The 144,179-nt window shown below is 44.8% G+C and overlaps 2 protein-coding genes and 4 long non-coding RNA genes across 10 annotated transcripts; 3 read left to right on the forward strand and 3 right to left on the reverse strand.

Annotated features, from left to right (window-relative positions):
- The first annotated feature begins 7,955 nt into the window (after positions 1-7,955).
- LOC135396560 (uncharacterized) lies at positions 7,956-30,245 on the forward strand. Of its 4 annotated transcripts, none has more exons than XR_010423436.1 (3): positions 7,956-11,281; positions 11,706-11,796; positions 25,570-30,245. It is a non-coding gene; the product is annotated as an uncharacterized LOC135396560 (long non-coding RNA). The 4 variants fall into 4 exon arrangements; XR_010423435.1 differs by lacking the exon at positions 25,570-30,245 and having other exon boundaries at positions 7,956-9,316; positions 11,221-11,281; positions 11,706-12,534; XR_010423438.1 differs by lacking the exon at positions 25,570-30,245 and having other exon boundaries at positions 7,956-9,092; positions 9,182-11,281; positions 11,706-12,534.
- LOC135396559 (uncharacterized) lies at positions 25,221-120,233 on the reverse strand. The gene is made up of 2 exons (XR_010423434.1): positions 120,077-120,233; positions 25,221-26,518 (listed from the first exon to the last, which is right to left on the reverse strand). It is a non-coding gene; the product is annotated as an uncharacterized LOC135396559 (long non-coding RNA).
- Positions 26,530-37,108, reverse strand: LOC135396561 (uncharacterized). 2 transcript variants are annotated; one of them, XR_010423439.1, is made up of 4 exons: positions 37,049-37,108; positions 36,691-36,747; positions 35,192-35,264; positions 26,530-26,584 (listed from the first exon to the last, which is right to left on the reverse strand). It is a non-coding gene; the product is annotated as an uncharacterized LOC135396561 (long non-coding RNA). The 2 variants fall into 2 exon arrangements; XR_010423440.1 differs by lacking the exon at positions 26,530-26,584 and adding an exon at positions 26,860-33,878.
- LOC135396557 (kinesin-associated protein 3-like) lies at positions 37,122-41,661 on the forward strand. Its single transcript, XM_064627596.1, has one exon. It carries the CDS (start codon positions 37,393-37,395, stop codon positions 39,478-39,480), a length of 2,088 nt encoding a protein of 695 aa, XP_064483666.1. The 5' UTR covers positions 37,122-37,392; the 3' UTR covers positions 39,481-41,661.
- Positions 94,020-94,519, forward strand: LOC135397875 (uncharacterized). Its single transcript, XR_010423825.1, has 2 exons — positions 94,020-94,219; positions 94,298-94,519. It is a non-coding gene; the product is annotated as an uncharacterized LOC135397875 (long non-coding RNA).
- A 16,864-nt stretch (positions 120,234-137,097) lies between the features above and the next one.
- On the reverse strand, positions 137,098-139,574 carry LOC135398504 (uncharacterized). Its single transcript, XM_064629907.1, has 2 exons — positions 138,313-139,574; positions 137,098-138,217 (listed from the first exon to the last, which is right to left on the reverse strand). The coding sequence occupies exons 1-2, from the start codon at positions 139,572-139,574 to the stop codon at positions 137,098-137,100; spliced, it is 2,382 nt and encodes a 793-aa protein (XP_064485977.1).
- Between the last annotated feature and the right edge of the window lie 4,605 nt (positions 139,575-144,179).

Genomic DNA, 144,179 nt, shown 5'->3' on the forward strand with positions numbered 1-144,179 from the left:
ACCAGACTCATCCACGGGGTGAGGGAGTTTGGGGGGGGGGGGATAGAGGCGCAAACGGGAATCGCGAAAGACACGCAAGGCACAAGACATCTGAGGGAAATAAGGATACAATAATACCGCCCGGTTGAAGGTTGTTATAGGGGCGGTTTGCCAGGTGCAGCCACAGATTTCAGTCGGTTGTGGCCAGGGTGCCCACTTCGAGCTGGCGTGTGAGACCTGAAGTACGACAATAAGTGCGATTGACTGAGACGAAACGTCGCACCGGTGTTGTGTTCACGTGTCGGATTCCAACGGCAACGTCGAGGAAGCGCCATCAAGTTGTCGCCTGAAGCAGCGTTACATGATTATCAAACGCCATAGACACCAGAGAAGCCCACACCTCTGGTAAGAGATATGTATCGCAGCTTGTTTGCGGTCTTCATATTATGTATATGTTCACTTGTCATAGTAAAATATTCTAGCTGTTAACCGGATTGCTGGCTCCTCACTTTCCACCGTACTAATGTCCAAAACTACCCGCTGTTGTCATTTACCCGGCTTTTCCTATTGAGTCGCCCTGGATTGATAACGACAGCGTGACACCCAGTCAAAGAGCTGGGTGTCAAAGGGACACATTCTTGCTGAGCTCCAGACCGCCCCAGGAAATTGTGGTTTCTTCGTAGGAGGCTTGCGGATCGGACGATATTCGCTTCCAGTCGCGGCACGCGTACATGCCGCGACGACGGTTCCCGGGGACAAGTCCCCGAAGTTCCTTACACATTACTTGACATAGAGGTCTAGGCACTGCGCAGAAGTAAAAAAGTCGGACGCACTGAACTCATACCACCTAGCCCACCACCAAGCGCTATTTCATTACAATACTTCTGCAATGCTATTTTAGATCTACAGTACAAATATGCAGATGTCGTTTGCCTGGAGCACGTTTACAGTTTGTGTAGCAACCCTGTATAACGCCAGCATGAGCCCTCAAAGAAAATAAGTGACGATGATGATGATGATGGTGATCTTTATGGTAGCACTCTTTTTCGCTCCCCCACTGGAAAAATAGTTCCGACGCCACTGCTTCACACCTACAGAAACAAAGATGTACGAATGAAAAAAGACGCGATAGCGAACAACACAGTCCCAAGCAGTAATGCTGAAAGCGCGAGCATGTACGGCTGGATCAAGATTGTAAATCTTCAGAAGAACGCTGATAAGACAGCACACCTGCTAGCACCCTCTCCACAGACGAAAAAAAAGCCAGGAGTACGGCTGTCGAGAAACACGCGGCATTAGGCTGCAATCGGGATAGATTTGATCCACTACGGCGTTAGCTGTATTAGGTATGGAAAATAAAAGACAGGAACGCAGAAACGATATTTTCCTTTTTTTCGTTGTCTGAAATTGTGCTTATTTTGATGGATTTTGATAGATACATTTTGAGAGATGACAGCAACAGAAAGTCGCCAGAAAATCGCAAATCAAACTCAAACTCAAACAACAGAAAATCGTGATCTCTTAACTTTGTTTGTTGTAGTTTCGAGGTGAACGGCAAATCTACAGTATCTAAAAAATGCAGATGACATTGACAAGGCTACGAGCATTATTGTGATAAAAAGAGAGCAGAGTAATGCGTTATAATACAAATGGGCCAAGTGACCGCCTCTTACAATTGCGTTTTCCTCGCTAGAGAGGCTCCTGCGTTCGCGAGGAAGCGTGACATCCTATAGCTGTATCATAAATTGTCTTCAGGTATCAATAAGCCCCCCCCCCCCAAAAAAAAAAAAAAGAAGAAGAAAGGAGAGAGCGAGAAAGAAGAAACGAAAACGGGGAAGCCTCTCGGATATCTTTCCTAGCCGGTCGCATCAGTGTTCGATGGCTAACTAAAATGGTATACTTAATTAGCTTCACTAATTTTCAAAGATTGACCCAATCGAAGCCCGTGGAGTCATTGTACATTCTCTATGACCGACACGTTGGTGTCTATAATTATGAACCTATCCTCGATAAACTTGGTTTGACAACCTTAGCACATCGTAGAACCTCAGATATCACATTTTCCTGTGCAAAGTAGTACATGTTGTCTTAAGCTGTCGTTGGTCTATTTTCTGCCGTTCATTTTAGTTCTTTCTTGTATTTGCATCCTTCCTTCATCATCTTCACATAACGTTCCACGTGCAGTGGTGTAGGGTACGCACCTCCGCGGTGAAACACCCCATCTCATCGTCATCATTTATTGTTGTTGTTGTTGTGCCCTTCACTCCGACCACACCTTTAATTTAGGTTTTGTTTGATTGCTCACAGTTTAGCAGATACCGACAGACTTCGTAACAGCCATAATGTACACACGTTTGCTCTTTATAACAACCTCAACGATGTTAGTTCTCCTAACAGCTGTAAAGTTTTTAGTTTTTTATATCCTATACCCTTACCACGTGACGTTACACACAAATCTAGGCGCCAGTTGTTGTTATTTCTTGTTTGTCTTCTCTTGTAGTCTCTTCTGCGCTGAGCGATTTCCTAAACCTGTGGTAGCGCATGGCCTTGAACGTAGGCTTCGCCGCAACGTGCTCGTGCGGCGATGGAAGGCTCCTTTACAGGTTCAAAATTTGGAACCCGAATGGAACCTTGAAGATGCCACTATTCATGCCCCAAAAACTGCTCAAAAGTTTTGTCCTGGCAGAGGCAAGATGCCATTAGAGAACGAATGCAAAGCGCTGCCAGCAGAATATGTAGCACGCGCTTTTCGTTCCAGAATACACAGGCTCTATGGGAGCCGTTTTAGGTGAACCCTGCTTTACGTTTTGTCCCTAATTCTTGGGCATGTTGATCCTCAACTCCCAAGCGAACAAAGAGGTGTTCTAGTGACCCGATATTTATCCATAGTTCTCTGAAGTGCCTTCATGATGTGCCATCATCCCGCTTGCACTAGACGGACTTACTTTGTCGGACAATTAAATGAGAAGGTGCTACTGGATAAGTGACGTTCGTGGTTTCTCATATTCATGTATCAGATTTTGCCTCCTTCAAATTGTGTTACACATTATCTCCTTATAGTGTTGTCACTGTTGCTGTATGTACACTGGATATTTGTGGTATATCTGTTTTCATACCTGTTAGTGTGGATCAACTTTGGATCAGAAATTAATGAAGCAGAGTGGCGTTTTCATTGTTTTAGCTTCCTTTTTCATGTACCTTGCATACCTCGCATCGTGCCTTGATGCCTCGGAGTTCCAAGAATGGCTGAAACACGGCAAGTACTGGCTGAAGCTGGTGAGCTCCCGATTGAAGTTCTCCGTGAACGGGAAACGGCTCGGCACTACCTCCGTTTGCGTGCTCACATTCCTCGCCGCCCGCTACTCAGGAAAATTCGATACCGCCCTGAAAGCGACTGCTATCGAGTAGCGCAGAGGACACGCCAGACTCTCACTGGCTTCATAACTAAGGACACTATACCGCCGGAAGCCCCCTGGTCTCTACCGGTACCGCCCACTTTTGTACGCCTCCCAAACTTTCTGGAAAGAAGAGATCAGGTCCCCCCCAAAAGTCCTCCGAGCCCATTGTCATGCTCTGGTAGACGCGAAGTTTTCGCACGTTTACGGCAGCATATACTGATGGCGCATCCCGAAATAACAAGTCCGCCTCAGCCTTCGTCATTCCATCCGAAGGCGTCGTGCACGGAAGACGCCTCTCACATCCAACCTCATCCACAGCTGCGGAACTCTATGCCATCCTTTTCTTTCTACAACACATCGCTGATTTTCCACCCCGGGAATGGGCAGTCTTTACAGACTCCAAATCTGCCCTTCAAGCAATTGAAAATTCCGGCATACGAGGCCCATCCGCACCCCTAGTCACAGACGTGCTAATGGCTTACCATACTATCTACGCCGCAGGCCACAGGCTAGTTCTCCAGTGGGTTCCAGCCCATTGTGGTGTCGTGGGGAACGAGCAGGCCGACAGCGCCGCAGAAGCAGCACTCTCGTATCGGAAACGGACCCGTATTGTTCTGCTGAGAGGAGACCGCCGTTCCATTCTGCGACGCCTAGTGACACCCCTGGCTTCCCGCCAACGGACAACCGACATTCTTCCCCCCTCTATGTTGAACAGAGTTGATCCCACGCTCGCTTTCCGCATGCCACGAAACACCTCTCGTCAAGATGCTGCATTAATCCACCGAATGCGCCTCGATGTGGCCTTTACAGCTAAGTGGCGTAACCGCTTGAGACAAGTTGACTCTCCCACCTGCTGCCACTGTGGTGCTCTTGAGGATCTGGAGCACATTCTTCTTCATTGCCCTCACTACGAACCTTCCCGAACCACACTCTCCGAGTCTCTTCGTCAGCTGGACTCTCGCCCTTTCTCCCTATCGAAATTGTTCGGTCCCTGGCCCAATCCAGCCCAGCAACGCTCTGCGCTCAAAGCTCTTCTGACATTTCTGGACACCATCGGACTTCGATCGTTATTGTGAAGGGGCTCGTTATTTTATTCCCCCCATTCCATCCAGCAATGGGGTAGAGTATCGCCTGTGGCGATGAAACTCCCCACTCTCCAAGGTCAAATAAAGTTGTTGTTTGCATGCACTTTTAAACGAGTTAGCATAGGTAGTGTCTTCATTTGCAGCCAAATTGTCTCACATTCTTACAATAAATCTTCCAATTTATTGCTCATTGTCACTTCATAATTTTCTCGGCATGTTTCAGCCTTTTCAGCTTCCTCGTGCAACAGTTTATCTTGAATCGGCTGCTTCAACGATATCTGATGTGTTGGGATACCCTATACATGGGTGAACTTAGAAAAGTAACCAACCTTTCTATTCTGAGGGCTTCCAAGAGCTATATTCTCTGAAGTCCTTTGGTGGTTTCGATAAAGAGCTTCGTGGCGTCGTTATTCTTCTGCTAGTGATGATTATTGTTTGTTTCTTCAAAACATACAGGGTGTTTGTTTTTATTCGCTACAACATTTTTATTAAAAACTAGTAGAGCAAAATAGATGCCATTTCTCAGTTGAGTTATATGGCCAGCCGAACATTCGCTGGAAGAAAATCATGCAACTATATGATCACGAATTACCTAAAGTTCATTAGCTTTTTAATTAGGGGACTTCTCGCAAAGGCCAAATAACAGAACGAGATCTATTCGGCGTCGAAAGTAATTTCATGTCGGGATCTATTCGGAGTCGAAAGTAATTTCATGTTGAAAAAAAACGCGCACGTGCGTTGAAATGTCTGTCGCGGAATTTCGCTATACAAATGAGCCGGAACATGAACTAAGCACGTTTCTGGCGCAGAAAGAGCGACATGCAACCCAAGTGGGAGGGCCACGTAATTTGGAGCGATGAAACTGATTGATGTAGGAGCTAATGGCCAGATAGACCCCTCTTCTACCCGGATAAGGCGAAGGTCGCATCGTTTCTGCGTTTGCAAACTGTGTATTTCTTGTTTCGGCTCATTTGCATAGCGAAATTGAGCGATAAACATTTCAACACAGGTGCGCATTTAACACATATTTCCACATGGAATGTCGTTCAACGAGGAACATATTCCTTTCCGTTTCCTCGGTTTTATGCGAAATCCCATAATTAAAGAGTTAATTAATCATTATTAGCTAATTATTGATCTTGTAGTTACATACTTCCTTCCGGAGAATGTTCACCTGTCCATATTACTCAACTGCAAAAACGGCGTCTATTTTTCTTTGCTAGTTTCTAACTACAATTTATGTGACGAATAAAAGTAAACACCTGCAGAGTGCTTCTTTGGCTTCACACAGCCACGTACCTGTGGCAGTACGTACAATGCCCAAGAACACCGTGTGCAAATTCAAAATATGGCATGTTTATTAGTGCAGCTGGTCCTTTATATCCGCAGACATTAGAGGTTGTCCTTTAATGACTGCTGAATCTCTCTCACTGCTGCTTCACCAGTCGATTCTCTCGGGGTGTTAATGGTGATAGGGTCCATGGCTGAGGCATAGTACTCTCCTTCATGGTAGCACCAACTACATCCACAGTACCCGTGAAACCCGACATTGTTTTGCATGGGGGGCAGAGATACGGAGTCGACACAGCAGCATAGTCCAATACATCTATTTGAACAATGCTTCCTGACTTCCATGACTTCAATGTCACATCACTGAAAATATCCTTTGCATCGTCTACAGAAACGAGGAAGGTGTTCATGTCCAGCTTTCCTTTACCACAATCTGCCTCACAGTTTGCGGCAGCTCATTTATCATCACGTGAATTGACCAAGCTGATTTTTGCTGATTTAACTTGTGCTACTTGTGCCCCATCGGTATTAAATGTATAAGAGAAGTTGTCAATTGATGACAGTACCTAACCGGGCTGGGATAATGCTTCATACTTTGCTCCGTCCAAGACACCTTCAAATTTGTTTGTCTCTTACTCTTTACAGTGACTGCCGGCAACCACTTCTCTAGTGTTCGGTTTACACTGCATTGTTGCGCTTTATGAGGTGCTCCCTGGAAAAGAAGCAGGAGTGATTTTGAACAGTGATGTGGGCAAGCTTACGCTTGTCCCATCCTATACAGTTGGCAATACAAGCAGGAGTGAAGGAGGTTGTGCCTTCAGCTACTGCTAAATGTTAATTACATCTTTTAGATTTTCTATTTCCCACTATCTGATGCACGACAGTATTACTAGCCAAACATTGCGCATTTGTGAAGGCACAGTGCGACTGAGAATATTACACCCAAGCTGAAATATGTGCTTTGATAGAATACAATATGTAGTGCATTGATCCAGTAAATTATCCAAATCACATTGAGTCTAATTCATTTTTGCGGGAATTCGTTTATACTCATTGGAAAGCTCTACACATCTAATGTGATTATACAACAACAAACTTACTGGCGAATCGAAATGGAGAACCATTCCAATGAGAAATATCCTGCTGGGGCTCATTGGTTCAATGAGACATGACGGGGACATTCAATGAGTTTAAAGCCACCACTTCTCATTACATCTCATTAACACTTTCTGTGACTTCTCATTATATCTCATCAACACTTGCTGTGATTTCTCGTTACATCTCATTAACACTTGCTGTGATTGAATATGGCACCATTTTCAATGTAATATTTGTCCCAAATCATCTATTGGGGATGAGAATTTTCGCAGTCACTGAATGAGATTTGTGTACATGATATCCAATAGGTTAAATGAGATTTTCATAGGTTTTTGAATGAGACGGTTTCCAGCAGGTACTGAACAGCTGGCTGCTGCTGATCCCCTCAAGCAGGCTGGAATTATAAAATCAGCTTATTTGCAATTCAGACTGTCTACATATTTTATTTTCACGATTGTAACAGTTTCAAGTAAGAGCAAAAAGATACCCACGTAAATGAATGCACAACGGTTTCATTATTATTTCATATTTTCTTTTCAAACGGTAAAAAGTAAAGGCGACCATTGCTAGGGTATCTCATTAGAAGTGACCACTACAATTTCCTCTGTACGGCGAAAAGATAGGTCTTGAACGCTGCTCCGACTGGAGTTTCCGTGCGTGCCATGCACTTTCATACCGTAGTCCTTCATTTTGCACGCGCGCGTTTGCTGACGTTCATACTTCGGCCATTGTTGAACACAATGACTTCAGCAAAAAACTTGGAGCAATAACAACCATTTTGGTTACCCGGCATGCATCACATGTGAGAAAGACGATCATAAACTAATTAGGAGAGCCGCGGATGACCTCTCCTAAGCCGATTTCAAGGCCATGTGTTAAAGGGACTGTCGCATCCGGAACCGTGGTTACGAATCCAATACCAATGTGTTCGGTACACTACCACGAGCTATTTGCCAATTCTCTCCTTCTCCTCTCCTTCTCCTATTCTCCTTCCAAAACTGACCGGGTGATGATCGAATCGAATTTAAAAGATCCGGTTTCGTTTTGATCCTCGAAAGCGCCAGCGCCAACAACATCGCGTGACGCAAGGTGGAATCTGGCTAATCCGCTGTGAAGGACGCTGTCGTCTGCCGCCAAGTCTGGGGCTGCTTTGTTTTTTCCGACACGTCGCCCGTATTCACATGTGACACTTTCTAGTGACGCGGATACTATCTCTACGCTTGCATCCTTCGCGTGAGATGTCGTTTGGAAACCGACGCAGCGTTCCTGACTCCAGGAAAACTTCCTTCGAAAACGTCGATGTTGATTTCGCACGCCTAGGATACAGCTACAGCCAGACCCCAGACGAAGCGAAAGTTGGAAGCAGCTACATCACTAGCGGGTATCCAGATGAAGCAAGGAGTGTTCATGCTGTCCGTGTATGCACCTCGCATTTCACCGATAATGTGTACCTGGATGAGAACATCATTCAAGTGCAACTTGGATTGACACAAAAAAGGAACGAATTGAAACTTGACGCCGTTCCGACAGTGTTCCACGAACAAAGCGAGCCAGAAACTTCGACAGTAAGTCACAATATCTATGTATAGTTTCCCAATCGGATCTGTCACTCTTGCGCGTGAGTAATTTAGCAGCAAAAGACGAAATCGGTACAACGTAAGGTGTCCCCTAACCTATGATTAATAACTAGATAAATAAAATACAATAAACAAGTAAAAGAACATTATGTCACCTCATTCACATGAACGTGATTGGCTTTTCTCGTTGTCGGACGCGTTATCATGAAACTTTCCCTGTTACTGAACCTGTGACTTTTGTGGAATGTGGTAGACATGATTGGTTTTCATGAGTATTACAGCTGCAATCAGCTCGACAGGGTCAAGCGCAAGTGGTACGTATATTACTTAAATACATATAATGTGTTTACAATTTTTGGACACAGAACAATTCGCAAACTATGAACCCCGATCACTAAAAGGAAGAACTGACGCTGTTTGTGTGCTGGTGTTAGAAACAGGCACTATATATATACAAGCAGTACCTCTGTCCCTAACATAAGCGCCATAGACCACTTCCCAGTTTCCTTTTATCTCCCTGTTTGTGAACTGTTTGTGTGCTGCAGGGTGGCGGCTTTTGCGATTGTCATAGCCAACTTGAGGTGCATTTTTGACGTTCTGTGTAATAGAAGGACCAGGTGCTGCTGACCCAAGTCCCATCCATCCATGAAACGGCATCAAACAATGTACGTGTGTGCACGGCAGTTTTGCTGAGAGACCTGGTTTTTACACTATAATGTCTTTACGATGCCTCTGACAAATTACGATCTTCCAGAACAGTGCTTTCTTCATCCAAGTTCAAGAAGTAAAGAGAATGACTTCATGGCTTCTACTGACATCTCACAGCTACATGCCAAGACAAAATAACTTGAAAGAAGGAAAAGAAAAAAAAAGAAAAAGAAGAAAAAAGGTCCGTTTCAGGTCCACCCAAATCTTTGTGCAGAGGCTGACAACAACAACGTTATTGTGAGATGATGCTGATGCAGCGTTGAGATTAAGCCCTTGTTTCCTTTTTTGCAATGCTATACATTACTGCTGGTTAAATGTAAAATGATGCACCTACCTCCAGACATTAAAGGGGCTACGAGAGATCTAGTGTCAATTCAACAGAAAAGCTGCATGTTCTACGAGGCACTGTCACATAAGCATTGGCCAAATTTGCTGTCCTGTGAGCTTTGATAGGATATGCCGTAGATATAGTAGGAGGCCTCTTACTGTAAAAGGGAGGTGCATTATTCGTGCATTAGTAGTGGGGTCTGAGGCATGAGGGTCATTTCAGGATGTACTAACCCTTCCAAAATTTTACACTTGGTTGTGCCCAGAGATTGATCCAGATCCCCCCCAACACCCCGAGTTTTTTTCCTGTGTACCACTGTTACAATGAAACCGTCCGATTTCATTGCAATTGAAGTACTTAGGAAACTTTTTTTTTTTGTGAGTCCCCGCTGCAGATCCCAAGGGACATTGCCAGTGTGGTGCACGCTGATAACTGTCTGTGCATAGCAAATAATAAATACCTGTGCGTGAAGAGTTGGATGTGGACTTGTGCAATGGCTCTTGAATGGACAACACTCAGTCAACACAAAGATTTATTCACATTTGCATAACCTATTGCCTGCCGTTATAATAATTATTATAATACATAGACAAGAGGTAATGCTCTGTCAAGGATCTCTGAATTTACAGTCTTGAAAGCTATTTTCAAAACAGTGGTGCTAAAAAAATTGGATCAATGGCAGGTATCAAAATTTGTTTTGCTGTATCAAGGCAGAACAATCTTCCGTGGGAATGACAAATTGTGGACATTCCCAGACAGATGTATCACTTACTATGATAATGAGGTGTAACTGTACCATTAGTGAGTTATGAAACGTTACCTGAAATTATTTGACGTGTTATATCCCTCACATGCTATAATACTGTCAACGATAAGAAGCATTACACTACCATTAAAAGTATAACTGTCACTTATGGCCAGGTAGTTTATTGCTCCTGCCTATTCCTTTGCACTTCTCGGGATTACTGTGGCAACACAGATTCTGTTTCACACTTCTCAATTGGAAACTACGCAAGTCTATTATGGTGTAGGTGTGAACAGGAAATGAGGCACACTAAAGATGATAGTCCTGATAGGACCGGGATGGAAAAACGTTGGCGAATCATGCAGACGACACACCCAGGTATCTGTCGTCTGTTTCTCGGTCCAAGGAATCTCCAAACTCAGCTTGTAAACACACAATAAGCAGTGAACCTGACGTAGCTGTAAAAAAGAAAGGACACTTTGCTGTATATTTAGTTGACCATTATGAAGTGTTTTTTTTTGCCCAAAACGAGCACTGGATGCAGGTTGCTTGATCGCTCTTCCGACGTTCAATCGAGCACACTTGCATTTTATCCGGCGGCAAATACAGTTTGAGTGCATAATATACTTGAAAGAACATGTTACACTACACAGTTAGTGTTGTCACCAATATATGTGCAAGCACTCGAGCGCTTTTTTGCATGCATTGCTAGCATGGTACACGGTGTTCTCTGCGGAAGCAAGTGCCACATTCATTTCTTTGAATTACCTTCGAGCACACGTTCGGTATTACGTCATAATGAGACCACGATTGTCACTTTTTTCATGTATTGGTATTGTTTTGTGCCTTGGTTTGATTTTTGACAAAGGATCCTACGTAACGGTGGTGTGGTGCGACTTGAATAACGCCTTTGTGTCTGAGCTGTATCGCCAGCTTGTTACGATAGTAATAATTTGTAGCGTGTCGTGCTATTTGTAGCAGTTTTTAAGGCAAAAGTGGTCTCTCAATACAGGTTTCGTCATGAGGGCTACCCAGTGAATAATCTGTGCAGTGTGATACGGCTGGGTGTACAGGTAAGTATCACGTTCCTCATCCACTGGTTTCTACTTTACAGGAAGGAACAACCTCAGTGCACGCACTGTGGTTAGCCTCTCTCAGTTTTGCATATTTTCTTACATGTTCACATCAGAAACACACCTTAGACTTTAAGCTCCTTCACCCAGCAATATAATAATTAGAGATTATAATTCTTTTTAGAAGAGTTCCCCATATTCTTTTTAGAATAGTTTTTAATCTTTTTAATTTTTAGAAGATACAGGGATTGTAAACTTTCATCATTGTAAACCATGTTTTAAACTGATGTTTTAACATTTGTCCAATGCATTTATTAAACAACATATTCATTTTTAACTGGTTGCACCCAAACCAATGTTCTGATGTATTATTTCCTTAGTTGTCGATGCACCATAAAAACTGGAATAATCATCATCAATGCAGGTTACTTCACAGCTGCCTCGACATACTCAAGAAATGGGTGCAGAACCTACGTAATGCCCACAAACTTTGACTGCCACAGCACCTCCAGAAAGTAAAGGCATATGTGTCACATGGGATTTTGAAAGGCATTCACAGTATATAATACCTTGTATGAACTGTTGTAGATCTAAGCAGCCTCTACAGTACACTCTCAGAAATTAAAACTTGTCAGGGAACTGTGATAATTGTTTCAGTTAATAGGCATGCACATATACGCTATAAGAAGAAAATTATTTATTGAGAATGCACTTCTCTGGCTACTCATGTTGTTTACATCTACTGTTGATCACATTCATTTATCACATATTATATTATTATATATTATTATTATATTATCACATATTCGATCACATTAAATTTAAAATTTAGCATATATGAGAAAATATCAGGAGGGAAGTTGCTATTCATTGCTCATTCCAACCTAAAATTGAGAGAGCGTACCTGACCATTGTCATTCCTAAAATATATATTGCTATTGTAGCAAGGTCACAAAACAATAAATGTAGTCTCTTGCGACCTCCCTGCACGTTCATTGTATCCTGAAACGCATAAGTGCAAGAAATAAATCTTGAACTTGAATAAACTTGATGTATAAACTTGACATAAAATGTTGAATAATATAATGAATGATATAAAATATTGAATAAACTTGAACTCGTATATTCTCTTTACTCATCATCAGTGATCTTCATTACAAAAGCATATCGTGTTAGACTTTTTTGTTTGCATTTCACAGACTGGGTACACGAGGGTCAAAATGACAAAATCACAACTGTTTCAAGCTCCAAATAGTCCTGTTGCAATTTGAAGACCATACGTGGAGCTGCATTTTTTGGAACATGCTCCACATAACAAGCATGACAAAGTCAGCACTGGATAGCAGGACCCCGTCCCCAAGCAGCTTTCCTCACGCTGCAGTTGTATTCAACAAAAGCATGTGAGTGCTGGAGAAGGACATTCAGTTTGGCACAACGGCGCCTGCAAATAATCAGAACAAATAAAGGAAGAAGCAAACAAACATAGAAGGGCTGTACTTCAAAAAGAGATAAGTCCTGTGTCTCAAGGAGGTGTTACCACTTTCTAAGTAACTTAATTGATTAAGCTTACATCACTACCTCATTAACTGTCCTAACGAGTGTGATCTAATTGCGTGAAGTAATTATTTGGGCTGCTTCGGTGTGTCCATATTTGCGAGGCAAAGTACCGCTGTCGTTTACTAAAAGACTCTTTCTAAGGCGATGCTTGACATAAATCATACTAAACGCATACACGGCTAAAACAACGGCTGTGGTCCTACAGAACGATCTCTTTCTGCCATGCGAGTATATCTATTCCCGGACCGTTCTTGCTGGAACAATTTTTGTCCAAAACGCAGTACGGGATATTATATACATGGTTGTTGTTAACCTCAAGTTGTTTCTTATTGAAATATTGGCTGGGAAATGTGCTGTAGTACAATCCCCAGCGCTGCACTGCAGTGACGGTCTAGTTTCGGAATGCAAAACATAACGTAATTAAGAATCGAACGGCAGGACACCTGTGAAACACTGTTAGGATACATCAGTATACTGGCACCTTACAAAATTGTGTGATGACAAACAACGACCAATGCTTGCAGCGCAATAAATACTCACAATCTCTGTTGCCTCCCATTGTTTTCTATGGGCACACACAGCACTTTAGGGCCCACCAACATGGCGGCCCGAAGGCACGCCTCTCCACCACGAGCCCCTCTCCCATGCGCGATGGGACATCGTTTCGATTTATGCACCGATAGCTCCCCTAGCGGTACTTGAACACAACTCTCCTACGTGCACCATGTTGCCCTTTCACATACACCCTGTTGTCCACCATGTTGCCCTATTCTGATGCACGGAAGCCGACGTTTTCGTTGTTCCGTTTATTTTTTAAGCTGGGTATGGCTTCCACAATTTTTCTACAGATTTCGCACGCATAAATGCGCCATCGTGCGCCACCGGAAGTTCGTTAGTTAGGTAGGCAACAAGCTATGTGCCTAAATGCGGGTCACGTTTTTCTGCACATACCCTGTATATTCGTCACGGGAGCTATTACTAAAGGCATTTGAACAGCACGATTCGCCACTTCCGCGTTCCGAGTCCGCCATCTCCGTATGTGCCTTCGCCTTCGTCTCCCTGACCTTGCTCATGCAAGCTGCGGGGACTCCTCTGGCTCGTCGCGTTCTTATTGGTCAGATTCCTTGTGACGTTGCTAAAGATTCTCAGCAGGGAGTTCCGCTTGACGACCGCATCCGCCGTCTGCTGTAGCGCCGCTTACACACCATAGAAATCTCTATGTTACACACGAATTATGCAAAAAATATTCCGTCGATCGGAATGGGACTTTCGGAGTCATGGTCAGTGAAGGACGGGGAATCTCAATTCACTGTTGTTTCGGAATCGATCGGTGGTCGATGCGACTGTCCCTTTAAAGGTTACGTGGATATACGAGCGCGTTTTTGGACGCTACAATGCAGCAAAAACTATCCGCTCACAACGTGATCTGCGTTGCTGTGGAGGAGGAGGAGGAGGAGTGTCGTTGGGAGGAACCCGAGAGGTCTGCCTGCCTGATTAGGCGGCATGTTTCTCGGGAAGGGAAAGGTGGTGGAGAGGAGGAGAGGAAAGGGTGAAGTGGAAGACCGAGCGGAATCCGCTCGGGGGGAGGATAGCTGCGTCCATGGGCCGACTTCAGGGGAACTGTGCCGGCATACGCCTATTACACATCTGAGGGAAACCCAGGAAAAACCCCAGACGGCACAGCCGGCCCGCGGATTCGAACCGCGGACCTCCCAGTCTCCAAGCGCACGCGTTACCGCTCTGCGTTGCTGTCAATCATAAAAAGCGCGCATTTGAAGGGATAGTATGATTTGCTCATAATGTTCCTTGTGAGTGTGAAAGCATCGCTGTCGTTTCTCATGACTACCACTTTAAAACGCCGCGAATGAAAGACTCTGAGAAACACCTACTAACAATACTTACCAATGCACTGATAACAATAAAAACTACACATTTGATTAACAAAAGGGCTGACAAAAAAGAGGAAATACTCATACCCGGCCGCACGACACGGCTTGTGAAACCTAGGCACGCGATCTGTTCGCGCGCCTCACAGCACGGGGAGCCGTCTCGTGCGGCCCTCGCGTAACCATGTGGGGCATAAAAAATATTTTCTCGCCCTTATCAAAAAGTACCTTCTCAATTTTTTTATATGATTTAGTAGAGATATTGATCTGTCATCTCCATCTATTTGGATTGTTCTCGGCCGACCGCTTCATTTTCAAAAACGGCGTTGAAAACGGCCAACTTTGCCAAAAGTATGGCATTTGGGATTGAATGGGGCAAAAAGTATTGTGTGGTCGGCCTTCAGAACGTGTGATTTCGAAGTATGGAAAGTACAGAACACGCTGAATGTATTTGTCCCTTCCAGCTTGTGCGAAAAGTGCTCTTAGCAAGGCGCAAAGTTGTAAGAAATAGCGCCAAAAAGCAGCCCTGTTTCGCTGGCCGAAAATAACACACGAGGGAAGAACTTGATATTGGCAGAATGTTAGGGCCACGCTCTTTCATTCTATGTCACTAAAGTCCACCTAGATTCAAAACCCTGCTCAGTAGGTAACTGTTTTCGTAGCTTGGTTTTCGCGATTCTGACGAATTTTGACCCCGCTTAAATCGACACCAGTTCAACATGATGATGATGTTTGGGAGTTTAATGGCGCATTGACAACAAAGATCATAATGCGCCATAAACTGAACAGTTCAACAATATCCAGTAAAACTCGGGAAAATGTCTTTATTTGCAATAAGGAGTCCATGATAATTTTTGGAAGCAAAACTGAGGGGGGTCGAGCACGACCTTTGGGTGATTTGGCCTGGAATGACCCAGCTGCATTCTAGCCGGCTAGCCAAGGAACCAGGACAACAGAACTATGTAACCAAGCAATTCCTGCGTCTCTTGTGTATTCATATGGCAATTTTATTTCTAATTCTAACCAAGATAAACAGATGTTTTCACATTGTATATCATTTATTTTAAACTATACATAATGTGTTGTTACATTTCACAATCTTAGACAACAGTTTCTCTGCACATTGAATCCGGTACACTAAAACTGACAATGCAAAAATTTGTCAATCCAATTAGGATTCCTTAACTCATACCAATCAACAATGTAATGGTATTGGGCCAAAGTTGTCTTGTAGATAAACGCATTAGTCATTGGAGTCGAGGATTTATTGCACAGTAGCTGAAGTTGCATTGTAGTACAGTTTTAAGCCAGTTAAGGAACTTGCTTCACCCTTGCTAATGTTGCTGCTGGCAAAGGAAGTGTGCCAGGGAATGGGGGATGTGGCTGCGTAGGGCTTAGATGGGTGCTGCAAAGACTCTGTGCCCCTATAGTGTTGAACAAGAGAGAAACTGATGTTCTGAGGCTGGGACAACATCCAGAAGATGTGGGTTCGATCCCTACAGCTGGCTAACCTTTTCAGTGACTTTCATCTTTCACCTACACTGTTAGAAAAATTTATACCTTTTAGGGTATAAACGGCTTGTCCCAGGGCGCATACCTTTTGAGGTATAAACGCTAAACCTCCTTCGAGGTATAGTAGCTTTATACCTGGCTAAAGGTATATTATTTTGCACCTCATATGGTGTGGGGATGCCAGGGCTGGAGAGGCATGAGGCAAGGCTTGGGGAGAACAATGAGGGCAGCGAACTACCGGTTTAATGGCGAAAGCGATGCGATACAGACAACTAGCAAGAGAACCGTCAAGTAAGCATGGCGAGCGACAACGACTGACTAGGGGCAAGGGAGTCTCTGGTCTTCCAGACGCGGCGAGCGCGTGCCACAGCCCCACAGCTTTTGCGTAAGCAAAGGGGCGACCTCTGTTGGAGTCCAGTGGAAGTGCGGCGTGAATGAGGAGGAGGGGGAAGGAGGACCCTCACATCCCACACCTTCCTGAAGACCAAAGTCCCATTTGAAGAAGTTAAACATTGACAACAATATATCACAATACAAACTAAAATAAGCTAAGCAACATGAAAGTGCACAAACAAGAAAAAAAAAAGTTACTTAGTGAACTAAAAACGTTTCACAGTTCGATTTCATAGTCACTTAGGTAGGACGGCGGTTTGCGCTGTCTATTTGGACGTTGAGAAAGCTGTTCTGTTGGTTGAGACGCTCAATTTACTTGCGTCGCTGGCTGTGATGCGGAGTAGTCCGAAGTGTCGGTAATGAGACGAAACTTTCGGCCTAAAAGGTAGTGGCGGAACCTTAACGTAATGGCCCAATGGACGGCGATACATTCTCAAACATTACTGTGCAGTTTTTGTTCGTCAGGCGTAAGCTTGCGGCTAGCATACCACTGATCTCTATGTATAAAGGCTGGATCGCGTATGGGAGAGGGGCTCGTGGGAGAGAGGCACGCATTCGGGCCGCCATGTTGGTGGGTCCTAAAACGCTGCGTGTGCCCATTGGAAACAATGGGAGGCAACAGAGATTGTGAGTATTTATTGCGCTACAGGCGTTGATCATTGTTTGTCGTCACGCGATTTTGTAAGGTGCCAGTATACTGATGTATCCTAACAGTGTTTCGCAGGTGCCCTGCATTTCGATTCTTAATAACGTTATGTTTTGCATTCCGAAACTAGACCGTCACTGCAGTGCAGCGCTGGGAATTGTACTACAGCACGTTTCCCAGCCAATATTTCAATAAGAAACGATGTGAGGTTAACAACAACCATGTATATAATATCCCGTGCTGCGTTCTGGACAAAAATTGTTCCACAAAGAACGGTCCCAGAAGGGATACCCGCATGGTAGAAAGAAATCGCCCCGTAGAATCACAGCCGTTGTTTCAAACAGGCGTATGCGTTTAATTTGATTGATATCAAGCAAGAAAGGGTCTTTTAGTGGTGTCTTCGATGTAATGCCTCGCAAATATGAACACACCGAAGCATCCCAAACAATTACTGCACGCAATTAGATTACGCTTAGGCCAGTTAATCTAGGTGTTGATGTAAACTTAATAAAGTTATTTAGTAAGTGGTAACACCTCCTTGAGACACAAAACTTATATCCTTTTGAAGTACAGCACTTCTTTTTTCTTCTTCCTTCATTTTTTCTGATTATTTGCAGGTGAAATTGAATGTCCTTCTCGCGTACTCACATGCTTTTGCTGAATAGAACTGCAGCGTGAACAAAGCTGCGTAAGGATGGGGGCCTGCCATCCACTGCTGACTTTGTCATGCTAGTTATGTGGAGCACGTTGCAAAAAATGCAGCTGCACATCTGAAACTCCAATCATTATCATCGTCACCTAAAGGGAATGTGGTAGCACTGCTGTGAAACCAGGCACGATTTCTGAAAACCCTCTATGGCACTTTCCGCAGTTTGCACACTTTTCTTCAGCGTCAGTCTCTCTCATAGGAGTCACTTTGCATTAACAGTGACTCCCATCTTACATTTTCATGTGCGAGGGCTCTCTTGCACTACACATGTACGGTTTCCCAACTGCAACATGACGATTTGGAGCTTGAAACTGGAGCCCTGGTGTTCCCTGTGTATGAAATGATACCAACTGAATCTTGTCAAATGTGATGTTTAGTGGAAGATGGCTTTCTTGGTTGTGCATTCTGAGTGACAAAGATTAACACGATATGCTTTTGTAAAGATAAGTGATGTTATGCTCTATGAATAAAGAAAATATACATTTTGCAAGTTCAACATTTATTCTGGCATATACGCATTTCAAGATACAATGAATGCGCAGGGAAGTGACAAAACAATACATTTATTGTTTTGTGACCTCCCTGCAATGACAATATATATCACAGAAATGACAACGTACAGGTACACTATGTAAATTTGTTGCACCCAATTTTCATACATGCTGAATTTTAAATTTTTGTTTTGCTGCCTATGTGTTCAGTGTATTACAAATTGCGTAATGCAAACAACACTTTGTTAATTTCAAGCTTTTTGCTCCCATCCAAGATATTCCTGTCCTGAAGGAACCGCCCCTTCGACACCATAAATATTCTGTAGGTTTCACTCTGGCAGGCCCTGCCACTGCAAATTTCCTGAATTGAAACCCTTCAATCTGTGTCATAACCTTAAATACGTCAATATTTTTGCAAGTAGTTTACATGCTGGAGGACACTCCTCCTGCAGCTAAGGCAACTACAGAGAGTTCCAAGAGCCCGAAGGTAAACCTACAGCTGCATGAGTTTGATCAACAGTAGTGCATTCTCAAGAAATAATTTTCTTCTTATAGCATATATGTGCATGCCCAGTAACTGAAACAATGACCACAGTTCCGCAACGAGTTTTAATTCCTGAGGGTGTACACTGTAGAGGTGGGTTAGATCTACAACAGTTAATACAAGGTATTATATACTATGAATCAGTGATGGCCACTAAGTACTTCTACTATAACTACTAACTACTTTGCAATGGAGTAGTTTAACTAGTAGTTCAACTACTTTTCAGGCAGGGTAGTTAAAACTACTTCTTTAACTACTGCAGTGTAGTTTAACTACATCTATAACTACTTAATGTTGTCCATCAACACCAATCCCATTCTATAACGTTCTAAGACCCCTAAATATGAATCACAAGCAGTGATAAAAGTGAAAATTTAGTACACATGCACGGCACAATTGCTCTGCACCTCCGTTCTCATCAAACAAGTAGCTCAAGGTAAAAATCGGAAGCACAGCCATGCCGTAAAGCTTGCGGCAAAATCGGAAGTAGTTGGCGCCTGCAGTAACCTAACTACTGTAGCCAACTACTCGAAATAGTAGTTTAACTAGTAGTTGCACACTACATTTCTGCAAGTAGTTGATAACTACTTTTAACTACAATCAGGTAGTTTAACTACATGTAGTTAACTACTGGCCATCACTGCTATGAATACCTTTAAACGTCGCGCTTGGAACACAACAAAGCCTCCTGAGCTGACTGATTACTTCATGATATGGTTCCAGCGACCCACCTACACGCAGCGTGCACTTCAAAGAGCTGGAGTGCCCGTTTTTAGCAGTTTCGTATATGTCGCGCTGGGAAAGAGCAAAGCGTCTTGGCTGACTGATTACTTGGTGACATGGTTCCAGCGATCCAACTACCTGCAGGGTGCACTTTAAAGGGCTGATGTGCACGTTTTTAGCAATTTCGTCTACGTCGCGCTGGGAACACAACCAAGTGTACTGGGCTTTGTTGTGTTCTCAGCGCGACATAGACGAAATTGCTAAAAACCGGCGCACCTGCCCTTTAAAGCGCACGCTCTCGGTAGTTGGGTCGCTGGAACCATATCACGAAGTAATCAGTCAGCTCAGGAGGCTTTGCTGTGTTCCCAGCGCGACGTAGACAAAATTGCTCAAAACGGGCACACCAGCCTTTTAAAGTGCACCCTGCACCAACTTATCAGTCAGCTCAGGACGATTTGCTGTGTTCCCAGCGCGACGTAGACGATATTACTAAAAACGAGCACACCAGCCCTTCAAAGTGCACCCTGCTGGCAGTTCGGTCACTGGAAGCATATCACCAAGTAATCAGTCAGCTCAGGACCCTTTGCTGTGTTCCCAGCGCAACATAGACGAAATTGGTAAAAACGTGCACACCAGCCCTTTAAAGTGCACCCTGCCTGTAGTTGGGTCGCTGGAACCATATCGCCAAGTAATCAGTCAGCTCAGGATGCTTCGCTGTGTTCCCAGCGCGACGTAGACGAAATTGCTAAAAACGAGCACACGAGCCCTTTAAAGTGCACCCTGCCGGTAGTTCGGTCACTGGAACCATATCGCCAAGTAATCAGTCAGCTCATGACGCTTTGCTGTGTTCCCAGCGCAACATAGACGAAATTGCTAAAAACGGGCACACCAGCCCTTTAAAGTGCACCCTCCCGGTAGTTTGGTCACTGGAACCATATCGCCAAGTAATCAGTCAGCTCAGGACGTTTTGCTGTGTTCCCAGGGCGACATAGACTAAATTTGTAAAAACGTGCACACCAGCCCTTTAAAGTGCACCCTGCCTGTAGTTGGGTCGCTGGAACCATATCGCCAAGTAATCAGTCAGCTCAGGACACTTTGCTGTGTTCCCAGCGCGACATAGACTAAATTTGTAAAAACGTGCACACCAGCCCTTTAAAGTGCACCCTGCCTGCAGTTAGGTTGCTGGAACCATATCGCAAAGTAATCAGTCAGCTCAGGACGCTTTGCTGTGTTCCCAGCGCGACGTAGACGAAATTGCTAAATACGTGCACACCAGCCCTTTAAAGTGTACACAGCCAGTGGTTGTGTCGCTGGAACCATATCATGCGTCATTTGACCTCATTTCTGAATGCCCTCATACTGACCTCACATACCTCAGGCCTCACCAGTGACTTCACTCACAGAGACCTGGCGCCCCTCAGACCTCATGAGTGCACTCACAGGAGACATTATGAGGGTAAGACCTTCAGGGCTTGCGTTTGTGAGTGCCGTGAGGGTGAGGGCGAGTGGGGGCCTGTGCTCGTGAGGGCGGTGAGGGTGAGGGCGGTGAGGGTGAGGGCGAGTGAGGGCCTGTGCTCGTGAGGGCGGTAAGGTGAGGGCGATTGAGGCATGTGTCTGTGAGGGCGGTGAGGGCGAGGGCGAGTGAGGGCATGTGCTCGTCAGGGCGGTGAGGGTGAGGGCGAGTGAGGTCATGTGCCCGTGAGGGTGAGGGCGAGTGAGGTTTCACCAAAATGCCCACCTATGCCAATTCCCGCCAATTGATACCCGGCATGGTGGAATCAGCGAGCGAAAGCCGCGTGACAATATGGCGGCTCAAGGCCAAGACGGCGAAGCCGAGGAAGAAGGTCCGAGAACCGGGGTGACAAGCGAACAAAGCGAGGCTGGGCGGCATTGTGGTACGAGCGGGGTAGGCAGTGGGTTGATGTCGACTGCGCCAAATGTGGGGATGCCAGGGCTGGAGAGGCATGAAGCAAGGCTTGGGGAGAACAATGAGGGCAGCGAACTACCCGTTTAATGGCGAAAGCGATGCGATACAGACAACTAGCAAGAGAACCGTCAAGTAAGGATGACGAGGGACGACGACTGACTAGGGGCAAGGGATGTCTTCCAGACGCGGCGAGCGCGTGCCACAGCTTTTGCGTAAGCAAAGGGGCGACCTCTGTTGGAGTCCAGTGGAAGTGCGGCGTGAATGAGGAGGAGGGGGAAGGAGGACCCTCACAATGGTATAAACATATATACCCTTGAAGATATATGGTATATTTTCAAACCAAAAGTCCAGAACATCCGAATGCTCATATGCACCGAAAGGCGGGAGACCACAAAGGACGGGGTCTTCCTCTACCGCATTTGGAACAAGGTCATAGGGTGAGAAAGGTACGTGGAATGAATGGCGACTACCAAAGCCGCTTAATGTGTCAGTTTGAAGTTTATGTAACAGCTTGGTCCTGCTTGTATGTATAGTCAGAACGAATTTTTATGGAAGTTTATTTTTATCTTTATAAACGAAGCTTATGAAGTTCGAATTTGGCTGAATGTGTGGGTTTGAATGGGGTTATCGTGAGTCAATGGGTCTATGAACGTGACAAACACCTCCGCCGTAGTGTCCGCCCATTTGGTCGAACGCCGTTTGGTCAAATGCCGTTTGATCGAAGGCGTTTGACCGAACACCGCTTCATCGAAAACCGTTTGATCGAAAGCCGGTTGATCGACGCCGTTTGTTCGAAGGGAGTCCAAAACTGCATGCACTGTGTCATCCGCACCTCTTTTTCTGTAACTTTTGACTCGAGCATACGGAGCGGGCAATCAGTGTATTCTCCTTTTTTTTTTTACATTTTTATTATTATTTATTTTTCGCAGGGAGACCACTGGTTACTTGCAGACATTTGTAATTTACGAACCAGTCGGACACACGTTGAAGAAACTTGCCCCAGGTTGGGAGCAGCCGATAGACTGTGCTTCTTCTGAGCACCCTTCTCATTGCTGGTGACATATTTAAAGGGAACGGTCTGAAACGGGATAGCCATATGTGCGCGAAAGCCACTCGAAGTCTGTGGATGCTAAGAAGGAAATTTCGCCACGGCACAACGAAAGATATTAAATTAACAGCATATAACACCTTAGTTCAACCTCGTTTAGTGTATGCATCTGCAATCTGGGTCGCTACACATGCACGCTATCCGAAAAAATAGAGAAAGTACAAAGATCTGCTGCCCTGCTTATTTGTCTAGGTTTCGAAGGACTTCTTCGGTTACATGTCTGTTGCAAGAACTAAATTTAGATTCACCTGCACATAGGCGAAAAGTAAATAAACTAACACTGTTCTTTCTCCTATACAATGGTCAGTTGATTACAAACAATAATACATTGTTAAAATTTATCCACATTCAACAGGAATAAGTAATCGAAAAATGTCAGTAATTTATTTTTTATTTATTTGCCAAGAATGTTTAATACTTGAAGTCAATTATTATTTGATAAAGAGTTTGGGGATTAACATGTATGGCATGTTTAGTCACTATGTGTCAGAGCGGAAAAGCCTCTCAGGTTGTCGAACGGGCTAGGGTGAACAACATGGGCCCTTGGACCGCTTCTTGGACACGAAAAAGTGGGTTAGCATGAGGAATGTGTTTACGAGCAAGCGGGTTACACGCAGTTAAGTGTTGCTTAGGATAACGGCATTTAGAACTCCGGCGTTGCTTTTTGTTGTTATCGTTTTTTTTTGTTTGTTTTTTTTTCATTTTCAACACTCCAAGCGAACCAATAAAAAATCGATCAAACGACCGCTGCCGTTTCGATCTTCGATGAAATGTCTTTCGACCAAATCATATGTCGGCACTGTTCCTTTAGAAGTCGACCAGGATGCACATTCCCCCAGGCTGTCAGTCGAGACGTTGCCCACCTCTGTGAGGCGAACAACGGCGAGACCTTTAATCGTCACCACAGTGAATTAAATTCGCCTACCTGAGGTAGAGCGTGGTTGACAAAACGTCTAAGAGAAAATGTGGCCGATGAACGGATATCAACATGGAACGCCGGAACAATAAATGCTGCACGCCATTTAATGAGGAACATAAAAGCGATTCCATTTTCTGCACCACTTGTATTGTAGAAATTGCGTCTGTTCTTTCTGTTCCTCTCTTTATTTTGCGGAGTACAGACAACGCGACAAGATCAGGAAGCAGTTCTGCAATGTCTGCTACCTTCTCCTAAAAGTGAAAAAAAAAAAAAAAAAAAAATGAAAAGGAAGAGTCGTCTTTCTGCAGAACGAAAATTCAAATCTCAGTTCTTCCTTATTCTCACTGATCAGGCCATATCTTCTGTTTTGTCGACCAACTCGTGGAGTGGTAAAAGTTGTTTGGATTTCTGTAAAACACTAACAACTTGGGGCAGTGTCAATGGGAACGTGAACTGGAGAATCGCAGCAAAAATTTTTAAGTAAAAATGGTAGACATCGATGCCAGCGAACTTATAATGGAATATCCTTTTGTGTCACTGAGAAAAAGAGAGGACGCCAAACAAAGAGACGCCAAACAATTTTTAACGTACACATACAAGAAAGCCTCCAGGAGATATATCTGAATCCTTGCATTTGCGTCAGGACTCTATTTTCTGACCACACCAGCTACTGTCGCTGATGCTGAAAGAAGTCTCAGCACAATGAAACTGACCGATAAAGAATATCCTGCGCTCAATTAACCATAAGAGATTTAAGGCTTTCTGACTTCGTAGTCAACCGAAAACATGATTATGATATCTCTAGACTATGACGCGTTGATTAACCAACTTGCGAAGAACAAGGCTCGAAGAAGGGTTTTGCGCAAATGTTCACTGCAGGCCTATGTATGCATAATATAAACCCTATATAAATATTGTATTCCAGCTTCTGCACTGTAAGTGAACCCGGACATATGTTCGGAGGGGACCACGCTCTTTGTTGCTACAGCCCTGGGAGCCGAGTGCCTTTCGGGCTAGAATCAAGTCTTTTGTCCTAGGCTGCCTCCATGTCTATGAAAATAAAGCTCAAATTGAAATCCATAAACAAGAAGGCGCTATTCGTTATGGCTACATACAAGCAGAACCAAGCTGTTACATAAACTTCAAACTGACACATTCAGCGGCCTTGGTAGTCGCCATTCATTCCACCTTTCTCACCCTATGACCTTGTTCCAAATGCGGGAGAGGAAGTACCGGCCTTTGTGGTCGCCCGCCTTTCGGTGCATATGAGCATTCGGATGTTCTGGACGTTCGGTGCTTACGAGCAGCTTCTCCCCTCCTGCTCATTTCCACCAAACGCTCAAAACCACCAACTTTTTTTCGGTGCATACGAGTGTTTGGAGGTTTTGAGCATTTGGAGGTTATAAGCATTTGGTGCATATGAGGCACAACCTCGCAGAATGTGGGGTGCCTTCGCCCGGCGAGCAAGTGTATGAGTGAGGACGCGTAGATTTGGTCATTTCAGGAACAAATAGCAGGCTGCTATAAACCATTCCCCCTTTTAATTATGGTGCAACTGTATTACTGACTGTGTTTCCTAATTAAATTACTGCTTAGCTGAGATGGTACTGTCTCCACCACAAATTAATGTGGTACCACAGGTTCATATCTAAAGGTATACAAAATACCGAAGGTATAAACGCAAGAGAGAAGTACCTTAATTATACCCTCAACTGGCGTAGAAGGTATAGCCTCGGCAATTTATACCTCCCACATGGTTTAAACGGGGTATAGACGTTGGTGATGAGGTATAAATATGGAAGTTTAGTCCTGGTTTATACCTTCGTTATACCTCTTCTATACCTTTTCTTCTAACAAGTGTTTCTCACGACAGATAAGGTGATGCTCGCACAGGATGGAAAGTTCATGGAAAGAATGCTGGAGAGGTGGAGTGTTCTCGATGGCATCACGTGGTGTGTTCTTACTCCTCTAGTACAGTGTTTCCCAAACTTTTGGCGGTGACGGACCCCCGGAAGCGATGAGAACCAATTCACGGAATCCCCCCCCCCACACACACCGTCACAGCCAGTGTATAACCAGCAACCTCGTCAGCTGCTGCGTGCTTTCGATACAGCTTCAGAAACGATTCCGGACTGGTTTCTTCTTGTTTGTATGTGTATGACGCGGACAAACGTGCATTGCAGGACTTTTCTATCAGAAATGAGAAGCTAGCCGTTGAAGCATGCTTGTAGCAATTTTGGAAGTTCTGGGTGTTTGGAAATCGGGCAGCATGTACGAGCACGTGTTTGTGGGGACGAAAATCCTCATTGAAATGTGAGAGACGGTCGCGGACCCCCATGGACAGTTTTGCGGACCACACTTTGGGAAACACTGCTCTAGTAGAGGAGTCTTCTTCACCATCAGGACCATCAGGAGGAGATGGCCTTCCTCAGCATGAGTTGGCAGTGATAGAATGTACAAGCGAGCGCACATTTCTGGCCCCACTCGTGGCTACTGCCGTTACAACTGACTAACTGGCACGCCTTTGCAGGCTGCCAAAGGTAATTTTTTTCTTGCATGTTGCCTACATCGTGAAACACTTGGACCTTTGTGGTGGATGACAGGAACATATGAAGTCCTATAATTTGCGGTGTTCACTCTAGAGGTGTCACCTGATGAAGTGTGCCGCTTTCACTATTACGAATAATCTTCGTCGGATTCGTTGTCCTCAAAGTTGATAGTTTTACACTGTTGGCGTTCATGTGGGGCGAACAGGCACCTCTGGCATCATTGCTGTTGTTTGACCTCTCTCTTTTATAGACTTAGGCTGCTCAGATGGAATCCTGTAGATCAAACATATGGAATGTTCAGAATCTGGCTGTCCACTGTTGAGATAAACCTAGTCACTTCTGAAAGGAAGAAGGCCACAAAACGAGATGATTTGTTCTTTCAACACAGTGCATGATTATCATTATATATGTTCAGACTGACAACCACAATGCAATATTTACTAGCAGCTTTTCTTTTTTATTTTCATGTATATATAATATGTGCTCCATACTGCACAATGATTCTCACTAGGGTTCCACATAGCTTCACAATGCGTATACAAAGAGGGGAGTCAAGTCCTGTAGATCACATAAACAAAATACAGAAGCCGACACTGAAGATCTTCAGTGTCGGCTTCTGTATTTTGTTTATAGCTTCACAATTTTAGTTTTTCTTTACATCGAGCCAGGAGTGGATTAAAAATTGGTACGATGTTAATATAAGTAGCATACAAAAATATTTCCAAATTAGGTCCACATGAACAAAACTGCACAAAGTGAATTGAAAAGAATGTGAAAAAAAAAAAAAAAATTAGAGAGCAAAAAATATAGCACAAGTGTACAACATGTGGAAAGAAAACACACACACACATAACCAGTTCTTGAATCGCTTGACGATGGTACCGGGAAGGCGGTTCCACTACAACGACATACGAGGAAAAAATGAATTCAGAAATGACTTCCTTGAGCATAAGGGAATACCCACTTTCTACGGGTGATCGGCACAATATGAGATATATGTAGGCTGTTGTACCAAAGATTCTCTGAGGTGATTATTATGAATGATAATAAATCTTGTCGAAACAAAGACTAGTTATTTTTCGACAAGTGCAAAGTAGAAGCAGATGGAGGATATGTTTCATAGCAGTGATACTGGCGTTGTAGTTACCAAATATGAACAGGCTGCCTTGCATTGTACTGTTTCTATCGAGTTTGAAATGTTGGTGTGGTCGGTATCCCACACAGAGCCGTGTCTTCCAACTTAGGAAAGGCTAGTGATTTATACAGTCACTCATTGTGTTAGTTGGAGTGGATGAAAAACCAGCGATGTAACCTGGAGCTCGAAATGCGTTGGTAGTGATGTGTTCAACATGAGGGAGCCAGGACAGGTTAGATGAAATGAAAATGCTGAGGTATTTGTGAAGTGATACCCAGAGACCGTGGTGATACTGATTCAAATGGAATGTTATTAATGGAATAAGTCATATGCACTTTATTAGAGCGAGAAATTATCACAGATTTACATTTTGATAAGTTGCATGTGGCAGGTATGATACCACCAGAAAGCTTAATGTGGTCAGTGTGAAGGACATAATTCCATATCAGAATTGGTAGTAATCTGACAACAGATGACACAATCATCAGGACAAAAATGAGGTGGATTTACCCAGAATTTGGTCCTTTGGGGGGGGGGTATATGTATGTGACGTATAAAAGATGAGGTGCAGCGCGCGCAATAAACATATGTTCGTTCCTCGATTCACTGACCGCTCCGTTCCTTCGTCACATGTACATGCTTGTCACTCAATATTGTGCAATCTCACCAGATCTTAGGGGGTGTCCCCTCCAGATATTTTTTTTCTGGGAGGGGGGTCTGGATTAAAGATGAGCGCGGTGCAGGTATCCGCGGGTACCCGCTCAAGTTTGTTCTTTGCGGGTACACATTTCGGTGTCATCGCGGTTAAGTTGCGGGTAGACCCGCACTACCTCCGCGGATTACGCTGGTATGCCCGCAATACCCGCAGGCGCAAAACCAACCCGTCGGATTTTGGTGTATTACCCGATTCATGGCGAACATTTGGCCCAAAATACTTTCCAGACGTTCCATATCCAACTCGTCATCTCAAAATAAAGTTGTTGTTTGCCACATAGGGTTAAGTTTGGCTATTTTTTACACCAAGACTGGTACATTTCGCATCAGTAAGCTGGCAACCATGTCAGCAGTGGCCACAGCGTACGCGTTGGAAAAGTGGCTCGCTAACGGACAGTATCCTTAGTAGCATCAATAAATCATTTCGTGCTGTCACGATCATGTCACATAACTGAAACATGCGTACGCATTGGGCTGCGGGTATATCGGCGGCTAAGCGGATAGGCGTCGGGATGTGCGGGTGCAGATGCAGGTTGTGCCCCCGCGGTTGCGGTGCAGTTGCGGGTACGAATTTTCATACCTGCACTCATCTCTAGTCTGGATAAACCACTGATGTAAGATCATTTGGAAGGTCGTTAATGTATAGTTATGTTTCGCTTATCAGGATTTCACATATCTGGAAAACTTGCATTACCGAGAACGAGCCTGCTACCATAGGACTTGGTCCAGGTTACCCTGGAAGAAGACCAACTTTCTGAGACATTAGCAGGTTGACTCAGTGCATGCTGTGGGTGTGACCAGAATTCTGTCACACATTACTATGAATTGCAATCAGCTCCCTTTGCATGATTTTTTAAAGTAACAATCTTTTTTGTTGTTTCTTTTTCTGGAGCTATAAAGGAGATTTTCAAACTTGTCGGGTTCTCCCAGAAAGGGCTAAAGATGGGACTGTTTGGTGGCAATTACTTTCAAATTGGTAAAAATTCATGTGCCAGGGAACAAACAAAAAAGGCACAGGGAGTAGGCGTGGGTATCAAATTTAAGGTTTTGCCGGAAGCTTGCTTGGTTCAGTTATCTGGTATCCAGATGAAAACGGACGACTACAGAGGTGTCTGGATAATGAAAAATGACTGTATATGAGAAAGAGAAGTGGTCCAAGGACAGAATCTTGGCGAACTCCAGAGAGGACAAGCGTTAGACTGGATTCATTATCGTTCATAGAGACAAACTGTGAGCGATTAGTCAAGGAATGTATCCAAGATAGAATTTTATCATCAATGCCAAGATTGTGCAATTTATGAAAAAAAGAAAGAAAAAAAAAAGAGAGAGTGTGATACGTTATTGGATGCCTTCGAGAAGTCAAGAAATCTGCAGTCGGTGCAGAACGTGTGATCCAGTGTAACACTAAAGTCATGAGCAAAGGAACTAGCCGCGTTTCACAACAATTGTTTTTTTCTAATACCGCGTTGATATGGAGAGGAGGAGGAACAGAATTTTAGGTTTTAGATAATGTGCGCTAGTATTGTACATGAAATTATGGGTCAATAATTGCTGCTTCTCTTGCACAATGCTTGTCTCCTGACAACATCAGCAATCTGATGCACCAGCATGCCTTCTGCTGAACTCCCCCTTCCAATTTTACACTTTCTTTATCTATGAATTCTAAGTCCATAAAAGTATCTGATGGTTTGAGCCCAGTGTGTGTGTGGTTAACTTTCTTTTCTTAGCCAAACTCAAGTGCATCTTTCTACATGCACTGGTGTGCCTCATATTATTTTCTTCATGAACTTACCTTGAATCTGTGTGAGGTAGAAATATTTTTAGCATTGGAAAGAAACATTGACAAGTGGTCCAAAGATTTGTCACTAGAATGTGCAAGTTTAGTGATGATTGCTCCAGACCGGAGCCGTATTTTCAAAATGTGGCCACTGAATAATGTAAAATAATGTGTAAAATATAATATAAAATAATGTTTTTCACAATCTGTGAATAAAATAATGAAGTGAATGAGGTGAAATTGATTTCTGGAATGCTTCAGAATAGCTACATATAGTACATTGACTTAAATTGCATCTCGGTGGAGGAGAAATATTTGTACCTAACATCGGAAAGGGACATGGGCAAATGCTTCAGAAATGGGCATTGAGGAGAAGTGTGTGAGGAGAGTGATGAAAGGATTGAAAAAATTAAGTGAAATTGATTTTTGGAATCTAACGTAGAATATGTTTAACATTGAAAACAAACATTGGCAGGCGGTTTGGAGATCTGCCCTGGAATGTGCAAGTTGAGTAATGAAAGAATTCAATAAATGACATAAAATGTGTTTCTGGAATGCTTCACAATGTCTACTTATAGGATATTCAATTAAATTCAATCCCAGTGGGGAGAAAATATTTTTAATAACAGAAAGAAATTTTGCGAATTCTTCCAGACACGAGCAGTCTTTTAAAAATTTTGCAAATATGTTAAAGGACAACGGAAACGAAATTTGTCCATTGCAAAAAGGGGACCGAACAAGGTGTAAATATTATGTAAAATTATGGTGCCATTAGTATTTTGCAAGTACGCCGTGCGGATGGCCATATTTCTGACGATTACGAGAGCGCTGGGCCGCCCACTCGACACGATCGCCTATGGAGCGCGCCAAGCATTGCGGGAAAATCTGAGGAGCGCGTGACGTCAAATATCTCTCGCGCTCCATGTGCGGCTGCCCGGCACAAACACGGCGAATTCTGAATAACGCCTGAAAATGTTTGATTCGAAGATCTTGTGGAAGTCTGAAGACAATATATCCTATGAGAGATGGGTTCGTACATGCTTCTTCGTCTCCGTTCTTTCCCCGTAGCAGGAATAAGACGTACGCCGAAACACCAAATGAAATGAAGCGAAATGAAAGTCAGGAACTCCAACAGGAGAGCCAACGTGCGTCACTTCCGTGGTCTGCTACGGCGGCGCGGCGACGCTCACCAGGGGCTCAGAGTACTCCACGGCCGAATTTTATATCGCGATTGTGGCGGCGTTTCAACTAATATACGCAAATCTAAGTCGAATTCCGGATTGTTTTGGTACACATCGCAATATGAGGCAAATAGCTTTGCAGCCTATTTTCGTTTCTGTCGTCCTTTAACAAAAAATTGAATGAAATGAAATTAATTTTTGGAGCCCTTCAGCCTATCTACTTATAGTATGTGGAGTTATCCACAACCTCAGTAGAGGTTCAACCTAACCTAATATACTTAACATTGGCAAACAACACCGGTAAGTGCTTCAGAAGTAGGCCATGCATGCAAAATGTGTGAGGCTAGTAATGAAAGAATTGAGTACATGATGTGAAATCTGTTTTTGGATTCCTTCGAGATGTCTAGTTATAGGATATGAAGTTATCTGCAATCTGTGTGAGGAAGAAATATTTTTAACATGGGAAAGAAATTGCTCAAGCTGCTCTGGACAGTAGCAGCGTGTTCAAAATTAGGCCTCTGTGAATAAAAAAGTGGAGTGAATGAGAAGAAACGGACTGCAGGAGTGCTTCAGAGTGTCTTTTTCTTGGATATGGACCGAAACTAAACCTCACTGAGGTGGAAATATTTTTATCATTGGAAACAAATATCAGCAAGTGCCTCGGAGATGGGTACTGCAGAGAAATGTAAGAGCTGGGTGGGGAAAGCATTGAGCAAATGAGGTGAAATTGGTTTCTGTTAAACTACAGAGTGTCTATTTATAGGCTATGAACCTGTACTGCATCCCATTGCAATGGAAATATTTTTAACATTGGAAAGAAATATCGGCAAGTGCTTCCAAAATGGGTCCTGCAGCGAAATGTATGAGGTGGGTGAGTAAATCATTGAGTAAATGAAGTGAAATTGGTTTCTGGAAAACTTCAGAGTGTCTACCTATAGGCTATTGATCTAAACTGCATCCCATTGGGTTGGATATATTTTTAACATTGGAAAGAAATATCGGCAAGTGCCTCGGAGATTGGCGTTTCAGCAAAACGTAAGAGTTTGGTAGGGAAAGCATTGAGCAAATGAGGTGAAATTGGTTTCTGGAAAACCACAGAGTGACTATTTATGGGCTATGGACCTAAACTGCATCCCATTGGGTTGGATATATTTTTAACATTGGAAAGAAATATCGGCAAGTGCCTGGAAGATCGGCATTTCAGGGAAATGTAAGAGTTTGGTAGGGAAAGCATTGAGCAAATGAGGTGAAATTGGTTTCTGGAAAACTGCAGAGTGTCTACTTATAGGACATGGAGCTAAACTGGATCCCATTGGGTTGGATATATTTTTAACATTGGAAGGAAACACAGGTAAGTGCTTGAGAAATGGGCAGGGCTGGGCAAGATACTTCAAAAAAGTATCTTCGATGCCGATACTCGATACCCTCAAAAATTGTATTTCCGATACTGATACAAGATACAGAACCGAAATTGATTTTCGATACAGATACTCGGTACTGTATCGTCTATACATAACTGAAATCCCGAATATAATACAGCTGGTGTTATGATTAGCGAAGTTTATATTACTGAAATCACAATATAATAAAGCTGGTGTTATGATTCATGAAGTTTACATCACTGAAATAACAATATAATAAAGCTGGTAATATGATTAGGGAAGTAAAAACATTTATTCGTTATTTCTAGAGCCTTTAGTGTATTTTTATAGCGCACTTTTTCTGACAGGGCTTGAACGTATCCGACCGCATGGATTTAATGAAGCTGCACTGTCTAAGCAGCTAGTCTTGTTAGAACTTTAAACTGAAGCCATGGGTACGTTGAAACGATCGCATCAATAAGCAGCCTAGCAAAAAACAATTCTTTAAGACAATGTTCTTCGTGCGTATCTGTCTGTGAGCACTTGACAATACATACGAATAAACCTGAAACTTTTTTTCTCCTGCTTTTATCGTTTGGTACTGCAGTACTTACTCGGTAGCCTCTGACTTTGCCTCTGACTTGATTTTCTTAGTTGGCCGTTGTGAATTGTGAGCTGTAGAACAGGTTACGGTGCTCAAGCTAAGCCGGCAGTTATTCTTTTCGCATGGCAGACGCGGAATCCACACTTCAGGTCAAGTGGACGTGCTCTTGCGCACTGAGGAGGGGGACATCGGGCAGCGCAGTTCCAGAAGCCGTGAGGTTGGTCCTGTGTAAGGCGTTTTCGGCGCGTCCGCCGTAGAAAGAGACGGAAGAGATTCTTCTCGAACCAACTAGAAGCCGCATGCGCCCACAAGCGTGTCCCAGGGCAGGGCCCAGGGCCTCCTCTCCGGGCGACCTTGACGATGGAGCGCGCGCGCGCGGACGTAAGCTTCAAACGAATTTCTGGTCGACGTGTCTACGCCGCTGCGGCCTGACTTGTACTACCGCCTGAGCGAGCGCCGCCGACCCTAAGTCTCACAACAGCCTCAATATTTGCATCTTTTTTTAGTATCGAGTATCGTTAAAATACACGATACACTAAAAATGTATTTTCGATACCGATACTCCGATACTCTCATTTTTGGCATGCGATACCTAATACCGATACACAAAATGTACCGAAAGATTGTATCGAAGATACATGTATCTGCGATACTGCCCACCACTGGAAATGGGTCACTCAGCGAAATGCATGGACAGCATGGTGGGTCATGAAATGATTGAAGTGATATGAAACTGATTTCTAGAAGGGTTTAGAATGTCTATTTATAGAATATGAACTTATCTTAAATATGTGTAAGGTAGAAATATTTGTAAAATTGGAAAGGTGGTGAGGAGCTGATGGTTCGGAGGCGTGATGCACCCTGGAAAGTACAAGCCGAGAGGTGAAATGAATGATTAAACGACATGAAATATGTTTCTGGAATGCTGGATAATGTCTAGTTATAGGATATGCACTTAGATTGAGCCCGAGTGGGGTAGAAATATTTTTAACATTGAAAAGAAATATCGACATGTGCATCAGAAATGGGCCATTCAGTGAAATGCATGAGATGCGTCATGGAACGATTGAGCAAATGAGGTGAAATTGATTTCTGGATTGTCTCGGGTGTTTGTTTACAGTACATAGACTTCAATTGAATCTCAGTGAGGTAGAAATATTTTTAACATCGGAATGAAATTTAGCAAAGTGCTCCAGAAACAACGAGCGTTTTCAAAACGTGGCCATTATGTGAATAAAAAATGGAGTGAATGAGGTGAAATCGGTTTCTAGATTGCTTCAGGGTGTCTATTTATAGGATATTGACCTAAATTAAATCTCGGTGGGGTAGAAATATTTTCAACGTTGGAAAGAAACATCGGCAAGTGCTGTGGAATAGACATCCTCGCGAAATGTGTGAGATGAGTGATGAAAGTATCGAGGAAATTAGGTGAAACTAATTTCCAAAAGGCCTCAGAATGTCTACTTATAGAATGGTGACCGAAATTGAATGTAAGTGGGGTAGAAATATTTTTAACATTGGAAAGAAACATAGGCAAATACTTTAGAAATGGGTGCTGCAGAAAAATGCATGACGGGGATGACAAAAGCGTTATGCAAATGAGGTGAAATTGGTTTCTGGGGACATCAGAGTACATATTTGAAGGATAGAGACTTGAATTGAATCTCAGTGGGGTAGAGAAATTTTTAAGATTGGAAAGAAACATCGGCAAGTGCTTGAAGAATGGTACGTGCAGTGAAATGCATGAGGTCAGTGAATAAAGCATTGAGGAAATGAGGTGAAATTGATTTCTGAAAGGCTTGAGAATATCTACTTGTAGGATATGCACTTACCTTGGCCTGAGTGGGGTACTAAGACAGGAGCAGTATTTCCAAAATGTGGCAATTATGTGAATAAAAAATAGAGTGAATGAGATGAAATTGATTTCTCGATTGCTTCAGGGTTTCTACTTATCAAACCTGAACTTATCTTGAGCCTGAGTGAGGTAGAGATATTTTTAACATTTCAAAGAAATGGGCAAGTGCTCCAAAAATGAGCCATGCATTTGATGCATGAGCATGAGCTGTGCATTTGAGCCGTCAAATTTGTGGGGTGAGTGATGAAAGGATTTGGGAAATAAGGTGAAATTGATCTCTGGAATGCGTCAGAATGTCTATTTATAGAATATGACTTACCTTGAATGTGTGTGAGGTAGAAACATTTTTAACTCCGGAAAGAAACATCAGCAGGTGGTTCGGAGGTCGCGCCCTGGAATGTGCAAGTTGAGTGGTAAAGCAATGAATATAGGACATGAAATTTGCTTCTGGAGTGCTTCAGAATGTCTATTTAGAGCACATGAATTTATCTTGACCGTGTGATAGGTAGAAACATTTTGAACACTGGAAAGAAAGATTGGCAAGTTCTTCAGAAATGATCTGTGCAGCTAAATGTGTGAGTGATGAAAGAATTGTGGAAATAAAGAGAAACTGATATTTGGAATGCTTCAGAATGTCTGCTTACAGGATATGGAATTTGATTGAATTGACTATTGAATGTCAGACTTATCAGTGGTGAGAAATGGAAAGAAACTTCACAAACTTCTGCAGACACGAGCCGTATTTTCAAAATGTGGTCATTATGTGAATAAAAAATGAAGTGAATGAAATGAATTTTATTTCTAGTGGAAGGGATGACATGTAGTTGTAAGCTATATAAATATAGTTAATCTGAATGAGGGAGAAATATTTTTAACATATGCAAAACATTCCACTGACATCTTGGCAGGTGGAGTGCAGGACGAATCATGTCATTTCTGTGCATAAGAAATTGACCAATTGGCATTAAATTAATTTCTAGAGCACAGCTTGATATCTAGTTATAGGCTCTATATATATTTAGTCTGAGTAGGGAAGAAATGTTTTTAAAACATGCAATAATTTCTGCTGACGGCTTGGATAGAATGTAGGACGAAACATGTAATTTCTGGAAATAAAGAATTGAACAAATGACATGAAATTCATTTCTAGAGCAGGGCATGATTTCTATTTACAGAAAATACAAATATATTTAGTCTGAGTGGGGGAGTAAAATCTCTATGGTTGACAAGAATCATCGGCAAGTGGTAAGAGATGCGTCGTGTCGATAAGTGTGAGAATTGAGTAATGGAAAAATATTGAGGAAAGGAGGTGAAACTGATTTCTGGAATATACAATGTCTACTTCTTTAGCAGAGTTATACTTTGGCTGGATTAAAAAACATCCTTGTGAGCACTACATTGAAATGCGAAGAAATGCTTCCGCCAAGAGGTGTGTCGCATGAAGTAGTTCATTAGTCAAATTAAATGAGTTCAATTTCTGAAGTGGTCTTGGTAATGTATTTGGCTTTGTATGTATTTGTCCCTTCTATGTTGTTCCAGCCTCAGAACATCAGTTCTTTCATGTTCAACAGTTGCCGCCTGCGTCGATCCCGTCGTATGAATGTGTGTATGAGTGAGCAAAAAATGTAAGAGTGAAAGGAGGATGAGTGAGAGAGAGTGGCTGGTTTGTCCCTTCAGATGACGCACCCTGGAAGTCGCCGAGAAGGCGTGTTAGCTTAGCTCAATTGGTAGAGCCCTGTACCGGCAATCCAGAAGATGTGGGTTCGACTCCTACAGCTGGCTATCCTTTTCAGTGACTTTCATCTTTCATATACTTACTCTGCAAATGTAGCCGTGGATTCTGTGCTCCTTCAGAAACGTGAAGTAAGGGGAATCCTGTAATAAAACAGCGGATATATGAAGAGAAGTAGATGTATTTAGACGAGGAATGCACTGATCAATTGAAATTTGGCGTCGGTGTGTTCCAAGATAGGAGGACTAGAGCAGGAAAATATGATAAAAGCATAATAATCCGTCGCTGCGGACGACATGCAGCAATATCGTGTTAACTATTGTTTAATCGTGTTAAAGAAAGAAAAACAGTTGCAGCAGGTAGAGGAACGACAGATCTATCGACATTACGCATTTATTTTCAATAAAAACGCTAAATTATTTCATATGAAGCAAGAGAACTTACGGAATCAATTCAAAAAAACGACCGGCCTGCCTTCACCTTGAGGTATGACGTCACTTCCTGTAATCTCGTTCCCAGTTGCTTTTGTTATGTTGAACTTGTTATTGCTTCCTCAATTTTCACAATACACAATACTTTGTACTTCAGCTTACCTTAGTATTTTTGTGCAAGCGGTAGATGTCCCACGGATCGTGGGGACGGGCTCCTCATAGGGGTTGCCGATTATGACATGGTCGTTATAATCTAGTAGGTCGTGGTGCCGACTGCCGACATGAAAACAGTGCACGGTCGATAAATTCCTGCCGGGGCGACACAGTTTCACATGCGACCGGTGCTACACGGCCTGCATGATGGAAGATGACGCAAAGTGTGTGCAACGAAAGATTCGAAAATGTGCAGTGGACGTGCACCCAACTGAAAATGCTCTTGTCGTCTCCTATGAACTGGAAGGCGTGTTTTTGGCCGGGACTGTGCTGGAACATAGCCGCGAGTGTCAAAAACTTATCCGACTTAAGCGTCTTAATGAGACCACTGATGTAGCCGCTCTAGCCCGAGAAGTCGTCCATAAATGCAGTATTCTCCCGGAGTCTAAGACAACGGAAGTAGAGCAACTCATCAACTACCTCCAATGCCGCGGAGATACAACTCGTTCTTCGTCACGAGTGTCCCAAAGGTCTGAAACTGCAAGCATCTCCAAAACCGAATCTTATGTTGAAATGCTGTACGAAGATGCTGCTGATAAAGTTCGGGGCTCCGCACTGGTGCTGCGACTTGCACGAAACCCAGAAAATCTTGGGGAGCTTTGTATGAACGACACATTGCTGTGCGCTTTGGCCCGTGTTCTTCGCGAAGACGGCCGGAAGAACATGGAGCTGGCAACTAACATCGTGTATATCTTCTTCTGTTTTTCGACATTTTCACAATTTCACTCTGTTATCACAGAATATAAAATCGGATCGGTTTGCATGGATTTGATCGATTTTGAGCAGCGTCGTCATACACAATGGAGAGAAGATCTTGCTCGCAAAGCCACGGAGGATGGTACAGAATATGAAAAGGGAGTCCGGAAATATCATGCACTTGCTAAGAGACAGAATCAGCTTCTGCGCGTTGCCTATTACTTATTACTCAACTTGGCTGAACACCCCAAGAGCGAGATAAAAATGGTGAATCGTGGAATAGTTCCTATGCTGGTTAAGTCCTTGGAACGAGATGATGCAGATCTCCTTTTGCTAGTTGTTTCTTTTCTCAAGAAGCTGTCTGTCTACTATGAGAACACAGCTGAAATGGCAAAGCTGGGTGTGATTCAGTGGCTGGCACCATTGTTACCCAGCAGGCCAGACTTACAGAATGCTCTTCTCAGACTTTTACTCAACCTCTCTTTCGACCTAGAGCTTCGAGCAGGCATGGTTAGAGTTGGCCTTCTGCCCAAGTTGGTGGATTTGCTGCGTGATCCCACATCGGCTCCGGTTGTGCTCTGCATCTTGTACCACATTAGCATGGATGATCGTTGTAAATCTCACTTTACATACACAGACTGCATCCCAATCATTGTCAAGCTGCTTCTACATTATATTGGAGAATGTGTCCCTTTAGAACCTGCTGCACTGGCAATTAACTTGGCTGCCAGCAAGCGCAATGCGCAACTCATTTGTGAACATCTTGATGCTCTAGTGGGGCAGGCTTTCCGTCACCATGACCCTGTCCTCATGAAAGTTATTAGAAATATTTCTCAACATGATGGACCAACTAAAACTGCGTTGATGGAACACACACCATTGATTGCATCTGCATTGCAGTCTGTAAAAAATGAAGAATTTGTGCTCGAGTGCATTGGCACACTTGGAAACTTGAATGTTCCAGAAATGAATTTTTCGGGCTTATTACAGGAGCACAGACTAGTGCAGTGGATAAAGGAAATTTTAGAGTCAAAGGAAAGTGCGGATGACATGCTGCTTGAAGTTGTTGTTCTTGTTGGCACAGTAACAAGCTGTGACGTAGCCTGTGCCCACCTGCTGGTTGAAGGTGGGATTGTCCTATCGCTGACAAACTTACTCGGTGCTAAACAGGAGGATGATGAACTGGTTCTGCAAATTGTGTATGCATATCATGGATTGCTGAGACATGATGCTGTGAGGTTGAAATTGGTGCAGGATTCTAAGGTGCCGGCATACCTGCTTGATTTGCTTCATGACCAGAACCCAGAAGTTCGTCGTGTCTGCAACAATGCATTAGATTTAGTGGCTGAATGTGAGCAAGACTGGGCAAAACGCATTCAACGCTCCAAGTTTCGCCAGCATAATGCCCAGTGGCTTGATATGGTGGAGAGATGCCTGGGAACTGAAGAAGAAAGTGACGAACCCCCATTTGCAGACTCTGACCTTCTTGAACGATTTGATTTACTGTCCAATGGCAGTTGGGCTTCTGATCCTTAAATAGTGGGAAAATGGATCAATAGTAGAGACAAAATTAGAGAAAGCAAAATTTAGTTAGGGGTAAGTTAAACCTCTCCTGGACCTACAACCAGACAACAACGTCAGAGTGTCAAGGGTTTATGGTGCCGGTTCTATGTCCAGGCACGAACTGCCAGTCTGTTCTTCTGTTCTCGTCCTTGCCACCTCGCCACGAGCCATTGTCGATGCCACCGCCTTGTCATCATTGCTCTTCGCCGAGGCTGACGACGTGGCAGGGTAGTTGCTAGGGAAGATTGACAGTTCCCAAGTTCACTTTGGGCAGGTTCAACTAAATGTCTGCCTTAGATTATTTTGGAACAATATCTTCTGCCATGTGTACCAGTTTGTATTCCTCTTCTTCAGGTCGTTAGAAGATCCCTAACAAACTCGATTCTACTACTGTTCATTGCCATTTTCATAGATAAACATTAGGAATGACAAAGCCACTCATGAAGCTACGACATGCTCGCAACACTTGTTTGTGCCTCTTCCCATTGAATCAAGTGACTGATTTTCTTCGGAGCACCATGTGCTCTTAACTCATTTCGTTGCAAACCATGTTTTTTCATGCCATATTGCGGGCATAGGGGTGCCTTCTGAACCTTCTAACAGGGCCCTGCTTGTTTCAACTTTGGTAAAAAATGACCAAGCTCATTTTGGAAATTTGGAGCTCTTCAAATAAGAACAGGACAAGAGGGATGACATTACCACTATTGAATGGGCATCCTTCCCTAGTTTCTTAGTGGTGCAAATGGTTGTGCTAAAATGTTGGTAAAAATTGGTCACTTTGCTCATCTGGTGTCCACATACATGATGTTTCGAGTGTGGAAAAAAGCAAAGTAAGAAACTGGTATTATTCTTTTAAATAAATAATATTTCCTATTGTTAGTCATTTTGACACTATATTAGTGTCCCAGTGTGACATCCCAAAGCTTTGCCTTGTCCCAACCAATATAGGAAACATAATATGCAAACGAGAGACACACACAGCTTCATGGCCATATAAGGTCCAAATTACTCTTAGATGAGGAATTACCAGTACATAGATTGCATATTTGACTGAATGCTACTTGACTAAAGGCCTAGGTGCATCGTGCTGAGACAGTGAGTCATCTTTTGTTATCTTGCCAGAGACCTTCCAGGATCATTAATCTCTGAATCACCTATGGTTGTTCAAGGGTTACTAAAACAGTGACAGTACCTTCTTGCAGCTCTGACACATGTTGTTGTGATTGTTATTCCAAAATGTGTTTACAGAAGATTTGCATAGAACAATGGCCTTGGCAACCTGCATGAGTGTGATATGACATTTCTCTGCAGGTTTGACATAAAACAGGCAGCTTAAACAGAAAGTGTACCCTGGTGGCCTCAAAGTGAAAAGATTTTTATTGTAGACTTTCCTCGTGTTAACATTTTGATTTGACTCTACAGCTAAATTGACACATGATATGACAGAAACAATGTTGAAGAAATTACCTCGTGCCATGCAATCAATGAGTAGTGAGATGAATAAGCAGTTCCTGCCACAAAATTGAACTTACTCAGCTGGAATGTATATACATTCTTCAAAGTTGTTGCAAGCCCTTACAATCTTCTTTACTATTCCTGTCTGCAAGTTTACAATAAAAGCACAGTACAGCACAACAGAAAATGAAAACTGTGAACATGCACCCTGCAGATCCACTGCTAGCATAGTAGGAAAGCACACAATTCTTGTCACTTTGTTATACATTTACAGCATTTGTCTTTATTTGTCTGTGCAAATGAAGAAATTTCCAGCAAATCCAGAACTCTTGAATTGTGTGACTCTTGTAACTGTGTCATAACTACAATTACATACGAGCACAGGCAGAGTGTTCGTGCACTGTTTGCTCTCCGTATTAGTGTTCTTAACTCCCACTTACTTACATGCCACTCCCATGACTGTTTCATTTGAAGAGCACACAACATGGTTGTTGTCTCCGTTCAAAAGTCTGCTATGGTGATGTTTTCATGTAAACAGACATTTGTTTGGTAGTGATCCTCTGTCACTGCTGTATTAGACACATGGAAAAATGTGTGAATATTAGGTCCTATCATCACATCCCGCAGACTGTCTTTGTCATTGTAGTATAGTAGTAGGCCTCCAACTGGGCAGAAAAATAAAATTATGTGATATCTTAAGCAAGCATACAGTGAAGTCAAGTTTCTGTGGTGACTCTGAATGGGAATGAAGTGACATCTTTAGTTGTGCTGTGCAACCTAATGCAAGTCATATTTGAGAGTTGACTTGGTACATGGATGTAGTGAGGGTTAGGAGAGTGTCCTTAAACTGTAGTAAATCTGTCAGTGCATAGAGTGTCTACTGCTCTTTCTTTTCCTTTTTTGCTCACCACTACTGCAATATAAACTGATCCTTTCTTACATATGCATAAGTTAAAGTTAAGTTAAATAAGATATGCATTAAAGCGCAGTATACATTCCATGTGCCCCCCACAAAGCACAATGTTTTGCTCCTTGGGAGTGCTATTTCCCCTGTCTTGCCCTTCTCACATTGCATCACTGTAGTATTGACAAGGCTCAGCACTTCATGCTTAGATATACATGCTACAGCGTAAAGTAGTATAGGTAAACGAATAGCAGAGGAGGTTTGACAAGTTGGTGAATGAAAACTGCAAAATGGGACAAATATGTGTTGTTTTAGTTTGCATTCATTTCTAATAGTGAAGCACATAAATGATGGACAAAGCACCAAGTACCTGGCATCATTGGCACTTTAGCAGTATACATTTTAGTGGTGTAAATTGAGAAAGTTATTACTGCTGTGAGCTTTTTGCATATACATACATTACATGGGGGGATGGGGGTAGCATATGTAACAAATAAACCCAAAAGTGCAGAACAAGCAAAATAGTCAATGGAGAAAACAGTATGCAGCACATAATAGGCAGAAATCCATAATAAGAGATCCACAGGATTAAGTACTTTTCAGGGTGATCTCAAAGGGTCGGTGTGTATTCAATGATAATTTTTGGCTTTATGTTGCGAGACAACTATATGATCATGGGCAACGCCACAGCAGTCAGTCTGTGGAATAATTTTGCCCACCTGAGGGTTGCACTGAAAGCTCAGCACACTTGTTTAATGTCCCTCGCAGAAGACGGGATGTCTAAGCAACTTGTACCCTGCCACTAAGTTGTTAGTGTCCTAGGCCAGGATAGAAACTGCATGGTGTGTATTCAAGCTTAGTATGGACGAAGGTAGTGTAGGAAATATGCCATACCACTGGGGTAGCTAGCAGCAGAGGAAGCATTACTGACAAGGGATGAAATATGAGAGTTCCATGATAGGTCTGAAGAAATGTTAGGTCCAACATATTTGGTGTAGATTGTTGAGCCTTTCGATACGCAGTAAGACAGCAACAGCTGAACACATTGAAAGGATAAAAGTCACTTCCTGCACTAAGTTTTGATAGCACAGAGGTCACATTGCAAGGTAACTTGATGAGCACATGGATTGTTCTGCATAGAAGACGGTCATCACTAAAGAGGCATATGTTTGATACAACACAGTCTGGAAGACAGACTTGTACAGTGAAGAATATTTAAGTTACATATCTTAAATACTTTTGTGAGTAACTTGATATCCTCCAAATACTTTCAAAGGTCAGTATTTCATACTTTAACTTAAATACTTTTTTCAGTAATTTCTATACTCATTTTCCAAGTTACTTTGAAGATACGTCTATGTGTGTGCCATGGAGGTGGAGCAAAATATTCTCTTTTGTCTCAGCAATGCGCTTTGTGCTGTGCATACGTATGCTTTAGTGCAGGGGTCTCAAAGACGCGGGCAACATGTAGCCGGCACTCTGCTGTTCTGTGACCCGAGGGCCCTTGACCACCAAACTGAAGGCTGTTGCTGTCTCAAAAAAATAATTATAATTAAAAATTAGGAATGACACCTGATTTTCAAGCATTGTTTTTGCCCTTGCTCGGCATAGTGCTGCCCCTTTCCATGTTAGGCAGCACATACACATGTGAGCACTTCTTGTTACCCATGAACCTCAACAAGTTACGGTCACCGCAACGTGGTCTTTGTGTGCACTTTGGTAAGCTGACACTGTACCTAATGTGAGAATGAGCTCATCTCAATTCTTACAGTTTACAAAGTTGTAGAAGCAGCAGCCTCTCCGGATATCATCCACAGGAAATTAGAATGGAGCACAGAGAGGCAGAGAAAAAAAAACAGAGATCGAACAGTTATGTACATGGGCCCATCATATTATTTTTTTAATTTGATTCATTTTGTTTCTCTCCGATTTTTTATTTTTTCAAGCTGAAACAGTAAGCAAGGGCAACAATACAGTCTGTATCAACAGAAGACAATTTCAGTGCTCTTGAACATTGTCATAATCGTTCGTGAAGAACTACGTGCATATTTTACTTGAATCGACTTCCATATTTTTAGCATTCGATTAGGAAAGGCAGCATATTTATTGCTCTTGCTGTGTCACGTAGGTTTTTTCAGTGATGACTTTTCAATACCATCCGGCTCCACAATAACTACACTACTCCTTTTTTGTGCGTGTATTATTATTTTAGGGTATGTTACATAATTACAGTCGTTTCTTTTCTGCGTGGCCCTGATGTGGTCTAAGGTCAATGCGGCTCGATTTGACTTTGAGGGCCATGCTTTAGCATCTGAGATATTCGGGACATCTACGTCCCTCTTGGGAAGGCGTAGTGTGCGCCTCGCGTTTGGGAACATGCATGAGGCGATGTGTTGTCCTGAAGGATATGTGGGTAAACCACTGAGACACCCATCAGGCAGGATAGAATACCCGTGCCGAAAGCCATAGCGACAGAGGCACGTAAAATATTAATAACTCTTTATGAGGTTAAAGCGATGTTAAGGAGAGAAACGACAGTAAATTCTAGCCGTTTCTGCAGAGCGTTTGTTCACATCTGCATGCACCTGTTCAGTATTGGGGGGTAATGTGTTAAAAAAACTTGGACTGCCTATCGGATAGTAATTCTGAAACGCAGTTGTTCCTGGGAGCTAATAAAGTTTTTTGGTAATGCCATTTTCAACTTCACGCTGTTCGTATTTCTTTGATAGCCAATTCCAACCATGACGTCAAAGTATCTTGAAAGTAACGAGTTACTTTAATATTTAATACTCTATCTCAAATGCCTTTCAAGATTGGGTATTTAGCTCTACTGAGTTACTTTCTTGCCGGTACTCAGATACTTAACAATTAAATACTTTTTGTTAGTATCTTGTACAAGCCTGCTGGAAGATCATTGATATGGAAGGAAAAGTTCTTCACAAATGTAAACTGATATTAGCCAGATAAGAAATTGTGAATCCATGAAAGAACTTGGGGCAAATAAAGCATTCCATCAAGTTAGGGAGACGGCTGCACAAGTCTTGCTTGAGTGACTCGATGAGGCTGTGGTGGATGCTGTGTGGTGAAGGTGAATGCTCAGCATGACATGAACATATGTTTCAATTACAGTGCTTGTCCATTTTCTCTCGATGGGTGTCATACGTGTCCAAGTACGATGAGAATTTGTTCCTAAGGAATTGAAACAGGCCGAAAAGGTGATTTCATGGCAAGAATGCCAGTGGTAGCCACTATTCTTTTGAAATATTCCTGACACTGCAAAAAGATGCTGTACATTGACTACATCGTTTGTAGGGTAGATCAAGTTGTTCCCACCAGTCACATATTCTTTGAGAGCACTTAGGCTACCATACTGACTGTTGCTACCACAGAGTATTCTTCACAGCTGTTTATGGCCTTCACTACTGGCCGAAGGATAAAACCCCCTAAGTGGAAAAGTATGTCACCTATCGGTAATCGCCAGGTCCTCGTCATTTCCTTCATTTCCAGTAGTCACAATTTGCTCTATACCCTGGGTCGGATGGTCAACCAGATATATAATACCGGCCAGTTCATAACTTAGTGCACGTGGAGTATGGAGGAATTGGCTAAGAAAAACAAGCTTCAGGCTACACTTTGCGCCATGAGCAGGGGTTTTCTCAACCCGATTACTGAAAACAAGTTTTCAAGACAATCTTGCATCATCCTGCAAGTGAGAAAGAATTGGTATTTGCCTTCAGACACATTTTGAGTACTGTATGGGTTGGGATGAGAACTCCTGCCTGTGAAGGTTGCCAATGTGTAGTACCTCCCATTTTCATCGCTACAAATTTTTCCCTAGCATGGTTCAGAGTAGGGAGTGCTTTCTTGTACTTCTCCATGTGCATGTGGTTCAAGGCAGCCCATCAAAACGAATACAGTGATGATGATAGTCAGTTTACAACTTTAGCAAGAACGCATCTCCCGTGGGCCATGCACCGCTTGTACGAAAATCCTAAGGGAAGCTTAAGTATGAGGTACTGTAAACATATTTTTATTGCGATGTATTAATTTTTCGCAAATCGCGCATTCAATCATTTGCCAAGTTAAGTTAATTTCGCGATTCCAGGGCTGTTTCCTTTCGCGGGATCAACATCAAGCTGTGTTCGAGAGCAAGATTTTTTAGCAGCCGCTTACATACATGCATTGCGTACATAAATACATTGCGAATAAAAATACGTTTACAGTGTTTTGACAAGCTGATGAAACAACAAACAGGCTGATGAGTGGCACTACCGCTAGCTTCCCAATTGCAGCACTGGGGAGTGGTGCAAATGACATGGTCACTATAATACATGAACAAAGTAACAAAATGCGTGAGCTGGTGTAACACGTATTGCTCTGTGTACCCATTGCGTTCTGTCCTCAAGCTCAAGGAAATACCCCCTCCAACACTATAATCTAGTAGGTTGTGATCTGGATGATAGAAGTGGGGACCAAGTTGTCTGGACAAATGGTATATAACAGTACTGAATAGTATACCAAATAAAGCAGAACCTCATGAGGCAAACAACCTTTGGCTGCCCATCCTGATCAAAAAAGTATTATTCTGGCAAAAAAGATCAACCTGTCCATTCATTCATCGAACCACGTTCACACATAATTTGACTCCTGAGAAATGTTTATATACCTTCCAAATGTCACTTCCAGAACACATCTGGGATAAACTACGGCAACGATACTTCAGCGGCGCAGTCTGACAGCGACACTACTTTGAGCGTATGAACCATAAGGACCTGATTATAGCTTTGCTGCCCAAACCTAACCTAACCTGATCTTCACTCACTTGATCTAAGCTGATATTGGGCACTGCCCAATATCGCCGCATTCCCGCTACTGCTGCTGGTATAAGTGTTGTTGCCGTAGTTTAGCCCACATCTGCACAGGTTTCAGTGGACATCAAAAATGAAATGTCATGGAGAAGTGAAGTACCACGGTATAATATGAACACGTGAATGCACCATTTGTGAAAACTGCCTCATTTGGATGAGAAGAAACAGCAGTCGGTCAGGTCTCGCAGCCCTCTGACTGAACTCTATGCAAAGGTAAAATCAACTTTATTTAGTGCACCCCTACTTTTCACCAAGTGCTGCAGCCAGGACACTCGTTGATCCATTGGCACCTCTAAAGCAGGAAACAAGCTGTCTCAGAGTTTTCAATTTTTCCTTTTCCACAGCAAGTCTTTCTTCTTTGAGCTGTACTAGTCGCCTCAGAAGATCTGGCTGATCACTGTAGTCCAAAGAATGACAGCTTCGTGATCGTTTAGGCTGCTGAGGTTCTGCTGATTCGTCCAGTTTGTGCTTCTCGCTGCTATTGGCAATTACTGTTTGTGTGGCCACAGCCTTCGCGCACCGAACGAACTGCACATCGTTGTCAGAAGGTGCCTTTGAAGGGGCATCTACAGGAAGAATCGACAATTCTTTGTTCATGGTCAAGATAGTCAACGTACCGTCAGAAGGCAACGGCAAGCTTCCGTTATTTGCTGGCTCGATCGTTTTTTTCGGTGGACCAGTTGTGGAAACAGTGTGCATAAATGCTGTTTGCGGGATTGACCTGATGCTAGCCTCCACAATCTGAATAGACGAGGGGCTAAGCACTGATGTAGTTTGGGTCTTTGGTTTCTCATTTGCCGAGGACTCTATGGAGTCAGTGGACCGACGTGGTACCCGGCGCATACGTGCAAGGCCTGTCGTTGTAGGCGCAGCCATTATGCCAACAAGCTATAAACACGGTATATTAGAGTTTATCTTCTCACTACTGCTGCCTTGCCATTTCCCGCACTTACAAAGTATCATCCAGCTCCTGCGTTGTTTATTCACGCGTCCATTCACGCGTACACAGGGCACACTCATTGTTGCCAAACCACTACTGGATTGGATGGATGGAGTGTAGGGGCACCCCTGGTGGGCCTCTTTGGAACGAGGGTCCAGCTTTAAATGTGCGGACGTGCCGGATATTCTTTGCTTCGTTTCTCTTCTGTCATTAATTAGTTGCAGTGGTAGACGTGTCCTTTCAACTCTATCCCCGCTTGTGGTGCTGATGTTGAATCCGTCTTTTCCTCTGGTATGAGGGGTCCCGTTGCATCGTCTGTATTCCTCCGGTTCTGTCTGCTATGTTCCTGACGGTTTTCTACCGACCATTGTTTGATTGTTTCAATCGGCGTTTGGTTGTTGCCACCTCTGTATTTTCTCCGTTGGTCGTAGTAAACCCGAGGGCTTCCTCTAGCGAGCATGTTCTTTTTCCACCAAGGACCTCGCACTCCAGTATCACATGTCGTGTGTTTCGGATTATAGCCACATTATACAGGGTTACCAGACGCCAAAGCCGTAGCCCGCCAAGTGAGGGCCAGAAAGTAGCCAAAAAATAGCCAAGTCGGATAATTTGAATATAGCCAAAATAGCCAAACACCTTACGGTCAATTTATTGGTGTTAAACTGATGTTCTGAGGCTGGAACAACACACAAGGGACAGATACAAACAACGCCTATTTATATGAAGTGCGGTCGCAGGTCAGTCTTGCATGCCTTCCAGAAAGCAGAGCTCGATGTTGATGAGGCGGCAAGCCATCCTGCAGGAATATCGAGAGGGACGCCCGTGTAGCGAAGGCAAAATTGGCTGCAGGTCTCAAAAGCCCATACGTAACATAGCAAAACCACTGTGGCATATATCAGAATGGTATCACTTTAATTTACCTTTAAAGTCTGCATCTTCCTCCCATTCCTTTCTGTATCGCCGTCGGTACTTTCCGAACTTCCCCATTACAAATTGACCACTTGCCGGTGTCCGCGAAACGTGAGTGCCAAGAAAAAAAAGAGGGCAGCTGTCCACACGCTTCAGTTGCTCCAGTGCTTCAGTCTTGGAGCAACGCCAGCACCACATGCATAGGGATGCACACGCGCGCGTAGTTTTTATTTTTCTCCTTTTTATTCTTGTGTTTTGCACTCTACATCTTCCAGAAAGAGCGAGGGGCTGCTCCAGGCTTCAGAAGATATTGGCCACACACTGTACACTGGTCGTAACGTGTATTTGGTCTTTTGAGTTTGTTGCATTTCTGGTACGGCCTTCTTTTTGCAACCTTTAATCGTCGTCGTGGAATAACTTGGTCGGGACCCTTTCCAAGGCCCTTTCTTTCTGCATCTCTCCACGAAATGTGACCTCCAGCAGACAGCAGCTTTGTGGAAACAGAAAAACGCCAACTATGCCCGGAAAATATTGAAACAGCGCAAAAAATGACCAAATAGCCAAGCTTGAAAATTTCCCGCCGGACGCAAAGAAAAGTAGCGAAATTTGACGGTTTATAGCCAAATCTGGCACCCCCACGTAGCCAGTATGGGACGCCTGGCCGGTATCTAGAGGGCTTACGCCGAAAAGACACACGAAAAATAAAACGCTCCCCTCCCACACACAAAACGCTTAAACATTAAACTTTCGAAATAAACTTGTCAAAATAAATGATGTATGTATACATGTGGACCCCCGGGAAAAACTGATTTAATTTTAATGTGACATCGCCTGTGCGTCGGGGGGGGGGGGGGGGGGGGGTCGGACTGGGGTCGGACTCGCTCAAAAAAGCGTGACTACACGAGAGCACGACCTACTAGATTATAACGACCATGTCGTGGGCACCCGGGGCACCCCTTCCCAGCGCCGCATTTTTGGAAGCTAGCGGTGGCGCTTCTCATCGTCCCAGTTATTGCTTCCTCAACTCCTGCAATACTTTGTACTTGAGCTTACCTTAGTATTTCTATACAAGCGGTGGACGTTCCACAGATGTTTCATTCTGAGGTTGATTATCATCATCATTCTACGCGTTTTCATAGGAGCTATCGCTGTCGTCTACTACGGTAGTCGTACATACGCTTCTGCGCGTTCAGAATTCAAATTTCCATCGTCCAATCGTGGCGTGCCGATGAGTAGCGCCCCTGGCGGATCGTGCGGACGGGCTCCTCATAGGGGTTGCTGATTGTGACATGGTCGTTATGGGCACCGTGCGCTAGGGTTTTCTATCGACGGCAGCGGCCCCTCGAGGGGAAACGCGGCGTAATGCCCTGGTACCAGCCAGCACCGTCTAGCAGTGCTAGTTTCGCCGTTCGAAAAGAGCGATTTGAAGCTGCCCGCATAGAAAGCCAAAGGAGAAGACAAAATGGAAACTAATTCTATGTGGTAATCTGCCACGACAACCAAGTTACTGTGAAAGAGAGGCAACTTGCCGTAAAGTTTTCGTCCTTCTCGCTGTATCGTCCCGCCGATCACGTATTTGAGAGAGCGCTTTCACGGCAATCCACCCAACGTGCCGCTCAAATCCGTTGTTTCAAACTTAGAACTCATTACTTGCATTTAGTATATTTGTCAATGACCAGTTGAGCATCACGATGCGGACTTATAGCACAGCAACAGACGTGAAAAAGTTGCGAAATACACCAATGAATGACCAATGAACATCGTGGAGCTTGGCTAAAATTAGTGTCTGCCATATGTCGCACAGTATTTATCTCTTTTACTCGGACCCTAATTCTGCGGCGTGTCGGCGAAGACTGGATTTGGACCTCGTCTTCCTTCAATGTAAAGCTTGCATGCGAACACAGGGAGTTATTTGTCCTCCCAGAGCTGCGTTTCGCAAGCCGTCATCATTCTGTCCCTATGATCTTATTATCGTTGCCAAATCTTGTGATCTCGGTTTACAAGTGGTTCTTTGCTCCTTCCTATTCGTCCGCGCACACACACGCAAACACACACAAAAGTAATCATGCGTTTGTCGAACGCAACTTCACTGTTTCTTCTTAATTATTATCATTTTTTTATTTTTTAGCAAAGTTTGTTTTGTGTTTCTTTTGCGTGATATTTCTGGCTGCTTCTATGTTGCAATTTGCGACAATGTGTCTGATGGCTATGTTCACCTATACTAAGGCCGCTGTGGTAGTTCTTTAGCACTAATTAAACCTTATTATCATTACATATCCAGTTTCAAACAAAAACACGCCTTATTTATATCCTGAAACAATCTTGATTGACTGATTGATTTTTATTACTATGACTGTGCATCAAATACAGGCACAAAGGGCTAAAAGGGAATCCCCTGCCTTGAGCGATGCAAGATTGGGAATAATTTGACTAAGGAACTTATCCTCAGAGTGCATCATCACGTTAACGGATTATGCATAAGAAAGAAACGAGAACGTTTTTTTTTCCGGTATCTTCGTAATGTATATTCCAATTTGTTGTTGACTGTATTATTGTGAATTCTTCAGTGCGAGATTTCCGTCCTCATAGCGCAGGTATGGACGTAGCTAGTCTCTGATGTGTAGTCTATAATTGGTAGTCCCTTGCAGATAAATATGCACTTAACTTCACGTAAATACGGGCCACGAATACTACACGCTTGTCTGCGCTACACACTGTGTCACACATTGTGCATAGACACATAATGTTCAATATTACAGAGCGACTGCTGTGGCGTCGCTCATGGTCTCAGTTGTCTCGCAATGTAAACCCCAATTATGCTGGTACCTGCCCACAAGAGTCACCACAAGAAATCTAAAAAATGTAGCCAAATGCAGAAAGAGAACTGGAATTAGGAGGGTCATCCAAAAATAAGCTTCTCGATATTTGTTATTCAAAGGAAACACCACTAGGACAAACTGAATGGTGTAGTAGTTGGGTGTGACATCCCGGCACTGCAGACGTTGGCTAATGGAGTGCCGTTCACCTATGTGTCAGGCATTCAAGCATGGATGTAATATTTCCGAGTACGTCTGACAAGCCTAGTAAGTAAGAGTTATCCTACTTTTCGTTAAAAAAAAGAGTGCTTTAGAGAATATCCACTGACAGTTAACACCTGTTTATACAAAGCACTTTACAGGCATTGAAATGGTGTGTCCTGTATACAGGGTCGTGAAAATCTGCACAATGAACAGTACAGTGGGAGATCAGCTATAACACTACGAAACAACGTTTCTTTTCTGAAATTCCGAGAATTGTTAACAGAGTCTGGCGGGTCACTGGTACTGCACTCCGATACTAATGGGAACAAATTTCCTTCAGTTTGGTCAACAAAAGTTATGCGAGATAGGGGCCACATTTGCTCGGTAACGTTCGTAAAGAGCAACCAATGAATGCAGCTTGCATTTTCCTTCAATGGTATCAAGACGGTCAAGATGAATTTCTTGGAACAATTATTATTAATGAAACGTGGGTGCATTATGCAAGTGCTGAGACAAAATACCATAGGAAGTCATGGTGGGTGCCCGGTGAAAGCATTCTGAAGGAGGTCAAACTCGCGTTTTCGTCTGGAAAGGCTATGCCGACAGTGTTTTAGGACTATCGTTGTGTGCAACTTGTAGATTATCTCACACGCACAATCACAGTAATGCAGATGTAGTGCGAGATCCTGGGTAAGCTTCAAACTACAATGAAACAAAAACGCACAGGACTTGGAAGGGTGTAGCGTACCACGTCAAAGCTGTCTGCACTCGTCTTGAGAGACTCGGGATTTGTTCCAGAAATTCATCTGGAAATTTGACAAAGAGAGAAAAAGTACACAAGCGAGCTGGTACAACGTTGAAGTAGGAAGCATCACCTTGAGCATGAGGAGAATGAAGTATACAGGAGACACACAAACGTGAGTTTCATTTTCGTGAGCTTCCTGTATACTTCGTTCTCCTCATGCTCAAGGTGATTCCTACTTCAATGAAAATTTGCCCAATTTACTGATCCATCTTCCTCTCAAAGCGCCCCTCGGCAGTCACCAATTCGCAAGTGATCATAAAACACAAATTCATCAGGTGAAATGCAAAGTGAATGCCTCACTTTGTAAACAAGATATAGCATGGCACAGACAATACAGTATTGAATACTTGATATCACAGTACCAAAAATGTTCAGCTAAATAAAGTGACTATATTAGGCAGTAACGTTGAGCTCTAATCTGTACATAAATTTTTTCAATGTTATGCTATAGATTTATTATTTTGTTCACAGCAGAGGAACTTTTGTTGGATGATCCTCATACATGAAGGAAATTCCTTATTCTGTTACTTTCCATCACACATGTGTGAAGCAGCAAGTACAATCTGTTTGCAAATGATCATACTGAGGTAATAAAACTGGACTCTGTAACAACTTTCAGAAAATATGCAAGAATGGAGCACATTAACTTTGTCCAATTATATTATGACCAAATGGATAGTATGTAGTTGTGGGAGCTAACTAGCATTCAGCCACACAGGAGGAAGCCCAGAGACCAACTTCTTCTTCTTCTTCTCCCCAGGAAGATGGCCGCGATCCGCAAGGGAGATTGGCCAGGGCTAATTCAGTATGATATGAGTGTGACAGTGACACTAAGGGCTAGAACCGGTTGGAGCCGGCAACGAATGAGACTGTTCTTCTTCTTCTCCCCAAGAAGATGGCCGCGATCCGCAAGGGAGATTGGCCAGGGCTAATTCAGTATGATATGAGTGTGACTGTTTATTCTGCGGGCACGTAGCGCGTGCCCGCTGTTGCGGTAGTCGTCTTCTTCTCCGGTAGGTGGCCGCCACATAGTGTTTCATGCTATGTGAATTGTATGCCCATATATTGTAAGAAAAGATCAGTCAGATGAAGGCAGTCTGACTGAGGTACGTAGATAATTTAAATAATGTCCATACATATGATGATCCGAGTTTTTTTGGCGCACTGACATGAATATAGCATCCACAACTAGAAGACATTACCAGAATCTAAGTGCTGTGAAGTAATATTATATTTTACTGAATATATATATTTTTTCTAAACGAAAGCCCACATTTGTTTGGGGCAATGTTCCTTGAACTAGCGTTCCTGATGGCGTTAAGTTGCTGGTAAATGTAAATCTTGTACGTCAGTAACTCCCCTGCAGAATACTACGCTACACCAACTTAAAGAAATCAGCAACTAAATTATCGAATCACTTAAATGTCAATAAAAAAGTCGACGACTCCGACGAATCATTCAGCGCAGCACTATAAACCATTGCTCCATAAACACAGAAGCACTTTGCACGTACTGTGGGCAGCAAATGGCAGATGTTTGTTTACTGCACATAACATTTTCCCACAAGCTACACAGCTGCAGCAGTAAAATGGAATCTGACGTGACTCAGGCATTTCAGGACCCTTCAAAAAATCTTGATACTGCCCATGGTATCTCTTTGAAACCGCTGAACAGGCAGTACGCTACATATCAGGCACACCTGTAGCTCAGTAGCAAAGGCACTGATAAAATGTTTGCAAAAAGAACAGCGATTTTTAACACACACATCACCAAAATACGACACTCGTCACTCGTCGCTGCAACGACAAGGCGAGTCACATATTCAAGATAGGAGAAACTCTATGACCCTCATCTGGTACTGGCCAACCGCCCTTAGTGGATAACGGCCATTTCCCCGAGGATGAAGAAGAAGAAGGAGAAGCTCTAGTTCGACCCTGGGAACGAGGCTATGTGCCGATTGCGTTGGCATATAGTGAATCGCTGGCTATTTTGTCCTCGTGCCGTTTGAGAAGCCTCGCTTTGTTGTTGGAGTCAAGTCAGCCCAGTTTTATTATTAAACAGGGTAAGCGTGTCACTTGTTCTTACCTCGTTCATCTCGTCAAGTAAGCTTCCTAAGCTTCTGGGGCCAGGATGTTTGCTTATATAGAGCAGTAGTTATTTCGCAGTGACCGATCGAAGTAGCCGTGGGTCGTCTCCCAGGGTCGCCCGCTGCTTTGTGCTCCAATCTTTCACATATTTATTTCCCGAATAGGGTGGATTAATTGCATTTATTCTGTTCATCAGGCCCAGGTGAAAATCTGGGGAGGGATTCGTCGCATTCCGAGCAGTAGTTATTTCGCAGTGGCCGATCGAAGCAGCCGCGGGTCCTCGCCCAGGCTCGTCTGTGCTTTAATCTTTCACATATTTATTTCCGGAATAGGGTCGATTAATTACATTTATTCTGTTCATCAGGCCCAGATGAAAATCTGGGCAGGGATTCGTATCATTCCCAGCAGTAGTTATTTCGCAGTCACCGATCGAAGCAGCCGTGGGTCCTCGCGTAGGCTCGTCTGTGCTCCAATCTTTCACATATTTATTTCCGGAATAGGGTCGATTAATTACATTTATTCTGTTCTTCAGGCCCAGATGAAAATCTGGGGAGGGATTCGTAGCATTCCGAGCAGTAGTTATTTTGCAGTGGCCGATCGAAGCAGCCGCGGGTCCTCGCCCAGGCTCGTCTGTGCTTTAATCTTTCACATATTTATTTCCGGAATAGGGTCGATTAATTACATTTATTCTGTTCATCCGGTCCAGATGAAAATCTGGGCAGGGATTCGTATCATTCCCAGCAGTAGTTATTTCGCAGTCACCGATCGAAGCTGCCGTGGGTCCTCGCCTAGGCTCGTCTGTGCTCCAATCTTTCACATATTTATTTCCGGAATAGGGTCGATTAATTACATTTATTCTGTTCATCAGGCCCAGATGAAAATCTGGGGAGGGATTCATAGCATTCCGAGCAGTAGTTATTTCGCAGTGGCCGATCGAAGCAGCCGCGGGTCCTCGCCCAGGCTCGTCTGTGCTTTAATCTTTCACATATTTATTTCCGGAATAGGGTCGATTAATTACATTTATTCTGTTCATCAGGTCCAGATGAAAATCTGGGCAGGGATTCGTATCATTCCCAGCAGTAGTTATTTCGCAGTCACCGATCGAAGCTGCCGTGGGTCCTCGCCTAGGCTCGTCTGTGCTCCAATCTTTCACATATTTATTTCCGGAATAGGGTCGATTAATTACATTTATTCTGTTCATCAGGCCCAGATGAAAATCTGGGGAGGGATTCGTAGCATTCCGAGCAGTAGTTATTTCGCAGTGGCCGATCGAAGCAGCCGCGGGTCCTCGCCCAGGCTCGTCTGTGCTTTAATCTTTCACATATTTATTTCCGGAATAGGGTCGATTAATTACATTTATTCTGTTCATCAGGTCCAGATGAAAATCTGGGCAGGGATTCGTATCATTCCCAGCAGTAGTTATTTCGCAGTCACCGATCGAAGCTGCCGTGGGTCCTCGCCTAGGCTCGTCTGTGCTCCAATCTTTCACATATTTATTTCCGGAATAGGGTCGATTAATTACATTTATTCTGTTCATCAGGCCCAGATGAAAATCTGGGGAGGGATTCGTAGCATTCCGAGCAGTAGTTATTTCGCAGTGGCCGATCGAAGCAGCCGCGGGTCCTCGCAGGGGCTCGTCTGTGCTTTAATCTTTCACATATTTATTTCCGGAATAGGGTCGATTAATTACATTTATTCTGTTCATCAGGTCCAGATGAAAATCTGGGCAGGGATTCGTATCATTCCCAGCAGTAGTTATTTCGCAGTCACCGATCGAAGCTGCCGTGGGTCCTCGCCTAGGCTCGTCTGTGCTCCAATCTTTCACATATTTATTTCCGGAATAGGGTCGATTAATTACATTTATTCTGTTCATCAGGCCCAGATGAAAATCTGGGGAGGGATTCGTAGCATTCCGAGCAGTAGTTATTTCGCAGTGGCCGATCGAAGCAGCCGCGGGTCCTCGCCCAGGCTCGTCTGTGCTTTAATCTTTCACATATTTATTTCCGGAATAGGGTGGATTAATTACATTTATTCTGTTCATCAGGCCCAGATGAAAATCTGGGCAGGGATTCGTATCATTCTCAGCAGTAGTTATTTCGCAGTCACCGATCGAAGCAGCCGTGGGTCCTCGCCTAGGCTCGTCTGTGCTCCCATCTTTCACATATTTATTTCCGGAATAGGGTCGATTAATTACATTTATTCTGTTCATCAGGCCCAGATGAAAATCTGGGGAGGGATTCGTAGCATTCCGAGCAGTAGTTATTTCGCAGTGGCCGATCGAAGCAGCTGCGGGTCCTCCCCCAGGCTCGTCTGTGCTCCAACCTTTCACATATTTATTTCCGGAATAGGGTCGATTAATTACATTTATTCTGTTCATCAGGCCCAGATGAAAATCTGGGCAGGGATTCGTATCATTCCCAGCAGTAGTTATTTCGCAGTGGCCGATCGAAGCAGCCGTGGGTCCTCGCCCAGGCTCGTCTGTGCTCCAACCTTTCACATATTTATTTCCGGAATAGGGTCGATTAATTACATTTATTCTGTTCATCAGGCCCAGATGAAAATCTGGGGAGGGATTCGTAGCATTCCGAGCAGTAGTTATTTCGCAGTGGCCGATCGAAGCAGCCGCGGGTCCTCGCCCAGGCTCGTCTGTGCTTTAATCTTTCACATATTTATTTCCGGAATAGGGTGGATTAATTACATTTATTCTGTTCATCAGGCCCAGATGAAAATCTGGGCAGGGATTCGTATCATTCTCAGCAGTAGTTATTTCGCAGTGGCCGATCGAAGCAGCCGTGGGTCCTCGCCCAGGCTCGTCTGTGCTCCAACCTTTCACATATTTATTTCCGGAATAGGGTCGATTAATTACATTTATTCTGTTCATCAGGTCCAGATGAAAATCTGGGCAGGGATTCGTATCATTCCCAACAGTAGTTATTTCGCAGTCACCGATCGAAGTAGCCGTGGGTCGTCGCCCAGACCCGTTTGCTCGTGTGTTCTCCGCACCAATTTTTCACATATTTATTTCCGGAATAGGGTCGATTAATTGCATTTATTCTGTTCATCATTCCCAGCAGTAGTTATTTTGCAATGACCGATCGAAGTAGCCGTGGGTCGTCGCCCAGGTCTGTCTGCTCGTCTGTTCGCCAATCTTTCACATATTTATATCCCGAATAGGGTCGATTCATTGCATTTATTCTGTTCGTCTTGCCTCGATGAAAATCTGGGGAGGGATTCCAGCCATTCCGAGCACTACAGTTTTTCCCGTCCATTTTAGTCCAAGTGCCATCTGAAATAATCCAAGCGTCATTCAATTTAATCCGCGTGCCACCTGAAAAAATCCAGATGGTATTCAATTTAATCCGTGTGCCATCTGAATTAGTCCATGGTGTTTTCAAGAACTATAACAATGTATTCACATGAGGGACATCCCCGCAGAATATTCTACAGGCACGTAGTGTAAGAAGGAGTAAAAAGCTGCTGATGTCACTCAAGTTCTGCTGTGTCTTGTGTTGAGCATTCACACGGCACCGAGATATCAGGTGTTGGAGCGGAAATATAGCAGATGAGACAATTGGTCATGTCGTCTGCTAAGGAATATCTTGTGACTGATCTGTAGGATATTCCATGCAGTTAGCAGAGCGTGAATAGGCATGATGCTCTTTGCAGACGACACCAGTGGTCCTGTTGTCTGCCAAGGAATATCTTGTGACTCAGTCGCAGGATATTCCCTGCGGTTTGAAGAGCACGGAAAGACATCCCTCAGCTTAGTCACTAGATATTCCGTATCAGACGACAGGACCAATGGTGTCGTCTGCTATGTGAGTCATGCATTTCGTGCTCTTCTAACCACGTGGAATATCCTGCAGCTCAATTAGAAGATATTCTGTAGCAGACGACAGCATCACTGGTGTTCTTTGCTATACTCTATGAGGCCCAGATAAAAATCTCTGGAGGTATTCGGTAGCATTCCGAGCCCTATGTGACCCATCGAAGTAGGCGTGGGTCGTCTCCCAGGGTAGCCAGCTCCTCTGTTCTGCAGTCTTTCACATATTTATATCCCGAATAGGGTTGATTAGTTGCATTTATTCTGTTCACCTGGCCTCAATGAAAATCTGGGGAGGGATTCCTGTCATTCCGAGCTCTAGGTGACCCATCGAAGAAGCCGTGGCTCGTCTCCCATGGCCGCCCGCTCACCATACGTGCACATGTTATCCGAGCACTGCCACAGGTGCAGACAGTGTTTGTTGTGTTTATTGTCAACTACTCTTATGTCTTTTCGTGCTTCCTCTGATCCTGTCTGTAAGAGTAAAACCATGATGGTTTCTTTTTTTATTTTCTTTTTCTTGTTGGTGTATGTATGTATGTTTGTTTGTTTTTAGGCTCTGTCACCTGTCTGTACTTTAAGCCTTTCAGACACCAAGTCTACAGCTAAGTGGACACAGCCTGCTGGTATTCAATGCCTGGTTTCCCGGTGTTTCCGTAGGCTTCCCCTAACATGACCACACAGTTCAGCTCATGTGTGGATCTTTGTGGTTATAGGGCCCAGTTATGGACAGCATGCTACACGCATGATCTAGCGTCAAGGAGGTGAGGGTCAGGACAACCGCAACTCCTCCCTAGACTTTTGCCCATCGTTCAGCTCTCATTTGTGTTGTGCATTCGTGATGGGGCGTAGTCTAACTATCATCCCTCCTGCCATTTCCGGTGGTTTCGACTCTAAGACCTTTTTATATCATCACCACTTGTCATAGTTAGCACCAGCCCAGATGATGTCTGGCCACAGGTAACTCGCTGGTCAACTTGGTTCAGGTTTATAAGTTGACCAGACTTTAACTTTGATTTTCTTTGTGCATTAATATTTCATTTATTCACTCATTTCTTTTTTTCTTTTTTTTATTTCATCTGGTGGGCAAACTTCCCACATATTCTTCTACTTTGTCTCCTTGGATGCTCGTCTAAGTTTGGCTCCAATGATACACATATTTGCTCCCGTATCAACATAATAGGCAAGCCCCTACTGCTTATGGCATCTTGTTTCCCTTTTCCTCCTGACGTGCAAATTCCTCCTGACAAATTTGGCAAGGACGTTGCTAATACTTACTCTTTAGGCAACATAAAGCGAGCCCCTACATGTCTCTCGAACCAGTTCTGTCCCCTTATGCAAATATTTTCTGTAAGAAATGGCACAATTCCCGTTTAGAAAACAAGGAAGGGTCTACTGACGCACCTATCAACTGATTAAACAAAAATGCCGACATGTACTGTAGTGACTGTACATCAGATTGCACAGCTCAAAGCTGATAGGAACAGGAACATTTCCGAAGGTTACACAAATCAAAGAAATCTGCACTACGTTAATGTCATTTTATAATTAAAAAAACTATGAAATTGGCATAATATTATAATGCATGCATGGTCTCTTGAATGCATAAGAGAACGCGAGCCAGGAATACATTTCAAGGCTCTTCTTCACAGGACAGATAGTATTTTTATGTTTCTGGCAGTCGTAATACCCCACACCGTAAAACAGTAACTATATCTAGAAACAAACAGGGAATTATATATTTGCAGCTTTATATTTTCTGGCAGCAGATAATGATGTCTACAGAACATTCCAGTCACCATTGCTAAAAGACGACGACGACGTAACCTAGTGCAGGTTCGTTCGTTCTATGTCTGCAGAAAATTCTAATTTAACGGCTTTAATTGGCCGGGTACCTGCTGCTTCTGCCTCGATTCCCCACCGGACTCCACCTCGCCATCGTGGCTGTTTTACATGCTGACATCCGTGGTAGACCATACACTAAGGAAGATTTCAAGTTCGGCTTACGGGATCGTGTCTGCTTTTCATCACTGGTTGGTTTTGGCCAATATCGTTTCAACCACGTCTGGCTCATCGAGTTTCGGGAGTCGTCCATCCGCGATGAATTCCTGGGCCGTGGAGACATCGTCGTGAAAGGTCGACGGTGCTGCGTTATGTCGACAGCCGTGTCTGAGCTCGAGATACGGATCCTCTGGGTTCCGTCTGCCGTATCTGACGCTGCCCTAACTGTGGCGCTTCACCCCTTCGGCAACATCGAAACGATTGAGCGAGAGAAATGGAATGATCCGGACATGGGGCATGTCGATTCTCTCATTCGTCTCGTGCGTATCAGGGTTCATGAAGGATTGACTCCTGCTGACATTCCGCACCTGATCACCGTATCTGGCGTCCAACTCCTGGTGCAATGCAGGGGGCGGCCCCCGTTATACCTCCGTTGCAAGCAAGTTGGTCATATCAGACGTGAGTGCGCAGTCCCGAGGTGTGACACTTGTCAGCGTTTTGGCCATAGGTCTGGTGATTGCCCACGCTCCTATGCTGCAGCGGTGGAACGAGCCGTGCATGCGGGTGACGACGCCACAGAGATGGAGGCTGACCTCGTGGAGATGAAGGAGGATGAGGCCGGTTTGAGTGGTCTTCCAGTTTCTCCAACTGTTCCAGACTGGAGCGCTGAGAGGGCCCCTGTTCATGGGTCCGCGAGCGTTGCAGGGACTGTGGTAATCGGTGCTTCTGCTTCTCTGTCGGGTCGCCCGTCTGAGAGAGCTATTCCTACCCCCTCGGCTGAGAGCACGGTCATTGCGGATACCAACAGTGTTTCTGTATCTGAGGATGATGAGCATAGTAAGAGTGAAACTCCTCCGACTGTATCGTCGGCCCCGGTCTACCATGATGACCCTGCCTTGAGTGCTGAGCTCCCAACGACTGAGTCGACGGACGCTGCTGGTGCCACCAGCTGCACACCCACAATTCACCAGGCTCCATCCATACTTCCCCGTAGTCGGTCGCGCTCCACCGGCCAGAAGAGAAGTCCTGCCTCTAGGTCTTCTTCGTGCGGAGTCGGCGGGTCACCCTCCAGTCGGCGTCGTGGACGTGTGCGCGGTAAGAAGATGCAGACTCAGTGATGGATGGCCTGAAGGTCGCCACTATTAATGTCCGGGGGCTTTCCCGGCGGGACAAGTGCGTATCTGTTTTCAGCTTTGCTAGACGACATTTGTTTGATGTTGTTGCCATACAAGAAACAAAGACCTCCTCTCAGGCTCGGTTTGACGCAGTGCGTGATTTGTTTGCGCCGACATACCATATGTATAATAGTTTCTCGGATGGTGCCTCCGGTGGATGTCTTCTTTTGGTGAGCAAGTCACTTCCAGCGTATAATTCAAAACAGTTGCTATAGCCAACAAGTCTGTGCTTGTAATTGATGCTGCTTTTGGTTTACAGCCAGTGCGTTTTGTCAACGTGTATGCCCCCACTAATGAGCATGAGAGGAGGTGCTTGTTTCGGGGGATGAGGTCCCTATTAGAAGTTCCGGGCACGCTTGTTTTTCTGGGCGACTTTAATTGTGCTCCGGTTGCGCATGCTCCCCATGTCGCGTCGGGGGCTCAGGAGAGCGCGCTGATTCTTGCCGCAGTGGCTGAGGCCGCCGGTTGTGTTGATGTGAGCTGCTTTGCGGATGCCCCACAGTTGCCCTTCACTTGGGAGCAGGCGGGGTCGCACTCCTGTCTGCATCGCATCTACACGAACCACTCCTTTCGCTCGCAAGCTGTCTTTCGTGTACGTCCGCTGCACTTTTCAGACCATCCCTGTGTGTCAGTGAACTTCCCGGAGCTAAATAGGTCACGGCGTAAAGGATCTTTCGAACTCTGGAAGCTGAATAACTCTCTTTTCACGAAGAAAATTTTCTGCACCGAAGTCACCGGTATGCTTGCGTCGCTGCATCGATGTACTGGTATCCTGGTTGGTTGGGAAGAGTTCAAGTGCGACCTCCAGTGGATGGCAATTCGTGCCGGCGTAACTGCGGCGCATGAATACAAACAGCTTTTGCGAACTCTGAACGTGCAACTTCGTGAGTTGATGCAGTTGGAGGCGCAAGCTCCAGGTTGCTTCTCTGATGACATTAGGCAGTTGAAGCGAAACATCGACGACCTGATGCTTATACGGTACAATGGAGCAGCAGTGCGAGCACGGTCAAGGACACTGATTGATAGTGAGCGACCATCCAAGTCTTATGTCGCTGCTGAAATACGCCATGCGACGGATAGCCACATTTCGTCTCTTAACGTGGGTGGACGGATTGCATCATCATCTGTGGATATTCTAAATGAATTCAGCAAGTATTTTTCTGGAATAGTGGGGCGTACAGTGCCCTTGGTGAATGCTTCCCTGGCGCGCTCCCTGGTTGCCCTATTACCGACGGTACCCCAAAGTGTTGTGGACTCTCTAAGTGGCCCCATTACAGCTGACGAGGTTGTCAAGGCCATCACTGATCTGCAGTCGGGAAAGGCTCCTGGTCCCGACGGCTTGACGGCGGAATTCTACAAACACTTCAAGGATTTACTAGCGCCAATACTGACTAAAGTCCTCAACGTTGCTTTCTCTTGTGGATCGCTGCCACCATCTTTCACCAGCACCCGCACGGTTCTCATTCCGAAGGCTTCAGGTTTTCGGCGCAAAAGACAGCGTGTGTTGTCTTTACGAGGAGGCGAGGCACATTTGCTGAGCCCTCGCTGCTCCTCGGTGGCAACACACTACCAGTTTCTGATGAGCAAAAATTTCTGGGGCTGGTGTTTGACAAGAAGCTGTCTTTTGTGCCACATATAAACTACATAAAGCAGAAGTGTCTGAAATCCTCCAACATACTCAAAGTTTTATCCCATCGATCGTGGGGAGCCGACAAAGTCACACTGTTGCGGGTCTACGACTCGGTTGTACGATCAGTAATTGAGTACGGGAGTGTCGTGTACGGCTCGGCGCGGCCTTCGGCATTGAAGGTTTTGGACCCCATCCACCAAGAAGGCATCCGACTCGCCACCGGTGCCTTCCGGACGTCCCCTGTGAAGAGTTTATATGTTGAGGGCAATGAATGGTCGCTCGAGAGACGGAGACAATTTGAACATGTGAAGGCTGCGCTAAAGTACAGATGCCATGGCAATGACCCAGTTGTACACTGTAGTGTGAACCCCGATCTGGAGCGACTCTTCCTTGCAAAGCCCTCTGTTGTACCCCCGTTTCCGCTTCGCGTGCAGGCGGCGAGTTCCCGTCTGGGATTCAGTCCCTTTGGCGTTCCCCTGCAGCAGGCAGTCATCGATGCTGCCCCTTGGCAGAGACATCTAATACAATCCAATTTAAAAATGACACTGTTTGACAAACAATCCACTGCACACACTGTCATTCTCCAGGAATTCCTGGAGATTCACCATAACTTCGGGAACCACCATGCAATCTACACTGATGGGACCAAAGTAAGCAATGGTGTGGCGGCCGTTGCCCTTGAAGGTGATTCTATTATGACGGCACGCCTGAACACGAACGCCACAGTTTTCACCGCAGAGCTTTACGCGATTCTCCTGGCCCAGCGGCACACTCAACAAAACGACCTTCAAAATTCTGTAAACGGACGCGCAAGGAACAACAAAAGGCGTGGGCTCGTTTGCGTCGATACCCGACAGTTGACAACATGATCCAATACAAAAGGAAGCGTGCTGCAGCCAAACGCACAAGGGAGGAGGCCAAGCGCAACTCGTGGAAGGAGTTTGTGGGTACATTGAACTCGCGAACTCCAGCCAAAGTTGTGTGGGACCGTATCAATAAGATCTCCGGGAAATACAGAGGGTTTACAGTGCCTTGTCTTTCACAGAATGGCGTTCCCTGTACGTCCTTGGAGGAACAGGCTAACGTACTTGGCGGACACTTTGAACACATGTCTAGCTCCTCGCATTGCAGCCAGCGTTTCCTGTCACACAAAACTGCTGCTCAAAAACGCATCATTAAACAACCTAAACAAGATACAGCACCTTACAATGTACCCTTCAACGCACACGAACTTCAGAGAGCCTTACAGGCAAGAAAGAACACTGCACCTGGCCCTGACGGCATACACTATGACATGTTGCGGCATTTAACACCCCCGTCGCAACAAATCTTACTCCACTTTTTTAACCGTGTGTGGAGAGAAAGAACTCTTCCGTTGTCCTGGAAGCTAGCCGAAGTGGTTCCTGTTCTCAAGCCAGGGAAAGACCCGTCTGCTGCTATTAGTTATCGCCCCATCACATTAACCAGCTGCCTTGGGAAGACTTTCGAGCGCATGGTAAATGCAAGGCTTGTATATGTTTTGGAAGAGACAGGCATCTTTGACAAACACCAAAGTGGTTTTCGTTCCGGCCGGAGCACCCAGGACAACCTACTCCACCTAGAATAAAAAATCAGAGAGGTTTTTGTTCGTGGGCAGTTCTGTGTATCCGTGTTTTTTGATCTCGAAAAGGAGTACGATACCACATGGCGCTTCGGGATTCTGCAAGATCTACACGCATGTGGTATCACAGGGTGCATGTGCAGGTGCATTGAGAATGTCCTCAGGGATAGAAAGTGTCCGTCTGGGCTCCACTTTATCTAACGTCTTTGTACAAGAGAATGGGGTTCCGCAGGGGTCTGTGCTCATCGTTACGCTATTCGTTGTGAAAATGAACTCGATAGCGAGAGCCATCCCACCTGGCGTCCAGTACTCCCTTTAAGTAGACGATGTCCATGTTTCCTACTCAGCATCAAGTCTTTCAACAGCTGAGAGGCAAGTGCAGCTAACGATCAACCGTCTTTCTAAGTGGGCTGATGAAAACGGCTTCAGGTTTTCCGCGCAAAAGACAGCGTGTGTTGTCTTTACTAGGAGGCGAGGCTCATTTGCTGAGCCCTCGCTGCTCTTCGGTGGCAACACACTACCAGTTTCGGATGAGCAAAAATTTCTGGGGGTGGTGTTTGACAAGAAGCTGTCTTTTGTGCCACACATAAACTATAAAAAACAGAAGTGCCTGAAATCCTCCAACATACTCAAAGTTTTATCCCATCGATCGTGGGGAGCCGACACAGTCACACTGTTGCGGGTCTATGACTCGGTTGTGCGATCAGTAATTGAGTACGGGAGTGTCGTGTATGGCTCGGCGCGGCCTTCGGCATTGAAGGTGTTGGACCCCATCCACCACGAAGGCATCCGACTCGCCACCGGTGCCTTCCGGACGTCCCCTGTGAAGAGTTTGTATGTTGAGGGCAATGAATGGTCGCTCGAGAGACGGAGACAATTTGAACATGTGAAGGCTGCGCTAAAGTACAGATGCCAGTGCGATGACCCAGTTGTACACTGTAGTGTGAACCCCGCTCTGGAGCGACTCTTCCTTGCAAAGCCCTCTGTTGTACCCTCGTTTCCGCTTCGCGTGCAGGCGGCGAGTTCCCGTCTGGGATTCAGTCCCTTTAGCGTTCCCCTGCAGCAGGCAGTCCTCGATGCTGCGCCTTGGCAGAGACATCTAATACAATCCAATTTAAAAATGACACTGTTTGACAAACAATCCACTGCACACACTGCCATTCTCCAGGAATTCCTGTAGATTCACCGTAACTTCGGGAACCACCATGCAACCTACACTGATGGGACCAAAGTAAGCAATGGTGTGGCGGCCGTTGCCCTTGAAGGTGATTCTATTATGACGGCACGCCTGAACACGAACGCCACAGTTTTCACCGCAGAGCTTTATGCGATTCTCTTGGCTCTGCGGCACATTCAACAAGACGACCTTCAAAATTCAGTAATTTATTCCGATTCGCTAAGCTCTGTGCGTGCGCTGCTTTCATGCTATGACAGCAAGAATCACCTCGTCAAGCGAGTACGAGCGCTTGCGACCCAACTTTGTTCCCGATGCTTTTCAATCTGTCTCTGCTGGGTCCCCAGCCACACTGGGATCCCGGGGAATGAACGAGCCGACCGTGAGGCTCGGCGAGCGTTGGCACAAGAGGAGGCAGCTCTAGGACTACCCTACCAAGACATCCTGCCAGTGTTAAAGAGAGCTGTCTACACACAGTGGCAGCAGGAGTGGGACATGGAAGAAAATAACAAGCTACACCTCACACAGCCACACGTTTCCCCCCCGCATCGGACTGAACACATCAACAGATCATCCGAAGTTCTTTACGCGAGATTGAGGATTGGGCACACATGGCTCACACATCACCACCTACTGAGAGGTCAGGATCCGCCAGCTTGTGCGCACTGCGGTGACAGCTTGACTGTCTTGCACGTACTGGCATACTGCCCTAACTTCGAACACCAACGCCAACAGTATTTCACCGCATTCTACAGATACCATGTCCCACTCCACCCAGCCCTTCTACTGGGTGACACTCCTCTTGTGCCGTTTGATAATGTTATCCAATTTTTGACCATGTGTGGATTAGTTAGTCAGATGTAGATGTTAAGTATTGCTCCGCTTTTATCCAATATCACCGAACTCCTCATGTAAATATCTCATCCTGGATCACCTGATCGCTCACACTTTTAGATAGCTTTTAACTGCCATACTGACTTGTCATCGTCATCCTCCTCTCTCTTATCCTGGTCCATCTCATCGCTCATACCTGTAGATAGCTTTTAACTACCACACACACACTCTCTCTCTCGCGTCATCATCTCTCCCATAATCATCTCTCACATACTCACCGTAGTTTTGGCTTTGTATGGCCTTTGTTGCCTTTGTGCCATTAAACCTACAATCTCTCTCTCTCTCTCATTCCGAAGAAACGTGATGCTGACTCCCGCGTATTGATAAGCAACTATCGACCAATCACACTTGCGAATGTGGACTATAAAACTCTTGCGAAAATACTGACTACTCGCTTCCAAGAAGTAGTACCGTACGTTGTTGGGGAGCATCAAACGTGTGGTATTCGCAGTCGTACCATTTTCACAAATGTACATGTGGCGCGAATGGTGCTCGACTGTTGTAGTTTCTTTGGACTGCGAGCTGCTTTAATCCAGCTAGATCTCGAAAAGGCATTTGACAGAGTCAGCCATGCGTTCTTTTTTCTCGTACTGCGCCATGTGAATGTAGGACGTGTTCTCTTTAAGTGGGTTGGCATGTGCTATCGTGATATTAGTACGAGGTTTCAAGTCAATGGCGTTCTGTCTCAGCCTCTGCCTGTGAAGTCGTCTGTCAGGCAGGGTTGTCCGCTTTCACCCTTACTGTTCGCTCTCTATATTGAGCCACTGTGCAGAGCTATTCTGGGGGACCCACATGTCCGCGGCTTTCGGAGACACGAGCTTGAGGTCAAGGTTCTTGCCTATGCCGATGATGTCACTCTTTTTTGCTCAACAGTAGGTAGTGTTCATCGTGCTATTTGTCACGTACGGCGGTTCTGCGAAGCTAGCGGTGCGTGTGTTAGCTGGCCTAAATGCTGTGGATCGTGGCTAGGTAGGTGGGACAACACGCCCAGCCTCATGGCAAACCTATCCTGTTCCAACCAGCCCCCAAAATACCTAGGGATCGAGCTACGCTGTTCTCGAGCATCTGGTCCTTTCTGGACGTCCTTCCTTGCCCGCTTCCGACGCCTCGTGGCTGCTTGAAGCCTCTGGATTTCTCCATTTTTGGCCGGTCCTACGTTGCGAACACGTTTTTTGCGTCGCGGGTAAGCTACTACCTGCAAGTGCTCCCGTGCGCTAGAGTCTATGTAAATCGCATTCAGAGGTGCCTGTGCACCTTTATATGGAATTCCGCGTATGAGCCGATGCGTCGTGGCAACCTTTTTAGGCCGATCAAACTGGGTGGCCTAGGTGTGTCTTGCCTGTTTGTCCGGCAACTTGTTTGGCGTTTTTGTTTTGTACGCGAGCAACTGAATCCCTTCCAACAGCATTGTATCGCTGCGATCCTTCGTGACGAAGTCCCTGAAGTCTTTGTGTCCACGGTTTATGACACACCAATGTCTGTCTGGGGCTTCTACGAGGAAGTAGCCACCTCTTTCCGTTTTCTGTTAGCTCGTTTCTCGAGAGAATATCTGTGCGAGACCACTCGGAAGGGGTTGTATCACGCCATCTTGGACTCCCTTTTTCCGCCACCAATGTATCGCACGATGTTTGAACCCCAGCCCGGGGGTGACATCCTTTTACGTGTGAGCCACATGCCTATTAGCGCAGAAGTGAAAACATCCTTCTTCCGTCTTCACATGGGGACGTTGCCGCTGCGTGCATGGCTTCGTGACAGGGGCTTCTGGGTTCCCTGGAACAATTTCAACTGCCGTCTCTGCCCTGAGGAGGAAACAATAGAACATGCTTTTCTCGGCTGTAGGGATGCCATCTTCTTCTGGGATGTCTTCCAGCGCACATTCAAGGAAGATATTTCCTTGTCTCCCTGTTCAATTCGCTATCTTCCTGTGCGGAGTGGTAGCGCACTGCCGTGGGATATTTTAATCCCATTGGGATTATATGCGTTGTGGGTTGCACGTAGGATATATGACGCCAATGAACCGCCTGTAGGATCGTGGCCAATATTTCGGCTAATGCTGTTCACTGGGAGATTTTTTAATCTGCACGTCTTGTGAGGAGACATCCCAGAAGTGGCTGCACGTGATTGACCTCCTTCGGGCGGGACCCGTTGACTACTGAGACATTTTTGTGTTCTTTTTCCCTTTGTATTGCTCCATCCCTCCCTTCCTCCCTTTTGGGTTTTGCTGTATGCTAGATGCCTGTTCGCAGAGTGTCACTGGAAACTATAGTGCTGTAATGTAGATAGTGTACATATCTATTGTTCTACACCGCATCTTGTATATACCATTGACATATTAAAATCAGTTTGATTGAGAAAAAAAACAGCTGCCGTGGTATAGTGGTTAGGATGATTGCTTTCTACGCCGAGACTGGGAGGTAACACGGGTTCGAATCCTGTCACCGGCTGAGCTGTCTGAGGTTTTCCCTGGGTTTTCCCGAAGACTTTCCAGACGAATGTCGGCACAGTTCCACCTGAAGTCGGCCAAGGACGTGTAGCGGCCGGTGGACAAAGACGAAGATGGACACGCGCCTGGAGCACCCGCCTCAGTTCCAGCGGCGCGGCCATGGAGATAGGTCACCGTCATCGCCTCTCCGTGGCATACCATCATCGTCCTCTACATTTGGTGACCCGAACTACGAGCACCTGAGTTCGGTAAACAATTCGGCCTCTTCAACCATCCCAAATTTTGCAACAGTTTCACCGGCATGGTGCTGAGCACCCCATCCTGGAAGCCTCTCAACCCAACGACGCCCTGCGTTCACGCATCGACCGGACCATTCAACTGCGACTCAACTCCTTCGAACCGCCTCATCCACACGCCACGAACTGGTCACATTTCCAAAGACTCCTTCTGCTCGGCAAGACCACAGCTGTACTGCAGACGCCGTATTGCGAAGCACATCCCTCCGGCACACACACGCGCCTCACAGCTTCATCAACCTTCAGCCCGATGCTCACCGCACCCCGGCGCTCCTTCACTGCCGGCCGCGACACCCGAGCTTCGCGCTCACCTGCCGGTGGCGGCAGTCGCGGCAGCCGACGCTACGGCACAATTCAGCCGGCGTCTCTCAACTGCTCCCACAGCCTCACCCTCTCCTCCTCTGGGACTCTCAGAGCTTCGGCTCCCGTGCCGGTAGCGGCACCCCAGGACCTCCACTTCCCCAGCGCCTCACTCTTTTCCTCGCACTTCTCGGGCTACCGGATTTTGGATCAGCTCTTTAGGAAACACGCCTTCTGTAAGCATGCAGTTCACAAGTTCGCAGATAACATTTGACAACTGATAACGGAACTTCTTAAAAAATGTAGATATAGCACCCAATGTCCTAAAAGAACATACGGCCTCGAGTTCCTGGCCGTCATTATAAAGTTTAGCATTATTTTGACTTATATATATTTTTAGGATGAAACAACATTGTGTCGGTTTCTTAAAATTAAGCCTTAGGCAGTTACAAGCTGACCACATTTTTAAGCTTTTTAAAACAGTGTGGTTTGCCAGTCTTTGAAGCTCTATATCTGATGGCCCAGATAAAAGTAGCGTAGTGTCATCTACATATATGATAAAGTTTAATTTTAGTGTGCTAGATGCTATTGGAGAAATATTTACGATGTCAATTACGTTCAAGTTGAAAAGTAAAGATCCTAAAATACTGCCCTGGGGAACACCTGATTCCACACAGGCAAAATCAGATGTAACATTATCTATAACGACAGCTTGCTCTCTGAATGATACATAAGATCCCATTAGGTCTAGTGCATCTCTGCAAATTCCATTCCATTCTAATTTGTTAGTCAATATTTGATGGTTTAAGCTGTCGACGACGACGTTGAACTGATCTGACGTGTTCTCTGCTGCTCCTCACGAAATTTCTTTTTGCCTTTCTTTAGGCGTTTCAGTTTTCGGATATTGGCGGAGCATTTCGCCGTCTCCCCCGTACCAATGGAGGGGGGCGGAGGAAACCGCCGGACCATTGGTCATCCAGCCGGAGACGAGGATCCGCAACGGCCCAGGTCGGCGAGAAGTCGGTCGCCAGTGGGAAGGAAGACAAGCGAAGATGCTGTGTCTGTCTCACCGAGTACTTCACGAACCGAGCTTCTTACTGACCTCGGCTCCATGAGCGCGGCATTTCACGAGCAGGACGACATTCACCAGCGTATGGAGGTTCAGTCTTCTGACCTAAGTCCAGTAGATGACTGCAAAGTGCCTCAGGATGGGTTTCAAATAGTACGGTATAAGAAGAGCCGTGCCGACGGCATCCCAGTCGTTTTTCGCTGTGAGAACCCTCTGGCCTCTTTCTGGGATGTGGACCCTAACCCCGTCGCGCGCGACATACTGTCGGCAACACAAAAGATGGTGCTCCGTCACCGCATCAATAAACAGGGTACCTTGTGCATGTGTCATCTGAAGAATCTGCGCGCAGTCTCGTGGCCCTCCGGTCACTTGCTGGAGTCGACGTTCTCCCATACATTCCTCAATCATACCTTCGCACCACGGGTAGAATAGTTGGTGTTCCACACCAGTACAGCGATGCACAGCTCGTCGGTTTCTTCCGCGCCAGCGGCGTTATTGAGGTGAAGAGAGAGGTGGCCTATTCCCGCGACAGCGACGGCTCGGCCAACGTCATCGTTAAATCAAGTGTTCTTCTCACTTTTGAGCGATGGCCTCGTGCTCTCTGCCGAGCTACAACTTGGCTTCGCCTACTATCCAGTCTCGGAGTATATTGACCCCCGGTTCAGTGCTTTAACTGCCAGAAGTACGGTCACTATGCCAGGGATTGCCGAGGCTCCCAGCGATGTAAAGTGTGTTCGGGACCGCATGATTTCAAGCAATGTCTGGGCCGACGAGAGCCGAAGTGCGCCAACTGTGGTGGACAGCATACCGCGACCTACCGTGCTTGTAGAGTTGCCAAGGCCGCAGTCGCTGCGAACCGACGACGTGTCCTGAGTGCAGCAACCTTACCTTCGCGGCGTCCTTCCCCTGGAGAAGCCCACTTCCCACGGCTTCCGTGTAGCGCCGAGCAGCCGACGCACCGTCCCCCGAGACCGTTAAATACCTTTGCATCTCCTGTCAAGACTCAAGAGCCAGCTGGAAAACCGGCGCCTCAAGACAGCCTCCCGCGATCACCTCAGGCGTCCCAAGCTCGACCGGAGAAAGAGGATCACTCCTTTGGCGCAATAATCGCTATGATGTTCACTGCACTGCGCGCCATTGTCCAAGAAATACCTGCTTCGGGAGATCTACCGGCTGTTCAAGCAGTACTAGCACTTGAGCCTCTTCTGCTTCAGCGTCATCTTCCCTCTCCACCTGTGAATGGCTAATCACCCGCCACTTCCTCCAACAGCCCCTTATCGCCACACGACTATTTTTCAATGGAATGCTCGAAGTCTCCAGTCGAAGACGCCTGATTTTCGCCAGCTCACACGGCGGCACAAATTCCCCTTGCTCTGTGTCTCCGAATGCGGTATCACAGAAGATTTTCGGCTCTCGAATTACCTCACCTTCCTTTCTGGACCCCGAGGACGAACAAGTCGTGTCGCGCTGTTCGTCCGGTCTGACATCCCCGTAGTCCGCCGTGTTAAAGATGGACAATATGTCGTCTACTTTCAGTTTCGGTTCTGTGTTCACGCGTTTCTAGCGCATACCACCGCACGTCTCGTGTTCACATTCTCTTATCATTAAACCTCGGCGGCCTTTACCGTCAGCTTCGACTTGCCTGCTCTCTTGTTGCTGAACCCTGGGGTTACAGTGTAACAGGTTATGGGCCCAGGACGTCACGACGACTAGCACTGCACCAGCAAGGCAAGCACCCGTGGTTACGCAGTCAGCCAGTAAGACATTTGTCACTTGACGATCTGGAATGGCGTCCGCAGACGAATTTAAGATTCCCAAGCTGACGTCGGAGAACTATCATGCCTGGGCAATCAGGACCAAAGCTGCACTAGTGCAGAAGGGCTGCTGGGAGGCTGTCGACCCAGGATACTCAGGCACAGAAATGACGAACGACGAGAAGAAATCCAATAACAAAGCGCTTACCTTTCTTTTCTTGGTGGTGTAAGATAGTTATTTAGATGACATTAGAGCCTGTGCCAACGCAAAAGAAGCAGGGATGACGTCTGCCTAGTAAAGAAGAGCCTCTACGGTCTGCGCCAGTCCGGAAGACAATGGAACGTGAGGCTTGACGAATTTCTAAAGAGAGATGGTTTGACGAGGTCGAAGGCAGACCCGTGCGTCTATTTCGACAACGAAAGAGGCATCATCGTTGATGTCTACGTGGACGACATCCTTATTGCTGCGAAAAGTGAAGAGGAGATAAACACGTTCAAGGGAAGCATAGGAGCTGAATTCGAGGTCAAGGATCTCGGGGAAGCGCACCATATTCTCTCTATGGGGATCCGACATCATGGTGATGGGAGCTTGACTCTGGATCAGAGTAGGTATGCCGAAGAGATTGTGGACCTCTTTGGAATGAGAGACTCAAGGGGAGCCTCCACACCGCTGGATCCAGGGATGAAGTTACAGAGAGCATCTCAAGAGGCCCATCCTTCAGAAGACTTGTCCCTCAAGTACCGTCAAGCAGTAGGTGGCTTGCTTTACCTTGCGGGAGGCACGAGACCGGATCTGGCCTTCTCTGCTTCCTACTTAAGTCAATTTAACGAACACCCTACAACAGAGCACTGGAATGGAGTAAAGCACGTCCTACGGTACGTCAAGCAGACAAAGAAGTATGCCTTGACGTACACGAAGACAGGGAAAGTCGTGCAGGCCTTCAGTGACTCAGATTGGGCGAGCAACAAGGTTGATAGGCGCTCTTTTAGTGGCTACACATTCATTTTTGCGGGCGCGGCGATCTCCTGGAGCAGCAGGAAGCAAAAATCAACTGCACTATCCACTGTGGAGGCCGAGTATCTGGCGATGTGCGAAGCGGCCAAAGAGGTGTTGTGGCTTCAACATTTTGCTCAGGAGCTCGGTGCACTTCAATTCGTCCAGGAACCGCATCTACTACACGTTGACAATCAAGGCGCCATCGCAGTAGCGACCAATCAGGTAACGTCTGAGCGGAACAAGCACATCGAGCTGCGGCATTTCTTTCTTCGGGAAAAGGTCGAAGAAGGGAAAATACAGTTGCAGTACGTCAGGACATCGGAGAATACAGCAGATATTCTGACGAAGGCTTTAAACGGTGAGAGGACTCGTAGACTATGCGACTCCCCTGGGCCTTAGAAAAGGCGTGTAGACAACATCTCGAGGGGGAGTGTTAAAGATGGACAATATGTCGTCTACTTTCAGTTTCGGTTCTGTGTTCACGCGCTTCTAGCGCATACCACCGCACGTCTCGTGTTCACATTCTCTTATCATTAAACCTCGGCGGCCTTTACCGTCAGCTTCGACTTTCCTGCTCTCTTGTTGCTGAACCCTGGGGTTACAGTGTAACACGCCGGACAGTGCGCACGCAGGGGACTGGTGACTACGTGGCCTGCTCCGTTCGTCTAGGCTCCGTTGACCTCACGGTTGTCTCCCTTTACTTGCCCCCTGGTGTTCCCTACGACATTGCTGAATTGGACACACTTATTGCCAGCCTCCCGTCGCCGCTTGTGCTTTGTGGCGATTTCAACGCGCATAAGGCCGTCTGGGGTAGCACACGCACCGACGCAAGAGGACAGCGCCTTGCGGGCCTCTTCGCCGACAGAACTATGTTCTCTGTATCTGTATATGTATCAAGTATATTAAACGACGGTTCCCCAACATTTCTTCAAGCCACGTACCTCTCCTCATGTCTTGATCTTACCGCTGTGTCAACATCAGTGGCTCGTCTTTTTACATGGGGAGGATGCCGACACCCTTGGAAGCGATCATTTGCCCGTTCTTATCAGCATCCGACGACCGCGTCAGCCGGCTACATCACGTTCCGTCAAGCGAACCAACTGGCAGCTCTATCAGGCCACACTGGAGTCGGCTTCCTCAAACGATGCACTGGGAAACCAGCAGGATTTTGCTCGTACTGTAGCAGGTGCTGCGCAGGCTGCTACTAACTGCTCCCGTGTCCCGGTGTGCTTCTCTGCCGTCGATGCTAAGTACGAGCGGCTTCCTGCACTTCGTCGTCGCGCGGAACGCCGTGCCCGACGCGCTGGTCACGCTCCTGACCGCCTCGAAGCCCGGCGGGTTCAGAAAGCTATTGGGCGTCATCTGCGTCAGCTTGCGCGGAACCATTGGCGCAGGCTCACGTCCTCTTTATCCCCTCGTACACCACTCTCCCGGATATGGGGAGTACTACGAGGCCTCTCCTCCCCTGTATCTCAGCGGAATCCGTTCCGCTCCCTGTCCCTTTGTACATCACAGCCTGAACTACAAATTGCCGAAGATTTTTGCGTAAGACTTACCACCAGCACCCCCAGCTCAGTAACGCCTGCAGTCCCAGTCCATGCGCAAAGTCATCCTGTCCTGGACACGCTCTTCAACCTCTCTGAACTCGAAACTGCACTTGCAGCCGCTCCCCTGCACACCTCACCTGGGGCAGACCAGGTTACCTATAAGGCCCTTTGGCATCTTCCCCTATCGGGCCGCTTGCACCTCCTGCGGCTTCTTAATGAGAGTTGGTGTACCGGACAAGTTCCAGAGAATTGGAAGACGGCCATGGTGGTTCCTATACTCAAACCGGGCCAATCGCCGCATCACATTGACTCTTTTCGTCCCATTGCCCTCGCCAGCTGTATAGGGAAGACACTTGCACGCATGATTTTCACGCGTCTCAGCTGGTTCCTTGAGACTGCTGAGTATTTCCCGGAAGTGATGGCGGGATTCCGCCCGGGCCGATCAGCGCTGGACTGTGTCATCATCCTAGTCAGTCAGATCCAACAAGCCAAAGCAGAGGGATTATTGACTGCCGCTGTGTTCCTCGACGTAAAGAAAAGACTAGCTACGACAGTGTTTACCATGCTGCCATCCTTAATGCTCTTACTGCGGCTCGAGTTGGCGGCTGCCCCCTGCGATGGATACAAGACTTCTTATCAGGCCGCTATCTCTTCGTGCGCACCGCTGGTGGTGAAACCACCAAGCACAACGTGACCCGTGTGGTCCCGCAGGGCAGTGTCCTTAGCCCACTCATCTTTAATGTTATCATGGCTTCCCTTACCCCGTTGATCCCTGCTCATACATCCATCACAATATACGCCGACGACATCTGCATCTAGGCTTCTGCAACCCGTCGAGATACGATCCAGCGCCGACTGCAAAGCTCTCTACATGTGATTATCATCTATCTTGCCTCCCGTGGCCTAACAGTGTCGCCGGCGAAGACTGTTGCAATGGCGTTCTCGCGCAAGTGCTTCCGCAGGTATCCGCTCTACCTTGACGGCTCCCGTCTGACTTTCGCCACTTCATGCCGATACCTAGGTGTTATACTTGATCGCGACCTAACTTGGTCCCGCCATGTGACGATGATTACCACAAAGGCGGCTGCCTCAGTTCACGTCCTCAGACGTATCGCTGGTGCGTCCTGGGGCCCGTCCTGCTCTGATCTTCATCGCGTCCATCAGGCCCTCGTGTTGGGGACACTACGCTATAGCCTCCCCATCTTGCATGCCCTCAGCCAAACACAGGAGCGCGAGCTCCTTAACATCCAAGCCCGCGGCCTTCGCATTTGTCTGGGAGTACCACGAACATCAGATACTTACGGCACTCTTGCTGAAGCACGGGAGACTCCTGTCCCTCTTCTGCGGGATGCTGATACACTTCGAGTATATTCTCGCTATCTCACCAGTCACCCTCACCACTATCTTTGCCATATTTACGACGAATGCCCTGACTCAGCTTTCGGCAAGACCATCGCCCGCCTGGAGGATCATCTTCCTCCCTCCCCAACCACTCCCACATATGCGCCAGCAATGTGGACCCTTGCGCGTCCTGATATCTGCTCCACCATCCCTGGTCTTCAGCGCAAGCGTGACACTCCCGCACCGGTAGCCCTCCAACTCGCTCTCCATTTTTTGCACTCCACGTATCAGAATCATCGCCAGGTATACACGGACGGCTCAGTCACGGCAGACAGCTCGGGTGCTGCATTTTATATCCCTGATAGTGACTTTCAGCAAGCCTCTGTCCTCCCGTACCCAATGTCTTCTATGGAAGCAGAACTCCTCGGCATCCTCTCTGCTCTACAGCACCTGCTCGGTCTGCCGGCTGCACAGTGGGTTGTTCTGACTGACAGCAAGGCTTCACTGGATTTGCTGCTCTCGTTTCGCCCCAGCACCATATGCACTCTCCACACGCTCATACTACAAGCTCTGACACAACTTGCGGCAAGTGGCTATTCTGTGACGCTTCAATGGAACCCGGGACACGTAGGCCTTCTGGGTAACATCCGCGCAGACACAATAGCAAGAGATGCAACATCTAACAGAGCTCTTCCTGCCACCCCTCTGCCCCTAACGATCTCTGTCTGCTCTCTGCACATTCGTCGGTGGCGTTGTGTCCGTACCCGGCAGTTCCGAGCGGACAGTACCTCATATCATCATTTCGTACGTCTCGTTGACCCCATGCAGGACTTCACTATTGCCTGCCGCTGCAATAGAGCTGAAGAATCACTCCTCCATCGCCTTCGAATGAATGTTGCACGGACACCCTCACTCCTGCATAAAATGCGCCAGGCGAACTCCCCCGATTGCACAACTTGTTATGTGGAAGCCGACATCGAGCACTACCTCCTATCCTGTAACCGGTACCTCCCAGAAAGACTCGTCCTCCAACGCCACTTGCATGGCCACTTGCGACAACTTGGCTACCCTAACGTCTCTTTGGCCAGCCTGCTCGGCCCGGTCCTGCACAACCAGGGGGCAGTTACGACTGCCCTCTTGAGCTTTCTCCGTGCAACCGGTCTCTCGACCAGCCTCTAAGGCCCTTTTGTGTATCTGTCTGTGTGTGTGTATTTCGTTTTCTTTCCTTTTTTTCGTTTTCTTTCCTTTTTTTTTCGTTTCTTTCTCTTTTTCCGTTTCTTTCTTTTCTTTTTCCTTTTTTCGTTTTCTTTCTTTTCTTTGTCCTTTTTTTCGTTTTCTTTCTTGCCGCCTTCTTTCCTTTTTTCGTTTCCTTCCTATCTTTTCGTCCCCTTTCCTTTTCCGTTCCTCTTTACGAAAGGAATAGCAAGTCGGCCTTTGCCTGACTAACCTTTCCTTGCTTTTTTTCACAATAAACATATTTCCCCCCCCCCGTCAAATTCTTTGCGATTATCTACGAAGATTGCTGACGTTAGGCACTTTTTTAAAAAATGTTTTGTAATTTCGTTCAGTCTCGATAGAGCCGTCTCTGTAGACTTATTCTTTTGAAGACCCAACTGCTGGTTAGTTACTATTTGATGTTTATCTAAAAATTTCTGCAGTCCGGTGTGAATAAGCCTCTCAAGACCTTTTGAAGATACAGGAACAATTGACATTCGTCTATAATTTCGCCAGGCCGCGGCACCATAATGAAGACTTCTAATCTTCCACTGGTCTATGTAAAGGTCTTACCGTTCTACCATGCGCAAGTCAGTTTGTCGCTACCCGCTGCACAAGAACTTTTCCTGCTACCGGTTGAATAGGCATCTTCTATGTTTGCTGGGCATGAGTCGTGGATACTGTTTCCCGCTTTATCTATGCAAACCACATGGGATTCTACGTCATCTACAGTATCTACAGTAGCGCCACTCTTCGTTGCTAAGCCCGCGAATTTTGACGCATCAAGTAGTGGGACAAGCCACCGCACCATAATGAAGATTTCTAATGTTCCACTGATCTACGTACAGGTTGGTAAACTATTTTTGTTGCTGTACAACGTCAGACGATCCTTTTCTGGTGTTGCTGCTGTTGCGAACTTTTTCTTTCTTTCTCTTTTTTTTTCTCTTTTCCTAGCTTTAAAGTAGTAGAAAGGACTGCGAAGACAACGAAGTGAAAATTGTGATGAACTGTACTTCGTCTCCTACCGATGCTGTTTTTGTGTAGGAAGGAATGTTGCTTGGATGCGTAGACACGTTGGCAATTAAACTTTGAGTTATTTTTGTAAAGGAGTCTTCGTTTCGTTTCGACTGGTTTGCCTCTTCCTCCACATCTGGTGCCGAAACCCGGGAAGCCCAATATCTACCTTGAAAGTGACCGATGACCGGGGACGGAGTTGAGGCTGACATGGATCGACTTAGGACTAAGCGAACTGTTCTTCGAGGTCGAAATACACGGGTCATCAATGAAGCGAAGGCCCTGTTGGACGCCGAAGGTGCATCAACTCAGGAACTAACCAAGTGCCTCGAACGTCTCACGCTTTATAACACGGAATTGAGACAGGTAAATTGCTCTTTGGAGCCACTCTTTGCTATCGAAGACCTTGAGCGAGAGCTCACCACCAGCAACGAGTACGACGAGCTGGCCCTGAAGACACTGTCCATGTTGCAACTGCTTCTAGTACCTCTTCACCCGTGACCAGTGGAGGTCAGGAAGCCTCACGAGAAAATTGTAGAAGCGGGGCGAAGCTTCCAAAGTTGGAAATACCCAGGTACAACGGAGACTTATGCAGTTGGCAACCGTTTTGGGAACAGTTCAGAGATGCAATACACACCAACCGTTCTTTCACTCAGTCCGAAAAATTTCATAACCTTCGAGCCCTCTTGACTGGACCCGCTGCCGCAGCAATTTCAGGGCTACAAGTCACTGAAGCCTGCTACGAGGATGCTTTGAGCCTGTTGAAGAACCGTTTTGGCGATAAAGGGAGAATCGAAAAGGAGTATTTGTCGCGGCTGCGACATCTCCCTACCGTAATTTCTTCAAATGATGTATCATCGATGAGGAAGCTGTACGATTATTTGCAGGCAAGCATTCGTGGCCTCACCTCGTTAGGTACTCCTGTCTCCTCCTACGCCACCATGATGAGCGATATCGTTTTAAGGTCGTTCCCTTCGGACGTTGCAGTGGATTTCCACCGTAAGAGAGCAACTCGAACAGATCCGAACAAGCAAGAGACGGCAGAAGAGGAGCTCAACACTATAATCGAATTCTTGAAAGTCGAGGTTGAGAGTCGAGAGAGGAGCATTCCTAGTGGCAAGACTGAAGGTCGTTCTCGTCCGCCAATTCTTCAAGGAAGTAACAGCAAGATACCGTCAGCGAACGTCCTTCAGACCTCCGCTCACCAGAACGCATGTTTCTTCTGTGGATGTCTGTCTCACCCATCTACGCACTGTGACTCGGCCATGAGTCTGGAACGGAAGAAGGAAAAGTTGAAGGTGGCGAGAAGATGATTCCGCTGCACCTTTGCTGGCCACGTATCGAGAGAATGCCGCAGGAAAGTTAGGTGCACACGTTGTCAAGGGCGTCATGTAACGACTATGTGCGACCCTAGCTGGAAGCCTCCTAAAACGCAAGGAGCAATTGATGGAAGCCACTTCTGCAGTCTGTTCCTCGCCAGCCGAATGTAATTCTTCTGACACGACATATCTTCAGACATTTCGAGCCTGAGCAGTGTCCAGCAACGATTGCCTTTGCGCCAGGGAACTCTTCGATAGTGGGAGCCAAAGGACGTTTATTCGGGAAGACGTCGCAGAGACACTGAAGCTCCCGGTGACAGGAGAGATCGAGATAAGCATCAACGCTTTTGCGAGTACTTCTTCAAAACCAGTGAGGCGAAAACTGGTGCAATTTAAGCTTCGTAGTCAGTTCCACAATGAGGACATTGCTCTGGACGCCATAGTGGTACCTGTGATCTGCAAGGAGATTTTCGTGGCACCTATGCCAGAAGAACATTTGACACATCTCGAAGTCGACGACATAGACGTAGCCGATGCCGTTATTTATCCAGGAGTTCCGGAAGTGTCGGGTATCAGCGTTTTAGTGGGTGCAGACCAAATATGGCAACTTCTTACCGGAGAAATCAAGAGGTCCAGAGCCAATTGTAATCTCGTCGCAATGAACTCGAAGCTCGGGTGGACGTTTTTGGGGCCCAGCTGTTTACGTGGTTTGGTCGCGAGACAATCAAAAGGTATGGTCTGCGTGCTCCATTCCAACGTCGGGCAAGAATGCTTTCCTTCATCTGCCGTCTGGAAAAAGTTTTGGGAGCTTGAAGACATTGGTATTGTTGACGACCTCGAGCCTCCGCACTATAACTCTGTCTTGAATGTTTTCAAGGGATCTATCGCAAGGAACGAGGAACGCTATGAAGTGCGACTTCCCTGGAAGGCAACTAAAACTCATTTGGACACGAATTTCGAAGTAGCGAAGACTCGTTTGAAAAGGCTGGTCCGTCGACTAAGTGAAAACGAAGAGCTACTTCATAAGTACGACAAAGCTATACGTAGCTATATACAGGATGGACACGCTGAACAAGTCCCCATGAAGAGTGCAGAGTGCCCAGCGATGACGTCTGAACGCATTTATTACATGCCGCATCGCGAAGTTATCAAGGAGCAGTCGTCGTCGACCAAAATTCGGATGGTTTTCGACGCGTCCTCTCACGCCCGCGCTTGCACATCACTGAACGACCATTTAGAAAAGGGTCGTAAGCTGCACCCAGATCTTCTAGACGTTCTCGTACGCTTCCGGATGAAGTCCGTAGGAATGACCGGAGATATTCAGAAAGCTTATTTACAGATAGTAGTTAAAGAAGAGGATAGAGACTCACTCTGTTTCCTATGGTTCGACGAAATTTCACCGCACTCAGCTACCACAGGAAATGTTGTGGAATGGCGCATGATCAGAGTGCCGTTTGGTAGCACCGCTAGTGCGTTCCTGCTTTCTGCCACTCTCAATCATCATTTTGCCAATACGGGGCAGCGTTTCAAACGGACTGCAGAAATTATGATGAAGTCCTTTTACGTGGATGATCTTCTTTTCGGAGCCGATTCTGCTGTGGACGCTTTACAGCTATACAACGAAGCAAGAATTATCTTGAGCAGTGCGAAAATGGAGTTGAGGTAATGGTGGTCAAATTCTTCAGAGCTACGAGAAAAGTTCCAACAAGACGGGGTAAGCGCCCCTACCCAGCCATTCAATTCCAAAATAAAGGTCCTCGGAATAGTGTGGAACACACAGGACGATTGTCTAGCAGTCGACATCGAGGGCATCCTAAGTTCTGTTTCAAAAAACGGCCAAACAAAGACAGCGGTGCTACAAACTCTTGCAAGGATTTTTGACCCTCTGGGACTGCTGAATCCATTCACCATAGGAGCGAAGACACTATTATAAGATCTGTGGAAACATGAAGTGGATTGGGACGAGAAGATACCAGAGGCCTTCATCGACGTCTGGGAGAGCTGGTGTCAACAGATTTCGAGTATATCGGATGTGGAGGTACCACGTTGCATTTCCACCCCAGGAGGAAGTTACTGTCAAGTTCACGTGTTCTGCGACGCGAGCAAACGTGCTTACGGTTGTGCAGCCTACTTACGCTGGGTGAATGACAAAGGTGATTCTACAGCTAGAATCATTTGCTCTAAGGCACGGGTCTCACCCTTGAAGGAGTTAACATTACCCCGGCTGGAACTCATGGCTGCTGTGATTGGAATCAGAGTGCTGACCTACCTCCAGAGGGTATTCGCTTTCCACTTTGAGTATCGCATGTGGAGTGATTCATCGATAGTTCTAACCTGGATTAAGCGTTCCAGTAGGGACTGGAAGACTTTTGTTGCAAATCGGGTGCAAGAAATTCAGTCCAGCAGCGACACCCGTTTGTGGAGGCATTGTGCTGACAGTCCCGCAGACTTATTAACACGCGGGATATCCGTAAAGAAGCTGGCGTCATCCGATCTATGGTGGAGAGGCCCGCCATGGCTCTCTGAGGATACGACATGCTGGCCTGACTTACTTGGAGAATCAGAGGACGAAGCCGCTCTCAAGGAAAGAATGCCATGCACTGCTAACGTATTCGTTGTCAACTCGGTGTCGCCTATCCTTGACCTTGAATGCTTCAGTAAGTTATCTAAAGTACTTCGGATCACTGCATGAGTCCAGCGGTTCATAAATAATTCTCGCGGACGTAACGGGGTATCAACGACTGCACTTACGGCGGAGGAGATACACCATGCAGAGTTGTTCTGGGTCAAAGTAGTACAAAATTCAGCGTTCGAGGAAGAAATCTCAATTCTTCAACGTAAAGAAGATATTCCAGCTTCCTCTCGAATACAGCAGTTGCATCCATACCTCGATGACGAGTCTGTGCTACGCCTTCAAGGACGCCTGCAAGAAACCGATCTAGAAGAAGATCGGAAACACTCGATCCTTTTGCCACATAACCATCGCTTCGTATATTTACTGGCAATGGAAACCCTCCTTCGTCTCCTACACAGCGGAGTAAACGCCATGCTTGTGGAACTGCGAGAGCATTACCGGATACTACGAGCACGATCGTTGACCAAGGGGATCGTTCATCGATGTGGACGTTGTCAAAGACTTCGTTTAAAGCCGTTGTCCGCGCCGGTTGCTCCACTTCCTAAAGATCGTGTCTGTAAAACAAGTCCATTTGGCATCGTCGGTGTTGATTTTGCCGGGCCACTGTACGCAAAAGAAAAGGCTGGAAATGTGAAGGTGTATATAGCACTTTTCACGTGCGCGATAACTAGGGCAGTGCACCTGGAACTGGTTCAAAATATCTCCACTTGGTCCTTTTTACGTGCATTGCGCCGTTTCATCGCCCGCAGGGGGATTCCCGAAGTGATATATTCGGATAATGCTGCGAGCTTCAAGCGAGCATCCAAAGAACTGCAAGGTTTCTCGGAAGTGGCCGCTCAACCACAAATACAAGACCACGCAGCCTCCCACCGCATCCGCTGGAAATTCATTATCGAGCGAGCAGCTTGGTGGGGAGGCTGGTGGGAACGAATGCTCGGAGGGGTCAAAGCAGTATTGCGCAGAACTTTAGGACGAGCCTCACTTACCTCGGAAGAACTAGCTACACTTTTGACAGAAGCTGAAGCAGTGATTAATTTGCGACCAATTACCTATGCGGATGCGGACGACAATGACAGTGTGCTAACCCCTGCCCATTTTTTGATTGGAAAGCGGCTGACCTGTTTGCCTTACTCGTCAGCACCGACGGCCTCTGTTGCTACCTACAGTGGGTCCGAATACCGACGCAGAAGAAAGTATCACCAGCATCTGACCAACATTTTTTGGAAGAAGTGGACCGATGCTTATCTTTCTGATTTACGTTCTGTATACAAATTTCCACAGAAGAAGGGGAATACAGTAAAGGAAGGGGACGTAGTGGTAGTGCACGATGAGCGACGCCTCAAATACTTTTGGAAGTTGGGAACCGTTAAGGCAATTTTCCCTGGTCGTGATGGGAACACTCGTGCATGTACTGTCAAATTGGCCGATGGGTCCGAGTTGCGACGACCCGTGCAGCTTTTATACCCCTTGGAAATGAGCTAAGCTCATCGGGGGGGAGTGTGTTGCGAACTTTTTCTTTCTTGCTCTTTTTTTTTCTCTTTTCCTAGCTTTAAAGTAGTAGAAAGGACTGCGAAGACAACGAAGTGAAAATTGTGATGAACTGTACTTCGTCTTCTACTGATGCTGTTTTGGGTAGGAAGGAATGTTGCTTTGATGGGTAGACACGTTGGCAATTATGACTGAGTTATTTTTGTAAAGGAGTCTTCGTTTCGTTTCGACTGGTTTGCCTCTTTCTCCACAGCTGCCACAGTGCTACATGCATTATTTTGTGATATGTTTGACTTTGCAAAGTTGTTGCTACTCCAATCAGGTGACATCGAACCAAACCCAGCTTGTTTCACTGATGAGCAGATTGCTCAGCTTATGGCGTCCCTAGTGCGCCTCGAGGCTGACCAATCATTGATATTAAATGACATAAAAGACGTCAATAGTGATCTGAAAGCAACCGAGAATAAAGTAGCCGTTCTATCTACCAAGGTTCAGTCTATTGAAGGAAGTCTGGAATTATTTGGAAAGTTTGAAGAGTCAGTCATCAGATTTGAGAAAGCTTCTGAAACAATCCGTTCGAAAGTTGATCTTCTCAGGCAGCAGACTGACGATTTGGAAAATAGAATGCGATGGTCCAGCCTGGTCCTTTACGGGGTTGATGACGACTCTAACGAACGCTGTGCACTATCCGAAACACGTATTACCAGACCATGCAATGAGAAGCTTGGCAAGATTATCAGACCGGAGGACATCGAGCACGCGCACCGACTAAGCAGCTATAATTCCGGTAGGATACGCCCAATCATAGTGAAATTTTTGTCGTTCAGAAAAAAAGAGGAGATCCTGCATCATGGGCACTCGTTTAAAAATAATCTGTACTTCGTAAGTGGAGATTAGACACTTGAAGTTCGTACCGCATGAAAGCGCCTTGAAGGATTTGCCAAGGCACAATCGAAGCCTTTTAAAGGGACGGTCTCGTACAGCCCGGGCGATTCCGAAACTTTGGTACTACTATCTTCACGAGTACTGTACACATACAACCGTCAAAGTTTCATTCAGAATAACCAAGTCGTTTTCGAGGAATTTGTCGAAACGTGCCGTAATAGCAGACGACGAAACATGCGCTTCACTCTCATGCAACGTCACGCATGACGTCGCCCTGCGGGTACGTCGCAGTTGCCATGGCAATCGGAATCTGCAGAAGGACCTTGCGTTGAATAATCCCCTTGCTCTCAAAATGGGGACACTCAGACTAGAGTTGACTCTAACTCAGACATATATCTCCGAGAGAATGTAGCCCGTGCATTGACTGTTGGGTCTCCGATAATGTGGCACATAATCGGATACGCATAAGCTAAGTCACGTGTTTTCTTTCCCCGAGTATTTAATGCGTTTTTTAAATAAACATGCACTCCTTCTCCATGTACGTCGTCAGCGACACTTTATTTCGAAACACGATCAGTGTGCAACGGGGAGTGTAATGGAAGCGCGCGTAACATATTTTTGGTCGGAGCTGTAATGCGACCGCGCGCGCAGATGGCTGCGACTTCAGATATGTGATTGTGAGTGGGAATTGTTCTGCGACTTTTAACTTGTCTCTGAAGGTTAACCTAGTTGTTCTAAACCACCATGTGGGCCACTTCTTAGAATGTGCGTTTTTCGCCCGAGAACTGAAAGAACATGTACAAGAGTTGTCGCGGTCCCCAGTCACTTCTGAAAGTCGTCTGCTCACGCAGGTGCAGTGGCTCGCGCAAAAGCAGACGACGTCTGTATTCTGTCACGGACTTTCCCGCAGGGCAACGTAGCAGTTCGAGTTGTTGCCAACAGAGACCGCGTCATGGTCTGCAATCTTTATCAATTTAATTCGGTTATTTAATAACCGTCACGGTTATTAAATAACCGAATTAAATTGATAAAGATTGCAGACCAATGCTTTGTGCTTTGTCGGGCAAATTTGCGGTATTCCATTTTCAACAAAGGGCAATCGAATGATACACTTTATGAGAGGGGCAGGGGGTACGAGACCATCCCTTTAAGGTAAGATTCGATAAATTGTATGCCGAAGGGAAGGTGTATGTATCATTCCCAACACTCGAAGCTCATTTAATGTTTTAGTAAATTGCTAGCTGTTCCTAGTACATGTCTCACGGCCGCGCCCCCTCTTCCCTCTGTACCTTACACAAATGTTCAAAGTGTAAGGAATAAACAGGACCATTTCTATTATTTTGACTCCTCATCTAAATGTGATGTTTTCGTACTGACAGAAATGCAGTTGAATTCCGATACCATACCTACTGTCACAAACTTCACTTACTGTCATAAGGACAGAGCGGCAAGAAGAGGCGGGGGTGTCCTTATTGGTGTAAAAATGTAAAAAAAAAACATCTTGTCTCCCATTTTGTACCGGATTTTGTTCTTGAAATTGTTTGGGTTTGTATACAATGTGGCTGTTCTCTCTTTTTTCTGGCTATGTGCTATCGACTGCCGGATTATTTTAGTGACATTGCACAAGAGTTGCTACTGTAATGTGTGATATTAACGTTCGGTTCCCTAACGATAGCATTATACTTGCGGGAAACTTCAACATCACTGGTGTCGATTGGAACATGCTATCTGTACTATCCGGTGGTTGTACCATTGCTACAGATTTTCTTAACCTGTGTTTATATTTTCACCTTCACCAAATTGTATCTGCACCCACACGTGTAACTGAGAATACCATAAACATACAAGGTCTTGCTTTTGTCATCTGCTCCTGATATACTTACTTTATTGTCTCACATCAATGCAGGAATAAGTGATCATATCGTTATTCAGATTAGTTTACGTATATAGACAATTTCTCTCTCGTTTGTCTAGTTCGAAAATGCACGACTGCTCGTGAGCATCTTTATTTGCCGATTGCCTCTCCTCTTGGACACGGTATTGGCTTATGTAAACATCGGTCAGGTGTTTGGGGGCTCTGGCCTCGTCTGAATCACGTAGCGGATTGGCGCCGTGCTTTTGTTTTGTCTTCGGGTCGAAGTGCTCGAGTTCGCACATTTACACGTAGTTGTATTATAAAACATGACACTATTTAAAAAAAACAAAAAAACACCAAGGTATACGACAGAGCAAATTTCACGGCCATAAATCGTGCCCTCTCATCATTACTTGAGTCATTTTTATCAAACATATCATCCAATTTCGCGGATGAAAACTGGCTTTCTTTTAAATCGCTGCTCTCCAATCTTGTCGAGAAATATGTACCTTCTTTAAGCATCTTTACTTCTTCCCATGCAACATATGGTACAGCAATACCATTAAGTCGTTAATGAACAAGAAAAAGAAATTATTCATATGCGCCAAAGATTGGAACATCGCTGAGTTGTGGGCACTGTACTGTACTGCGCTTTGACCTACAAAAAAGGAATAAAGAATGCTAAAAGAAAGTTTTTTTATATAATATACCCAGTCTTCTCTTCAAAGGTCCTAAATAATTTTTGTCTACCATACATCCATCGAACTCTAGGAATTTCATATTATCGCTCGTCAGTAACAGGGAACTCGTTCCACCTGAAGAATGCCCAGAAGTACTTAGCCAGACTTTTGCAAATTCGTTTATAGTTGAGGACCTAAGCAACATACTCGAATACTCAAATGTCTCATGTCCCTCCATGAATTCAGTTGAAATATCCGAAAGCGGCATTTCAAAACTCATCGACTCGCTCCCAAGCATTTTTTCATGCGGCTTCGATACTATGAACTCCAAAATCTTAAAGGGTACGACTCTCATTTCGGTATCTCATCTCTCTCCTATCCTCCAGCAGTCCTTAAACATCGCAAACGTGACAGAAGATTAGCGCCTCAGCAAAATCATTCCAATACACAAGAAACCTGACAGGCACAGCGCTAGCAATTTCTGTCCCATATCACTAACAAGCATTCCATAAAAAATTATGGAACACATTATTTTCTCTAATCAAATCACCTTTCTTGATGCCAATTCCATAATTTCCCCTTGTCAACATGGCTTTCGCAAACGCTTTGCATGTGAGACGAAACTCGTCTCCCTAACCCATGACATTCATGCTAATGTCGATAAGCATTTCCTAACAGCCGTAATATGTATCGACTTCTAGTGGGCATTCGATCACGTTCCATACGGTAAGCTAATATATAAACTGCACCACCTGAACATTGACTCTGTCGTTAGCATGGATCTCCGCCTTCCTAAACTCACCCCAGGTCCCAGTTTGTATTTATACGGAGTTTACTCAGAGTTCCATCCCGTAACATCCGGTGTTCCACAAGGTACTGTACTGGGTCCTTTTCTATTATTCATTAATGATCTGCCTCAGGGTATTCCGTCATCCATACGTCTTTTCACGGACGACTGCGTATTATACTGCCAAGCTTCGCCCCCTGAACACCAACTAATTCTCCAGAACGATGTTACGTTAATCGAAAATTGATGTAGTAATTTGCAAATGTCAGTTAATACCGACAAGTGCTGCTACGTACCATTTTGCAGAAACCAGCCAGTAGCGACCCATTCGTACACATTAGGTAGAAGTGTTATACCATCCTCCACGTCGTAGAAATATCTCAGCGTTCACCTTAATCATAACCTCTGATGGTCAACCCATGTAGATTACATAGCAAGCAAAGCCAATCGCACTCTAGGGTAAATGCCATCTCTTCCCCACTCCTCCTATAGTTAAGCGTCTAGCTTACCTAACATTAGTCCGCCCCAGTTGGAATACGCTTCAGCTGAGTGGGAGCCCCCAACGACCATTCTTACCAATCAACTTGAAGCCATCCAAATCTGTGCTGCCAGATTCATCATTAACAACTACTCGCCATACGCTAGAATCTCTTCTCTAAAGCAAAAAATTGACCTAGAAGGTCTATCTTTACGCGGAAGGATCTCCAGATTATCACTCTTTCACAAGTTCTACGACACTCCTGCCCTCGTATCATACTACATCAATTCATCTAATCGGATTTCACCCTGCATTGATCACAAATTAAAGTAGCGCATCATAAGTACAGCAAGTCTTCTTTCGCAAATTCATTTTTTTCCTAAAACACTCATTGAATTGAATAACCTTCCACTTAATGTTGGTACCATTATTGACCCTTCTAGCTTCCCCGATTCCATAGTTGCTATGACTACATGGCTAATCAAAAGTAACTCACAATATCAACCATCGTCTTATATATTGTGTTTTTTGCATCTTGTTTATCTTGTTATTAGTTAGCCACTGTGTATATTGTTCTTACGCCTGTTATTCCCCACTCCATACTTTACTTTGAAAGCAATAAAAACCCCCGTGCCGGGGAGCAAGTCAAAAGACTATACAACACACAGGCACAGCTACATTGCTACACCGAACAGCCCAATTTTTAATGATTTTCCCCACTCCACCCATGTAACGCCCTCTACAGGGATTTTTAAGCACCAATAGACTGAATTGAATTCAATGATTTGATAGGTCATCTTTATCACCTTATCCCCACTTTTATAGATAACTGAGACCTTAGTTTTTTCAACTCTGCGGGAAAAGTTCTTGTTTGGAGGGATGAATTCTAAATATGTACTAGAGCAGGAGCAATCAAGTCTATAACATACGTATTTAATTTGTGTCATCTGTAGCCCGTAGATATTGCAGCTTTTCGAATTTTCAAGGAGTACGAGGGTGGTTCCATAAGTTTCCGGCCCGACCAACTTTTAATAGTCATAGAGACGAAACAAGTCTATCACTTTTCGACATAGTCACCCTTAACTTCGATGCACTTTTTGACACCTTTCAACCAGCATTCTTATACCCTTGAAAAAATAGTTCGAAGTTTTGTCCGCAAAATGCTGGAAAACTGCCTCTTGCACCTCACTATCGTTTTGAAATCTCCGTCCTCTGAGATCCCTCTTCAAGTTTGAGAACAGGAAGTAGTCACTCGGTGCCAAGTCTGGACTGTAGGGTGGGTGGTGGATTTCTTCGAAGCCGCACTCCTTCAGTGCAGCCTTGGCAACAGAAGTCGTGTGGACAGGGGCATTGTCCTGGAGCAACCGCACACCTCGACTCAACCTGCCGCGCCTCTTTTCCTTGATGGCGTCTCGCAGTCGGTGCAGGAGTGAAGCATAATAAGTCGCATTCACTGTGGTGTTCCTCTCTTTGAAGTCGATGAGGAGGATCCCGTGACATTCCCAAAACCCAAAATATTTTTGCAATGATCTTCTTTGTGGATTGTGTGACCTTGGCTTTTCTTGGGGGTGCTTCTCCTGGTTTGCGCATTCGACTCCTTTTTCGAAAGGGGATCGTAGTAGAGCACCGTAGTCTCATCCCCTGTGACAATTGGCTTCAATATTTCTTCTTCGTTCTCTTGACAGAGCTCCAAAAACTCTTTGGCACAGACGACGCGCTGTTGCTTTTGAACTGACGAGAGAAGTCGTGGCACCCATCTCGCACTGACCTTTTTCATGTGAAGGCCCTCGCCGATGATGCGAAAAACGGTTGTTTTGGAAAACCTCAGCCTTTCTGAGATTTCCTTCACCTTCAGACGCCTGTCGCTCAGCACTTCCTCCTCGACAAGAGACAAATTTTCTTGTGTCACCACTTCCACTCATAGGTCGACGAATTCACTCATGATGTCCATCACCGACATCATTCACCATCCCATCACTCAGAATGATGTGATGTTGAGTGGCCAGGGCAATGATGTTATGTGATGTTGAGTTTAATGTGTAATGATGGGCAATGATGTGATGTGATGTTGAGTTTGATGTTGAATGATGGGTAATGATGTGATGTGAATTTGAATTTTATGTTTAATTATGAGCAATGATGTGATGGTCACAGTAATGTTGAGTGACGGGCAATGATTTGATGCTGAGTTTGATGTTGACTTATGTGCGAAGATGAGATATTGAATTTGAAGACCCTGCGATGGGTTTGAAATCTCAAGTTGAAGTTTGAAAATCAAGTCGAAATCTGCGGTTTAGGGTGTGGGGTTGACATTAGTCGTGGGTGGTTGGATGGGTGCATACAACTGCCCATAGAAGTAAGCATTGCAAGTATGCATGACTAGACATGAATATGGTACCCCATTTTCAGCGTACCTGTTCTCGTGCCCTGTGATAATCTGAGCTTAATGGTAGTGGCGTGAAGTTTTCAGTTGTAGGTGTGACCTTGCTGCTGGTAGGTGGGAAGAACAGGGGAGTTTGCAGATCACCGTTATGTTCAGGCTTTGGAGTCGGGGTCTCGGTCGTTTGGGCGGAGCTGCACTTGGATCAATAACAAAGAGCAGGGGAGGTGGGCTGACCTTGGCGCGCTCGCGCTCTTAGTTTTGCGTTGCCTCAGAGCAGGTGTGGTGTTGTGGGATGGCTCCAGCATTAAAGGGGCAATAAACAGGTATGCAAGGTGCACTTTTTTGTAATGCAGTGTGATTCGTTTCCTACAGTGATGTTTAGCAAAAATTTTTGTCGCAAAAAAGTAAATAATGGCTCCAAACCAACCGAATATTCACTGCACTCTTTCGCGCTCATGCCCCGCCCTGCGATGCCCTGGCGACAATAGCGACACGTCATTTTGACGTCGCGCACCATCAACCATTCAAAATGCGGGGCGCCTATACACCGGTTTTGTTTTAATATTGGGTAGTGAGGTCAATTCTAAACATATTTGCACTTGTCAAACCCAAGGTAGCCAGATCAAATGCTACCAAAAGCCCACAATATTCCATTTCATGTGCGCATTATGTTTTCAGCGCTGTATTGCTCCGCGAGGTCACAGCGGTGTTCTCACAACCGGTTCTCCCCGCACGCTGCTGTTTGTGTCAACGAGGCCCGTCATTGGCTAGGAGCCCGAAATCTCCCCCATCTCCAGTGACTGGAATGCAGCTTTGCTACACGTGCGAGACGTGTGACGTAGGTGCTCTCCGGGTAGGAAGGAGAGACTTACGCGGATTATGCTCTTTGAATGGCATTGTTTCATGGTAAAGGCGCTCGCTAGAAGTAAATGAATTTCATAATTGGATATCGTGAGCCACGTTCTTTCATAGAGCATAATAACTGGAGAATATTCCTGGAGCTCTTCAGTGCCCCTTTAAGAGGCCATACCAGTCGGGGAGCAACTCCGATTCACGATTTTCCCGATTCTAGATGGCGCCACGCTCGCCGTCCTTATCACACCGTTCGCTTCCGACTCCCGAAATAATCCCCATTGTGCATGGTTGACATCGCGAGTTTAAGGCGGCCTGCGCCCTCTGCGTTGTTTGTCGAGTGGTAAAGTGTCGGACTTTGCCACGAAAGGTCCGCAGTTCGATTCGAGACATTCACGTCTTTTTGCTTGTCTCCTATTGCTATATGAGTACTTTATTTTTATTTTTTTGTTCTTATATATTCATGCTACAATTATTGTTTTCACAAGTCACTACCGCCTGTACTGACTGATTGCGGAATTTTTAGTTGCTCTTCGTATTGTTTTACTAGTGCATACTTACGGGATCCGGAAATAACGGTCCCGGAAAAAACGGTCCCGGAAAAAATGGTCCCGGAAAAAAGGGTCCCGGAAGAAAGGGTCCCGGAAAGAAGGGTCCCACTGGCAAAAGGCGGAAAAAATGGTCCCGCAGGCAGGCGATATAGCTTTGCCATCGCTTAAACACACATCATTGGTGTGAAGGTGATATATGTATTATATTTTGTGAACTCTGTGTATTATTTTCCTCTTTATTTTTTTGCTTTGAATTTTTAGATAGATAAGTGCTTTATTTAGACATTCAATACATTACAAATTATAAATTCCGTAGTGAATTGCGCAGTAGTAGCACATGACTACCCCGCTTGATTAAAATTGCTACCCCAAAGTTGGCAGTAACTCGATCGGTGCGGGACAGATGACATTAGTGCACAAATACGCTTGGATTTAGTCAAGAACAAAAACAGCTGGCAATTACATGTCACACTGCTATAGTAAGACAGGAAAAAATGGTACCGGACCCAGCCGTTGAGTTTGAGAGTTTGAGTTTGATTAGCCGTTATTTTCTTTCTCCCGCACGTTCTTCTGAATACTATTAGTACATTCGTGCATACCGTGCATGAACAGTCTATGAACTAGTGCTGAAACAAGTTTTTGATTGTCACTCCCGTGTTCTTTTCTGTGTTTAAGGAGTAGCGAACCGGCTTCGCACCTGGCTGACCTTTCCTTGTAGTTATCATTATTAGTTTGTTTTTTTTTCAGTAAACATATACCCCCCGCCCCACTGGTATAACCCGCATACTTTTATTCGAGGCCTCCTCCTGACCACGCCTAGGATAGAGTAGATTACACAGACAAAAAGAACTCCGCCCAAAGCCGGAAAAGAGAATAACGTCAAGTGTAAGGCGGCAACCGCATGGGCCTGTAGCTCTCGGCCAGGCGGCGTTGCGATCAGCGGACGACAGCGCCGCATGTGGAAGCAAATCGAAACAATGGTCCGCACAAGAGTGTTTCGGTTTCGCGGGTTTCGCTCTGGCGCAAGCAAGCAATGTATCGCATCTTGCGTGGGTTTGAAAAGCTGGAGGTCATTGACGATTGGGCAAGTTACTAGTCAATGTTTTCGGCGTCGACCAAGCATCGGACGGTAACGAAATCGTCGTTAATGCATTTCGGAAGAAGTAAAGGACAGCGTGGTTTATAGCGTCCGGTTTGAGGTGAGTCGGCGTGATCGTACGTAATATTTGTTAACTGTACATCAAAATGATATACCTGATCAGAAAGACATTGAATGCACATTTTACCCGCACTGAAAGCTGATTTAACTTAATTTCGGTACCTCTCCATCACAGGTGTCCAAGTGCTCGTGACAGTTTATGTTGCGTCGTGTACCTGTAAACCGGGAATTGCGGGAAAATGTAAGCACGCGGCAGCAGTCTGCTGCTACCTGAACAAGGAAGAAGACGCCACATGTACGGGCAACAAGAAAAGAGAGGCAAGCCAAGCTCAAAGCCGCAGGCGTGACATGACAAAGGGTATCGCCGACTTATTTCCGAGTACGTATGTATAATGTGGACAATGTGCTTTCCTTTAGGCAGGAGCTCGGGTGCAGACCTTTCATATTGTATTTTTAGAGCTGATGAGGCTACAGTCATCTCTGCTGCATCGTTGATCATTTGCCAATGATCTTTCTCTACTGAATGCTGCTGCTGTACCCTGCTGCATCGTTGATCGTTGGCTATTCTGTTATTCTTCAGCATTTTATATGTTTCATCAACCAGTATTGTACCGTGTACCTAGTACGTTGCCTCAAAACAATGCTTTATTGCTCTTGGTAATAAACAGCTTGCATCTGATATATTTCTCCTTGTTTGTGTAATGTAGGTATATCAACCAAATGTCTCCCGCTGCAAAAAGAAAACCGCCTGGTGATATCATTCACGCGTACCCAGACATAGTTTGTCCACTCGCTGAGGTTCTTGAGTCTGAACAGAGGGGAGCCTTACAGTGGAACTGTAAAGAGGTTCTGAACGGCATTTTCGACAATGTAGTAACGGGAGAGCAAACGGAGAATCTATTTGATCTCCTAAAGGTCATGAGAGGGACACGCACGGTGTTCCATTATAGCATTCCAACAAAAATGCCAGGGGGTAGCTTCAGTATTTCACCGCATTCTACAGATACCATGTCCCACTCCACCCAGCCCTTCTACTGGGTGACACTCCTCTTGTGCCGTTTGATAACGTCATTAAATTTCTGACCACATGTGGGTTTCTTAGTCAGATGTAGATGATAAGCATTGCTCCGCTTTTATTCAATATCACTGAACTCATGTAAATATCTCATTGTCACACTTTTGTCACACATTGTCACACTAGCTTGCTTGTTGTCGTCATCCTCTTCTCTCTCTTATCCTCGTCAATCTCATCGCTCATACCTGTAGATAGATTTTAACTACCACACACACTCTCTCACATCATCTTTCCCATAATCATCTCCGACACGCTCACCATGGTTTTGGCGCTCTATGGCCTTTGTTGCCTTTGTGCCATTAAACACATCAATCAATCAATCAATCATAGCGGGTCTCTTGAAGAACGTAAGTAAGTAAGGTCATTGCTTTTATTTAAGTAAACATCACACTGCACGAAGACGCTCGAACATAGCAGTAAGAAGAAGAACCGGCGGGAGTCGATGCCCACAGTAAGCCTTTCATATTTCCCTCTAATTTGCATATAAAGTACTAACTGTTTGGCAAACTTTGTGATATAATAATAATAATAATCCAATATAATAATAATAATAATATATCCAAGTAAATTTCTACCGCAAGTTGTTTGGGTATAACTCTACATTATCTCCAGGTGGAATGCAGAGCGGAAACTTCGCGGCGTTTTTACGGTAGACGCAATTAACCCTTTCCGCCTTTCTGTCTCCCAAGGGTTTCCGAGGAAGCGATAAAACCTTATTTTTTGACGTTTTGGAATCTGTTATGGTAGTCAACGACACAACAATACTGTGTGCCCGACTTGTGTTGTGGCTTGCCGTGCGTTGGCAATCTGAAAGGCGGCATATTTAACCACGATACATGCTTGGCTGCCTGGCTGTGCGGACCAGTCACTGCTCCCGCTCCCGCTTGGGTCCCGATTGGCGCTCGCGTCGCCGGGCAAACTTGAGCGCAACGGGCCTCCACTTTTGCCAACTGAATGGCAGCAGAACTTGAAAGGAACGGTGACCTACTAAGCGAACAATAGACGACGGACCGATGAGCCAGTTTCTGCCAAGGACAGATATTTAGTCTGAGGAGAGGAAGTGACGCCACCCGACGGAACAGTGTGCGCCAATGAAAACACATTGAAAACTTCACAGGAAATGCCACAAGCACGTGATAAAGTCACCTGTGACCATGCCTGTGACCGCTTCTTCTTCTTTTTTTTTTTTTCTCTCTCTCTCTTTCGGGCTTCGCCCTATTCGCCCTGCCTCCTAGAAGGGCACGCAGATGACCCGTCGCGCGGACTTCGATGTGGATATATTAATATCGGAGGTTTCAAGGAGGCCACCCCTTTGGAACGTCAAACTTGTTCAGTATAAGGACATCAACTTAAAATATATCCTTTGGCAGGAGGTGGCAAGGTGTGTGCAAGGCGAAGGTGATTAAATGAAACATCAAAATATTATTTGTGGCACATGACAAATCGGAAATGTGTGAGGAGATAACGGTAACAAAAATGCAGTCTGATATTTCTTTAGTGAGCATTGCTAGAAAAACTCATAAGCCAACATTCTCTTCGTATCTCAAAATTTCTTGTAAACACCTGGTTTCTAGTTGTTATTAGCACCGTATTTTTTCAAGAACCGCGAAAATATCATTTATGTTACGAAACAATGCGTACAGCAGTTTACTACAGTAAGCATTGCCACATCGCGTGCAACAAGCGGTGGTAAACGCTAGGCCGACGCTTCACCATGACAACCTCAACGTGGACATTCTGCTCCATGCGGTTGCATAGCTTCGATACCGTTCCGTTCACGCTGAGTTGGCGCTCCGTTGGCCCGATTCAGTTGGCAAAAGTTGCTCCATGCGGTTGCCGCCTAAGCGCTAACCGAAGGACATAAAGCTTTACATCAGTACCATGCTTAGGCTAGAGTAGGTTACACAGACAAAACGTTCACTGACCTAGGTCTAAGAACTCCGGCCAAAGCCGGAAAAGAGAATGACGTCAAGTGTAAGCGCCAACCGAAGCTATTACCCGAAGCCAGCTACCGATCGAGTTATTGCCGACTTTGGGGCAGGAATTTTAGTCAAGCGGGGCAGTCAGGTCCTACAACTGGGCAATTCAAAGCAAAAAAAAAAAGCAAATAAAACACCGTATTCACAAAACATAATAACTATCTCTGTCTGAGGAGCATCATCTGTCACACCAAAGATGTGATTTTGTGCACAAGCAATGGCAAAACCATTCCATGCCTGCGGGACATTTTTTTCCGCCCTTTGCCAGTGGGACCCTTTCTTCCGGGACCCTTTCTTCCGGGACCGTTTTTTCCGGGACCATTTTTTCCGGGACCGTTTTGCCTACACACAGCGCTTACAATGCCAGTCTGGGAAATCTGCTCGAAACGGTATTCCTTTTTTTTTCTGCACTCGCTTACATAATAATAATAAATAATAATAATAATAATTTTACTCAAGAAAGCAAACTACAAATATAATAAAACAGGCCCGTCTAAGCGGAAAAGCTTGTGGCACTGGGCCTGAAGCAGTCAGCGGCATAGGCGGCAACCGCATGGAGCAACTTTTGCCAACTGAATCGAACCAACGGAGCGCCAACTCAGCGTGAACGGAACGCTATCGAAGCTATGAACCGCACGGAGCAGAATGTCCACGTTGAGGTTGTCATGGTGAAGCGTCGGCCTCGCGTTTACCACCGCTTTTTGCACGCGATGTGGCAATGCTTATTGTAGTAATCTGCTGTACGCATTGTTTAGTAACATAAATGATATTTTAGCGGTTCTTTAAAAAGTACGGTGCTAATAACATCTAGAAGTCAGGTGTTTACAAGAAGTTTTGAGATACGTACGAAGAGAATGTTGGCTTATGAGTGTTTCTAGCAATGCTCACTAAAGAAATATCAGACTGCATTTTTGTTACCGTTTTCTCCTCACACATTTCCGATTTGCCATGTGCCACAAATAATATTTTGATGTTTCATTTATTCACCTTCGCCTTGCACACACCTTGCCACCTCCTGCCAAAGGATATATTTTAAGTTGATGTCCTTATACTGAACAAGTCTGACGTTCCAAAAAAGTGGTCTCCTAGAAACCTCCGATATTAATATATCCACGTCGAAGTCCGCGCGACGGGCCATCTGCGTGCCCTTCTAGGAGACATGACGAAGAGGGCAAAGCACGAAAGAAAAAAAGAAAAAGAAAGCGGTCACAGGCATGGTCACAGGTGACTTTGTCACGTGCTTGTGGCATTTCCTGTGAAGCGTGTTTTCATTGGCACACACGGTTCCGTCGTGTGGTGTCACTTCCTCTCCTCAGACTAAATATCTATCCTTGGCAGAAACCGGCTTATCGGTCCGTCGTCTATTGTTCGCTTAGTAGGTCACCGTTCCTTTCAAGTTCTGCTGGCATTCAGTTGGCAAAAGTGCTCCATGCGGTTGCCGCCATACAGTTTGACAGTACATGAACATATAAAGGTACTACATCCTATGATAAAGTTGCCGTAACGCTTTTTTTAGTTTGTACTTCGATTCCAAAGAAAAACTGTCGAAGGGGAGCTCATTAAAGATACGAGGTACATAGCATTGCCTGCGAGAAAGTTTATATTTTGTGTGTGAGAAATGCACAACAGGGCAGCATTCGCTAACCGGGGTCCTATATGAGGGGTCCCAAAAATGTTTTTACAACATGCAATTTAGCTTGATAATAACTCTATTATTCATGCAAAAATGACATTTTGATATGTATATTTCTGGTAAGTAAGCATTATCAAATATCTGAATTCATTTACAAGGCGTTGTGCAAAAGACTTTTCAAAATTTCCGTCGTAGAACAGACTTCTTATTATTACTCGAAAACTTCAGTAACATATTTGGAAGGCTCCTTTCCTCCATGTTCTCCCTTCTTTTTCTTTCACCTTATAGACCAGAATTTTAGCTACGAACCAGCGCGAACCAGACACTCCCCGTACTCTCGACACAGCGCGCCACCTGCGAGCGCGTTCGGCGCGTGGACTGCGTGTGAAGCTGTCGGAATGCAAGTTCACTCTAGGCGCGGTGTTGGTTTGTGGCATTTTCGTACGGCCTGGATTATTCTGAATCAACAGCATATATTTTTCTGGATGACACTGTTCTGTGGTTAATTTTACGAAGAACAAACGCAAGCAAAATGCACGGGATTTGTAATACGAATGAAGGCGAAAGGGCTATTGCATTGCATGTACACCAGCTGCACACTGTCCTCACAGCGCTTGAGAGGCGTCTGGAATTCGAACCGCTGTCATGTTGATGCACACTGTTTTACGTAGTCACCCAAACGGAAATTGTGGTGTATAATAACGCGTTCATTTTGCCGCATCCGGAAAACCGTTATTTTAAGTCCGAAGATTGATTCATTACACATTTCAATGCAAAATATGTACACAGCAGTCAATGCCTTAACTAATTAAGCTTACCGTAATAGTTGTTGTTTAAAGTTCAAGGAAATTTTAACTGAGGATCGACAGCTAACTTCCCGGCGTTCATCGCAAACTACGAAATTCCTAGTAGTGCACAGCATAAACAAGTTTGAATAAGCAGCCCGGAAAATGAAATTATGAAAATCTTGTTCATGCAACGTAACAGAGCTAGCATGCGTTTTAAATTCCATATTGCGGATTAGTGATAAGAAACTTTTTTCCTTTACCGCTGAGCGTTTTTGTCAGTGTAACCTTTTCTGCCAGTCGGTCTGCGGGCTGTTTTCCAGCGAAGAGCGTCATAAAAAATCGAAGTATGGGGCATTATGAGCTAACAACCTGTTGTACCATGAACTATTAACGACTATGGGAAATAATGATGCAGTTGATATTACTGTTTGAGTGTGGGGTCCTTGCTTCACACGTGTACTTATTTAATTCTGTAAAGTCCATTGAATACTACCCGCAATGTTATAGTCTTTCGCGCCACACTGCAAAAGCTTTGCGTTGAGACTATACACCACATGTACATAGAAGAAACATACATATAGAGAACATAACTATGTTCGATGTATGGTTCGACAAGCTAGGAAATGCATGTAGCGCCTGCGCTATCGCTGAAGTTTACTAGATGCCACACCCTTTGCTGACTTCGGTTTTTTCTCTGTTTTATTTCTAAGTCTGATGAAACGCAACTCATATGCATAAAAATATACACTTATGCTTCTGTCAGGGCAACGGTGCGCACGAACAACGATCCATGTCCCGAACGCACAGCTTCGCGAATGGACTGAACCGAAGCGCCCGCAGTCCCTGCAGGAAATACTCGCACGATGGCGCCACGGTCGCTCTAAATGGCCGCGCCGTGAAGACGGCGAAAATTCTGAAAATGATGTCAGTCGACAACCCCAGTGACAGGGGACTCCCTTTCTTCTGGTGTACGAGTTTGCAAAACCGTACGAAGGAGGTGAAGGGCGATAAAGGCTTGGGGTCGACACACGGAAACCAACCAAAAAAGATATGGGAAGGTCGAGCGGCAAGGCCTTGCAGCGGGAGTCGCGATATTCCCAACACACTCTTTTTTTTTTCCTGAACGCCAAGAGGAACGATTCGACAAAAAAATAAAAGGACACATTGTAGAAAAATAATAACTATGGTCACCTGACAACATAACAGGTTCTTGTTTGAGTGTGGCAAAAAAGTACAGTTCGGCCGCCTTATTATGTGGGACAAGATAATATATGCCTTCTTTTCTTTTTTTTAGAATAATTTCTGAAGCGTAAATTTTTACTCCAGATTTCCTTGTGTTGGACGCTGAGGTCTCAGTTAATTCAATCTAAACTTGAAAACGTGAAATTCGGTCGTGGAAAAGCTGAAGAACTGGACACCATGTGAGCCAAATTTATGCGTATTTTAGGAAAATCACTATTCTTGAAGGGCAACACAGATGCAATTACAAAATTGGGGTTTCCAGAGATGAATATGAGCGCTAGTTGCCAAATGAAGGAATGATCACGGAGAAGTCGTTTCATATAATCAAAGCTCGCCCGAGATGCCAGATTTTCATCCCCGGAAAAAATGTCCCCAGAGAAAAATGCCCCCGGAGAAATCGTCTACGCGAGAACGAAAGCCGTTTGATCGAACGCGGGACATTTGGTCGAAAGTCATTTGATCGAACACCGTTTGATCGAAACGGCAGCGGTCGTTTGATTGAGTTTTTTATTGCTTCGTCTGGAGCAGATGCATACTATAAACAAGATTGATCTAAAGTTTTATATGGCTGTTATACAATATCTGTATTTTATACTATATCGAAATTTCCTTCTTAGCATTTATAGTTCGAGTGCCTTTCGTGCACATATCACTATCCCATTTCGGATCCCAGCAATGAAAAAGGTGCCCAGAAGAAGCACAGACTATTGGCTGCTCCTAACTTGAAGACATTTTCTTCGGTATGTGTCCTACAGCTACGGATACTTCCGCATTGTTCTATTCAATTCAATTCAATTTTATTCAATTTTATTTCCTTTCGGGTGGGAGAGAGTAAAAAGCCAGAAGGCTATGCTGTTCGTGAATGACCAATAAAACCTTTCTGCAAATGACCCGTGGTCTCTCCTCTTTAGCTGCAAAAAACAAAAAAGCAAGAAACAAACAAAAAAGGAGAATACACTGATTGCCTCATGCTCCGTATGTTCGAATCAAAAGTTACAGAAAAAGAGGTGCTAAGGACACGCTGCGAGCGTCGAACTCCCTTCGAAAAAACGTCTTTCGAACAGACGGCTTCGATCAACCGGCTTTCGACCGAACGGCTTGCGACCAAGCGGTCTTCGATCAAACGCCTTCTCCAAACAGCTTAGGATTTCGGAATAACTCCTTGAACTCCATCTTTATGTATAAATGTACAATATAAAATGAAAGGAACTTGACGCGCGACGAGGTCTCGGAGCACGATTTCCGTCTCATAACGCTCTGATTATTACCCGGAAACTTCAGTACTATATTTTTAGACACTCCTTGGTTTTCACAGGGTACCAGACCTTTCGTTCAGCGTAGACACTAGTTCAGCGGAGAATCCCCAGTGACCCGGAGCTTTTCCTTATCTTTCTTAGAAGGCCTCTCTTTGTGCGCCGTGCAAAGACCGACGGGTACAGGTTTTGGGTCATCCAACGTGCAACTAGCAAGGATTGTCGAAAGATGGAAAATCCAGGGAACCGGTCTCGAAAAATTGGTCGAAATAACGTGATCGAAGTCCCCGTTGAAAAATAAACTACTGTAAATAAATGTTATCTGGCCATTTCTGCGTATGCATATATTATACACCGCCTTGGTTTATTCTGTATACTGGTGGCAGTACAGAAGCTTGTAGCAACATTGAGGCGCGCGTTATGCACCGGTGCGCGTTATACAAGTTTAAGTTTACGCGTTTTTTTCAAATTCGGCTCATTTTTAGGGGTGCGCGTAATACACGAGTGCGCGTTATACACAGGAAAATACGGTACTGTAAATAAATGTTATCTGGCTATTTCTGCGCGGAAAATGCCAAAGCCCACTAAGACTAACCTGAACATGAAAATGCAAACACCGAACTTTTACTAACCTAATAATCAACTAACTAACGTGCTGTTCCGTCGCGTCCGTTTCATTTATCTCCTATTTCTTAATTTTATTTATTTATTTATTTATTTATGTATTTTTGGAATAGCAAGCCGACATCCCATTCGATTGGGGGCGCAGACAAAAGCTCACCGGACAGAAGCTCACCCATTCAGCGTCGAAGCCGGACAAAAGCTCACCACATTTGCAACGGCATTTTCTCCCTGTGCGATGGGTGTAGGACGAAATGTCCCCGGACGAAACGTCCCCGGACAAAATGTCCCCCGAAAAGGCCCCGGACAAAATGTCCCCAGCTGCCATCACTCAGCCGTCTGCCAGTCCTCAACTGCGTTCTTGTTCGGCGGATTAAAAAATCAAATTATTTAGATTTTTTTCATTTAAATATGATGAATATTGATTAAATCACTGAGTTGATTTTTGTCTTCTAAGACAGATCTTCATCTCATGGCTTCCGTGTGCCACCTCGTAATAGCAAAATCACTTTTTGAGCACATACAAAGAAGGGAGTCTAGACTTCTAACAGTGCGGCTAACAGTTACTAGCTAATGCAAATGGAGATCTATTTGAAAACTATATATTATGAATTACACCGAATAGTAATAGGAAAAAGAAATAACTGGAAAAGTTCTACGCTCGTGGAATGACCACCCGCCATGTCTAACCAAATTGTTTGCCAGTGTGCCGGAGAGCCACTCAAGGGGTCACGTGACGCTGTTTGCGCTAAAAGTCACTAAAGTATAATATATTTCAGGCTGTGGTTCATTTCCAGGCTCAGTCTCATCTTCCCCAGCGTCTCCAGTTTTAATTTACTATTCGAATTCAAACATAACATAAGGGAGGTGATTTAAATCTTGATTAATATTCATGACTTAAATCGCGATTAAAATCGGTGATTTAAATCTGGCTGATTTAAATCAATCAACCCTGCACACGATAGCATGAATAACATTTGTCACATTTTAGGTATCAACGGCTGTGCAACCGGACGGCATCTGGGGACCATTTGTCCGGGGACATTTCGTCCGGATCCCCTGTGCGATATATATTTTGCGATTGTACTCGTATTATGAATGATCAATAATATAAATTGATAAACTACTCTTCAATTGAGGTTTTCCTGAAAAAACTGAAACAGCAGAACTGTGTATTACGTTTATTATTTTATTTGTTATCTTTTTTTACGCTTCAGAGGCGGATGCGGCTTCCCACCGCTTCCAGGTGGCTAAGGAGATTGCAGGCGGACGGTCTCTCGCCTCACCCTCTTAGCTGGAGGATTTCCGATAGTTGCTTGGAGCGGTGTTGTGTCGGCAACAGCCCGATCGTCTTGTAAGCATTCAATTAACTTTCAAATGCGTGGGTGAGATTGTCCGACTAGCTTTGCGAAGCCGTTGTTCCAAGCTTCGCAGGCGTTGTTTGTTCGGTTTTCATCTTGAAGTCAGCCAGTGTGATACTTCTGCTCCTGTAGGGGACAAGTGCGTCATGGGCCGACTTCAGAGGGAGCGGTGTCGCCGACATTGGTCTGAGAGCGTCTGAGGAAAACCCGGGAAAAACCCGAGACGGCACAGCTGGCGAAAGGGATCGCCTCCCACTCTCCACGCGGCGGGCCGGCGCAATGAATAACACAAGATAGTTCTCATTTGTGTTAAATGGGCAGTTACAGGGCATAATAAAGAAGCTCAAAAAGGCAAACTTACGAGCTGCATTTGAATTTTACAACTTAAAAGCTGTCGTTATAAAGGCTAATTGTTTGGTTCAAATTTTAGATGGCTAAAAAATTCCTCGTCATTGAAACATGCACATTTTGTCTTTCAGTTCGTGCCCGCACGCTAGTCTAACACGCAAGCGACTAGCCCATAATATGTAATTCGCGTTTGGACTACGCGCTTTTCGCCGACCCATGCCGTATCATCATTCGCTATAATACTATATTTCTGTGGATGTGCAGCAAAATTTTATTCTCATTCCGGCACTATTAATAATTCATAATACAATCAACCAATATATCGTACGGTGAGAAAACGCCGTTGCAAATGTGGTGAGCTTTTGTCCGGCTTCAACGCTGTGAGGGTGAGCGTTTGTCCGTGAGCTTTTGTCCGGGATTCCTCATGTCATGGAACACACCGACGCCAAATTTCAATTGATCAGTGCATTCCTCGTCTAAATACATCTACTTCTCTTCATATACCCGCTGTTTTATTAGGATTCCTTTTACTTCACGTTTCAGAAGGAGGAATCCACGGCTACATTTGCAGAGTAAGTATAGCTATCCCTAAATACATTACCAAGACCACTTCAGAAATTGAACTCATTTAATTTGACTAATGAACTACTTCACGCGACACACCTCTTGGCGGAAGCATTTCTTCGCATTTCAATGTAGAGCCCAGAAGAACGTTTTTTAATCCAGCCATAGTATAACTCTGCTAAAGAAGTAGACATTGTGGTATATTCCAGAAATCAGTTTCACCTCCTTTCCTCAATTTTTTTCATTACTCAATTCCCACACTTAACGACACGACGCATCTCCTAGCCACTTGCCGATGATTCCTGCCAACCTTAGAGATTTTACTCCCCCACTCAGACTAAATATATTTGTATTTTCTGTAAATAGAAATCATGCCCTGCTCTAGAAATGAATTTCATGTCATTTGTTCAATTCTTTATTTCCAGAAATTACATGTTTTGTCCTACATTCCATCCAAGCCGTCAGCCGAAAATTATTGCATGTTTTAAAAACATTTCTTCTCTACTCAGACTAAATATATATAGAGCCTATAACTAGAAATCAAGCTGTGCTCTAGAAATTAATGAAATGCATTTAATGCCAATTGGTCAATTTCTTATGTGCAGAAATGACACGCTTCGTCCTGCACTCCACCTGCCAAGATGTCAGTGGAATGTTTTGCGTACGTTAAAAATATTTCTCCCCCACTCAGATCAACCATATTTATATAGCTTACAACTACACGTCATGCCTTCCCCTAGAAATGAATTTCATTTCATCTTACTTCATTTTTTATTCACATAATGACCACATTTTGAAAATCCAGCTCGTGTCTGCAGAAGTTTGTGAAGTTTCTTTCCGTTTCTCACCACTGATAAGTCTGATATTCAATAGTCAATTCAATCGAATTCCATATCCTGTAAGCAGACATTCTGAAGCATTCCAAATATCAGTTTCTCTTTATTTCCACAATTCTTTCATCACTCACACATTTAGCTGCACAGATCATTTCCAAAGAACTTGCCAATCTTTCTTTCCAGTGTTCAAAATGTTTCTACCTATCTCACGGTCAAGATAAATTCATATGCTCTAAATAGACATTTTGAAGCATTCCAGAAGCAAATTTCATGTCATATATTCATTGCTTTACCACTCAACTTACACATTCCAGGGCACGACCTCCGAACCACCTGCTGATGTTTCTTTCCGAAGTTAAAAATATTTCTACCTCACACACATTCAAGGTAAGTCATATTCTATAAATAGACATTCGATGCATTCCAGAGATCAATTTCACCTAATTTCCTGAATCCTTTCAACACTCACCCCACTAATTTCTCTGCACGGCTCATTTTCGGAGCACTTGCCCATTTCTTTGAAATGTTAAAAATATCTCTACCTCCCTTAGGCTCAAGATAAGTTCAGGTTTGATAAGTAGAAACCCTGAAGCAATCCAGAAATCAATTTCATCTCATTCACTCCATTTTTTATTCACATAATAGCCACATTTTGGAAATACTGCTCCTGTCTTAAGCAGTCTTAAGTGCGAAATTTCTACCAAAAATATTTCTACCCCACTCAGGCCAAGGTAAGTGCTTATCCTACAAGTAGATATTCTCAAGCCTTCCAGAAATCAATTTCACCTCATTTCCTCAAAGCTTTATTCCCTGACCTCATGCATTTCACTGCACGTACCATTCTTCAAGCACTTGCCGATGTTTCTTTCCAATCTTAAAAATTTCTCTACCCCACTGAGATTCAATTCAAGTCTCTATATCCTTCAAATACGCACTCGGATGTCCCCAGAAACCAATTTCACCTCATTTGCGCAATGCTTTCGTCATCCCCGTCATGCATTTTTCTGCAGGACCCATTTCTAAAGTTTTGCCTATGTTTCTTTCCAATGTTAAAAATATTTCTACCCCACTTAGATTCAATTTTGGTCACCATTCTTAAATAGACATTCTGAGGCCTTTCAGAAATCACTTTCACTTCATTTCCTCAATGCTTTCATCACTCAACTCGCACATTTTGCTGCGATCCCCATTACACAGCACTTGCCGATGTTTCTTTCCAGTGTTGAAAATATTTCTACCTCACCGAGATTTAATTTAAGTCAATATCCTATAAATAGACAACCTGAAGCAATCTACACACTGGTTATACCTCATTCATTACATTTTTTATTCACTAAATGGCCATGTTTTGAAAACGCTCGTCGTTTCTGGAGCACTTTGCGAAATTTCTTTCCGATGTGAAAAATATTTCTACCTCACTAAGATTCAATTTAAGTCCATATACTGTAAAAAAAAAGCCCTGAGAAAATCCAGAAATCGATTTCACCTCATTTGCTCTGTTCTTTCATGCCGCGTCTCGTGCATTTCACTGAATGGCCCATTTTTTATGCACATGTCGATGTTTCTTTCCAATGTTAAAAATATTCATACTCCACCCGTACTCAAGCTAAGTGCATATCCTATAACTAGACATTATCCTGCATTCCAGAAACAAATTTCACGTCGTTTACTCATTCATTTCACCTCTCAGCTTGCACTTTCCAGGGTGCATCACGCCTCCGAACCATCAGCTCCTCACCACCTTTCCAATTTTACAAATATTTCTACCTTACACATATTTAAGATAAGTTCATATTCTATAAATAGACATTCTAAACCCTTCTAGAAATCAGTTTCATATCACTTCAATCATTTCATGACCCACCATGCTGTCCATGCATTTCGCTGAATGACCCATTTCTCAAGCACTTACCTGTGTTTCCTTCCGATGTTAGAAATATATCCAACCCAATGGGATCCAGTTTAGCTCCATGTCCTATAAATAAACACTCTGCAGTTTTCCAGAAACCAATTTCACGCACCACATTTGCTCAGTGCTGTCCCCACACACCTCTTACGTTTCGCTGCAGTACCCATCTCCGAGGCACTTGCCGATATTTCTTTCCAATGTTAAAAATATATCCAACCCAATGGGATGCAGTTTAGGTCCATAGCCTATAAATAGACACTCTGTAGTTTTCCAGAAACCAATTTCACCTCATTTGCTCAATGCTTTCCCTACCAAACTCTTACATTTCGCTGGAAGGCTCATCTCCGAGGCGCTTGCCAATATTTCTTTCCAATGTTAAAAATATTTCCACCCCAATGGGGTGCAGTTTAGGTCCATTGCCTATAAATAGACACTTCGAAGTTTTCCAGAAACCAATTTCACCTCATTTGCTCAATGCTTTCCCCACACACCTCTTACATTTCGCTGCTGTGCCCATCTCCGAGGCCTTTGCCGATATTTCTTTCCAATGATACAAATATTTCCACCCTAGTGAGGTTTAGTTTCGGTCCATATCCAAGAAAAAGACACTCTGAAACACTCCTGCAATCCGTTTCTTCTCATTCACTCCACTTTTTTATTCACAGAGGCCTAATTTTGAACACGCTGCTACTGTCCAGAGCAGATTCAGCAATTTCTTTCCAATGTTAAAAATATTTCTTCCCGAAACAGATTGCAGATAACTTCATATCCTATAACTGGACATCTCGAAGGAATCCAAAAACAGATTTCACATCATGTACTCAATTCTTTCATTACTAGCCTCACACATTTTGCATGCATGGCTTACTTCTGAAGCACTTACCGGTGTTGTTTGCCAATGTTAAGTATATTAGGTTAGGTTGAACCTCTACTGAGGTTGTGGATAACTCCAGTATACTATAAGTAGATAGTCTGAAGAGCTTATTTAAGCGCTTATTAGGTAGCTGAAGAATTTATTTCATTTCATTCAATTTTTTGTTAACATATTTGCAAAATTTTTAAAAGACTGGTCGTGTCTGCAAGAATTTGCAAAATTTCTTTCTGATATTAAAAATATTTTCTCCCCACTGGGATTGAATTTAATTGAGTATCCTATAAGTAGACATTGTGAAGCATTCCAGAAACACATTTTCTGTCATTTACTGAATTCTTTCGTTACTCAACTTGCACATTCCAGGGCACATCCCCAAGAACACTCGCGATCCTCAGGACGTCTTCAAAGTGTCATTGCGTCCTCGTCTGTGATGGGATGTCCGGAGGAGATCCGGAGAGTGTCATCATGGGATCTTACAGTGATAGTCATTTGCGTACATCCTGCGGCCGCCAGCCGGAGGACATATATAGGAGAAGTAAATTAGCTTAATAATGCGATGTGCATTTCTATGCCTGCGCCCATTAATTAGTGTTTCGGTTTGTTTGCAATAACCAAATTCAACCAAATCAGCAGTGATCATGTATAAACTACAAACATACTATAAAGAGAAAATACAAAAAATACAGTGGTAGAAATACAAATTCAGCCGATACTCCATGCACTTGGTTCAGTGTGCGATACAATATAGCTTGCTAGACCTTTCATTGTGATCTTGTTGCCATGAACATCCGTGCAACTTGCAAGGTCCCTGACGGGATGCTGTACGGAGCATTTCCGTGGATGATACAGAAAAGTGATGGCATTTTACAGCGTGTGCTTGACTTTCGGTGGATGTTTTAAATCAGCTAAGTAGGAAACACGGACGTTACCTTGGTTGTATCCTTATACTCCAAGGAATTCGTCACTGGTGTGTTGCTTATACATGAAATTGAATTAAACTTAGGTAACTCACCCTTGGTTTTGACTGAGATGCTAGGAGGACTCTCGCACATTGCCGAGGTTGAAAACTGCAAGACAAAGAGTCCGTTTCCACTGTAAACGTCTGCACACTTCTGAAGGTGAGAAATGAAAGCAGATTTACTGGAGGATTTTACATGATCCTATAGTGCTCCTGAGAGTATCCCAGTCTTGTCCCCAGATGTTGTCCCTAGGACCATCTCTGGAGTCTCATTCTAACACTTTTCTAACAAATTGAGGATCATGTGGGGATATTCCCAGGATGGCACTGCTGTCCCGCGATGACAGCCACAGAATGAGTGAGGGATATCAGCGTGTTCTTGGGGATCTCCAAACCGCCTGCCAATGTTTGTTTTCAATGTTAAACATATTCTATGTTACATTCCAAAAATAATTTCACTTAATTTTCTCAATCCTTTCATCACTCTCCTCACACACTTCTCCTCACTGCCCGTTTCTGCAGCATTTGCCCATATCCCTTTCCAATGTTAGGTACAAATATTTCTCCTCCAGCGAGATGCAATTTAAGTCAATATACTATATGTAGCTATTCTGAAGCATTCCAGAAATCAATTTCACCTCATTCACTTCATTATTTTATTTACAGATTGTGAAAAACATTATTTTATATTATATTTTACACATTATTTTATATTATTCAGCAGCCCCATTTTGAAAATAGGCTCCGGTCTGGAACAATTTGCAAATCTGATATCCTGATGCATTCCAGAAACAAATGTCATGTCATTTACTCAATTCTTTCATCACTAAACTTGCACCATTCTAGTGACAAATCTTTGGACCACTTGCCAGTGTTTCTTTCCAATGCTAAAAATATTTCTACCTCACACATATTCAAGGTAAGTTCCTGAAGAAAATAATATGAGGCACACCAGTGAATGTAGAAAGATGCACTTGAGTTTGGCTAAGAAAAGAAAGTTAACCACACACTGAGCTCAAACCATCAGATACTTTTAATGGGCTTAGAATTCATAAATAAATAAAGTGTAAAATTGAAAGGGGGTTCAACAGAAGGTATGCTGGTGCATCAGATTGCTGATGTTGTTTGAAGAGATCATTCTTCCGCATGACTGGAAAGGTGGTTCCACTCCATAAATCAGGAGTCAAGCATTGTGCAAGAGAAGCAGCAATTATTGACCCATAATTTCATGTACAATACTAGCGCACATTATCTAACACCTAAAATTCTGTTCCTCCTCCTCTCCATATCAACGCGGTATTAGAAAAAAAAATTGTTGTGAAACGCGGCTAGTTCCTTTGCTCATGACTTTCGTGTTACACTGGATCACAAGTTCTGCATGGACTGCAGATAATAACGTGTCACAGTCTCTCTTTTTTATTTTTTTCATAAATTGCACAATCTTGGCATTGATGATAAAATTCTACCTTGGATACATTCCTTGACTAATCGCTCACAGTTTGTCTCTATGAACGATAATGAATCCAGTCTAACGCTTGTCCTCTCTGGAGTTCGCCAAGATTCTGTCCTTGGACCACTTCTCTTTCTCATATACAGTCATGTCTCATTATCCTGACACCTCAGTAGTCGTCCCTTTTCATCTGGATACCAGATAACTGAACCAAGCAAGCTTCCGGCAAAACCTTAAATTTGATACCCCCGCCTACTCCCTGTGCCTTTTTTGTTTGTTCCCTGGCACATGAATTTTTACCAATTTCAAAGTATGAGCCACCAAACAGTCCCATCTTTAGCCCTTTCAGGGAGAATCTGACAAATTTGAAACTCTTCTTTATAGCTCCAGAAAAGGGAACAAAAAAAAGATTGTTACTTCAAAAAATCATGCAATGGGAGCTGATTGCAATTAATAGTAATGTGTGACAGAATTCTGGTCACACCCACAGCATGCACTGAGTCAACCTGCTAATGTCTCAGAAAGTTGGTCTTCTTCCAGGATAACTGGGACCAAGTCCTATGGTAGCAGGCTCGTTCACGGTAATGCTTTTTAAAGTTTTCCAGATATGTGAAATCCGGATAAGCGAAACATAACTATACATTAACGACCTTCCAAATGATCTTACGTCAGTGATTTATCCAGACCTCCCCACGAAAAAAAAATATCTAGAGGGGACCCCCCTAAAATCTGGTGAGATTGCACAATTTTGAGTGACAAGCATGTAAATAAGCTTCCCCCCCCAAAAAAAACAAATTCTGGTGATAATTTCTCGCTCTAATAAAGTGCATGTGACTTATTCCATTAATAACATCCCATTTGAATCAGTATCACCACGGTCTCTGGTATCACTTTACAAATACCTCAGCATTTTCATTTTATCTAACCTGTCCTGGCTCCCTCATGTTGAACACATCACTACCAACGCATCTCGAGCTCCAGGTTACACCGCTGAATTTTTTCATCCACTCCAACTAACACTGTAGTGACTGTATAGATCACTAGCCCTTCCTAAGTTGGAAGACACGGCTCTGTGTGGGATACCGATTACATCAACATTTCAAACTCGATAGAAACAGTACAATGCAAGGCAGCCTGTTCATATTTGGTAACTATAACGCCAGTATCACTGCTATGAAACATATCCTCCATCTGCTTCTACTTTGCACTTGTCGAAAAATAACTAGTCTGTGTTTCGACAAGATTTATTATCATTCATAATAATCACCTCAGAGAATCTTTGGTCTAACAGGCTACATATATCTCATATCATGCCGATCACCCGTAGAAAGTGGGTATTCCCTCATGCTCAAGGAAGTCATTTCTGAATTCATTCTTCCTCGTATGTCGTTGTAGTAGAACCGCCTTCCCGGTACCATCGTCAAGCAACTGGTTATGTGTGTGTGTGTTTTCATTCCACACGTTGTATACTTGTGCTTTATTTTTTGCTCTCTAATAGGCTCAATCCCTTCATTTTTTTAATTCTTTTCAATTCACTTTGTGCAGTTTTGTTCATGTGGACCTAATTTGGAAATATTTTTGTATGCTGCTTATATTAACATCGTACCAATTTTTAATCCACTCCTGGCTCAATGTAAAGAAAAACTAAGAGATTGTGAAGCTACGTGGAACCCTAGTGAGAATCATTGTGCAGTATGGGGCACATATATATATATATATCCCTACGCTGTGCCGATGAGAGCCAAGAAGCTCGAAACGGCCGTCCACAGCTGGGATTGTGGCACGCTCGATCAGTAAACATATGCCTCACGTGCAGCCATGGAGCATTTGCTCATTTTTATATTTGTATCTGTACTTACTGGCTTTGCACTGCGGCCTCCAGAGGTGTTGCTAACACCCTGGAACATTGATGTCTTGCAGAGACACAGTGTTTGTGCCGACCCAAAAGCGTGTCACATCCCTACGCTGTGCCGATGAGAGCCAAGAAGCTCGAAACGGCCGTCCACAGCTGGGATTGTGGCACGCTCGATCAGTAAACATATGCATCACGTGCAGCCATGGAGCATTCGCTCATTTTTATATTTGTATCTGTACTTACTGGCTTTGCACTGCGGCCTCCAGAGGTGTTGCTAACACCCTGGAACATTGATGTCTTGCAGAGACACAGTGTTTGTGCCGACCCAAAAGCGTGTCACATCCCTACGCTGTGCCGATGAGAGCCAAGAAGCTCGAAACGGCCGTCCACAGCTGGGATTGTGGCACGCTCGATCAGTAAACATATGCCTCACGTGCAGCCATGGAGCATTTGCTCATTTTTATATTTGTATCTGTACTTACTGGCTTTGCACTGCGGCCTCCAGAGGTGTTGCTAACACCCTGGAACATTGATGTCTTGCAGAGACACAGTGTTTGTGCCGACCCAAAAGCGTGTCACATCCCTACGCTGTGCCGATGAGAGCCAAGAAGCTCGAAACGGCCGTCCACAGCTGGGATTGTGGCACGCTCGATCAGTAAGTATATATATATATATATATATATACATGAAAATAAAGAAAAGGTGCTAGTAAATATTGCATTGTGGTCGTCAGTCTGAACATACATAATGATAATCATGCACTGCGTTGAAAGTACAAATCATCTCGTTTTGTGGCCTTCTTCCTTTCAGAAGTGACTAGGTTTATCTCAACAGTGGACAGCCAGATTCTGAACATTCCATCTGTTTGATCCACAGGATTCCATCTGAGCAGCCTAAGTCTATAAAAGAGAGAGGTCAAACAACAGCAATGATGCCCGAGGTGCCTGTTCGCCCCACATGAACGCCAACAGTGTAAAGCTATCAACTTTGAGGACAACGAATCCGACGAAGATTATTCGTAATAGTGACGCACACTTCAACAGGTGACACCTCTAGAGTGAACACCGCAAATTATAGGACTTCATATGTTCCTGTCATCCACCACAAAGGTCCAAGTGTTTCACGATGTAGGCAACGTGCAAGAAAAAAAATGACCTTTGGCGCCCTGCAAAGGCGTGCGAGTTAGTCAGTTGTAACGGCAGTGGCCATGCGTGGGGCCAGAAATGTGCGCTCGCTTGTACATTCCATCACTGCCAGTCAGAACTCATGTTGAGGAAGGCCATCTCCTCCTGATGCTCCTGATGGTGAGGAAGACTCCTCTACTAGAGGAGTAAGAACATACCATGTGATGCCATCGAGAACATTCCACCTCTCCAGCATTCTTTCGATGAACTTTCCGTCCTGTGTGAGCATCACCTTATCTGTCGTGAGAAACACTATAGGGGCACAGAGTCTTGGTAGCACCCATCTAAGCCCTACACAGCCACATCCCCCATTCCCTGACACACTTCCTTTGCCAGCAGTAACATTAGCAAGGGTGAAGCAAGTTCCTTAACTGGCTTAAAACTGTACTACAATGCAACTTCAGCTACTGTGCAATAAATCCTCGACTCCCATGACTAATAAGTTTATCTACAAGACAATTTTATCCCCACACCATTACATTGTATATTGGTGTGAGTTAAAGAATCCTAATTGACAAATTTTTACATTGTCAGTTTTAGTGTACCGGATTCAATGTGCAGAGAAACTGTTGTGTGTCTAAGATTGTGAAATGTAACAACACATTATGTATAGTTCAAAATAAATGATATACAATGCGAAAAAATCTGTTTATCTTGGTTAGAATTAGAAATAAAATTGCCATATGAATACACAAGAGACGCAGGAATTGCTTGGTTACGTGGTTCTGTTGTCCTAGTTCCTTGGCTAGCCAGCTAGGATGCAGCTTGGAAGAAGGTACATGAAAGTGCTCTTTCTCTACCTATGTGAAGTTCAGTGAAGGAGATCGGAGCTCTGAAAAAAAAAAGAAAAACAGGATACCAAGAGGAAAGCACAGCAATATCAGAAGTAGATGTTGGACACCATATATTTCATGACATGCAATGTCATAAAAAAGAAGAAGGCAAAAAAAAGTTACAGTAGTAACCTGCACAACAGCATAGAACTTGTAGTCATAAAAGTCACACATTAAGCATTGCAGTAGTGTGGCACCAGTATTTCTTACATTTGCAGGGATTCTTCGAAGGATTCGGCATTATAGTACAGGGGGAAAGCTGCAAGGTATCAAAAAAGAAAAGAAAACATGTATGGCAATGAAAATAAAATAATTTACTGGTATGCTTCATAATGCCCCGTTACAGGGTGTTCAATTTCTGTATAGATTCCGAATGTCAACTTATAGGATATGAACTTCGATTGAAACCAGTGGAGAAAAATATTTAACATTGGAACGAAATTTTGCGAACTGCTCCAGACAGGAGATGTATATTCAAAATGTGGCCATTATGTGAATAAAAAGTTAACTGAACGAGATGAAACAGATTTCTGGAGCACATCAGAGCATCTACATGTTTCTACAAGTTTCTCAAACTGCTGAAGACACAAGCGATATCTTGAAATTTGTTCTATGTGAATAAAAGATGGAGTGAATAAGATAAAAATGATTTCTGGAGCGTACCAGAGCTCTATTTACAGAATATGGACTTAAATTGGATCTCAGTGGGGAGAACTATTTTTAACATTGGAAAGTAACCTCACAAACTGTTCCTGACAGGAGCTGTGCCTTCAAAATTTGGCAAATATATGAATAAAAATGAAGTGAATCATGAGGTGAAATTGATTTCTGGATTGCTTCAGAGCATCTATGTCATATGTTATGTTACAGTCTATGTTATAGAACATAGACTTCAATTAAATTTCAGTTCAGGTCAAATTATTTACCATTGGAAAGACACATGTGCAATTGCTTCAGAAATGGGCAGTGCAGCAAAACATGCGAGGTAAGTGATGGAAAAATTCAGGAAATTAGGTAGGTTTCTAGAATGTTTCAATGTGTCTATTTACAGAATATGAACTTGAATATATGTGGGGTAAAAATATTTTTAACGTTGGAAAGTAAAAACGGCAGGTGCTTTGGAGATGTGTTGCATCCTGGAATATCGGCAAGTACTTCTAAAATGGGTCCTGCAGCGAAATGCACAAGGTAGGTGAGTAAATTATTGAGTAAATGAAGTGAAATTGGTTTCTGGAAAACATCAGGGTATCTACCTATAGGATATGGACCTAAATTGAATCTCGGTGGAGTAGAAATATTTTTAACATTGGAAAGAAATATCGGCAAGTGCTTCTAAAATGGGTCCTGCAGCGAAATGCATGAGGTAAAACATTAAGCAAGGTAAGTAAAGCATTGAGTAAATGAGGTGAAATTGATTTCTGGATTGCTTAAGGGTGTCTATTTATAGAATATGAGCTTTTATTGAATATACGTGGGGTATAGATATTTCTAACATTGGAAACAAATATTGGAAAGTTAGAGATTGGTACTGCAGCGAAATGTAAGAGGTGGGTGGGGAAAGCATTGAGCAAATGAGGTGAGATTGGTTTCTGGGAAACTTCACAGTGTCTACTTATAGGATATGGACCTAAACTGTATCCCATTGGGATGCAAATATTTTTAACATTGGAAAGAAATGTCGGCAAGCGCCTCTGAGATGGGCCTTTCAGCGAAATGTAAGAGTTGGGTAGGGAAAGCATTGATCAAATAAGGTGAAATTGGTTTCTGGAAAACTAGAGAGTGTCTACTTGTAGGCTGTGGACCTAAACTGCACCCCATTGGGGTGGAAATATTTTTAACATTGGAAAGAAATGTCGGCAAGTTGCTCGGAGATGGGCCGCTCAGCGAAATGTCAGTGGTGTGTGGGGAAAGCATTGAGCAAATGAGGTGAAATTGGTTTCTGGAAAACTACAGAGTGTCTACTCATAGGCTATGGACCTAAACTGCATCAAGTAGGGGTGGAAATATTTTTAACATTGGAAAGAAATATCGGCAAGTGTCTCGGAGATGTGTACTGCAGCGAAATGTAAGAGTTGGGTAGGGAAAGCGCTGAGCAAATGAGGTGAAATTGGTTTCTGGAAAACTAGAGAGTGTCTACTTATAGGCTATAGACATAAACTGCATAAAGTAGGGGTGGAAATATTTTTAACATTGGAAAGATGTGTTGGCAAGTGCCTCGCAGACGTGTACTGCAGCGAAATGTAAGAGGTGGGTGTGGAAAGCATTGAGCAAATGAGGTGAAATTGGTTTCTAGAAAACTACAGAGTGTCTACTTGTAGGCTGTAGACCAAAACTGCACCCCATTGGGGTGGAAATATTTTTAACATTGGAAAGAAATGTCGGCAAGTGCCTTGGAGATGGGCCTTTCAGCGAAATGTAAGACTTTGGTAGGAAAAGCATTGAGCAAATGAGGTGAAATTGGTTTCTGGAAAACTAGAGAGTGTCTACTTGTAGGCTGTGGACCTAAACTGCACCCCATTGGGGTAGAAATATTTTTAACATTGGAAAAAATATCGGCAAGTGCGTCGGAGATGGGTACTGCAGCGAAATGTAAGAGGTGGGTGGGGAAAGCATTGAGCAAATGAGGTGAAATTGGTTTCTGGAAAACTAGAGAGTGTCTATTTATAGGCAATGGACCTAAACTGCATCCAGTAGGGGTGGAAATATCTTTAACATTGGAAAGAAATATCGGTAAGTGCCTCGGAGATGGGCCTTTCAGCGAAATGCAAGACTTTGGTAGTGAAAGCATTGAGCAAATGAGGTGAAATTGGTCTCCTGAAAACTACAGAGTGTCTACTTGTAGGCTATGGACCTAAACTGCATCCCATTGGGGTGGAAATATTTTTAACATTGGAAAAAATATCGGCAAGTGCGTCGGAGATGGGTACTGCAGCGAAATGTAAGAGGTGGGTGGGGAAAGCATTGAGCAAATGAGGTGAAATTGGTTTCTGGAAAACTACAGAGTGTCTACTTGTAGGCTGTGGACCTAAACTGCACCCCATTGGGGTGGAAATATTTTTAACATTGGAAAGAAATATCGGCAAGTGCCTCGGAGATGGGCCATTCAGCGAAATGTCAGTGGTGTGTGGGGAAAGCATTGAGCAAATGAGGTGAAATTGGTTTCTGGAAAACTACAGAGTGTCTACTTATAGGCTGTGGACCTAAACTGCATCCCATTGGGTTGGAAATATTCATAACTTTAGAAAGAAATATCGGTAAGCGCCTCGGAGATGGGTACTGCAGCGAAATGTAAGAGGTGGGTGGGGAAAGCATTGAGCAAATGAGGTGAAATTGGTTTCTGGAAAACTAGAGAGTGTCTATTTATAGGCAATGGACCTAAACTGCATCCAGTAGGGGTGGAAATATCTTTAACATTGGAAAGAAATATCGGCAAGTGCCTCGGAGATGGGCCTTTCAGCGAAATGCAAGACTTTGGTAGTGAAAGCATTGAGCAAATGAGGTGAAATTGGTCTCCTGAAAACTACAGAGTGTCTACTTGTAGGCTATGGACCTAAACTGCATCCCATTGGGGTGGAAATATTTTTAACATTGGAAAAAATATCGGCAAGTGCGTCGGAGATGGGTACTGCAGCGAAATGTAAGAGGTGGGTGGGGAAAGCATTGAGCAAATGAGGTGAAATTGGTTTCTGGAAAACTAGAGAGTGTCTATTTATAGGCAATGGACCTAAACTGCATCCAGTAGGGGTGGAAATATCTTTAACATTGGAAAGAAATATCGGTAAGTGCCTCGGAGATGGGCCTTTCAGCGAAATGCAAGACTTTGGTAGTGAAAGCATTGAGCAAATGAGGTGAAATTGGTCTCCTGAAAACTACAGAGTGTCTAGTTGTAGGCTATGGACCTAAGCTGCATCCCATTCGGGTGGAAATATTTTTAACATTGGAAAGAAATATGGGCAAGCGCCTAGGAGTTGGGTACTGCAGCGAAATATAAGAGTTTGGTAGGGAAAGCATTGAGCAAATGAGGTGAAATTGGTTTCTGGAAAACTACAGAGTGTCTACTTGTAGGCTGTGGACCTAAACTGCATCCCATTGGGTTGGAAATATTCTTAACTTTAGAAAGAAATATCGGTAAGCGCCTCGGAGATGGGTACTGCAGCGAAATGTAAGAGGTGGGTGGGGAAAGCATTGAGCAAATGAGGTGAAATTGGTTTCTGGAAAACTAGAGAGTGTCTATTTATAGGCAATGGACCTAAACTGCATCCAGTAGGGGTGGAAATATCTTTAACATTGGAAAGAAATATCGGCAAGTGCCTCGGAGATGGGCCTTTCAGCGAAATGCAAGACTTTGGTAGTGAAAGCATTGAGCAAATGAGGTGAAATTGGTCTCCTGAAAACTACAGAGTGTCTACTTGTAGGCTATGGACCTAAACTGCATCCCATTGGGGTGGAAATATTTTTAGCATTGGAAAGAAATATGGGCAAGCGCCTAGGAGTTGGGTACTGCAGCGAAATATAAGAGTTTGGTAGGGAAAGCATTGAGCAAATGAGGTGAAATTGGTTTCTGGAAAACTACAGAGTCTCTACTTGTAGGCTGTGGACCTAAACTGCACCCCATTGGGGTGGAAATATTTTTAACATTGGAAAGAAATATCGGCAAGTGCCTCGGAGATGGGCCGTTCAGCGAAATGTCAGTGGTGTGTGGGGAAAGGATTGAGCAAATGAGGTGAAATTGGTTTCTGGAAAACTACAGAGTGTCTACTTATAGGCTGTGGACCTAAACTGCATCCCATTGGGTTGGAAATATTCTTAACTTTAGAAAGTAATATCGGTAAGCGCCTCGGAGATGGGTACTGCAGCGGAATGTAAGAGGTGGGTAGGGAAAGCATTGAACAAATGAGGTGAAATTGGTTTCTGGAAAACTACAGAGTGTCTACTTGTAGGCTGTAGACCTAAACTGCACCCCATTGGGGTGGAAGTGTTTTTAACATTGGAAAGAAATGTCGGCAAGTGCCTCGGAGATGGGCCTTTCAGCGAAATGTAAGACTTTGGTAGGGAAAGCAATGAACAAATGAGGTGAAATTGGTTTCTGGAAAACTAGAGAGTGTCTACTTATAGGCTATGAACCTAAACAGCATCCCATTGGGGTGGAAATATTTTTAACATTGCAAAGAAATGTCGGCAAGTGCCTCGGAGACGCGTACTGCAGCGAAATGTAATTGGTGGATGGGGAAAGCGTTGAGCAAATGAGGTGAAATTGGTTTCTGGAAAACTGCAGAGTGTCTACTTATAGGACATGGAGCTAAACTGGATGCCATTGGGTTGGATATATTTTTAACGTTGGAAAGAAACGCAGGTTGGTGCTTGAGAAATGGGCCATTGAGCGAAATGCATGGTGGGTCACGAAATGATTGAAGTGATATGAAATTGATTTCTAGAAGGGCTTAGAATGTCCATTTATAGCATCTGAACTTACCTTAAATATGTGTGAGGTAGAAATATTTGTAAAATTGGAAAGGTGCTGAGGACCGGATGGTTCGGAGGCGTGATGCACCCTGGAAAGTGCAAGCTGAGAGGTGAAATGAATGAGTAAACGACGTGAAATTTGTTTCTGGAATGCAGGATAATGTCTAGTTATAGGATATACACTTAGCTTGAGCCCAAGTGGGGTAGAAATATTTTTAACATTGGAAAGAAACGTCGACATGTGCATAAAAAATGGGCCATTCAGTGAAATGCATGAGCCGTGTCATGAAAGGACAGAGCAAATGAGGTGAAATTGATTTCTGGATTGTCTCTGGGTGTTTGCCTACAGTATATGGACTTCAATTGAATCACAGTGCGGTAGATATATTTTTCACGAGATAAACTGATGTTCTGAGGCTGGAACCAGCCTCAGAACATCAGTTTATCTCTTTTTCAACAGGTGCCGCTTGCGTCGATTTCCGTCGTATGAATGTGTGTATGAGTGAGCAAAAATGTAAGAGTGAAAGGAGGGTGAGTGAGAGTGAGTGGCTGGTTTGTCGTCCCTTCAGATGACGCACCGTGAAAGTCGCTGGAGAGGCGTGTTAGCTTAGCTCAGTTGGTAGAGCCCTGGACCGGGAATCCAGAAGATGTGGGTTCGATCCCTACAACTGGCTAACCTTTTCAGTGACTTTCATGTTTCATATTTTTCACATCGAAAAGAAATTTCGCAAAGTGCTCCAGAAACGACGAGCGTTTTCAAAACGTGACCATTTAGTGAATAAAAAATGTAATGAATGAGGTATAATCAGTTTGAAGATTGCACAGGTTGTCTATTTATAGGATATTGACTTAAATTAAATCTCGGTGAGGTAGAAATATTTTCAACACTGGAAAGAAACATCGGCAAGTGCTGTGTAATGGGCATCGCAGCAAAATGTGCGAGTTGAGTGATGAAAGCATTGAAGAAATGAGGTGAAAGTGATTTCTGAAAGGCCTCAGAATGTCTATTTAAGAATGGTGACCAAAATTGAATCTAAGTGGGGTAGAAATATTTTTAACATTAGAAAGAAACATAGGCAAAGACTTTAGAAATGGGTGCTGCAGAAAAATGCATGATGGGATTGACGAAGGCATTGCACAAATGAGGTGAAATTGGTTTCTGGGGACATATGAGTGTGTATTTGAAGGATAGAGACTTCAATTGAATCACAGTGGGGTAGAGAAATTTTTAAGATTGGAAAGAAACTTAGGCAAGTGCTTCAAAAATGGGACGGGCAGCAAAATGCATGAGGTGAGTGAATAAAGCAGTGGGAAATAAGGTGAAATTGATTTCTGGAACGGTTTAGAATGTGTATATTTATAGAGTTATGAACTTACCTTGAATGTGCGTGAGGTAAAAATATTTTGAACATCGGAAAGAAACATCGGGAGGTGGTTCGGAGAGATGACATGCCCTGGAACGTGCAAGCTGAGTGGTGAAATAATTGAGTGACTGACACGAAACCTGTTTCTCGAGTGCTTGAGAATATCTACTTGTAGGATAAGCACTTACCTTGGCCTGAGTGGGGTAGAAATATTTTTGGTAGAAATTTCGCACTTAAGACTGCTTAAGACAGGAGCAGTATTTCCAAAATGTGGCTATTATGTGAATAAAAAATGGAGTGAATGAGATGAAATTGATTTCTGGATTGCTTCAGGGTTTCTACTTATCAAACCTGAACTTATCTTGAGCCTAAGGGAGGTAGAGATATTTTTAACATTTCAAAGAAATGGGCAAGTGCTCCGAAAATGAGCCGTGCAGAGAAATTTGTGGGGTGAGTGTTGAAAGGATTCGGGAAATTAGGTGAAATTGATCTCTGGAATGCATCAAATGTCTATTTATAGAATATGACTTACCTTGAATGTGTGTGAGGTAGAAATATTTTTAAATTTGGAAAGAAATATCAACAGGTGGTTCGGAGGTCGTGCCCTGGAATGTGCGAGTTGAGTGGTAAAGCAATGAACATATGACATGAAATTTGCCTCTAGAATGCTTCAGAATGTCTGCTTACAAGATATGGAATTTGATTGAATTGACTATTGAATATCAGTGGTGAGAAATGGAAAGAAATTTCGCTAACTTCTGCAGACGCGAGCCGTGTTTTCAAAATGTGGTCATTATGTGAATAAAAAACGAAGTGAATGAAATGAAATTCATTTCTAGGGGAAGGCATGATGATTAGTTGTATGCTATATTATATAAATATGGTTAGTCTGAGTGCGGGAGAAATATTTTTAACATACGCAAAACATCTTGGGAGGTGGAGTGCAGGATGAAATGTGTCATTTCTGCGCATAAGAAATTTACCAAATGGCATTAAATGCATTTCTAGTGCAGAGCCTGATTTCTAGTTGTAGGCTCTATATATGTTTAGTCTGAGTAGTGAAGAAATGTTTTTAAAACATGCAAGAATTTCTGCTGGCGGCTTGGATGGAATGTAGGACAAACCATGCAATTTCTGGAAATAAAGAATTGAACAAATGACATGAAATTCATTTCTAGAGCAGGGCATGATTTCTATTTACAGACAATACAAATATATTTAGTCTGGGTGGGGGAGTAAAATTTCTAAGATTGGCAAGAATCATCAGTAAGTGGATAGGAGATGCGTCTTGCCGTTAAGTGTGAGTTGAGTGATGAAAAAATTGGGGAAAGGAGGTGAAACTGATTTCTGGAATATACCATAATGCCTACTTCTTTAGTAGAGTTATACTAAGGCTGGATTAAAAAAACACTCTTGTGAGCTTTACATTGAAATGCGAAAAAATGCTTCGGCCAGGAGGTGTGTCGCGTGAGGTAGTTCATTAGTAAAATTAAATGAGTTCAATTTCTGAAGTGGTCTTGGTAACGTATTTAGGGACAATATAGCTATACTTACTCTGCGAATGTATTGCCGTGGATTCTGTGCTCCTTCCGAAAACGTGAAGTAAGGGGAAATCGTGTAATAAAACAGCGGATATATGAAGAGAAGTAGTAGATGTATTTAGACGAGGAATGCACTGATCAATTGATATTTGGCGTCAGTGTGTTCCATGATATGAGGACTAGACTAGGAAAAATGACAAAAGCATAATCATCCGTCGCTGGGGACGACATGCAGCAAAATCGTGTTAACCATTGTTTAATCGTGTATAAAGAAAGAAAAACGGTTGCAGCAGGTAGAGGAACGACTAATCTATCGATATTAAGCAGTTATTTTCAATAAAAACGCTAAATTATTTCAAACGAAGATAGAAAACTTACGGCATCTATTCAAAAAACGACCCGCCTTGCCTCACGCTGAGAAATGACGTCACTTCCTGTAATCTCGTTCCCAGTTGCTTTTCTTATGTTGAACTTGTGTAATTTCCTGAACTTGCTCAACTCCCAAATGGGAACCAAGAGGTGTTCTATGGGCACCGTGCGCTAGAGTTTTCTATCGACTGCAGCGGCCCCTTGAGGGGAAACGCGGCGTAATGCCCTGGTACCAGCCAGCAGCGTCTAGCAGTGCTGTGCTAGTTTCGCCGTTCGAAAAGAGCGATTTGAAGCTGCCTGCATAGAAAGTCAAAGGAGAAGACAAAATGGAAACTAATTCTATGTGGTAATCTGCCACGACAACCAAGTTACTGTGAAAGAGAGGCAACTTGCCGTAAAGTTTTCGTCCTTCTCGCTGTATCGTCCCGCCGATCACGTATTTGAGAGAGCGCTTTCACGGCAATCCACCCAACGTGCCGCTCAAATCCGTTGTTTCAAACTTAGAACTTTTAGAACTTAGAACATTTAGTATATTTGTCAATGACCAGTTGAGCATCACGATGCGGACTTATAGCACAGCAACTGACGTGAAAAAGTTGCGAAATACACCAATGAATGACCAATGAACATCGTGGAGCTTGGCTAAAATTAGTGTCTGCCATATGTCGTACAGTATTTATCTCTTTTACTCGGATCCTAATTTTGTGGCGTGTCGGCGAAGACTGGATTTGGACCTCGTCTTCCTTCAATATAAAGCTTGCATGCGAACACAGGGAGTTATTTGTCCTCCCCGAGCTGCGTTTCGCAAGCCGTCATCATTTTATGTAGGTGCATTCTGTCCCTATGATCTTATTATCGTTGCCAAATCTTGTGATCTCAGTTTACAAGTGATTCTTTGCTCCTTCCTATTCGTCCGCGCACACACACGCAAACACACACAAAAGTAATCATGCGTTTGTCGAACACCAACTTCACTGTTTCTTCTTAATTATTGACATTTTTTTAATTTTTTAGCATAGTTTATGTTTTGTGTTTCTTTTGCGTGATATTTCTGGCTTCTTCTATGTTGCAATTTGCGACAATGTGTCTGATGCGCTATGTTCACCTATACTAAGGCCGCTGTGGTCGTTGTTTAGCACTAATAAAACATTATTATCATTACATATCCAGCTTCAAACAAAAACACGCCTTATTTATATCCTGAAACAATCTTGATTGACTGATTGATTTTTATTACTACGACTGTGCATCAAATGCAGGCACAAAGGGCTAAAAGGGAATCCCTCGACTTCAGCGATGCAAGATTGGGAATAATTTGACTAAGGAACTTATCCTCACAGTGCATCATCACATTAACGGATTATGCATAAGAAAGAAACGAGAACGTTTTTTTTTTTCGCTATCTTCGTAATGTATATTCCAATTTGTTGTTGACTGTATTATTGTGAATTCTTCAGTGCGAGATTTCCGTCCTCATAGCGCAAGTACTGGACGTAGCTAGTCTCTGATGTGTAGTCTATAATTGATAGTCCCTTGCGGATAAATATGCACTTAACTTCACGTAAATACGAGCCACGAATACTACACGCTTGTCTGCGCTACACACTGTGTCACACATTGTGCATAGACACATAATGTTCCACGTGCAAAAGGCTTCCCCATCGCATACATTTTACGTGACAAACCACTTCCACACAAGTAGTCTCACGGGTTAATGAGTCCAAAGCCCCAAAGCCGATATATAAAATTCGGGAAAACACCCGTATGCACCAAAGCTACATACGCGAAAGCGCCGATACGGCGTCAGTACCAGACCGTTACGCGCGAAGTCGCTACGGGTGGCGCTGTCGATCAAGCGACCGCAGCGTCCTCTCGCTAGTGCACGGTGCCCATAGACAAGACGCTAGATCCTGAGGGGTATCATTGCCGCGTCACTCACTCTTCCAGGTGCTTCCGCGCAAAAATGTAGCTCCTACTTCTCATTGGCTGCTGCGTGGGACGCCTTGCATTCTAGTTGCCTCCGCGGGAAAAATGAAGCCATTATTTCAATTTCATCTATTTTTGTTGTACTGTTTATTAATAGGCCTGTTCTTTCACACGAATGTTGCAGGGACGATCTTTTTCGCGTTGTTGACATACTGGGAACTTTTTGCCTGCTTCGCAGTGTGTTGAAGGTTGAAGTCGTTGAAATCGGTTGAAGCCGTCATGGCAGAAGCCCGCTCATATTCGAAACGTTGAAAGTGTATCTGAAGCATGCGAAGCACTTCGTAATTTGTCAGCATTTGTATCACCGCTATGTTTGTCATGGGTCATCATGAGGCACCTCACGCCAGTGATATGGATTTGATGGAACAAATCGGATTCAAGTCAAGTCTTTATTTTCGAGAAGCAAATGAAGTCATTATATGTATCCAGAATTATAGTTTTTTTTTCTGTATGTATTTATTTCTGCTCTTACGCAACAACGCCTTACGACATTACTGTGGCGGGGATACATACAAATAAAAGTAAGCAATAAGCACAGCATACAAAAAGAAAAATTAAAAAGCACACATTTCTTAGACAACAGGTACTCAGGTCCTGAAAAAATAAGCTGTATACATCCGTTGGGCTGAATTTTCCTGCAATGATCAATCTCGATGTGTACGATGTAGGTTCCTTTGTCATATACTAATTTTATCATGAATAATATTATCTGAAAATTGCAAACGTAACTGTTGTCTCCTTGTCGACAAACTATCCCAACCTAATCTTGTCTTTATCTCGCTTATACTAACATCCATGCAACTCATCTGGCCGCAATATTCTGAACCCTCTCCTGCATTAAAAACATTTCGTGCGGATCCTATACTGTACATGCACAATCCAAAGTAGGGCGAACCATATGCATCCCTTTTAACTCGAGTACTAGCCCGTTTAATATTATGGAAAACAAAGTGAAGCATCTTTCTTGCTTATTTGCCTTTTTTCATGCCAAATCAAATCCCATTTCAAATCCGGGTTTGTCAAATCCTCTGCAGAATCCAGAAATTTGGAGAATTTGGTAGAAAACATGGCCAGGTGGTCAACTTAAGGCGGTGCATCACCACCGACGCTCTATAGGAATCCCCATACATTTTTCAACTCTCGTAGGGCCGCGAAAATTTGGTTGATCTCCGTGCAACTGCTTTTAAATGGAAGAGGATGCTTAGATCTAGTGCATGATCGAAGCAGATTTTGCGTTTTAGACTCAGAAATTTTTATATCGTCGTCGAAAGGTTTGGGAAAAGCTATATTTCGAGATTCCGCTCGCTTACAAAATAGAGCCGCCCAAAATCGAAAATCTGGCTCGATCACGCACTAGAAGAACATATAAAGAACCAATACCAACAAAAAGATTTCATCTATGTTAAGCCGTTGACTCGGCACACGAGTTTTTGTCAGGTATGGTCATCCGTCGAGTACGTCCCTTCAGAATGGGAAGCGCAGTGCTGCCATCTATCGAGTGTGTCGTCAAATGTGCAGTGTGCGTGTGTGCAGTGTGTGCAATGTGTGTGCAGTGTGCGCAGTGTGCGTGTGTGTGCGTCAAATGTGTCGAAAATGTGCAGTGCAGCGCGTGGCAGTGGCAGCGCGAAATTGAAACTTCGGAAAGGTCAGTGGAATCCTTTTATTACCTATTCGCCTTGGCAAGAAGAGAGACACTGTTGACATGGGAAGAAAGAGGATCGTGAACAAAGTTGACAACTCCATCCAGTGCGACTTCTGTCTGCGATGGCTATACGTAGACGAAACCAACTACAGCAACTTTGAGGAGGCTCAAAAATCGCAGGAAGTGTTTAAGTGCAAAATATGTGAAAGGTTCGAAAGTATCGAACAGGATATTAGTAACCGGGAGACAACGTACACGAAACTTGCGGAGCTCGTAAGCGCCTTAGAGGACAAAGTGAAGACACTCGGAGATGAAAACAAAGCCCAACGGGACGTCATCCGGAAACTTACCAAAAAGTTAAACACAGTAGAGCAAGAAAATATCGAACTCCGAAAAACACCGCAAACAACGCAAGTCAACGAAGACACAATTGAGTCAACAACCGCAAACGAAGCCCAACCCGTCATGCAACCTAATGGCGACCGAGTACAAGAAAATGGAGAAGAAAGCCCCTCCTACGCAAGGGCAGCAAAAGTAGGGCAGGAAGCCGCAAGGCTAAATCGCATCCCCTCAGGCTCGGGACACCCCAGCAATGCCTCAAACGGGGTCAGCCCTAACAAAGCGACCCCTTGCGACAATCCCCGACAAGTTAGACAACCAAGGCGAGTTAGATTGACAGGAGACTCGAACATAAATAGATTGAAGAGACCGCTTCTCGGAGAGCTGGCACGTGGCAGAAGAGTAACCGTGTACGGAAAGCCTGGAGCGAAAACCGACGAAATTCTGAACGAAATGACCAAAGTGCCATATGGAGAGGATGAAGAAGCTCTAACGGTCATCATGGCGGGGCTTAACGACATACTAAACGGCATGGATCCCGAGCAAATAACGTCGCTTTTGACAGTTAAGGTGGCCCAATGGCTCGAAGAACACCCCAAACACACAGTGTACATATGCTCTATCCCCTTCACGAAGGAACGAGGCCAGGAAGTCCAGAAAAATATAAAACAAGTAAATAAAAGTATGCAAGTGGCATGCCACGAAACTCCTAGGATGGTATTCCTCAACAGCTACTACATTCTCAGTGGTCTGGAATCATCAGGAATGGTAGATATCCATTTCGCCAGAGGGAAGCGCAATGGTCGCTCAACTTCTCGCACAGAAGATAAGCGATTTTTTAGAGGGAGAGAAGCACACAAGACGAAGATATTATGTACGCAACAGGCGTCACGAGAACTACCCGCACCACCACGCCGGCAGAATGCACACACAGGAACACACAAGAGAGTACTCACGGGATTACCCACCGGAGCACCATTGCGAGTACCCGTGGGAGTACTCGCGGGAACGCCCACAGGGATACTCACGGGGGTACCCATCGCATCCGGGGACGCGACCGCAGAGGTGGAGGCCGAGCAGCTGGAATACCCAGCAGACCCACCCCCACAGATGGTACTAACGAGAAAGAACAGAAGAAAAAGAACCCGGACTACCATGGATCACTTTAATATTGCCACATTAAATATACAAGGAGGTAGCAAGGTCAAATGGGTCGAACTCGAATTAAATGCCGAAGAGGAAGACATAAGCATCTACACCATGACGGAAACTCATCTTAGAAACGACGAAGAACCCATGCTCGGACAGAAATGGGCCTGGGTTGGCCTAAACAGGCAACAAGGCGAGAAAAAAGGAGGCGGGATAGGCATCATGTATAAGAAAGAAAACACAGAATTAATCTCCATCAAGAAGTGTTTCGAACACATGTGGGCGCAGCTCAAAATATCCCAGAAACATGTAATCAACATTGGGGTGGTATACATGGCTACAGCAGGCGAAGCAGAAACATGGAACCAGACTATCTGTCGTAGACATCGTAGAGGATATAGCGCAAATGAAACAAAAACTTCCCGAAATTCCCATAATGTTACTGGGCGATTTCAATTGTCACATCCTGGAACTCGGTGGAAAAGAAAGCAAGTCGCAACACCTACGATCTATAGTGAAAAGACACGACCTAGAAATATTAAACCTACACGAAAGGTGCGTTGGCAGTGTGACGTGGAGCAAAGGACACCAAGAAACCAGCATCGACTACGCACTAGCCTGCGCGCGTTGGCAACACTATCCGTATACCATACAAAATGTACATATAGACGAAGAGAAGCAATACAGCAGCATAAGCGACCATAACAGAATCAAGGTAACTATTAAAGTACCCAAAAAAACTAATGGCAGACACCAGGAAGACAGGAAAGAACCGAGATGGAAAACAGGAAACGAGGAGAACCTACACAAGTTGGCTACAGAACTCGAGGAGGCTCTCGAAACTAAGGGAATACTCGACTATAAGACCTTCACACAACTGATGGAAAGTACGGCAATGACTACAGTAGGCAAAACAAAGGGAAGACGAAGGAGAGGACGTAAGGAGAAACCGTGGTGTGATCAAGAGGTACTGGACGCGATTCGTGAGAGGAAGAAGCTATGCCGCGCACTGCGGAAAGCAGTCAAGAACAAGACAGAGTGCAAAGAGGAGAAAGCGGCCTACGAAATCACACAGATGAAAACCAAAAGACTAATAAGCCAGAAATTAGAGCAATACTACAGAAGGATAGAAGAGGAGGTACGCGAGTCGGGACGGCAAAATGGCCAAAAGTTCTGGAAGTATATTGAAAGTATGACTATGCCAAAGAAAGCAAAGACGTCTGAAGTCGCACTGCGCGATAATCAAGGAGGGAACAGAGAAAAACTAATACGGAAAGATGACATCGAGAAACATATGACGCGATATTTTAACCAACAACAAGAAGAATTACGGAAACGAATGTGCGCATCAAAGCCTTGCACCCTTAAACCCCACGAAAACAAGCTGTCCCACAGTGAACAAGAAGATATTCTAAGAGCGATAGAAGAGGAGGAACTTACAAAACATCTAAACAAACTCAAGAAAGGCAAAGCAACAGGCCCAGATGGAATACCAAACGAATTCCTAAAAATACTAGGGCCTCGCAGCAAAGAAAATCTAAGAAGAATCTTCAATAATATACTAGAGAGCAAAGAAATTCCTGAAGAATGGAACCACAGCTCGGTTAGATTGTTATATAAAGACCAGGGTAAACCAAAAGATGACCTTAACTCATATAGACCCATAACTCTACAAAGCAACATCGCGAAATTATTTTCCACCATCATCAACGACAGGATGACAAAGACATATGACCAGCATCTGACCGAAGCACAGAACGGCTTCCGAGAAGACAGAAGAGGCAGTGACAACCTCTTTATAATCACTCAACTGATAGAACTGAGTTTACAATCAGGACAAGAACTATACGTGGCTTTCCTCGATCTGGAAAAGGCTTACGACGCCGTACCGCATGAAGTACTTTGGGAGAACTACGAAAACTAGGACTACCAGAAGCAAAGCTAAAAATAATACAAAATATGTATTCAAACTGCTATAGCACATACCATCTCGAAAACTTCAAGTCAGAGAAAGTGAAGCAATCCGTGGGACTCAAACAAGGGTGCCCCATGTCGCCGACATTATTTAACATATTCTTGAACGACTTACTCAAAGAACTAGAACAGAGTGACAAGGGCATAAAGCTATGCACCGTCGACACATCAGGGAGGCGATCGAAACGCATATACCCGCGCTTGCGTTTGCGGACGACATCCTGCTGATTGCGCGAACACCCGGCGACATGCAACACCTACTCGACGTCTGCAGTAAAATTGCGGAACCCAGTGGAATGAAATTCAGCAGAACAAAAACACAATTGATGAAATTTGGGGAAACCAACTGCACTCCAAACCAAATCTTCTCGCTCCAAAACTTCGACGTCGCCCGTACCAACCATTATCGATACCTCGGCATACTCCTGGAGGAACAAAAAGCCTACCTAGAGGCTCACGAAAGGATAGTCGTAACGACATCAAATAAATGGAAAGGACAAGTGTGGCACTTGGCCCGCCACTCCTACAATCCGTACGCGGTAGGGAGACTACTATGGAAGACGGTAGCTGTCCCAAACGCTACCTATGCCAACGAAGCACTGTACTACAGCAACAGTACTATCAAAACTCTGGAACGCCACCAGAGAGAAATAGGAAAATGGATCCTAGGAGGAAACCTTGCTACAGCAAATGCAGCCATTGAGGGCGAACTGCCGTGGTCCAGTTTCGAATACAGGGAGGCCCGATCAAAAACACGCTACCTGGGGCGAATAACCCACCCAGCAGAAAACAGGCCCTTAAAACGAGTCTTCCAGCACGTACGTTATAGGGGCACAAAAACAAACTGGATCAAACGTATGAGTAAGATAGACTCCAAGTACAGTAGGGGAACGACACGACACAAGAAGAAAAACGCACGAGAATGGTACAGACAAGTCAACAAGGAAATGAAAGCAATTGAACAACACTGCTGGAGACAACGTTCAAACAAAAAACAAAGCATGACCCTCTATAATAAATATAAAGAGACAACCCATACAACTACTACAGAGGTGACCACCAAAGCAGCTTGCTATTCCAAGCCAGAACAGGCGCCCTCCTAACCAGAGAAAGAATCGCACAGCTCTTCGACCACCCTGACGAAACATGTCTACTTTGCGGGAGCAAGAAAGAAGACTTAGAGCACGTGATGGTGAAATGCCCGGTCACCCAGGCAACCTGTCTAGAGGGGTTGGACATACAAACGGCGCTCGGTCTAACACCACCCCAAAATGGTGAAAACCCCACCGATATCGCAGACAGATGCAAGCGCCACCTAACAAATTGGGAAAAGCAAACGAGAACCGAGAACCGCTCTGCACACGCTAGAAACCACTGATCTCGATTGTAAAAGGCTGGATCGCGGATAGGGAGCGCGAGCGTGAAGAAACCGGCCGCCATCTTACTGTACCCACAACAGTCGCCGCAGCGATCATGGCAACTTCTTGCAATTACGGTCGTACCAACCGTACTGGCAAGGTTACAGGGCCTAAATTTATACAGGTGAGTCACTCTTCATCAAGGAATAAATAGGCGTCCATTCTGTATATTTAGTTGCCCATTATGAAGTGTTTTTTTGCCCAAAACGAGCACTGGATGCAGGTTGCTTGATCGCTCTTCCGACGTTCAATCGAGCACACTTGCATTTTACCCGGTGCAAATACAGTTTGAGTGCATAATATGCTTGAAAGAACACGTTACACTACACAGGTAGTGTTGTCATTAATATATGTGCGAGCACTCGAGCGCTTTTTTGCATGCATTGCTAGCATGGTACACCGTGTTCTCTGCGGAAGCAAGTGCCACATTCATTTCTTTGAATTACCTTCGCGCACAAGTTCGGTATTACGTCATAATGAGACCAAGATTGTCACCTTTTTTCATGTATTGGTATTGTTTTGTGCCTTGGTTTGATTTGTGACAAAGAATCCTACGTAACGGTGGTGTGGCGCGACTTGAATAACGCCTTTGTGTCTGAGCTGTATCGTCAGCTTGTTACGATAGTAATAATTTGTAGCGTGTCGCGCTATTTGTAGCAGTTTTTAAGGCAAAAGTGGTTTCTCAATACAGGTTTCGTCATGAGGACTACACAGTGAATAATCTGTGCAGTGTGATACGGCTGGGTGTACAGGTAAGTATCACGTTCCTCATCCACTGGTTTCTACTTTACAGGAAGGAACAACCTCAGTGCACGCACTGTGGTTAGCCTCTCTCAGTTTTGCATATTTTCTTACATGTTCACATCAGAAACACACCTTACACTTTAGGCTCCTTCACCCAGCAATATAATAATTAGAGATTATAATTCTTTTTAGAAGAGTTCCCCATATTCTTTTTGGAATAGTTTTTAATCTTTTGAATTTTTAGAAGATACAGGGATTGTAAACCATGTTTTAAACTGATGTTTTAACATTTGTCCAATGCATTTATTAAACAACATATTCATTTTTAACTGGTTACACCCAAACCAATGTTCTGATGTATTATTTCCTTTGTTGTCGATGCACCATAAAAATTGGAATAATCATCATCAATGCAGGTTACTTCACGGTTGCCTCGACATACTCAAGAAATGGGTGCAGAACCTGCGTAATGCCCACAAACTTTGACTACCACAGCACCTCCAGAAAGTAAAGGCATATGTGTCACATGGGATTTTTAAAGGCATTCACAGTATACAATACCTTGTATGAACTGTTGTAGATCTAAGCAGCCTCTACAGTACACTCTCAGAAATTAAAACTTGTCAGGGAACTGTGATAATTGTTTCAGTTAATAAATAATAATATTTATATATATTATATAATATATTATATATTATATAATAATTATTTATTGAAAATGCACTTCTCTGGCTACTCATGTTGTTTACATCTACTGTTGATCACATTCATTTATCACATATTATATTCTTATATATTATTATTATATTATCACATATTCGATCACACTAAATTTAAAATTCAGCATATATGAGAAAATATCAGGAGGGAAATTGCTATGCATTGTTCATTCCAACCTAAAATTGAGTGCTACAAATTTAGAGAGCGTACCAGACCATTGTCATTCCTAAAATATATATTGCCATTGTAGCAAGGTCACAAAACAATAAATGTAGTCTTTTGCGACCTCCCTGCACGTTCATTGTATCCTGAAACGCATAAGTGCAAGAAATAAATCTTGAACTTGAATAAACTCGATGTTGTATAAACTTGACATAAAATATTGAATAATTTCAATTCCATTTCAATTTTGTTAGTAGTATTTGCAATACATAGTACACAGTGGGGGCCCCGTAGCATAGCTAGAGGTGGGGCCTCCCGGAAACAATCTGAATATCATGTATGTGGCGACAACATCAGAACATGGTATCCAATATAACGATGTACTGTCACAGTATGGGACAAAGCACAATACGCACAAAAATAAAAGAACAAACAAATTAAATAAATATAAGAAATAAAAACAACTGAGATTGAGCAAAAATGTGACGTTTATGAAGGTGAACAGCGTAGGCGAAAAAGCCCATGGGTGAAAGAAGACAAATACAGTTGTAGTTGAAAAAGCGTGCATGAAAAGAATGTGTATGAATATGAGTAACTAATTCATGAAATGGTTCCGTAAGATGATCCGAAAACGTTGGAACGAACGTACTGACTTTAGGTTATCGGGCAAGGCGTTCCATAGTTTGGCAGCAACGAAGGTGAATGTTTGCTTCCCGTAGTTGGTTGTTGTGCGTGGCAGGAGAAAATTACAAGGTGATCTAGATGGAACGACTACTGCAAGACACTGATTGTTGAAGACACCTGACAAATGCTTGTACAGAAGCAGTAGAACGCGGAAATGAAACAGCTGCATGAGTGGCAAAATACGCAGTGATATGAAGAGGTGGCGACTGCTGCATACTGTGGGAGTGAATGTAATGATGCGAATAGCTCTTCTTTGTAAGCGGTTTAGAGATGAGAGATATATGTGGATCCCCATGATGTGATGCAGTAAGAGAGGTGGGGAATGTATGAAAGCGTAATATAATGACACAAGTGTATGGAGTGGAAAAAAATATTTGACCTTGGATAACGCATGAAGGCCGTAAGCCGCACGCTGACATATGTTTGAGATGTGTGCTGTGAACTTGAAATGGGTATCTAACGTTACTCCCAGGAACGTTACCTTGCCAGTAGGTAAAAGAGAGCTACCATTTAGCGTTAAAGTTGGCAGCAGCGGTAGTTTCCTCTGAGGGCTATGGAAGAGAATGAATTCAGTTTTTTTATTATTAATAGTTAGCTTGTTGGTGCGGAATATAATGAATGATATAAAATATTGAATAAACTAGAACTAGTATATTCTCTTTACTCATCATCAGTGATCTTCATTACAAAAGCATATCGTGTTAGACTTCTTTGTTTGCGTTTCACACACTGGGTACACGAGGGCCAAAATGACAAAATCACAACTGTTTCAAGCTCCAAATAGTCCTGTTGCAATTTGAAGACCATACGTGGAGCTGCATTTTTTGGAACATGCTCCACATAACAAGCATGACAAAGTCAGCACTGGATAGCCCATACCCAAGCAGCTTTTCTCACACTGCAGTTGTATTCAACAAAAGCATGTGAGTGCTGGAGAAGGACATTCAGTTTGGCACAACCGCGCCTGCAAATAATCAGAACAAATAAAGGAAGAAGCAAACAAACATAGAAGGGCTGTACTTCAAAAAGAGATAAGTCTTGTGTCTCAAGGAGGTGTTACCACTTTCTAAGTAACTTAATTGATTAAGCTTACATCACTACCTGATTAACTGTCCTAACGAGTGTGATCTAATTGCGTGAAGTAATTATTTGGGCTGCTTCGGTGTGTCCATATTTGCGAGGCAAAGCACCGCTGTCGTTTACTAAAAGACTCTTTCTAAGGCGATGCTTGACATAAATCATACTAAACGCATACACGGCTAAAACAACGGCTGTGACTCTACAGAACGATCTCTTTCTGCCATGTGAGTATATCTTTTCCCGGGCCGTTCTTTATGGAACAATTTTTGTCCAGAACGCAGTACGGGATATTATATACATGGTTGTTGTTAATCTCACGTCGTTTCTTATTGAAATATTGGCTGGGAAACGTGCTGTAGTACAATCCCCAGCGCTGCACTGCAGTGACGGTCTAGTTTCGGAATGCAAAACATAACGTAATTAAGAATCGAACGGCAGGACACCTGTGAAACACTGTTAGGATACATCAGTATACTGGCACCTTACAAAATTGTGTGATGACAAACAACGATCAATGCTAGCAGCGCAATAAATACTCACAATCTCTGTTGCCTCCCATTGTTTTCTATGGGCACACACAGCACTTTAGGGCCCACCAACATGGCGGCCCGAAGGCACGCCTCTCCCCCACGAGCCCCTCTCCCATGCGCGATCCAGCTTTTATACATAGAGATCAGTGCTAGAAACCAACACGGTAGCCAAAGCCAACACCAAAGCCAGTTCGGTCAGCGATCCAAGACCAGGACCGGCCAAAAGCCAATCAACCAGCACCAGCCGCACCAGCCAACAGACCGGGAGAACCTGCGAACAAACAAAGCCAAGCAAAGCCAAACCCCAGCGGAAGTGACCAGAAAACAGCACACGGGAAACCACCTAGCGGCAGCCAAGTTCTTTGTGTCTTAGTGATTTTTTTTCCTTTCATTCTATTTCCTTCCTTTCGTTTCTTTTACTTTTCGCCTGTGGCACCTCAAGGTGCCTGCCCTGTGTCGAAAGGGATGAGGTGAACCTGAACCTGTCACAAGCAACAACAATTTGACCGCTGGAAATGATATACCGGTGCACGTGGCCGGAAGACGACGAGGCCGACGTTGACCATGACGCGGGAGCACGAGCACGGGCAGCGTAGCCCAGCCCCAAATTTTGTTTGTTTGTTCAACGATGCTCATTTTCTCGGGGAACAGTAGATCAAACTTATTTGTCTTGGAATTCCCAGTCGCAGCCACAGAAATGTGGAAGGATCATGCTTGTAAAAGAAATAGTGGCGCTGGATAGGTTATACAGTGAAATTACCAGTTCTAACGAACGGTACTTACCTGAAGTTAGAGCTGGAATTATACGATGTATAGGGAGACACTTACTATCAGGGTTTACAAATGCTTTTTCCTCCTTTTCGCTAGTCAGATCTCAAATTCAAAGCCAAGTTCCAAACAAAATCCCAGGTGTCGCTGCTGCCCCTGACTTCCGTATATAACCCGCTCTCCTTTACCCCCACTCGTCTTTCCGATAAGTTAGGTCAGTAGAGAGGAGACAGGAACGAGAGGGATTCAAGTGCAAAGAATATTTATTCGTCCAAACTCGGCATTGCTGATGGCATGGGATAGCCGGGCTGCCCTAGTATCTGCCCCGTCCTGCAGGGAAAGAGACAGAAAGAAAACACAGATTGAATGGTGGAAGAGCCTGGGTGGGTAACGGGCGGGTGTAGACACCCTGATAGTAAGTGTCTCCCTATACATCGTATAATTCCAGCTCTAACTTCAGGTAAGTACCGTTCGTTAGAACTGGTAATTATACTTCTGCATATGTCGCCACTTACTATCAGGGTTTACAAATGCTTCTTCAAAGCTGTGAGGGCGGCACGGCTAGCTGAGTACCTGCACTCCAAATTGTGTCCTTGCGCGCGAGTCACGCCTGTAAAAACGGTTGAAAGTGGTGTCGGAAGACCAGTCTGCCACTTCCAATATTTCTGCAATTGGGACCCCCTTTCCCTGAGCCTTTGAGGTGGCTGCCCCTCTTGTGGAGTGGGCCTTGAAAACAGACGTGTCAACCCCAGCAAGATCCAGAGTACGCTTCAGCCAATTTGCTACAGTATCCCGGGAAGCTGGTTGGAAGGGTTTCTGGGTAGTTAGAAGGATTTGCGAGTGGCCAGCCCGGTAAGGAAGGGTGCGAGCAATGTAGGATTCGAGTGACCGAACCGGGCAGAGAAGAGGGACTTGAGAAAGAGCAGGAGCGAAGACCGACGGCCAGGGCTTAGACATGCGAGAAGTTTTCCTCAGGCCAGACAGGGGCAATTGCCAGCCAGAATCCCGGCGTTGGATGCCTTGTAAAGAAAATAACACTAGATCTGCTGACCTGCAGGCTGTAGCCAGAGCTAACAACATGGCCAATTTGTAGGTCAGGAGACGAATGGGCAGTGAGCCATTATCACCCATGGATGAAAGGAAGGAAGTCACAGTCTCGACTGACCAGGTGGACGAGTATCTTGGACAAGGAGGGTTGAGGTGGAAAACCCCTTTAAGCAATCTGGAAACCGAAGGGTGCTCACCCAGAGGGAACCCGTCACAGACACCAATCGTCTGGGACAGTGCTGAACGATAGCTGCAGATTGTTCTGAATGCCAGGTGTTCCGCAAAATGCAAATAAGCCAGAAAGTTTAGGACTTGAGTTAAAGGGGGAGAAAACGGATCAACCGACCGTTCACCACACCAGCTACTCCACTTCCGCCAGCAGGAGTCGTATGCCAGCCTGGTACCCTTTCGTCTTGATGCTGCCAAGAGGTTGGCAGCGTCTCCTGAAAGGCTAGAACTAACTCTGTGTTGCTCGACAGATTCCACACTGCTAGGTGCAAACCGTGACTCATTAGGGGGTGCTTGAGACCCCTGGCATTCACCAACAGATCTGGGAGAGGTTGGACAGCCCGAGGTTCCTTGCAAGCCAGTCGGAGGAGAGTGGGGTACCACGCTTGAGCCGGCCAAATTGGCGCTACCAGAATAAGAGAGCTCCGCAACGTGCACATCCTCAGGAGGCATCGATTCACCAGACTGAAAGGAGGGAAGGCATAAAGGCCGGTCCCTGACCAGTCCTGGCTGAACGCATCTATCCCTGCAGCCCCTGGGTCGGGCTTCCAGCTGAAGTAATGAGGCACCTGGTAGTTCGATAGATCTGCAAAAAGATCTGTCGAGATCGGGCCCCACAGGTGATTTATCTTCCGAAAAACTGAGGAATGAAGCTTCCAGCTGCTGCTGTCGAAGCGAAAACGAGATGCCTGGTCTGCCACCAGGTTTTGGTTGCCGGGTATGTGCTGAGCTCTCACAGTCATCCCCCGATGTAGGCACCAAGACCATAGCTGAAGTGCTACCTTGTTCAGACGAGGGGAACGGACACTCCCCATCCGATTGATGGCTGCTACAGCTGCTTTGTTGTCTAACTGGAGGAGGATGCAGCCCGAAGCTGTTACCCTCCCCAGAGCTCCGAGGCCCAGGAAGGCTGCTACTAACTCCAACTCGTTTATGTGTAGCAAGGACTGTTCGCAGGACCACTGACGCCCGATCACATGGGTCTGTGAGCAGGCCCCCCAGCCTTGGAGAGAGCTGTCGGTCTGAATAACTTGGACTACTGGATTCCTGCGCAAGCTCCGACTGGGGCACAGAGGGAGGATGTTGCGCCACCACACCAAGTCCTGCCTGACATCTGCCGAAAGCGTAACTATGGTCTCGTAGGAACCCACTCTCAGAGCCTGGATAAGGAGCAATTGGAGGGACCTCAGATGAAGAGGAGCTTCTAGAACTGCGAGGGATGTCGCGTTCAAATGACCGATCGCCTTTGCGAGAACTTGAGCACGAACCCTGTGTTGGCCCATGGAGTCCAGAAACTGCTTGATGGCTAGCCCCTTCTCTTTGGGAAGGCAGACAGACAACGAGGACGTGCGAATCTCGAAGCCTAGAAAGATTAGCTGCTGGGACGGGGTGAGGTGGGACTTTGAAACGTTCACAATGAACCCCAGGGAGTGAAGCAGGTGAACAACTGACTGTGTGTGAGACTCTAGATTGGAGGGGGACTGGTCCATGATTAGAATGTCGCCCAGGAAAATCACAAGACGCATCCCTTGCGATCTTAGAAAGGCCACGACCGGTCTCATTATCTTGGTGAAGACCCTCGGGGCTGACCTCAGCCCGAACGGGAGGACATTCCAATGGTAACAAGTTCCCTGATAGAGGAAGCAAAGCCAAGGACGATCCTGCGCTGCTATTGGAACGGAGAGGTAGGCATCCTTCAGATCGATGCGCACCAAGAAGTCGTTCTGCAGGAGCAGCTCCTTTACTGTATCCCAACCCTCCATCTTGAAGTGCTCGTGGGAAATGTAGAGATTTAGCTGCTTTAAATTTAGGATTGGTCGTAGTTGGGAGTCCTTTTTTGGGACCAGGTAGAACGGGGAGAGGAAGAACGCTTTGTGAACCTACGTGACTGAAATCGCTCCTTTGCATAGCAACTCCTCTACAACGAGCCTCCCGGCTGGTGTGGGTAACTGAGCGTGACAGCGCGAGGTCTGAACCTGCCGCGGGGGAGGGCACGAGAATTCGAGGTTGTACCCTGTTACAGCTTTGAGAACCCAGGCATCCCGTGTGAGATTTAGCCAAGTCCTCCTGCAGGAACTTAGCCTGCCGGCTGGCAAGAGTGAAAGTGGATGACTTACCTCTGGGGCCTCGTGGAGCCCCTCCCTGTGGTCCACCAGAGAAGGGCCTCCATGAAAAGGGCTGGTAGGGGCGGCGGAACGTGCCAGGTGCCGACTGGGCTGGTCGACTGCGTTTTGTGGCTGGTTCCCCCGAGGATGCCGCGGAGGTTGACTGCCGTGCTTCCCGGAGGACTCGTACTGCTTCGTTGCGGGTCCTAATCTGCTCCAGCAGACCCTATCCAAACAGCAGGGTGGAGCCCTCTTCCTGGAGATCTGAGGACACCAGTGGGCGGAGCTCAGGAACCACGCGGCTGAGGATGCCCTCCCTGCGTTCCACACCCAGACAGGAGAACAGCCTACCAAGGTGAGAAATGGTAGCTGCCAAGTGGTTGGCGACCGTCCTCCTGTCTGGGCCCTGCTGTTGGTCCAGGAAAGACTCCCCTGGCACCCCGGTCTGGTCTGGTCCAGTGGCAGAGCAAACCTCCAAAAGAGCCACTAAGGGGCCCAATGCTGATACCAAGGCTGTTTGTGCATCCCTCAGGGATTGGTCTCGGCTTGTGATGGACCCGTGGTCCCTGGTAAGTTCACGGGCTAGAGCCTTCAGTTCCGGGTTCATGTCCGGGACCACGAGCCAGGGGAGCCTGAGGCGAGGGAAGTCAGATAAAGCCTTGCGGCAACGCTCAACCCGTCCCTCAGGACCCCAAAGGGCCTGTACAAACTGCGAGATCGCGGGAGACAGGCCCTGTGGACCTGAGCCAGCCAGGCCCGCTAGCCAGTCGGCTGGATGCGAGTCCCACTCCTGCGTGTAGTTCTTATCGAAATGCTAGCCTGAGCTGGCGCCACTCCTGGGACAGGTGCGGGAGGGTCTGTGCCTGGGGCAGCCGGCACAACAAACTCTTGGGCTGGCAGAGGTGGAAGTCGCGCTTCCAGGGACGCGACCGTTGCTGCGAGCGACTCGACCACGGCCCGTAGGTCAGGCTCGCGGCGAGAACTTTGCGGGGAAGGAGACGACATCGCACCTGCGAAGAAACAGGAGCGGGATAAGTGGCCCCGAAAGATTAAGCGCAAGAGCTGCTGATCAATGCTGTGTACCGCCCTAAGGAAGGTGGAACAAATCGCTCATTCAGACAATGCTCCCGCTGTTGGGAGGGCTATCCTGCACGAACCAGCTGCAAGATAGTCACATTTCAACCACGTAAATTGGTCTTCCAACCCCGAGATTGGCCTTCTGGCCCCGTAATTGGTCTTCCGACCCTGAGTCGGGCCTTTAGGCTCCGAGAATTGGCCTTCCGGCCCCGCAAATTGGTCTTCCGACCCAGAAGTCGAGCCTTTCGGCCTCGAAGTGGCCTTCCCGCTCTGAAAAGTGATATTCCGACCCCGAGAGAGGGTCGTTTCAGCTCTAAGACAGGTCAGTGTAAGTTGTGATCCCGTGGAGGAAGCAACAACAACAAACACGAACAAAAACAAAAACGGGAAGAAAATGGGGAACCTGTCACGGGTAGTTCAAGAACGTAGCACAACGGCTACGACCAAACTGTAGGTTGGGTTGGAGGAACCCGGGACACAGAAACAAACTTACCTTGTTAAGCTAACAAAGGACAAGGAACTTCCGAAAGTAAATCCGTAAATCGCGCGCAAGAGGCTAACTTCGAGACTGACTAGTCAAAGAGGAAAGACGAGTGGGGGTAAAGGAGAGCGGGTTATATACGGAAGTCAGGGGCAGCAGCGACACCTGGGATTTTGTTTGGAACTTGGCTTTGAATTTGAGATCTGACTAGCGAAAAGGAGGAAAAAGCATTTGTAAACCCTGATAGTAAGTGGCGACATATGCAGAAGTATAATCTTTTCTTTTACACTGGATGCCGGAAACCTGGCAGCGCTTTTAGCACTCATCCAGTAGAGTGTCAACGGGAAGGGGGGTCTATTGTTTCATGGGACAACTTTACAATAGTTATTTGAACCGCACTGGGTATCTCCTCGTCCCATGACGTGGTTAGGAGCGCGGATCAAGTACCCTAGACTCAAAGCATTTGGAATTTCGGGCGGCGGATGGAGCTGGTTGGGGCAGATTTCAGACACGTCCATATCGTTTAGTGTACAATAAGGTACAGCGGACAATTTGATGGGCAAGTGTGCAAATATGCTTCGGCTGAGAAAAGTTGAGTCAGAATGGAAGCTGAAATGGAATCGGAGCACTTGGGACCCAGGTCGAAGTACGGTAAATAAATGGATAGAAATGTTGGCTCCCTCAGATTGGGAAATTAATATCAGCGTTACGACGTCATGAGCGAGCACTGGGATGGCAGAAGCGTCAAACACCGGCGGCACGGCAAACCCACAGTACCGTCTTCCTCACACCGTTACACAATGAGGGCGTCAGGGTGGACACTGATGAACGTGAGCATATGATGCCAGTAATACTTTAGTGGTACCTCAGAAAGTTATACATGTGAGTCCGTATTCACCAGCCGACTTGAACCATTGGTTTAGTGACGTCGGGTTTAAATCGATCACGTGATCTCTCCGGCTATGAAGAGCGGTTGACCAAAGGGCGACCACAACGCATGCGCGCTATTGACATTGGCACGAGATGGTTGAGGGGAGGGAGAACGTAGCAGACGACAGGATTGTGAAGAGGAAGGCTCCCGTTTGTTTTTTGATTATGATGTTAACGGAAGAAAAGTTCAGGCGGCGCTGGCGCTGCTGCAGGTGTTTGCGGATCGGGGTGTCGGTAATCGTCGGTTATGCGTTATGCCTACCTCTGTATTTGTGAATGACAAGCTCTGGCATTGTTTTGGTAGGCGTCACCATTCCCCAAGTCAGCTTCACCTAGCGCACGGGTGCATTAGGTGAAGCCCACCTTACAAACCTACCATTGCGGCCAGACTGTACGTAAGTTTCCGCCATGAATGGCGAATTGTAGCAATTTGGTATCAGGTGAAGCCCACTTTACGGAGCCGCTTGTGTTGCTTCGTGTCGTATTCTCCCCTTCTTATCTTTTGTAACATTGTGCATTTTTATTTCGCACGATTTCTTTCTCTTTTTGTTTTTGTTTTGGACCTTCCTTTTTTGTCTTTTTCTCTTGCCTTTTTGTGCTACCACAAAGAATTCCCTGGGGGGAGGGAGGGGGGACGGAGGAACTTACAACTAATAGGCAAAAGACTAGCATAAGGGCAATCGAAAGCTCGGACATGCAGACGGTCCGCTGATGAGGTTTAAATCATTATGATGATAACTCGGGGTGGGGGATATATTTATTAAGAAGAAAAAAGACGGAAAGGTTAGCTCAACCGGGAAAAAGAAGGAAAGGTTAATCGGGTATAGTTCTTGACTACCTAGCTGCGAGTGAAGAGCCGGAACTCCCCCCGCCTGGCCCCGTTCCCCCGTACTCCCATGGTCTGTACTAACCTCTCCTTTGCTTTTCCTTGTTTGTGTTGTGGCGTCGTGTACCCCATAACGGAGTGGCACTTTCAACTTGACAGTAATGAATTTATAGTGTGTAATGTTGTGGAACTTGCGCATATGATGTGGGTTATCAAAGAAAGTATTTATTTACCTCGTGAACACGACCTCGTCTCCGTGGGGTGAACGTCCACCAGTTATAGCCCACCGGTGACGTCACGCTGTGAAGGTCGTCAAGGGAAGGAGCATGTGAGCGCTGGGTTCGGCTCCATGAAAGGTCGCAGCGATTAACAACAACAATAAAAAAAAGAAAAGCAAACAACAGTGGGACATGCGCCTGTACGTCATGATTGCCGGTCAGGTGCGATATTGGATCACGCGGAGCTGGTAATTCTGTTTGTCAGTCTGTATGTTCCAGCCTCAGAACACCCCTTACGGGGCAGCTTGTGTTGCTTCGTATCGTTGTCTCCCCTTCGTATTCTTTGTAAAATTATATGCATTTTTGGCACGATTTCTCCGTCTGTACCATGGGCGTCCCTGTGACTTTTTTTCAGCGTACAGCAAAGAATTCCCGAAGGGAGGGGGGGGAGGGACAAAAGCGTACAACCAATACACCCAAAACAATAGAATGAGGACAATCGAATGCTCTGACATGCAGACGGTCGTCTGATAATGTCCAAATTATTAGACGATATCCGAGTATAATTCTTGACCACCTGCGAGCCTGTGATAACTCGGTTGTCACCAGCTTCAAGGTCAACGCGGCGCAAAGAAAGGTAAAACAAGAGGCCTGAACACTTCCTCCTCTCCCCGCAAATACCGTGGGCTTTCCTTTGCGACAATAAAGTAGACTGGGCTAAAGCCGCATTT

This window comes from Ornithodoros turicata, chromosome 6 (genome assembly GCF_037126465.1).
Source record: "Ornithodoros turicata isolate Travis chromosome 6, ASM3712646v1, whole genome shotgun sequence".
Taxonomy (NCBI): domain Eukaryota; kingdom Metazoa; phylum Arthropoda; class Arachnida; order Ixodida; family Argasidae; genus Ornithodoros; species Ornithodoros turicata.

What these genes read in the sequence shown, in the direction of transcription:
- LOC135396557 (XM_064627596.1), top strand. Translation starts at nt 37,393, where the DNA reads ATGATGGAAGATGACGCAAAGTGTGTGCAACGAAAGATTCGAAAATGT.
- LOC135398504 (XM_064629907.1), bottom strand. Translation starts at nt 139,574, where the DNA reads ATGGAGGGTTGGGATACAGTAAAGGAGCTGCTCCTGCAGAACGACTTC. An exon ending in GATGCGTTCAGCCAGGACTG is followed by an intron (nt 138,218 to 138,312) that starts GTCAGGGACCGG and finishes TTATTCTGGTAG; the next exon opens with CGCCAATTTGGCCGGCTCAA.